The sequence below is a fragment of the Apium graveolens genome, chromosome 10, assembly GCF_009905375.1.
Source record: "Apium graveolens cultivar Ventura chromosome 10, ASM990537v1, whole genome shotgun sequence".
Taxonomy (NCBI): Eukaryota; Viridiplantae; Streptophyta; class Magnoliopsida; order Apiales; family Apiaceae; genus Apium; species Apium graveolens.
The window spans coordinates 238,346,848-238,484,501 of record NC_133656.1 but is presented as its reverse complement, the minus strand read 5'-3'; the positions used below and the strand labels follow the sequence as shown (position 1 = coordinate 238,484,501).

The 137,654-nt window shown below is 34.7% G+C and overlaps 15 protein-coding genes, 1 long non-coding RNA gene and 3 other non-coding genes across 30 annotated transcripts in view; 11 read left to right on the top strand and 8 right to left on the bottom strand.

The window, feature by feature from the left end:
• Positions 1–19,619: 19,619 nt before the first annotated feature.
• LOC141692266 (pentatricopeptide repeat-containing protein At2g15690, mitochondrial-like) lies at positions 19,620–21,973 on the top strand. Its single transcript, XM_074497008.1, has one exon. It carries the CDS (start codon positions 19,716–19,718, stop codon positions 21,774–21,776), a length of 2,061 nt encoding a protein of 686 aa, XP_074353109.1. The 5' UTR covers positions 19,620–19,715; the 3' UTR covers positions 21,777–21,973.
• A 4,827-nt stretch (positions 21,974–26,800) lies between these two features.
• LOC141689756 (uncharacterized) lies at positions 26,801–30,100 on the top strand. Its single transcript, XM_074494139.1, has 3 exons — positions 26,801–27,075; positions 28,351–28,539; positions 29,219–30,100. The coding sequence occupies exons 1-3, from the start codon at positions 26,902–26,904 to the stop codon at positions 29,720–29,722; spliced, it is 867 nt and encodes a 288-aa protein (XP_074350240.1). The 5' UTR covers positions 26,801–26,901; the 3' UTR covers positions 29,723–30,100.
• Positions 30,101–30,918: 818 nt separating this feature from the next.
• On the top strand, positions 30,919–36,399 carry LOC141689757 (DNA polymerase zeta processivity subunit). 6 transcript variants are annotated; one of them, XM_074494143.1, is made up of 9 exons: positions 30,927–31,094; positions 31,189–31,269; positions 31,544–31,656; positions 32,123–32,312; positions 32,509–32,744; positions 32,904–33,948; positions 34,141–34,267; positions 34,536–35,429; positions 36,026–36,399. In XM_074494143.1, exons 1-5 carry the CDS (start codon positions 31,061–31,063, stop codon positions 32,706–32,708), a joined length of 618 nt encoding a protein of 205 aa, XP_074350244.1. In that variant the 5' UTR covers positions 30,927–31,060; the 3' UTR covers positions 32,709–32,744; positions 32,904–33,948; positions 34,141–34,267; positions 34,536–35,429; positions 36,026–36,399. The 6 variants fall into 6 exon arrangements, with proteins under 6 accessions (XP_074350247.1, XP_074350244.1, XP_074350242.1 ...); XM_074494141.1 differs by having other exon boundaries at positions 34,108–34,267; XM_074494146.1 differs by having other exon boundaries at positions 30,919–31,094; positions 32,876–34,267.
• Positions 36,400–38,764: 2,365 nt separating this feature from the next.
• Positions 38,765–40,517, bottom strand: LOC141688835 (putative BOI-related E3 ubiquitin-protein ligase 3). Its single transcript, XM_074492951.1, has 3 exons — positions 40,277–40,517; positions 39,693–40,014; positions 38,765–39,461 (listed from the first exon to the last, which is right to left on the bottom strand). The coding sequence occupies exons 1-3, from the start codon at positions 40,333–40,335 to the stop codon at positions 38,961–38,963; spliced, it is 882 nt and encodes a 293-aa protein (XP_074349052.1). The 5' UTR covers positions 40,336–40,517; the 3' UTR covers positions 38,765–38,960.
• A 3,208-nt stretch (positions 40,518–43,725) lies between these two features.
• LOC141693909 (uncharacterized) lies at positions 43,726–48,718 on the bottom strand. The gene is made up of 7 exons (XM_074499097.1): positions 48,610–48,718; positions 48,433–48,495; positions 46,794–46,912; positions 45,620–45,756; positions 44,529–44,679; positions 44,279–44,438; positions 43,726–44,181 (listed from the first exon to the last, which is right to left on the bottom strand). The coding sequence occupies exons 2-7, from the start codon at positions 48,443–48,445 to the stop codon at positions 44,087–44,089; spliced, it is 675 nt and encodes a 224-aa protein (XP_074355198.1). The 5' UTR covers positions 48,446–48,495; positions 48,610–48,718; the 3' UTR covers positions 43,726–44,086.
• A 2,363-nt stretch (positions 48,719–51,081) lies between these two features.
• On the bottom strand, positions 51,082–54,905 carry LOC141689120 (DNA mismatch repair protein PMS1-like). 6 transcript variants are annotated; one of them, XM_074493302.1, is made up of 6 exons: positions 54,783–54,905; positions 54,514–54,576; positions 52,932–52,999; positions 52,469–52,572; positions 51,697–51,980; positions 51,082–51,546 (listed from the first exon to the last, which is right to left on the bottom strand). In XM_074493302.1, the coding sequence occupies exons 3-6, from the start codon at positions 52,949–52,951 to the stop codon at positions 51,421–51,423; spliced, it is 534 nt and encodes a 177-aa protein (XP_074349403.1). In that variant the 5' UTR covers positions 52,952–52,999; positions 54,514–54,576; positions 54,783–54,905; the 3' UTR covers positions 51,082–51,420. The 6 variants fall into 6 exon arrangements, 3 of the variants coding, with proteins under 3 accessions (XP_074349403.1, XP_074349402.1, XP_074349404.1); XM_074493301.1 differs by having other exon boundaries at positions 54,689–54,834; XM_074493303.1 differs by having other exon boundaries at positions 51,697–51,878; positions 54,689–54,826.
• A 7,761-nt stretch (positions 54,906–62,666) lies between these two features.
• On the bottom strand, positions 62,667–71,385 carry LOC141689764 (protein PAT1 homolog). Of its 2 annotated transcripts, XM_074494150.1 has the most exons (5): positions 71,161–71,385; positions 70,690–70,838; positions 68,801–68,857; positions 66,361–66,424; positions 62,669–65,587 (listed from the first exon to the last, which is right to left on the bottom strand). In XM_074494150.1, the coding sequence occupies exons 1-5, from the start codon at positions 71,216–71,218 to the stop codon at positions 63,537–63,539; spliced, it is 2,379 nt and encodes a 792-aa protein (XP_074350251.1). In that variant the 5' UTR covers positions 71,219–71,385; the 3' UTR covers positions 62,669–63,536. The 2 variants fall into 2 exon arrangements, with proteins under 2 accessions (XP_074350252.1, XP_074350251.1); XM_074494151.1 differs by lacking the exon at positions 68,801–68,857 and having other exon boundaries at positions 62,667–65,587.
• Positions 71,386–86,222: 14,837 nt separating this feature from the next.
• Positions 86,223–86,312, top strand: LOC141694483 (small nucleolar RNA U31b). The gene has a single exon (XR_012563786.1). It is a non-coding gene; the product is annotated as a small nucleolar RNA U31b (small nucleolar RNA).
• A 58-nt stretch (positions 86,313–86,370) lies between these two features.
• LOC141694462 (small nucleolar RNA Z195/SNORD33/SNORD32 family) lies at positions 86,371–86,454 on the top strand. Its single transcript, XR_012563767.1, has one exon. It is a non-coding gene; the product is annotated as a small nucleolar RNA Z195/SNORD33/SNORD32 family (small nucleolar RNA).
• A 26-nt stretch (positions 86,455–86,480) lies between these two features.
• On the top strand, positions 86,481–86,572 carry LOC141694463 (small nucleolar RNA Z196/R39/R59 family). The gene has a single exon (XR_012563768.1). It is a non-coding gene; the product is annotated as a small nucleolar RNA Z196/R39/R59 family (small nucleolar RNA).
• A 4,011-nt stretch (positions 86,573–90,583) lies between these two features.
• On the bottom strand, positions 90,584–91,646 carry LOC141689133 (uncharacterized). Its single transcript, XR_012562256.1, has 4 exons — positions 91,515–91,646; positions 91,258–91,415; positions 90,963–91,082; positions 90,584–90,877 (listed from the first exon to the last, which is right to left on the bottom strand). It is a non-coding gene; the product is annotated as an uncharacterized LOC141689133 (long non-coding RNA).
• A 3,381-nt stretch (positions 91,647–95,027) lies between these two features.
• On the top strand, positions 95,028–98,310 carry LOC141693794 (uncharacterized). Its single transcript, XM_074498958.1, has 9 exons — positions 95,028–95,115; positions 95,223–95,339; positions 95,444–96,325; positions 96,422–96,702; positions 96,795–96,968; positions 97,446–97,553; positions 97,653–97,722; positions 97,796–97,894; positions 97,973–98,310. The coding sequence occupies exons 1-4, from the start codon at positions 95,077–95,079 to the stop codon at positions 96,488–96,490; spliced, it is 1,107 nt and encodes a 368-aa protein (XP_074355059.1). The 5' UTR covers positions 95,028–95,076; the 3' UTR covers positions 96,491–96,702; positions 96,795–96,968; positions 97,446–97,553; positions 97,653–97,722; positions 97,796–97,894; positions 97,973–98,310.
• On the top strand, positions 96,503–98,068 carry LOC141692127 (uncharacterized). Its single transcript, XM_074496864.1, has 6 exons — positions 96,503–96,702; positions 96,795–96,896; positions 97,446–97,553; positions 97,653–97,704; positions 97,796–97,894; positions 97,973–98,068. Exons 1-6 carry the CDS (start codon positions 96,503–96,505, stop codon positions 98,066–98,068), a joined length of 657 nt encoding a protein of 218 aa, XP_074352965.1.
• Positions 98,311–107,147: 8,837 nt separating the features above from the next.
• Positions 107,148–108,871, top strand: LOC141693830 (uncharacterized). Its single transcript, XM_074499000.1, has 3 exons — positions 107,148–107,284; positions 107,443–107,604; positions 107,961–108,871. Exons 1-3 carry the CDS (start codon positions 107,219–107,221, stop codon positions 108,867–108,869), a joined length of 1,137 nt encoding a protein of 378 aa, XP_074355101.1. The 5' UTR covers positions 107,148–107,218; the 3' UTR covers positions 108,870–108,871.
• Positions 108,872–114,328: 5,457 nt separating this feature from the next.
• On the top strand, positions 114,329–116,587 carry LOC141693447 (uncharacterized). The gene is made up of 9 exons (XM_074498547.1): positions 114,329–114,515; positions 114,610–114,724; positions 114,816–114,904; positions 114,992–115,108; positions 115,196–115,378; positions 115,480–115,637; positions 115,724–115,805; positions 116,119–116,250; positions 116,391–116,587. The coding sequence occupies exons 1-9, from the start codon at positions 114,381–114,383 to the stop codon at positions 116,541–116,543; spliced, it is 1,164 nt and encodes a 387-aa protein (XP_074354648.1). The 5' UTR covers positions 114,329–114,380; the 3' UTR covers positions 116,544–116,587.
• Positions 116,588–117,355: 768 nt separating this feature from the next.
• LOC141692126 (uncharacterized) lies at positions 117,356–118,881 on the top strand. The gene is made up of 3 exons (XM_074496863.1): positions 117,356–117,421; positions 117,642–117,803; positions 117,986–118,881. The coding sequence occupies exons 1-3, from the start codon at positions 117,356–117,358 to the stop codon at positions 118,814–118,816; spliced, it is 1,059 nt and encodes a 352-aa protein (XP_074352964.1). The 3' UTR covers positions 118,817–118,881.
• Positions 118,882–121,494: 2,613 nt separating this feature from the next.
• On the bottom strand, positions 121,495–122,597 carry LOC141693753 (SKP1-like protein 20). Its single transcript, XM_074498915.1, has 2 exons — positions 122,250–122,597; positions 121,495–121,836 (listed from the first exon to the last, which is right to left on the bottom strand). Exons 1-2 carry the CDS (start codon positions 122,544–122,546, stop codon positions 121,699–121,701), a joined length of 435 nt encoding a protein of 144 aa, XP_074355016.1. The 5' UTR covers positions 122,547–122,597; the 3' UTR covers positions 121,495–121,698.
• Positions 122,598–127,046: 4,449 nt separating this feature from the next.
• LOC141692125 (uncharacterized) lies at positions 127,047–128,788 on the bottom strand. Its single transcript, XM_074496862.1, has 2 exons — positions 128,403–128,788; positions 127,047–128,292 (listed from the first exon to the last, which is right to left on the bottom strand). The coding sequence occupies exons 1-2, from the start codon at positions 128,786–128,788 to the stop codon at positions 127,047–127,049; spliced, it is 1,632 nt and encodes a 543-aa protein (XP_074352963.1).
• Positions 128,789–134,922: 6,134 nt separating this feature from the next.
• LOC141693897 (uncharacterized) overlaps positions 134,923–137,654 on the bottom strand; it is a 4,840-nt gene continuing 2,108 nt past the window's right edge. The window contains exons 9-10 of the mRNA XM_074499085.1: positions 135,336–135,467; positions 134,923–135,194 (exon numbers count right to left, since the gene is read on the bottom strand). Of these exons, the coding sequence (XP_074355186.1) occupies positions 135,081–135,194; positions 135,336–135,467 (246 nt within the window). The 3' untranslated portion in view covers positions 134,923–135,080. The remainder of the gene's footprint in view (positions 135,195–135,335; positions 135,468–137,654) is intronic.

The following is a 137,654-nucleotide window of genomic DNA, read 5'->3' as shown; positions in this document are numbered from 1 at the left end:
TTATTCCAGCAACCTCCGAAATTTTGAATCTCGAAAAAATTAATTCTTCGAATCATCTGAACTCGAACAACTCGGTTATTCCGGTGACCTCCGAAATTTTGAATCTCGAAAAAATTAATTCTACGAATCATATGAACTCGAACAACTCGGTTATTCCAGTAACCTCCGAAATTTTGAATCTCGAGAAAATTAATTCTTGGAATCATATGAGCTCGAATAACTCTGTTATTCCAGTAACCTCCGAAATTTTGAATCAGCAAGCTGGCCAACAAAACGAATATGTGCCGGCAAGAGGAACGGGGATATCTGCGGTGGGTTGTTATGCGTATCATGATCAGCTGAAGAAAAATATGTTTCCGTACAGGGAGCAACTACAGAAAATTTTGAGCCATGATCAGCATATGGTTATTCATGTTGTTATACATGCGGTTATTCGTACAACTATCGGTACCTTCCTCATTGGTTGTGTGATTCGGAGTTGGAGCGGAGTATTATATTAAGAGAATTCTCGGTAGATGTCAAGTAGTTGGTTATCTTGTTGGCGGAGTATTGCATTAGCAACGGAGTATCTAGATATTGAAAAATTAAGTTTTATACATTTTAATGGCCTAGTGTACTTAATTGAGTACTTATGTGATTAGTTGCTAAAGTTATAATTTGTTACTGTTATATTAATTATAATCTCTCATGGTGGAAATTGGTGTTTCATAAAAATTTAACTTCAATTCATCCACCCTTTTATCCAATGAGCTTATCATTGATAGTAAGAAGAATCCTTTTATGCACCAAATTGAGTACTAAATTAAAGTTGTTGCAAAATAAGGAATGTTGGATAAGTGGAGTGGTTAAGAGTTTATCATCTGTCATTTCAGGTCTTAAGTTCGATTCTCGCTTATTCCGATATTTTATGAGAATAGATACTCATTTATAAGGCTACAAGTCATATTTGTCAGAAAAAGTTGTTGCAAAATAATAGTTGTATAATTGATGTTCGATCATCGCTTATTACGAGAATTTATGAGAACAGTTATTCATTTATAAGGCTCTAAGCCATATTTTTCGTAAGAAGTTGTTGCACAATAATAGTTTTATAATTGATGTGATATTATAAAATATTTTTATTGTTAATAATGTGGTGACTGCGGGCAATAATGTATGTTATAACGGAATGAAATCGGATTCGGTAACATTGAATCGGATCGATACGAATCGGATATTCATCAGATCGGATTTAGTCTTTTCCTCATATTTTAGCAGTTTGTTCAGCAGACGGGTTGAAGCTAGGGATGGCAATTGGGTCGGTCGGAACGGGTTTGGCAAAAACCAAACCCGAACCCAATTATTTTTTGCTAAACCCGAACCCGAACCCGGAAAAACCCGAACCACTAAACCCGAACCCATCGGGTTCGGGTTCGGTTCGGGTTCGGGTTTGTAGATCACTATCAAATTGTACCTTAATTTGCACAAACTCTAGTGAAAAATTACTATGATCTGATATGAGCAAAGTGCTCATAAATACGACGATATTGAAATTTTTGGGGTTGAATTAGAGGGTTCAGATTAGACAATGGATCATACCTCTATGAATAAAACTGTTAGTAAAATAATGCAACAATCTTGACTTTTAGTATACTTGTATTGAACATGCTTGCTAAAAACATATTTAAACGACTTTAATGCAATAGTTTATAAAAATTAAATTTTTTAGTACTAATATTAGTAATATATTATATTATATATTATAATACTACTTATAAAATATAAAATATTATTTATATATTAACACGGGTTTCGGATCGGGTTTTCGGGTTCGGGTCGGAACGGAACGGGTTTCGGGTTTTCGGGTTCGGGTCAGAACGGTATGCCTTAAACCCAAACCCGACCCGAAAATGGTTCGTGTTTAAAAATTAAACCCGAACCCGAATCTAAACCCGAAATATTCGGCGCTGGTTCTATCCCGACCAAGCAACCAAAGCCCGAATCTAAACCCGAAATATTCGGGTTCAGTAAAACCCAATCGGATCGGTACGGATCGGGTATTCATCGGTTCGATATAAATGAAGCTTGTGCTTGTAGTATCATTTTCCAAGTCAATTGAGGCAGAGTACGAGATTTATTTTTCTTTTTAATTTGGGCCTGGGCCAAGTTGGGTAGTTACACGTTTCTAACAGTCTGAGCCTCTAAGGCCCCGTATAAAGGTTGAGCCCGTTGAGGTGCATAACAATAATTTTTGTTTTGAAAGGTGTAATAATTTTTCTGAAAATCTGATTAAAGTTTGTTTGGTAAATTAGTTACCGGTTTCAATATCAAACATTTTTAAAAAAATTATTTATTTTATATTACACATAAATTAAGACATATAAAAAATATTACCAGATAATTATCTGATTTTGATAAAACAAATCTTTGATTCACGTGATTTGCAAGTTATTGCCTGAGCCATAAGAATTACTCAGTGCGTACGCAGAGGGTAGCGGTTGCGGGTTATTTACAATAAAAAAATTTAAATTAATAATAACCAAATAGTATTTATTTTTGTTCTTATTTTATCACCTAATGAAGTCCTTACATTTTTGTACTCTACAATATGAAATTTGGGGTTTTTATATAATTTTAGGTTAACTCTTTTATATATTTTTTAAAAAAAAACCTCAAATAATTAATTACATCTAAACCATGGATGGCCCTATAGCTACCGTAGCCTTTATACAGACCAGATTTTAGGTACCGATGTTGATGTTGGTGATTATTTAAACGGTCCGCAAAAAAAAATGATGTGTATCACGAAAAACAGCGACAAGGTTACACGTACCGCGAACAAGGTTATGAATTAAGGCAATTTGTGATTAAACAAAATGTTCAGAAAGTGCAAGTTAAGGAGGATGGTTTGGTTGGTTTGTGTAGGAATGGAAAATTTAAAGGATTTTACGAATCGTTGGATAAGGGGGTACAGGTTGATCCTATGTGTTTTAGTTTGATTTTTGAGTTATGTGGAGAATCGAAGAATCTCGAGGAGGCTACAAAAGTTCACGCTTATTTTTTAAGATCCAAATTTAAGGCAGATCTGAACTTGTTACACAAGTTAATCGAGATGTACTTAAAATGCGGTAATCGACACATAAAACACGATAATAAATTCATGTGCGGAAAATAAGTTAGGGAAAGAAGGATTAGCGTTGTACGAGGAGTTGCATAGGATGTATCTGAGCCCTAATAAAGAGACATTTCTCGCGATTTTAGGAGCTTTTGCTACTGCTGAAGATCGATACGGAGCTAGTATGGTTTTCCAAGCAATGCAACCATGTTACGGTGTTCCTTCGGGCAAGGAACATCTGGTGGCTCATATTCATGTTTATGGAAAATGTGGGTGTGTTAATGAAATTTTGGAGGGAGCTAAGAATTGGCCTGTACTTGAGGCTAGTGATAAGGCTGAAATTCAAAAGGTTTTGGATTATTACTGTGAAAGATAATTTGATGTTTGGAAATTTGATGTGCCTGAATGGTTCAAATTATCATCTAATTGGGTGCGACGTTGATTAGAAGATTAGAAGACTCTGCGTTTATACTCCCTCCGTCCCAATTTATCTGTCTTGTTTGATTTTTGAAGGTCAAATTGACTAAACTTTGACCGTAAATGAAAACTCTTTCTTTCATTATTTTGAAAAATTGAAAAAAAACATATTAAAGTAGATTAAACATACTTTCTAATGATATATTTTTTATAAATATTTTCGATAATGTACTATGTGAAATTTCCAGTCAAAGTTGGGTCCATTTGACTGCATCATAAAATCAAGAAACAAATGCAAACAAAAAAAGGGTTTTAAACTTACTTGAAACTCTAAAACCCTTGCATTTAACCAACCGGGATTATGTTCTTCAATGTCGATAAAAGTATAACGCCCAATAGGTCACTTCTCCCGAATCATGCTTAACAAAGTCTTTTTAGCGGTATCATTTTCAATACTATATACAAACAAAGGAATGAACATAATCTAATGCAGTTAAGAATACAACAATATATAGAAATAATGCAATTTAAAAACTTATTTAAGACTCACTGTCCATCGGAGATATCAATGCGGTATGGCTTCAATGGCGGTTTTTCTCCATAGATGCCACTTGAATGAGATCGAGGTCGCCTTCCTCGCCATTCTCGTTCCTCGTTAGGTGTCATGTGTCTAATCGGATCATTCGGGTCCGAATCCGAATCCGTCGGCTCATCACGCAAACTCAATTTCCCGATCTTTTTCTTTCCTCTACCATTGCCCTTAGTGCCCTTTCCATTGCCCTTAGAACTGCCTTTTCCACCATTACCCTTGCTAGCTTTTCCCTTTCCCTTATCTTTTTTTTTCAACTTCCTTCCCCTTCCCTTTCCTCGCCATCGCAAACAATACCATCGTAATCATGATCATAGGTAGCATCTAAGTAAAAGATCCTAAAATGAAAAATATAAGAATATATTAGCACAAATATACGAACATACGAATTGACGAAAAAATGCATATAAAATGTAAGCACTAAATCAAATAAATCGACTTGCATATAAAAATGTATCCAACAATTTCACAATTTATCCAACAATTACATAAATTAAAACATACCATCAAATAAACTTAATTTCACTATTTATTCAATAAATTGAAATTTGAAAACTCATATATTAACTTCGATTACAAGCCTCGATTACGAAATCACATCACATAAAAATGCATAGGAAATTATCCAACATTTTCACAATTTATCCAACAATTACATAAATTAAACCATATCATCAAATAAACTTAATTCACTATATATTCAATAAATTAAATCTTCAAAACTCATACATTAACTTTGATTACAAACCTCAATTACGAAATGAAATTACGAAAGCGTAAACATATATACAAACTTATTACGAGGGCGTAAATATATATACATCACACACACACATACGTATATTCAACAAATTAAAGTTATAAAACTCACGTAATTAAGGTACAATTATAAATTTCGAGTACGAAATGAAATTACGTGAGCAGAAAGAGAAAAACCCTAAAAATCTACCCTAAAAACAGATTTATACTTATACATATCTCAACAAACTGACGAAAAAATCCAGATTTTTACTTATACGTATATTCAACAAACCGACCAAAACCGACGAATATTTGCAAAAACATATCAAAACTGAAAACTATGATTTGAACTTCGATTTGAAGTTCATTTTGAACTTTGATTCTTAATTTACCCACACAGAAAACATATATATAACCTTGAATCTTATATATAAACATATATACTTACACACACAAAACACACACACTAAAAACACACACACACACAAATATATATAAAAACATATATATATATATATATATATATACTTACATTGAGTGAGAAATAGAAAGGAGATTTTGAGTGAGAAGCCTGAGTTCGTCGTTGATTGTACGCCATTGTTCTTCAGTTCAGAGATTTTGAGTGAGAAATTGAGAAAATAGATTTTGAGAAGAAACAGATAAAACAAAATGAAAGGTTTTTTTTATTTATACCACGCTTAAAACCGACCGTCGTGTCGGTCGGTTATGAGGTTGGAATGTGTGCAGCATGCAAAACGACGTTGTTGCTGTTAAAGGCGGGGTTTTTAATTTTTCATAAAAAAAAATCCGCCTAAAATAGTGTCGGTCGGTTTTAGTACATGGTGGTCGGTTTTAAGTAACCCTAGAAACCCTAATGGTCGGTTATGACTAACCCTAGAAACCCCTAAATTCAAAAAAAAACTTATAAAAATATGATTAATATTATTTAAATAGCCTAATTTTTGGTACATTTGTTCGTTTTCATCATGTCTGTCCATCCGTACGGTTCGATCTTGTGTAATTTATAATTTTAAATTTATATTTATTTATTTCACATTTTTAAGTAAATTTGCTAATTTACTTATAAAAACATATTTGTACTCGTTAAAATAATCTAATTTTTTGTGTCTAAGCATATTTTGACATGAAGTTAACATCCGTAAGGTTTGATCGTTTAAAATTTATTTTAAAATTATGTTGTGTACATCGAATGGTAAGTTCAACTTATTCTGTCTACATAATGGCGGCATGCTAATTGAAGTGATTATGTTTCACGCTATTTAATTATAATATTATTTAAATAGCCTAATTTTTGGTACATTTATTCATTTTCATTATGTCTATCCATCCGTACGATTCGATCTTGTGTAATTTATAATTTTACATTTATATTTATTTATTTCACATTTTTAAGTAAATTTGCTAATTTACTTATAAAAACGTATTTTTACTCGTTAAAATAATATAATTTTTTGTGTCTAATCATATTTTGACAAGAAGTTAACATCCGTACGGTTTGATCGTTTAAAATTTATTTTAAAATTATGTTGTGTACATCGAATGTTAAGTTCAACTTATTCGGTGTACAGAATGGCGGCATACTAATTGAAGTGATTATGTTTCACGCTATTTTACTTATAATATTATTTAAATAGCCTATTTTTGGTATATTTGTTCGTTTTCATTGCGTCTGTCCATCCGTACGGTTCGATCTTGTGTAATTTATAATTTTAAATATTTATTTATTTATTTATTTCACATTTTTAAGTAAATTTGCTAACTTACTTATAAAAACGTATTTGTACTCGTTAAAATAATATAATCTTTTGTGTCTAAGCATATTTTGACATGAAGTTAACATCCGTACGGTTTGATCGTTTAAAATTTATTTCAAAATCGACTGTTGACTGACACAGATAAAACCGACTGAAGTCAAACATGCACTTTGGTCAGTTTTAAGTTAGAAGGCACATAAATTCTTTAAAATCGATCATTTGTTTAAGAAGACGGTCGGTTTTACGAAGAATGTGGTCAGTTATGTGGTGTGGCGGTCGGTTTTCTGAGAAATATTATGGTAAAAATTGGTCGAATATTGTCCTTAAGCCGGACTTAAAAACCATTACAAATTTATCATTACGGCATAAATTTCATATAACCCAATACGAATCAATAAAAATTCACTATTATCATTACAAACACTACTAAAAATCATCATTAAATTTACAAACAACGTTATTCAATATCGTCAAAACCATCATCATCTTCGTCATCATCATCATTTCATTGTCTGCTCGATTAACTTCTTCTCCTCCCTCATTTTCATCTTCGTCGTCTTTATCTTCTTCTTCTTCTTCTTCTTCTTCTTCTTCTTCTTCTTTTTCTTCTTCTTCTTCTTCACGCCGAATAAATGGTATTTGTCCATATTGTGCAAAATCGACAAAAAGTGAAAACGAGGTCGATGCATTATATCTATCTTCCTGAAAAGCGTCCTCTATATCATTTTGCGCAATGATAGATTCATCAATTGGGCGACTTTTAGATTTTACCACCGTATACATTTCCGCTTTTGGATTCAATACAATAGGAGCATAATATACTTGTGACGCTTGACTAGCTAAAATAAAAATCTCATTTGACTTTAATCTTGAAGTCATATCAATTGTAACCACACGATTCTTATCAATTCTCACACCATTACCTGTTTGGAATATGTTGTGAACTTGATGATAAGTTAAACAAAATACCTTAGTAGATTTAACTTAGTAAATTTTGTAGCTCTCGACGGATGTTCTATTATAGTCCTGACGGATGAACTTTATAGTCCCGACGGATGACAATTTGACATCCATCGAGAGTGTAGCTTATGTAACAAATAAGTACTGTAGCACATTTCTGCAAACAACATGTTTTAGTCTAGTAGATTCTGTAGGATTCTCTAAGTCATGTTGACTACTAGATTGATATGCAGAATATGTTGGCTAATTGTAAATATGAGATGTCTTGTAATTCTGTATAAGTGAAATAGAGTCAAGAGACAGATAGACTCCCGACCGATGATCTACAAGGCTCCCGACGGATGATCAACATATTCCCGACGGATGTTCAACATAATCCCGACAGATGATCATGTTCAAAATAGTTGTTGATAGTGACAACACAGTCACATGCGTTGGGTGTTTGCAAAAGGAATGTGACAGCCTGTTAAACAGGATTTTGAGAACAAAGAAGCATTACCATTTCCATGCAAATGTGAAGATATTCAAAGATGCTGGATAGAGTAATGTTGCATCATGATATTAGACTAGATTTATTTTGTTTTATTATCTTGTCTTACTTTCATGTAACTTGGTGATATATAAACCAAGTGTAGCAAGTAGAACAATTAACTAAGCAAACACATTTTTCAGAGAGAGAGATAAAGCTGTACTTGTTAAGAATTTCTCTGTAGTTTGTTTGTTCACTTGTAAAGCAGTTGTGTGTTATTCAAAGTATCACAGAGTTCTCAATCTGATATATATATATATGGTGGATATTTTCAAATCCACCAGAAAGTTTTAAAGCTTGTGTTTTATTACTTAGTATTTTGATTTCTATTATTCATTCATTCCGTATTACAGCAAATCAAACACTCTTATATATATATATATATATTAAGTTAGAACATTTTTAAAATCTGAAAAGTAGCCAGAATTACAATCAACCCCCTCCCCCTTCTGTAATTCTTGTTGTATTGTTAGGGAATAACAATTGGTATCAGAGCAAGCTCTTGAAGTACAAAGAGTGTAAAGATCACAACAAATCAACAAGATGAACAAGAAGGATGTTGGAGTAAAGATTCCATTTCTGGACAAAGACAACTATCACCACTGGAAGGTGAAGATGCACCTACATCTCCTCTCTCAAGATGAAGCTTATGTGGACTGCATTGAAAGAGGTCCTCATGTCCCTATGAGAGCTGCTACAGGGAATGAACCATCAGTTCCAAAGCCTAGGCATGAATGGTCTGATCCAGACATTGAGCAAGCCAGGAAAGATAAAAAGACCATGTATATATTGTTTAATGGTGTTGATAGTGATATGTTTGACAACATCTTTAACTGTAAAACAGCCAAAAAGGTTTGGGACACAATACAGATTATCTGTGATGGTACTAAGCAAGTAAGGGAGAATAAGATGCAACTCTTGATTCAGCAATATGAGCATTTTCACTGTGAAGAAAGTGAGTCACTCACTGATATTTTCAGTAGGTTTCAAAAACTGCTGAATACCTAAAACTGCATGGAAGGGTCTATCAAACAAAAGACTCTAACCTCAAGTTCCTTAGATCTCTCCTAAAGGAGTGGAAGCCAATGACAGCATGGGTTATACTGTGGGATATGACTTGATTTCAAATGATAATGTCATCATTGAAGAGGTTGCCCTAGTGGATAGACTCAAGCATAATTTGTTGAGTATCAGCCATCTTTGTGATAAGGACAACTCAATCACTTTTAATTCAGAAGCCTGTGTTGTGACCAATAAAAAGAGCAACAAAGTGGTTCTCACTGGAGTGAGAAAAGGAAATGTGTACCTAGCTGATTTCAACTCATCAAATGCAGACTCAGTAACTTGTCTTCTCAGTAAAGCAAGTCAAGATGAAAGTTGGCTATGGCACAAGAAGCTGTCCCATCTAAATTTCAAGACCATGAATGAGCTAGTCAATAAAGAGTTGGTCAGAGGTATTCCTCAAGTGGAGTTTACTAAGGATGGATTGTGTGATGCCTGCCAGAAAGGAAAGCAGATTAAAGCATCATTCAGAAAGAAGCTTGATTCAACAATTGAAGAACCTTTGCAACTGTTGCACATAAATTTGTTTGGACCAGTCAATGTGTTGTCCATCTCAAGGAAAAGATATTTCCTAGCAATTGTAGATGATTTCTCAAAGTTCTCTTGGATATATTTTCTAAAGTCCAAAGATGAAGCTAGTGAAATTATCATCAATCACATAAGGCAAGTCAACAATCATCCTGACTTCAAAGTAAGAAGAATCAGGAGCGACAATGGAACTGAGTTCATGAATTCTGTGATGAGATCATTTTGTGAAGAGAATGGGATTATGCATGAGTTCTCTGCAGCTAGAACTCCACAAAAAATGGAGTGGTGGAAAGGAAAAACAGATCTCTTATTGAGGCTGCAAGAACAATGCTAGAAGAATCAATGTTACCAACATATTTTTGGACTGAAGCTGTGAATACTGCATATTACACTCAGAATATTTCTTTGGTTAATCAAGCAAAATGCATGACACCCTACCAATTGTTCAAGAATAGGAAGTCAACTCTAAATTTCTTACATGTCTTTGGATGCAAATGCTATATCTTAAGAAATCAAACTGATCAACATGGAAAATTTGATGCCAAAGCAGATGAAGAAATTTTGTTGGATATGATGTGGGAAAAGTATATAGAGTCTAAAATCTAAGAACCAACATTGTTATGGAATCTGTACATGTTGTGTTTGATGATTAAAAGATTGAAGGACTGCAAGATGGAGATTTCCATGAAAGCCTCGAATTCGATAATATTGAGATGGTGAGTGATTACAGTGATGATGAAAGTGATCAAGAAATAGTGGCTAAGGACAATGTAGAAAAATCTACACCTAATGAAGCACATAACTCAACATCCGTCGAGTTACATAATGCTTCATCTGTCGGGAGACAATCAGCTTCATCCGTCGAGATACAAAGTGCATTATCCGTCAGAACAATAAGAGAAGCTGAGAGTTAAAACAGATCATTTACTGAAAGAACTCCATCTTTAAGTCAAAGATCCACAAACTTAGGGGGAGTTTCTTATAATCAAAACTCAATCACACATCAAGACAACAATGAGGCCTCTTCATCTAGAGCTAATCTACCACAACAGAGAAAATGGACTAAAGATCACCCTTTTGAGCTCATTATTGGTGATACATCCTCTAGAATTCAAACAAGGAAAGTAACTCAAGAAGAATGTCTATCCATCAGATATACTTACAGTCTGTAAGTATGTCACGACGGATAATTGAATGAATTTTGACAGTTTATTTTATTTTTAAACGGCTATTTTGGGCAATTTTAATTGGGTCTTTAGTTTTTAACTTTAATTTTTATCCCTTTTTAATCTGAGAATACATAAAAGCCTCACTTCAGTTTATTTTTAACTTTTATTATTCTCTATTGCAACTAACTGCTATCTTCTTCCTCAAAGCAAAATTCTCTCTCTCTCTCTCTCTCTCTCTCTCTCTCTCTCTCTTACTGCAAATTTCCTCACTTTAACAATGGCACCAGTAGTCAAAATCATGTCTCAATCAGGGTTCATCTATGAGAAGAACAACTTCGCTCCTCTTGTGAACAAAGAAATTCCTGCATCTGAAGATTTTCATAAAATGATGGACTTTGTGAAGAGATGCAAACTCATCTATGCTATGTTGGAATCACCCACAATCTATTGTGAAGTTATGGAGGAGATATGGACAACTGCTGTGTACCAGTCTACTGACAAAACCATAACTTTTACTCTCAAAGGTAAGCAATTCTGCATTAACAGTGATCTAATTCAAACATGCTTTAAGATTTCTGAGAACACTACTACTGAACCACACACAGATGCTAACTTAGTTACCATGCTTAATTCTATTGGCTATACTCTTCCTACCACTAAGTTAAGTGAGATTAGAAGGCTAGGTCTTAGGAAAGAGTTGAGTTATTTGTGTGATGTAGTTACCAAAGTATTTTCTGGTAAGATAAGTAACTCTGATTCTGTCAACACTACCATGCTTAAAATTCTTTATATGCTAGTTACTGATAAGTACCATAATTTCAGTGACATGATCATGTTTGAGTTAGGTTACAAGTTAGGGGAAATTAAGGAGAGAACTAAAAATATCTATTATGCTAGATTCTTTATGATTCTTGCTAACCATTTTGTTGAGGATATTGTTATTGAGAACCCAACCAACAAACTGGATTGTTGGGTTCAAGAAAGGAGAGTGCTTGCAGATCTTAACAGAGCAAGTCATCACAATGAGGTGCCCTTTTTCTATTTTCCAATCATGGAGGGCCCTCAGGTAAGTGAGGTAAGCACCACTGCCTCTACTATTCCAACCTCCCAAATTTCTTTGCCTTTGAGTGTGGCTATGGCATATGTGTCAATGACTAAACAGATGCCTACCCAAGCCACCAAAACAAAATTTTCAAAATCCAAATCAAAGAAAACCCCATCTGGTTTCTCTCAAAAGAAACCAGTTGCAAAATCAACAAAACTAAAGAGGGGAGTGTGAAGGGTGTAAGGTAAGTGAGGGACATGGTGAACACCAAAGAAACCCCAATGATAAGGATGAAGAGGTAAGTGTACCTAAGCCTAGCCACACTACAGTTTCCCAACAAACTGAAGCTAAAGAAATAAGAGATCCAAAACCATTGGGGATGCACAGGGAACATACACAATGCAAACTGAAGCTAAAGACTCAGTCACTGCACCATCTCAAATTCAGATTAATGTGGCTCCAATAAATGTGGAGTCACAACCAAAATCTTTAATCATAGAAGCACCATAAATACCAAACTCTCCCATAAATTATCTGGATGTGGATATGATCAACACATCAATTCCTGATTCCCCTTCTTTAACTCTGTCGGGGAAGCCAAAATCTAGTGCAAGTGAGCATCATCTTTTGGATGATTTGTTGGCTCACTTGCCAATTCTTTCAGGAACTGTTAAGATATCTGTGCCCAAATTTTCATCAATCTGCACAGAGTCTACAATAGTCTCCACTCTAAACTCATTCATTTTTTCTATTCTGGTGGATATTGTTCATCCGTCGGTTAGTGATTGTATCCCGACGGATGTGCCTAACAGCAGTCATCCATCGGCTATCTTAACTACTACCCCGATGGATGTTCCTCATCCGTCGGTACTCACTACACACACTGAAATTTCAACAATTATTACAAGTATAGATGAGTTAGTAGTTGTACAATCACTCTTAGGACTGAGGGAAGGGAGTGAATAGAGTGAGAGGCTGAGTTACTCTCAGGCAAAAGGAGAGGAAATGAGTGAACAAATGCAGGCTATTTCTTCCAGCCTGGCAAAAGAGAGTGAGAGGAGTAACACCTTAGTAGGTGAAGGTGATGGTGTGATGGTGGTGATCCAAGGGGAGCCCTTGATGTAAGAACAGATAGAAAATAAGAGAAAAGCATGTACAACTGAATGGGAAGAGCCCATTGTAAGTGAGTTAATGGATGTCAATGAGGCTGACAAGAGACAGCTAATTCAGCAAGAATATCAAGTTGTTTTAGACTCTGTTTCTTTTGAAGCTGAGACATTTACTCACCCTGTGGCAGCATATCAAGTTCTAGCTGAACAGGATAATGTGGCTGCAGAAAAGATGCTTAACTTGGTGCATACAACTGCTTCAATGCAAAGAGCAAAGGATGTCATCACAACCATGCCGGCTAAAGCTGGTGATGATGTTGACTATGGAACTGGTGAGTCTGAAGAGTTCTTTGGAGATGAAGATGGTGATGAAGAAGAGTTCATGGACATAGGGGGAGAAGCAGGCCCTAGCTCTAGATCAAACATTCCACCTTGGGTGTTTTCTAAAGAGTGTGATGAGCAACATTTCAAGACAACTCTTTTTCACATCATTCAACAGACACACACTGTTCTTCAAGCCACTACTAATACTAGAACAAAGAAGCTTCTACAAGCACACCTCAACTATCTACAACTAAATCAAATACAAGCTTTTCAACACAATCAAGATGTCACTTCAATCAAAACAGAGATTGACCAAGTCAAGAAGGATGTCTCTGAAAGATTGGATGCTAAATTTCTGGATACAACAGTGCTTGACATCAACAGACAGTTAAGGAAGAATTCTAATCTTGCAACTAAAGTGGATTCCTTGGACACAAGACTGAAAGCAGTAGAAGCCTCTCTCACAGCTATTCATCTACATCAAGCACAGCAAACTCAGTTGCTTCAAAAGCTGGTGGCTGCACAAACTTCTACCTCCACTCCACTTGATTATAACAAAAAGGGGGAGAAAGATTCAATCATCCCAGTTAGTCAAGGAGGGCAAACTAGTGAGGGGGAGCATGTGTTAAATGTTCAAATCAGCCAAGTAATAGTTCCAGAAATTACATTACCAAAGCCACCAGTATTGGACAACATTGATCTGATCCAAATAGCAGTTGCTAAGCTTGATTCAAAGACAAATCTCAAGATGCTTGATGTTGCAGCTGTTGAGAAGGAATTGGATGACAAGTGGAAGAAAATAGATGAAGAAATTTGGTCAGATACAGAAACCAGACAAGATCTTTCATCACCACTCACAAGTCAAACAAATCTTCGTGAATGAAATAAGTCTAGGTACATTGGAAAAGGGTCAACCTTCATGCATCAAGTCTCCAAAGGCCAATCTAGTTTTGAAGCCTAAAAGAACTATCCAAAGTTCTCAGACAAAAATCTTGTGGATATTATGTTTGAAACACCAAGGCCAAATGAAAAGAAGCCGTTGGCAAGGTCAATTGCATTCTTCAAAGATCCAACTGATTCAGTGCTGAAAAGAATAATAGCCAAGATCTACAGAAATGGTAAGAAAATCTGTGTGGTGGCTGGACACCCTCAGTTTGTAGAAGCCAAGAAGGAAGAAAAGGAAAAAATTAAGCAAGAAAAGAAGCAGGTTGCCTTAGATGCTAAAAAGCTCAAACAAAAGAAGAAGAAAGTTGTTATCTTGACCAAACTTCAGGCTGTGAAAACTACAACTGAGATTTCTGAGAAACCACCTGTGATTACTGAAGCTCCAGATCAGAAAATGTAAAATGAACCTCAACAGAAAAGAAAATTCAGATACAAGCTTCATTCCAAAAGAAAATTGGACTTTAGTGATGAGGAAATGGAAGACTACATTCCCAAACAGTCTACAACTTCAACTCAAACATCCCAGCCCTCAATGGTACATGAGGAATTCAAGGGGATCAACAAAGAATTTTCATGGTGAGCCTATAATTCCCAAGGATGAGCCAATGGACCGGGAAAGTTTGCCAATTCCTGAACTCAATTTACCTATCTTCAACAAGCCAAAGAAAACAAAGATAAGAGCAACCAAGAAGGTCAAGCCTGTGACTCTCAGAACCAAGCCTTATCCAAAACTCAACCAACTATCAACAAGGGAGATCTACTTTACATCTGTGACATCAAGGAATTTTCTGATAAATCTCTACTTGGATGAATTGGAAGAGGTAAGAGGAATTGATGCTCACAGACATCTTCCTGAAAGACTAATGTTTAAGTACAAGGGAGGGAAAGAGATCACATGGCCTCTTCACAGGATTCTTCAAGAAAGCCAATCTGTACTGATAAAGGTCTTCTCATCTTTCAAGAAAAACTTTGATTTTAATGTAACTGCAAGGAAATTGGTCCTAAAGAAGATAGAAGATCTAAGGAGTAATAAAGTCAAAGATGCACTCCCAAAAACTTTATCAATTCCCTTCACAGGAAATAGAGTGCATTTGAGGCCTTATTGGCTGATGGAATTCATGGATGACAAGGTTGTTAGAAGATTCTTCAGAATGGATGACCAATTCAGTATCTCTACCAATGAGACTATATTGGAAATGCAAGAAAAGCTGGATCTGTCAGATGCTGAAGAACTTGAATTCCACAGGCAGCTTCAAAATCAAATAGAGGAAAACAACAGGAAGCTTGGGAAGAAATCCATACAATAAAGGAAATAGAAATCATATGCTCAGACTAGAGGAGCACCTTGATAATGGTTGTGAGAACTCTTTGTACACTTTTACTTTGTTCAATTTTCAATAAACTTGTAGCACTTATCAGTTTTATCTACTATATTTTAATCTGTACATTTAGGGTGTTTTGTTATCATCAAGTTTCTCTTAATTTATGGCTACAATTCCAGTAGACATAAATTGGGGGAGATTCTTAGGAATATGTTGTGAACTTGATGATAAGTTAAATAAAACACCTTAGTAGATTTAACTTAGTGAATTATGTAGTTCTCGACGGATGTTCTAATATAGTCCCGACGGATGACAATTTAACATCCATCGAGAGTGTAGCTTATGTAACAAATAAGTACTGTAGCACATTTCTGCAAACAACATGTTTTTGTCTAGTAGATTCTGTAGGATTCTCTAAGTCATGTTGACTACTAGATTGATATGTAGAATAGATTGGCTAATTGTAAATATGAGATGTCTTGTAATTCTGTATAAGTAAAATAGAGTCAAGTGACAGATAGACTCCCGACGGATGATCTACAAGGCTCCCGACGGATGATCAACATATTCCCGACGGATGTTCAACATAATCCCGACGGATGATCATATTCAAAATAGTTGTTGATAGTGACAACACAGTCACATGCATCGGGTGTTTGCAAAATGAATGTGACAGCCTGTTAAGCAGGATTTTAAGAACAAAGAAGCATTACCATTTTCATGCAAATATGAAGATATTCAAAGATGCTGGATAGAGTAATGTTGCAGCATGATATTAGACTAGATTTATTTTATTTTATTATTTTTTCTTACTGTCATGTAACTTGGTGATATATAAACCAAGTGTAGCAAGTAGAACAATAAACTAAGCAAGCACATTTTTCAGAGAGATGGATAAAGCTATACTTGTTAAAAATTTCTCTGTAGTTTGTTTGTTCACTTGTAAAGAAGCTGTGTGCTATTCAAAGTATCACAGAGTTCTCAATCTAATATATATATATATATGGGAACTGATCCCCAGACATCGTTGGATAGGATACAGCAGCCGCATTGTTTCATTGTGGGTGCACTCACCCGCCGCAATGTTTCATTGCGGTAGCCCGTAATGTAATATTGCGGCTGGTGTATCCCAGCCAAGTTGGCTATGGATAATTTCCCTATATATATATATATATATATATATATATATATAGTGGATACTTTCAAATCCACCAGAAAGTTTTAAAACTTGTGTTTTATTACTTAGTGTTTTGATTTCTATTATTCTTTCATTCCGCATTACATCAAATCAAACACTGTTATATATATTAAGTTAGAACATTTTTAAAATTTTAAAAGTAGTCAGAATTACAATTAACCCCCCTTTTATAATTCTTGTTGTATTGTTAGGGAATAACAATATGTCACTACCGTTATGTTACATGGATCATTTAGTTTACTAAAAAATTCTTATTAAATAAACCACATCATTTCTTTCAATCATATTTCTTTTTAATATTTTTTTGTCAAATGATTACACGCGCACATGCAAGGAATCATTTTTTTTTAAAAAAATTTACTTTTGAGTAAATAAAATGTTACTTTATGCTATTTATGTTACTCCGTTTTTTAGTTCCCGTAGTTTTTACTTATAATTATGTATTCAAACATCTTGATATTTTTTATTGCGCTTGACTTTTTACGATTTAATAGATATTGATTATATTTTTATTTTTTGTATAATAATATTTTTCTTATTATACCTTTGAATTAGTTAATTATTGACAAGAATGTAAAATGTTACAGAATTGAACACCCTTGTACTTAAGTTTGGGGTAAAAATATTTTTTTCATTTTCAGGTTTGAGTTTAATACCGCTTTATTAGAAAATAAGTAAATCTCATGTATTAGAATTCAGGTTTAAATCGAATACGAGTCAGTATCATATTCTTTTTGTCCTAACTTCATAGTTTGTGATCTATCCAACCTGGGCCGAGTATTATCAAATAATATATAGTATCATATTTATTTACACTACTTAGATAAACATTAACCAAAATTTTTTGAGTTTTCCGTTAGCTAGCAATAGTAATATCAATAGAAAAGCTCCACCAATATTTTACGAAAAAATAAAAAACATGCTTACTACTTATGAATAAAAATGGTAAACTAATTGAAAAAAGCTATAATCTAATACTAATTAAAATTTATTTCACGACCTATATTTCAGGATCGACATGATAAACATATGTAAAGTATTTAGTCCTTATATGAAGTTTTATGTAATACTTATATCGGATATTTTACTAAAAGATTAGTTATAGAATCCTTTGTTTATTATATCACACAATTACATCACATAATTTTAAGATAATTTTTAAAAAAAAATATGTGAGTCAAATTATATATATTTGGTCGCCCAATTATTTAGTATTAGGGCGATTAAAATGTACAAGTAATTTAAAGAAATATATCTAATAATTTAAACAATATGTGTTTTGTAAATTGAATAGTTTTTTTCGTCAATATGTTTTATAGAGTGAACTTTTTAAATATACGAGGTTTTCGAGATTGTCCATAAACTAGTGATATATGTGGAAAATGATATACAAAATAATATTATTTAATGCAATAGTTTATCTATCATACTTATATTCTAAGAAAAGTAATAATAACAATCATGTAATAACATGGATACAAGACTGAAGCACTAGATGGAGCTCTTAGAGCAAGTCCAATGCAATGCTATAAGTGATGTCATTTCTATAATTTGAAATCAAATGTCAAAAATTTCAACTCCAAAGGAGTTCTATACTTGGATGCAAAAATGCATATATGCAACCTTGGTTCTAAATTTGAAACCAAGGATGCATTTATGCATCTAGCCACATCATCATACTACTACAAATGAGATGCATGTTGTTGTACTTTAAATGAAAATTAGGGCAAAGTGACAAAATTTAGGTAAATAAGGAAATATTTGGTTTCAAAATGAAGTTTTGTTTTAGCACCAAAAAACACTTTTTGATGCCAAATTATAGCAATAACTATAGCTATTTTGCATTTTGCATTGGACTTGCTATTACAAATTCTATAAAATGTACTTGTATGTAAAAGTAATAATGACACTAGACAAAAATACGTGATTAATTAGTTATTGCAATATTTTCTCAAAAGCATTACACGCATTAGTTGCAAAAGCTATAAAAATTACTATTATTACTACTCAACTAAAGTGTTAAAATATCATAGTAGTTTATACATAAATTAACTCTAGAAAAAAAATCTAATTGAATTAAAGATTATATCATGTATGTTTATATACGTAAGACATGATACATACATAAATTTAAGTAATTTTATAATATGTGTTAATGTTTAATCTTACGTGCATGATCAATTTTATATTTTTTATAAATATACTATCATTATATTAAAATCACATCAATTTATAAATGTTCTTGATACACAAGCGATTATGCGGAAATAATTATTTTAATATACTTAAATATTTAATTTGATAAAGTTAATCTCATGTTGTAAGAAATTAATTATTTTAGCAGTTAAAAAATTGTGTGATTTTTATAGTACATATATTTATTCAAAACCTATTAAACTTAATCAAATTAATAAAATAAATTGGAAAATGTTAAATCCAGAGTTGTTTTTCAAGTTCCATAGCAAATAAGCTTTATAAAGACAAAACTGCTCTCCCTGTATGTACATCAACAAATCATGGAAAAAATTAATTTGAGGGTAATATAATCTTTTCATAATATATTTGCTCTGGAAATTAATAAACGACTCTGAATTTAACATTTCCCAACAAATTTGTTTGTCAAAACGATATGCAATCTCTAAAAATGTATAATATTGATAAAACAAAAATAGTAAAATCATTATTGATCATTTTTTTTCATAAAATTATTTTAACATACATTCATAGAATATGCAAGAAATTATTTAAATATATATACAGACTCGAATCTCGCACAGGTTTTTAATACGATAATATTTGCTTTAAAAAACATCCATTATCCAAAACCCCTTATTTTACATTTCAACACCCCCAAAAGCTAGGGTTTAACAAACCTACACAAAAAAACGTACTAATCAGCGTCTCATCAATGGCGATTCTCAAAGGAACAACACAATCATCGATTTTCACACTCTCCTCATTCATCAACAAGGTACGTCTCTCTTCTAATTGCTCTAATAATCTCGTTTCACGCTTCCCAATGTTCGCTAAAACCCTAGCTTCAATCGCCGCCCCTAACAATGATTTTGTGCCGATTAATGGTAGTAATAGTAGTGGTAGTCAGTTTAATGGGGAGATTAATGGGCGGAATAATCAGAATTATAATCAGAATTATAATCAGAATTATTCAGGTTTTTCGAGAAATGGAGGGGATAGAGGGAGTGAGGGTTTGTATCGAAACCCGAATGAAGGGCAGTTTGGGGGGAATTGGAATCAGGGGGTTAATCAGTGGGGCCCACAGAAAGGGGATAACAGTAGGGGTTATGTTGAGGGGACTAATGATGGTAGACAACAGAGTCAGGGTTTTACGCAACGTATTCCTCAGCAGCAGCACGGTGTGCAGCAGCAGGGTTATGGGCAAAATGTTGCCCAGCAGCAAGGTTATTCGCAGAATGTTCCTCAACAACAGGGTTATCAGCAGAATATTCCTCGGCCGCAGCAGCAAGGTTATCCGCCGCACGTTCCTCACCCGCAGCAACAGGGTTATCTGCAACATGGTGAGAATGTACGTGGTTATCCTCAGGGAGTTCAGCAGCAGCCGCAACATGGTTATCCTCAGGGAATTCAGCATGAGCCACAACGAGGTGCTTTTCCACAGGGTGTCCAGCAGCTGGCACAGCAAGGTTATCCGCATCATGATCAGCGACAACAGCAACAGGGTTATCCACAACGTGGTCCACAGCAGCAACAGCAGGGTTATGTGGAGCGTGGTCAGCAGCGTGTTAATCTTAATGAAATGAACCGAGGATTGCAGGGGCAGAGCCAAGGGCAAAATGTGAGTAATCAGTATCCTGTTATGCCGCCTAAGAATGAGGGTGATTTGATTTCTTTGTGCAAGGAGAAGAAAGTTAAGGAAGTTATTGAATTGTTGGAGGAGGGGGTGCGTGCTGATGGTACGTGTTTCAGTTTACTTTTTGAGTTATGTGGGAATTCAAAGAAACTTGAGGATGCTAAGAAAGTTCATGATTATTTTTTAAGATCAACGTTTAGGACTGATGTGGATTTGATTCAGAAAGTGATTGAGATGTACACTAAGTGTGGGAGCATGGTTGATGCGCGGAGAGTTTTTGATCATATGCCAGAAAGGAGTAAGGATACATGGCACTTGATAATACGTGCGTATGCAGTCAATGGGTTGGGGGACGAAGGATTAGCGTTGTATGAGGAGATGAGAAAGTTAGGATTCAGACCCGATGAACAAACTTTTCTTGCTGTGTTAGCAGCGTGTGCAGGTGCCGAAGCTGTGGAAGAAGCTTTCATACATTTTGATGAATTGAAGGTAGTTTATGGAATTTCTCCGGGAATAGAGCACTATTTGGGTCTTATTCAGGTTCTTGGATACTCTGGCCATGTTACTGAGGCTCTGGAATATATCATCGAAAAATTGCCCTTTGAACCTACTGCTGAAATATGGGAGGCTTTGATGCATTACGCTAGAATGCACGGAGATATTGATCTTGAAGACCGTGCTGAGGAGTTCTTGATTAGTATTGATCCATCAAAGGTTAATCCAAAGAAGATCCCTACGCCACCACCTAAGAAGCAATCTGCAATAAGCATGCTGGAGGGTAAGAATAGACTTGCTGAGATAAGGAATCCAACCCTTTATAAGGATGATGAGAAGTTGAGGGCTGCAATGAAAGAGCAACGTTATGTACCGGACACTCGATATGTTCTGCATGACATCGACCAGGAAGCCAAAGAACAGGCCTTACTTTATCACAGTGAACGACTGGCAATCGCATATGGTCTGATTAGTACCCCAGCAAGGACACCCCTAAGGATTATCAAGAATCTCCGTGTGTGTGGTGACTGCCACAATGCGATTAAGATCATGTCCAGGATTGTTGGCAGAGAGTTAATTGTTCGAGACAATAAACGTTTTCACCATTTTAAAGATGGCAGCTGTTCTTGTAATGATTACTGGTGAGTTTAGACTTTAGTACCAGTACCACATTTTTATTATTAATTTGTGTATGGACTTTCATAGTCATAATGAGACTCCTCTATCAGTAGTATTGCCGTGCGTGGTGTAATTGTTTCAGATAAGAATCTATTTCTATCATCTCAGGAATTACACTGTCTTTTGTAAAGTTCACTGATTCCTTGTCTATATATTTAGTAGTATGAATGTGGTCCATCTTTTTGCTGTGCGAATGTGAAAAATGTTATGGTAGTACGAATTGACAAAGTACTTCTATTATTGATCGATAGAGATATTCATTAGTGCAAAAGTTTTAGGGATTTATTGAACTGCTCCTTGCATTTCATAGTTACATATGTTTGATTAATTTAAAAATATTCGTGTTATTGTTGGCTTCTCTTATAGCCACACTTTGCCTTCTGATGTGAGTGGCTATTTCATAGCTGTATTATTCGATATCTAAATTAAGTGTCTGAATTTGTTTTTTACATGCTAATTGTGCATGCTAAACTAAATTTGATGTTTGTGATTGTAGTTGTTTCATTTGTAGTACCATACATTGCCTCATCTTGTTCACTGCTCCACCTATACTTTTCCTTTACAAGCAAAATGTCTTTTGTGTGGCTGATTCATCTAAATTTATTTTTCACTTAAATTTGGCTCATGGGCGGTAAATTACTTTTGAAATGTTCTTGGATTATACATAAATGCCTATCAAAGAGTTAGACTATTTATACATATGCATTATGCACACAATATTGTGTATTTAGAAAGTATTAATGTATTACCAAATTATCTCATATGTGACTTACGAATGTCGTTTTTGTGATCTAGTAATGTTTTGGTCATGTTTTATGTACTGATAATGGGGGAAATACTTCTGTAATAGCACTTATGGTTACTGTTTTATCCTGACGTGTTCTGGCAATCCTAATGTGGTTTGTCTTCCGATAGTATCATTGTGCTAGTGCGGCATTGCCACCTAATAATATTCGGCCATGTACTAGATCCTGGTTTTTCGTTATAGCCTTCCATGGACCTTATCTTGGTTGATGTGGACTCTGTCTGAAAAAATACTGAACTATCACTCTTGTTTTGTGTCTGGAAACTGGAAGAACTACTAAAATCTTTTCTTGTGCGGCCACGAGCATGTAGTTAACAATTGTTGCTTGTGACTATGACTCTCTGCCAACAACATAGGTATATGTAATACATCACCATCAAATGGTGTCTCCCTAAGGTTGCAATCTGGTATGCCACCACTCCGTTAAGCGGTTTTATAAAACACAAGGGTAGGAAGTATTATGATTAAGGTCACGCAATAGTGCCTACTGTCTGGACTCTAGATTATGCTTATGCTATGCATCTTGATTTGGCATATTGTAAGGCATAATCTTGATTTGGCATATTGTAAGTGTTTATTAAGTTCTGTTGTTGTAAGTGTTTATTAAGTTCTGTTGAAAGCATCTACGGAGAACTGATCTGCATTATTTGCATATAATGCCTACAGCACTTGTCTTGTACTCTGCTTCTCTCAGCTCGTTTTTGAATCAGCTTCTTATGTCAAACATTGTACCCTTTAACAGTCTTCGTAGAAGATGATTACCAGTTTACCACTTATCAGCTATGTTCGCCAGCTTTTTTAAGAGTAATTTTGGTTTTCGCAAGATAAAAAAGGTTTACAATAATTTTCTCTACAGGAGAGACTATTTCTTTGTGCATGTTTGGATTTCTCGGAAAGCTTAAATGTAGATTCAATTTCTTTGTGTAGATGTATAGATGACAATAAAAAGCATGCTTTCTATCTCTTATGCTTTGATGAATTTCTCTTGGCATCGTCAATCTGTTCGCTCTCTGGATTCATTTACTGTGTACTATTATTATTGTGAAATGCAGTGTAGAAATTTTGCAATGAAAATGTATTAATTTTAGTTTGAAATTTTAGGGTGTGTTTGGTATTGCTGTTGCAGTAACAACAGCTTTTCGCCGAAAAACAGTTAAAATATTATTTGGTAAAATTTAAAAGCTGCTTTTCGGAAAAGTGTTTTTGGCCTAAAAGCTGCTGTTACGGAAAGCAAGTGTCAACATGCTTGTAGAAAAAGCTGTTTTTTAGCTGTTGCGGAAAGCAGATGCTGATTTCACCATCAAACCTCACCAAAAGCATTATTATTTTTAATATTTTGCATCAAAACATATACTTATCAAAAAAATTACCAAACAGTCATCTGATTTTTACAACACTTTTTTTATCAGCATTTTTTCTAACAGCACGACAATCTTTAACGACAATTTCAAGCAGAGCCTTAATCTCTAAATGAATGGAGTATTCGAGTTGTTACATGGGCACATACCTTACTTTGTTATTTCTGCTTAAGATAAGCTCCTTGTCTCGTTAACAGAACTTGATATTAACACTCTAATTGTTACTTTATGCTTGACTTAGTTTCAACATTAAATAGATAATTTCCAAGACATGCTGCAAGTGTGTTGGGAAGATTCAGGGTATCCATAAATTATTTACATTGTAGAGTGTAGACCAACCAGTGAGTGCTTTTTAGTTTTTACTATATTACTCTGACTCGGGCACGAAGTGTCGGACATGACACGTGTCTTAGTGTCGGAAAGATCTAACAACTTGCCGGAAAAATCTGAGTTTATGCAATTTAGCAACTAGCAAGTATAATGACCCTCGGGGGTGGCCTCACTATAGACGAGCAAGACTTGCGGCTAGGGTCCCAAAAATTTCTAACTTTTTCAAGTAAATATATATGAATTTTATGATATATGTATATTAAGGTCTCATAAACTGATTTCGACTAGGGTCTCTCGAATTTCAGGGCCGGGATAACTTCCGTCTTGAAAGTTATTATGCCCCGATGACCATTCATGTGAAGTGTCTGATATAGTTAAGTGTATTAAACCATGTCAACCTATAGTGTCTAGATTATGCATTTTGATTTGGCATTTTTCAAGTGTTTATTAAGTTCTGTTTTTTTTATTGTAGATAACCCACCAAGGTAAACCGCATTTAAGTGATAGGCTCTGACTCATGAGACATAATCATAAATTATCCTCCCGTGAAATTTGAATCTGTGACCAAGAGGATAATTATCCCCTTTTTAACCAACTGAGTTAACTCTTGCGGGACTATTAAGTTGTGTCAAATGCATCTACTGAGAACTTATATGTTCGCCGGCTTTTTAGGAGTACTCTAGGTTTTCACAAGTTACAAAACCTCTTTATAATAATTTCTTTTTTGTTCTAATAAAAAAATGAAGTATCAAAAAATAGTAAATTAAACTTTTAACTGTAAAATAAAGGGACTATAGTGCAAGTATCAAAATATATGTACCGACCAAATTTTTAAAGGAACTAAAGTGATATGAGTATCATACCAAAAAATAGTTACCATGCGGATGGATTAGAGAAGGTAATAAGGAACTATTTTTTTAAGGTTATTAACAGATATTGATTTGATTTTAATTGGATGTTTGAATTTAATTAGGGGTTATAAAACTTTGAGATTTTATGAAAAAATTAAGACACGTATATAAATATTTTTATACTTGAGGCCGTGGACGGTTATAGAAATCGGTCGACTTTTTAAAATTCGTCAATAATTTTTTCAAATATGTTTGAGCTATTCGATAAATCAAGGATAAATGATTTAACTCTAAAATTCATTCAAAAAGAAGTAACTTAACCGGTTAATTCAGATTTTCAAAATTTGCAAATCATGCGACCACGAGCAAATGTAGTGTAAGTTGTACTAGTCAAACATCTATTATTACTAGCTTAAAACCCGTGCGATGCACGGGTTCTGTTAATATTTATTTTTTTTATTTATATTTTATATGATTTTATTGAAATTGTAATATAAATAAATAAGTTAATTAATAATAATATAGTTATAATTTGATTGTGTATAACTTTAAGTTAAATCAAATAGTATAGTATAAAATAGTATATGGTTGATGAAATTTGAACCATTAACCTTATTTATAAATAATAATTAAATGTTTGATGTTGGCGGGGTTCGAATCTGTGAACTTGGTTAGTGTATTTATTTATAAATATTAATATAAATGTTTGTTGTTGGCAAGATTCGAACCTAGAATTTTTTTTGTAATTATAAATAATAATATAAATGTTTGTTGTTGGCGGGATTCGAACCTGTAAGTTTGGCTGGTGTATTTTTTTTAGTATTCGGATCTAACGGTTATGATTATTTGGTTAAGAGATCTGACGATTGTGATCGAAAGGGATAACTAAAAACAGGGTTAACCAAATTATAAATTATAAACCTGTTTGGTTATTATAGTTTAGTATAGATTATGAAATGAACTACAAATACAGAGATTATAAATTAAATTTAAAGTTATGGATCTATGTAATGAGCCCAAACATATTTATCGGATTAGCTTTTTAGCATGTACGTATATTTTTTAATCGGGTTGGGTTGAATTGGTTTAAAAATATCGAAATTCATATACAACTTAATTAAATTGGGTTATCATTTTTTCAACCCAAAAATATATATCAAGTTAAAAAAAATCGGTTTGGATCAACCGAAAGATAGTCGATTCAGATTGGATTTATCAGGTTCACCAAAACATGTACCCGTAACAATTGAAACATACTCGTATATACGATTCACCATACCCTGGGGCTGATTGTACATTTGTACTTGGGCTAAACCCAAACTCTAATTCGGATCCTTTTCCAAAACTAAGTGTCTGCTCTCGAGTTTTTTAATGGGAATGAGGGAAGTGTTTAGGAGGTCATCCCATTTTTGGAGTGAAAAATTGTGAAATTTACATTCATCAAATACTTGCTTTCGCTCCTTTAAAAAAATCGGGAGTATAATTATGAAGGAAAGTGAAATTAACTTACTTACCCTTCATTTGTTTTCCTTCGTTTTTAAAACTCGGGAGTAAGGGGTAAATACACCTCCAATTTGAATTCATCCAATTTGAAATTTAAATATCTTTACTATTATTCAAGCCCAAAATGACTAATATTAAATCCATCTCCATCAAATAATAATTATTGATCGATTATAACTCGTAGCTGTCCAAATACTAATCTTTGTAAATTACACAGATACATACAACCCATTTTGTATGTATAGATGGCACCTGTGAATATGATAGAGCAAGCTCATCAGATGTACAGAGAAGGCAAATATGAAGAAGCCCTTGTGTTTTATACTGATGCTCTCTGTTTGGCCAAGTCTAAACCTCAAAAGATTGCTCTTCATAGTAATAGGGCTGCTTGTTTTCTCAAACTCCATCGTTTTAATAAGGTTTGTGTTTTCATTTTCTTGATTCTTGTTGATTTTTTTGGGAATTTATTGTGTTTGTTGTTGTGATTGTTGATAAAGTTGTGATCTTTATGGTTTAAAATTTTTATTTTCTTGATTTTCTTGAATTTTTTCTTGAAATTATTGGGTTTTTTGTCGTTAATGGGGGGTTTTGTGGGTGAAAGAACTGATTTTGATTAGTGGGGTTGAGTTTTTTAGGGTTTTAAATGATTATTTTTCTTGATTTTTTGTGAAATTATTATGTTTTTTGTTGTGATTGTTGATAAAGTTGTGATCTTTATGCTTTAAATTTTCATGCCCTTGATTTTCTTGAAATTATTGTGGGGGTTGTTGTAGTTGTTGATAAAGTTGTAATCTTTATGGTTGAATTGATAAATGGGGATTAAATTGGGGGTCTTGTGGTGAAAGAAGTGGTTTTGATTAGCGGGGTTGAGTTTTTTGGGGTTTTAGATGATAAAAGTGTGAGCTTTATGGTTTGAGTTGATTATTGAATATTGAATTGGGGGTTTTGTGGTGAAAGAAGTGATTTTGATGACGGGGTTGAGATTTTTGGGGGTTTTAAAATGATAAAAATGTGGTCTTGATTGGAGGAATTCGTGTTAATTTTACTAGGTTCTTAGCCCGTGCTAAATAGGATTATTTGATTATGTCGTTTCGGGTAAATTAATGATAATACTTACAATTATGGGTTTATCGAAGATGATGTGATTTATAAATGGATATTGGTGGTTTTGTTGGTGAAGGAAGTGATTTTGGTTAGTGGGGTTGAGTTTTTTTTTGGCTTTTGAAAGACGAAAAAGTGATCGATTTGGGGAGCATGTTTAATTTTTACTATTTTCGTGGCCTGTGCTAAACAGGATTAATTGATTATGTAGTCTTGGGTTCAAGTTGGCAATTATTTGTTGCTAATACTTATTATTATGGGTTTATCGAAGATGAAGTTTGTTCGATCGGATAAACTTAGTGTAAAGTAGATCTATTTTGCAAAGCAGTGACTTATAGAACATGTCGATTGCTGATCTTGATTAGCTGAACTCGTTTTAGTCGTTAAGTGTCTTACTAGCTCATTCCCCATGCCAAACATGTCATTTTACATCTTTAAAAGGGAACTTGCGAATTAATAACACTGATTACTTAGATTTTGGGCAAAGAATATGATAACATTTTAGATTTAGATTGCCAAATTTTGTTACTGAGTCATGCTGGAATCTAATAGAGCAGTATCAAACTGAATGGCTTAATCTTCAAAAATCTTAGGCCGCAGATGAATGTACTTCAGTGCTTGAACTTGATTACAATCACACTGGAGCCTTGATGTTACGTGCTCAAACTCTAGTCACTCTCAAGGAGTACCATGCAGCACTTTTTGATGTCAGTAGGCTTATTGATTTAAAGCCAGAATCAGATGTGTATCAAAACCTTCAAGCTCGTTTAAAGACACAAATGGTAAGCCCTTTTCCATCCGATACTATGTTGTTTGTGCGTTGTTAAGGTTATTGACATTCTTGTTCTCTTTTTTAGTTTTGTCTTTTTTAGTAAATGTTGGATGATTAGTGTTTTTAAGTAAATCATGCCCTACACATAAAAAAAATTCAAGCTAGGAACATTAAGAAAGTAGTCACAGTGCTTTAAAGAAGCATTACTTCATGTTTGAGGACTCGGAACTCTTAGCGGAAGAATTCATGCATGGCAGAAGTTTTTGAATGATATGATTCAATAAATAAGGCTAATAAAGGTTATATAAACTAATTATATATAGAATTATCTCTTTTATGATGGATCCTATTAGTGTATAAAATATAACTTTGATTAACCTAAAGAATAGAAGTACAATGTTGTATTAAATCTGTCAAACTCATGACTCCAAGAATTTGCATGTAGGATCTTGGCTACTATATGAGTGCTCAATTTTTAGCCAGTCCTACGTTAGGTTTTATAATTGGTACTCTATCCTTGTACAGCAATATGTTTAAATACATTCAATAGCATGGTGTGATATTTTGAGAGTTGTTAAGACAAATGTAGTATCACGGAGTAGAGCCTAAATTTTAATGTTACCCTTTGGGGTCATTGCTATCATCGTTCTATTTAAATAAAGTGTAACATTCTCTTTGCCCAAGGAAAGTCTCTTGCACCAATACCCGAAGCTGAGACAGAGCTAGAAGAGGATGAAGACACCGAAGAAGAACAAGAATGGGAAGAAGATGAAGTAGCAGAAGAAGAAGATATAGAACAACAACAAGAAGAAGATCTAGAACAACGACAAGAAGAAAAAGATAAAGAAGATGATCGTCTGGGTGGACAATTAGAAGCAAATGCTGTAGTAGGAAGAATTCAAAGTAAAGAAAATGGATCTACAGTGACCGGAAAAACTGCCCTCCAATCTCTTAATCACTGTCAGAAGGTCGAGAAAGATACACTTCAAAGTCAAAGCCTTCAGGAATCATCTCAACAAAATTCCGCAGGATGGCAAACAATACCGAAGCCAAAAGGACATTCGAATCTTGATTACTCGCGCTGGGATAGAGTTGAAGATGACTCAAGTGATGAGGATGATGACGATGACGAAGAGTCTCAGCCTCAGTATCGGTTTCGGGTGAGAACTGTTGGCGTGAGACAAGTTAAGTGATAGTGGAAAAGTGGAAACCAGACATCTCGGCACTTTAATATCTTATGCCACAGACATGATTTATTTTGGTCTAGCATCTGATGATTGCCATACTTGCAACTTGCAAAGCTGTCAGCTTGAACTCTGTACCTGCTGCTACAGGTTAGAAAATCATTTAGAAAGTCATATATATCCAAGTAAAATGTTCTATACTGTCAGATCTAGCTGAACTATCGGCCCGATGAACAATCACCAGCAGATTCCAGATTATTCAATGTATGTATCATGTCCAAATTAGATTTCACCATTCATTGTAAATTATAAAGTTGTTTTGGCTTATGTACAATATACTATGAAATAATGCATATTGGTAAATCATATTGTCTTGATCAGATTTTTAGCAATACAAGATACCCAGTTATAGAAATCGACCGATTTTTCAATAATCGCTCAAAAATCGGTCAAAAATATTTGTCTAATTTGACTGATTTCCGATAAATTACCGATAAATCATCCTATTTTCTAAAAACCGTCCAATAAATTGCAAATCGGTAGCTCAACTGAACAATTCTGATTTCCAAAATCTGTAACACTGCAAGATACAAACAATACACGTGATGTTTGGATCATGGCATTCTAACCCGGGTTTATGAATGAAATTTCAATAAAAAAATATATTAAAATTGTCATTCCTATTAATTAGGTTGACTTCCTATTAATTTGGTTAAAATCTCATCATCCAAACGTTCCTTTAATTTACATTACATCTCTACTCCCAATACATACTAAAATCCAATTTACTAGACTAATTGATGATAATAATTTTTTTTAATTTTTACAAAATTTTCTATTCTGTTTTTAGTTTTTTTGTTAATAAAATTTCATATTCCATTTCATTTAGTCTTGTATAGTATTCATGATTTAATAACAAAATTACAAATATGAATGGCCTTATAAACTAATTTCCACATGTATGATTTTTTTATTACCAAATAAACGATAAATAAAACATTTAATTTTGTAACATATTTCTTGTAATCCAATATTTATGAATTTAATCAGTAATTAACAATTAATAACATGATTTTCACGTTTTATAGGTTTGTTTTTATAATCTTTTTGGCAATATTTCCTCCAAACGAGTTGCTGCAGTTTTTTTATTTTGGTGGGAAATATTTAGATCATTGGAACTGGAGTGCAGAGAGAGGGAGAGTGAGAGAGGGAGAGGAGAGAGAGAGGGAGAGAGAGAGAGCGAGAGAGAGAGAGAGCGAGAGCGAGAGAGAGAGAGGGAGGGGGGGGGGGGAGAGGGAGACAGATAAAGAGAGGGAGAGAGAGAGAGAGAGAGAGAGACGATTTGCGATGTATAAAAGGAAGAATCAAACTACTCCTCAAGGTTTTTTTGTTTAGTTACTCATTTTCCCCTTTCTTAACACTCAATTAACATCAACTATTATTTATATGTGTATGTATTATCTGAATATTTTCAGGCGAAACGGCTCGAATACTGGTAGAATTCATGGAGGTTGCTATTACTTCAATTGTGTTTCTCAAAGGCGTTTATTCTCCCGGTCCGTATTGTTCGATTACTGTAATTTGTTTTTTGTTCATTAATTATATGTTGATTCACTTGATTTTTTAGATCATAAAAATTATACAAATCGGAGTTTTTAAATGATTTTTTGTGTAATTGGAGCTCTAATTATGCGTAATTATCTGTTATTGAGTTATAGTTGAAAAACTAAAGCAAGTCAGTTATCGTAAATGCATTTTATCGTTTTATCTTTATTTGGTGGAAATGCACGTGCCTGTGTGTTTACGATTTGATTTAATAATGTTGTGTAGGTGCGTTTGAGAGGAGGCGTTATATGAACGTTGTGGCTCATAAGGCTCGACATCCTCAGCTTAGGGATTATATTCATCATTCTCTTACTGCCTTACTTCCTTCCATTGAAAAGGTCTCTATTAATTTGCCTCGTAAATTCTATCAAGATTTTTAATTTGATAGAATAATAGAATTCGTTCGAGTATAAGTTATGAGTTCTATAATTTATTGATAAAATTTACTACTGAACTGCGTGCACATTAGTGTTCAGAATAACTAGATTTGTAGCATAATATATACTATAGTTTCAGAACTTAATGGATCAGTTAGATTAGATTAATGTTTTATTACTGATTTTGAATTGTTTAATTATGATTTATTATGTATTTTCGAAACGTAACATTTAGACGATAACCACGAGTTGCTGATGTCTGTATCTGAACATCTGCTTGTAATGGACATTTTTTTTCCGGAAAACACTCATGCTAATTATTCCATTCTTGTACTACAGTAATACTCATGCCATGTTTACAACCTTAATTAAGAACAGTTTACCAGTGAGTTTTAGGGAAGCTAATATGTTCCTTCGACTTTGTTAGGGACTGGTAGAGAGGGTTGCAGTTGTTTTCTTCAACAAAGAGAACATCCAGGTGGAAAAATTTGTTTTCAAGCTTACTGTTAATCAGTCCTATGACTCGGAGGTGGAGCAGACCGACCTGGAGTTCTCTTTGAAGTCATTTTTGACCAAGCTTTCAGTGTCAGAATCTCTAACTAAAGTTCTGCCCAGGGGTAGGTGCTTAACACCCACAGTTTGGTTGTAACAATCATAATGTTTAAATTTATGTTATATTTCTACACATTTTTATAAGGTCTTTTTGACTTATTTGAAGAAAAAGTCAATGATGGTTAGGAATGACCGAATGAAGTTCTTAGCCTGTTTTGCTGTGAAATGGAACTTAGAATTCTACTGTATTTTGTTTAACAGACTGTAGGTGGCAGATAATGTCATATTTTCACTCCCTCCCACAGTTTACTGAGAGTACTGGTGCAGAGTTTTGGATTCCAACAGATATACAACAGTGGCAGCAACCTCCACTGATAACTCCCATAAAGTCCATGAGTAGTGAGCCTCTAGGTGTGCAATTATATTTGGAACATCCAAGCCTATCAGGGTTGCAGCCTTAAAGTTGAAGCTTTGGTAGTACATAGTTTGTACTGCAGGTAAAGCATGCAAGACTCGATTCTCTTTATGATTCACGATATAGTTGAATACATAACAACTTAGAAGGCGTCCTTTCAGAAATGAAAGTGTGAACGTTTTCTGATTCACAATCACATTGTATTGGAATTAGGTTAAAGAACATGGTGTTTTCTCTACAGGAGAGAATTTCCTCGGTCAGCAAAAAGGTTAATTACTTCAATACGACTGAGATGCCAGTATTGGATTTTTGAATTTGAGCTGAAGGGCTGTCTACATTTCAAGAGTCTGAAATCACTCCTGATTAGTTTTAAATTAGATGAAATAGCACATACATGAAAACGTCTTGACATGGTAAGAAGGTAAGGTCATGCGTGAGGGCTGCCTTCTATAGTTTGCAAAGCTATACAGATTGAAATTCGGATTTCTCAGAAAGCTATATGTAGATGCAATTTCTTTGTGTGTATATGTATAAATGAGTAAATGACAACAAAAGGCGTGCTTTCTATCTCTTATGCTTCGATGAATTGCTCTTGGCATCATCGATGTGTGTCTGGATTCATTTACTATGTGCAATTATTATTTTGAAATGCAGTGTAGAAATTTTGCAATGAAAATGTATTAATTTTAATGAATGGAGTATTCGAGTTGTTACATGGGCACTTACCTTACTTTGTTATTTCCACTTAAGATAAGCTCCTTGTCTCGTCAACAGAACTTGATATTAACGCTCTTATACTTTATGCTTGACTTAGTTTTAAAATTAAATAGATAATTTCCCAAACATGCTGCAAGTGTGTTGGGAAGATTCAGGGTATCTATAGATAATTTACATTGTAGACCAACCAACGGGTGCTTTTATGCCAATAATCAGGTTTCAGCCTTATTATAGCCTCTCCTCCCTCATAACTACAGATGGTGCAAATATAGGATTATTTATGCTAAATTCGGTTAATGTCAGCTTTTGTCTACCAAGATTTTTTTTTTCAAGTTTTAACTTGCAGGAAAGATCTGAGTTTATGCAATTTAGTACTTTCATTAAGAGTTTCTTATTGAAATATTGCCAGAGAAACTTTTATGTAATATGCCCCCAGGTAGTACAGATACCAGAAAATGACAAACTGACAGTAGTATTTTTCATATCATAATATGCGTTCAGGATTCATCAGATCATAACATACAATTTCGTGGTGTTTATTCAGGATTCAGCAAAATCTTATCGCGAAGGTATGTTAGTTGTGTATGCACATGCATTGTCTTATTGCATTCTACTATTTGTACCATTAGTGATTTAGTCCTGTAAAATATGGACTAGCTTATTGAAAACTTGACTATGTTGTAATTTGTACGGACTTGCAAAACTTTGTAAATAATTTACTGTGGCAGGTGATGTTGATTATGGTTTGTGGGTGATTTTAGATGACAGAAACTACTGAATCAAGTCTGCTATTTGATCAGTACCATTGAAGCCAGCATGCTCTTCAGAAAAAAGTTAGAGGATTAAGGATAATCTTATTACAGAGATTGGTTTGATAGCTTTCTTAAGGTTTGATTTCTGATATTAGATGCTACCTGTTAAAAATTCTCTAGATTTTTAATATATGTCTGCATTCTATTTTATTGAAGTTTAACTAAAATCATTTGTGTTTACAATATGCGTACCCTTTGGGACCACAATGGGAAAAAATAATAGCTGTATCAACAAAGTAATGACTGGCTTCATCAAGCCTTCTATTACTGAGTGCATCTTTATCTTTAAAATCATGATACCTGTCTTTTTTTAAGTGAATTATCTTGTACATGTTTTGATGTAGGGTCAAGCTACATTTACCGATGAGATTGGTTTTATGACTCTCTCTGAAGAGAGCCCATTGGACTAGGCACACTAATTGAGACTTTTTCCTAGTACATTTTATTAGCATCATTTTGTTGCCTCTTCACAGTTGGAAATCATTTCTGGTTGGCCATTTGGTATTGAATTATTTGTTATCTGTGGTATCGTGTCACCCCTTTTGGTGTTGGTAACTTACTTTTTGAGACAGCGACCTAGAAATTTAACAAACGTGTAAAACACTGATATTTGGGAACCTGGGTTAATGGAAAGTATTGATTTTACATTCCACATCAATAAAAAATGTATTTAGGGAGTTTTAAAAGATTAACCACAGAATTTTGTCCTGTAATGTACTTCCCAGTGATATTTTCTACTCTATTGGTAAACATAATCTTTAATTTTATTCATCTCCTATAATCCCAATAGATCTTGAGTTTATATAGTGGGGTTTGGCATTTATGTGCACATGTTGTTTGTGATTATTACCAACCTAACAAAGAGCAAGATGATATTGTTTTGGAAACATAATTGTACCTATAGGGGACCATTTTATGGTCACAAATCCATAATCATGAAACTTTAGGATTGATTTCATAAGAAAATGCTGAGCTAGGTCCATCAGCTGTGGACCTAGAAATTCTTACATTAAATTGCTGAGCTGTTTACGAAAAAAAAAATAGCATATTTCCATGTCAATGATCATACCTAATTTGTCCTGCAATTTACGTGGTTTCTGTGACACCCGTGTCAACTCTCGAGCCTTTTTCAATTATATGTTTCTTTGGATATGTATCAATCAAATACATGGATCAGTGATCACACCGACGAGAAGATCTTTACTGAGTGAAGCGAATCCCTTCCAACTTATAACATGGTTAGTTCTGATTCCTCAACAAATGTTAATGTTATGTAACATGACTTGATTGTTGATTGTGTGTGGGGTGCTAAGTTGAGGACAAAAGATGATGGTAGAAGAGAACAAAAGTATATAATTTTTTCAAAGATTATGGACTAGTAGTACATGAGTGGCCTCTTTTGACAAAGGCAAGAAAGTTTGGAGTACCCATCATCTTGGTCCCCCTCCATATTTGTTGATATCCCATATAATTCTCAGCCATTTAATTTCTTTTAGCACTTCGTAAAACACTGCAAGCTTCCTGTATAGTGTATCCAAACCCCACCACCCAACTAAAAGTTTGAACTATAGCAGCAGACAGGTTGTGTGACAATCGATCACGCTCTGTTTCTTCTCTTTACATTTGCATTCCCCATAGAATGGATCAATAAACAGTAAGAATAGTTCTTCCCATTTGTGTCAAATATTATTAATGTTTCGGGTGATCTGTCAGTGTCCTAATCGTCGGCCAAAACCACATTATATAGATTTTTTTCTGTACATTTAGTGTTTGGTGAAACAGTATGATACACGTTAGTAATGTTGTGCATGTTGTGTTTGATACTTGTATACAGAGATGATTTTGTAGAAGAGCTGAACAAAGCAAAGGAACGGGAAAGAGACTTGTAACTGGGCTATCAATAAATTCACGATGAAATTTAGGTTTGTTTAACACATTGTTCGGCTGCTTGAGAGAACGAGAAAGAGACTTGTCACTGGGATATCAATAATTCTCGATGAAATTTAGGTACTATCCCGAATACTAATATACTAGATGTTGAGATTCCAAACTCTGATGGACATAATGTGACTTTTTTCGGAAAATTAATTTTTTGTGTAGTTGACATTGTACTAACCCACTGACCTTAAAATAGGAGTGTGTGTTACACATATAAATCTGAAAGATTGTGTTATGTATAAAGCTGAGATTCGTAAGGATATTAATGTACAGAGTACCATGATATATGCTAGTTTGACAATTTATTTTACCTATATACCTTCCTCATTTGACAATCCCATTAATCCAAATTGTTTATAACATGTTTTTCTATCTGTGTATCTAATGTTGGTCATATTAAACTATCAGCACTTGTATTTCTAAATTGTCACCGTCGATAGCTACTAGTTTATTGTTTTGCCAATGATTTTAAATTGGCATGCTTTGTAATGACCAACATGATAGAGCAAACTTAACCATCAGCTAAAATGATATTCTTGATTAATTTCTAAAACCGCCCTGATTAATGGCATAGCGTATCATGACTATAATGTATGTTTCCATACTTTCCAAGAATGCCTTTACAAGGATTTTTGTGTATTGAATACGAGGATATATCAATACAACGAGAGTTTTGTGCAACGGATACAATCTTACACCACATAACTGTTTAGAAACCACGGATGGTCCAGGGCAATCGATTGTTGCAACATAACTTATCGTAGACTGTGAAAATGATTTGTGCATACATTAATATCAAAAACCCTATTGTACATATACGAAGAATGTATGTGATGCCATATGTTACAATAATCGATTGTCCCTGACCGGACTCTTTTAAAAATTTTGTTGCTGAAAGTCTGTGATGCGGTATGTTACAGCTACCGATTGCCCCAGACCGGACTATTTTAGAAATTGTGCATTGTGCTTGTATCTTTAACAAGTTTTGGGCATAATGATATGCCTCAGAATGGGGCATCTGATGACAAACACATATGTACAGATAAGAATTTGAATGTTATCACATAATTTTAATAAAGCTGGGAACACATTGTTTAAATTGATTGACTTCAAACTCCAAATTAAGAAACGAGTACATAAGTTAGGAGTGTAGTCACTTGTCTATGCTTTGATCCAACATCTCCTTGTCATTATTATTAGATACAAAGTACCTCTGTCCCATAATAATATATGTGTATCTCATTTCGAATATCTATACCGCTCCGCTGACAAACCAACGTATCTTTCTCTCTATAATGAACACTCATTTTTATCTCTCTCTCCACCTCTTACCGAGGAATCGAGACAAAAGGCCTCGGAATATCACTATTTGGTAATGAATTATCCTCGATGTCATTTTCGGAAAATATAATCTTAAATGTCATTTGAAAACAGAGGATCGAATCCTGTTTTTGGGATAATACGTGTATCCCAAACGTCACCAACGTATTATTATGATTTTTTCGGTGTTGATTTTAGTTTTTTGAATTTTTTTTAAAGTCTTTAATATGTGAAAAATAAGATTCGGTACAAGTCGATAACGGCAAGAGAAAACTGTAGCAACTCCTCTTTGTTGTCTAGCAGCAGAAGCCAATGTAAATTATTTTCGATATTCGGACCACTTATCATCAACTTGGAGAGAGAGAGAGATAGAGAGATAGAGATAGAGAGAGAGAGAGAGAGAGGGAGCGGGAGAGAGAGAGGGAGAGGGGGAGAGAGAGAGAGAGAGAGAGAGAGAGAGAGAGAGAGAGAGAGAGAGAGCATCAACTTCATTACAAAGTACCAGAACATGTAAAAATTTCAGAACTTTGATTATAAAACGACAGACCCAACACACGATGACTTCAATTATGTAGATGACAGATGATAATGTGTTGTGTGTGGGGGTGTGTACAAATTATATTAGGGTGCATTATATGAGCAGGAAAACGTTAGATGCATGCAGGCACTGTTTGCTTTAATATTTCTACTGCAGAAGCAAGGATTCCTGGTGTTCATCATATCTGTGGTCCAAACACACTATAAAACCCCCTTTATCTTAACTAAGTTTGTTTTTCTGACCCTGCCATGTCATTGCCTGATTCTCTGGCTACACTATAGCGACTTTTGCGCGCGTCCTTCTTGTCTTTCCTCTGCCTGACACGTGTCCTCTCTCTCCCTCTCCCTCTCTCTCTATCCCTCTCTCTCTCCCTACCTCCCTCCCACTCTCTCTCCCTCTCCCTCTCTCTCTCCCTCTCTCTCTCTCCCTCTCCCTACCTCCCTCCCACTCTCTCTCTCCTGATCTCTCTCTCCCTCTCTCCCTACCTCTCCCCTCCCCCTGTCTCTCCCTCTCATTGTAAACCTTATTATCCTCTACCCTCTCCGTCCCAGGATTCTTTACATTTGAGGACGGGGAATCGGCCCGTAAAGCATGATTTCCTAAATAATTTTAAATATTTTTTCTTTTAAATAAAAATATAATCTCCAACTTTTATACTAAAAAAGAAAATTCTAAAAATAAATTATAAAACTATAATTTACAATAGTCTTAAAATGCATGTAAAGTATGAGTAAAAAGTATGTAAAAAATTCAGTAAGATGGAGGGAGTAACAGATATTGAATCTTAGAATGAGTATTAAAAAATAACAACTTTTGCAATGATATTTAAAGATTAACAGCTACCAATGATATTTAAAGATTAACACCTACAGCGGTATCTTCCTCGCTCCCTTAACATGACGTGAGTGTGTTTAACTCGGGGAAAAAACTTACTCCATTCTTTTCTCAAAAACAGATAGTAGTTGATGAAAATTCAAAACATCTTAACAACTAAACTAGCATTTTTAGGGCATCTGCAAACCGGACAATCACTAACAGACGACTCACACACACTACAAACACACAGATGCCGGCAGGGTAACAGCAAAACACACGATCCCTCCTTGCCGCAGCTCCTACACATTCTCTCATTACCTTTCTCTTCTTCTCCGTCGTCTTCTGCATTGCTGTCACAACAAGACTCTGCATCTTCACTCACATCCGCTACTTTTTCGCGGTACCGCAACACTTGTTGGAGATTAGTTCTGAGTGCATTGGCTTTTGCTTCAGTTGATTGAGCTACTTCTCTCCAGAATTGATTTTCTAGGCATAGAGATTTTACTTTTTCTTGTAATGCTGCGTTTAGCTTCACTGTTCTGTCAAGTTCTTCTTGTTTCGATTTCAGTTTCTTGACTATCACGTCTTCCACTGCTGCAATGATTCTTCGAGAGTTAGGTTTTCGGTGTTCTTCGATTTCTGATCTGATCTTCTCCGTCTGTAAGTACACAAATTTATCCGAGAATTTAATGATTTGGCATAATGTTACATTAATTCGACGTGATGAAATATTATAGGTTTATGTGACAGAATATTTACGATGGAACAAGTGTAAAATTTTTATCGATTTTCTCGAGGTAACTTGTGTTATCCTCGTTTTAGTACAACAAATATTGTTTTTTGTGACAGAATATTTACGACGGAACAAGCGTAAAAATTTCGTACTTACGTGTTGAGAAATGAAATTGTCGATCTCGAATTGCTGGTATTGGACAAGAAACGAGACATCTTCTCCGAGAAATGAGAAGTTGTTTAAATGATTCGAAAATTGTTGATACTGATGAACTGAATCTCCTCTGTTTCGTTTTCTCGAAATCGGAGGAGTGTTCATGAGATCACTGTCGGTCTGAAGTTGCTGTGGTTTGGTCGGAAATGAATCGGTCGCGAAGGTACCGTACACCGGAAGAAACGTTTCCGTCGGAGTTCGGGATAGAGGAGGGACTAATCCTCCGTACATGTTTATATGTTCATCAATCCCATTCATCAGTTTTCTGTAAATAAAAAAAATTGATTAGGTCGTCACAAAGTATGCATCGGTGGACACGAAACGAAAAATTTAGTGTTTATGTTTGTCTTTTCAGTACACGACACGAAAATTCACGAAAATTTTGGATCAGGGAATTGCAATCCGATTAATGAAACGTGAACGAACAATTTTGTATCAAAACCACATCGTCGTTTTATTAACTGAGTTAAAATCACATGATCCAAACAGCCTCGTAAGATGGCTGGAGAATAATGGACGAAGCATACCTGTTATTGTGAACAAACTGAGGATGGAAGGGATTGAAATGCCTAGCTTCAACCGCCATGAATATATTTCAGGAGCTAATTAAGATCGCTAAGCGTGAGTAAATTTCTCCGATCTTGATCTTCGTTACATGAACAAGAGATTAGAAATGAGTTGTTAAGATTGGTTCAGTTTGCAGAGAAAGGTGGAGGAGGAGTTTGAGAAGATGAAGAAAGGCTCTACATCTAGGTGTGTAGCTGTGGGGGCTTGGGCTTAAATACACACACAACATATGCATCATGCATGTGCAAGAGTAAAAGACAATTCTTAGGAAAAAGTAAATATAGGGCCGGATAATATAAAATATTTTGTTCGTCCGTTTTTATTTGTCACATTTTCTTTTATATAAGTTAAATTGACTAATTTTTGATCAAAAATTAAACATTACTCTTATATTATTTAAAAAAATTAAAAATTATATATTAACGTAGATTAAATCTACTTTCCGGCAATGTAATTTTTTTATTTTATTCAATTATAAAATATTAATAAATTTCGGTCATATTTTAGTCAAACTGACTGGGTCAAAGTCAAATGTGACAACTAAAAAAGGACGGAAGTAGTAATAATAATATAAAATTTGTTGAATCCGTAACGTGCTCCGAAGGGGCTAGGCTATAATACTAAATTTGTGTTTACAACTTTGTTACGGTTTCGGAGAGATTCAACAAATTTAGCCAACCTAATCACATTGATTATAATTTTAGCTCAATATTTTGAATGATTGGAGTTCTCAAAATTTTAAAAATTATGTATAATTTATGCCAAATAAGATATTTTAGCTAAGAATTTATCCATTGGAGATACTCTAACAGTTTATATTTACGAGTTTTGGTAGATTTAATTTATTAGTCAAATTTTTTAATTTATAAGCTTATAAATTAAATGTTAGTAACGACGTATTTTTCTCGACTTATTTTGAGTTTCGCTTTTTCATTAACTTTAATTTTAAATTACATGGTTCTATATTTTTTCTTAATTTAAAATTCACAGATAATTATATTTAAAAATTATATATTTTAGTTCATTTAAGTAAAAACAATTCTAACTTTAAGTTAAATTATCCAAACACTTATAAAATTTGTAAGTATTCACGTGATTATCACTTATAAGTCACTTATTCATCTTAAATCATACGTTACTTATTTTGACTTATTTTAAAATTTTCCAAAAGAACACTTATATAACACCAGAACTTTACCTATTTTAGCACTTTCGATGATCAAGAGAAAAACCGAGATAAACTATTGTTTTGTTCTTAACAAAAGTGGCATTTAACCACATTTCGAAGATAATGATTAACTATATTGCAAATTTGAAATTTCGATCATCAAAGTAAATTTTAGCCATCACTTTGAGATTTACTTAAAAAGTTGCGAATTTTAAAAATTTAAAAGTTGTTTTGTTTGTTTTGGAGCATGTGAGAAACTGATGCAATTACATGAAAAAGAGTTGTTTGTTTTGGAACTTTGTAATCAATTTTTTTTTTTTGGTTTGACAGAGCTGTATTATACAATTCTGGAGTTTGTTTTTATGTGCGTTGCTTGCATTATGAATTGTGCTATTCGATGCAAGGAGCTTTAACTTTTTTCTTACATGTGATTTATTGCTTACATCTTTATTTATTACTCCATTTCTGTCTTTTGTGTACGGATATACTTGATTTTTAAGATTTGGTGACGTTTACTTTTGTGTGTTTTTTTTACTAAGAGTAGTTTTTAGGCCGATACCCGGTTATATTATAATTAATTTTTAAAAAAATATTTTGGAATAGCTTAATTTGAATAATATATATTAATACAATATTATTATTACATATTAATGAGAATAAAATAAAATATAAACATGAAAATTTAAAAAATGACATGACCCAAACTATAAATATTGATTATCAACTTTGTATTAAATATAAAAAATATAATAATTAATATTTGTGTAACTAAAATTAATTTTGAATAAGATAAAATTAGTGGAGAAAATGAAACTATTAAAAATTATTAAGTTAAGAATATAAAAATGAGAAAGAAAGAGAATGAGAAATGGATAAGAGAGAATGAGAGATGGGTAGGTTAGAGAATTAGTGGGGATAATAAATGAGAGAGATTGAAGATAAATTAAATTAGGAGGGAATTGTTAGTAAAAGATGATATCAGCAAAATTAATGAGAACTTGACGCATAGGATTTGATGATGCGCTTAAAGAAGAGTTTGACACATAAGTAATGATGATGTCATCTGTAATTTGTTTTAGTATAATGTAGATCATATGGAACCCATTGCTGTTATCATTCGGGTTCATACCGGGTAAATTCCATAGACTTATATTATCGCCTGCAAATCATATGAATTAAGATAAATCGCATTTAGATGACAGGTTCCGGTCATAATTATAAATTCTGCTCTCGTAAAATTTGAACTCATAATCAAGAAAATAATTATTCCTTATTTAATGAACGGAGCCGACCCTTACGAACACTTATTTGTATTTTGTATGCTTATGTTGTGGATTATGTATGTATATTGAGTTGGGTGGTCAGTCTTCTTTGTCAGCGATAAGATTATCAATTTTGGTTTGGTTGGCATTTATTAATAATTAATTTAATATTTCGAATATTTTTCAATCTCTAAGTATCAACTTGTATACATCGTCTTTTATGCCAATGTTGATAAATCACGAAACTATCGATTTCCGTCTAATGCTAAAGTTCTCGTTACGGTTTTCAAAACCGTTCCAAAATACTAAAATGTAAATTATATATTATTATATTTAATAAATTTTCTGATAATGTCATAGGACCGTGCGTATGCCCGTAAATTAAAACGTGACAAATATCATCTCACGTCATTTGAAAATAATTTTAAGACGTAATGCTAATATGTAAGATTTTTATATTTAGTACATTTTTCGATGATGAGATAGGACCCGACACCACTGTCATTTAAAAATAATTTTGAAAATCAATTCGGGTTACCTGACACCTCTCTTTTATTATACTCCTCTATTTTTTATATTTGATGTTTGAGTTTTTTACACACAATTTCAAAGGGATAGTTAAAATAATTGTTTTTACTATTTTCTTTTTATAAAGTACTCCCTCTGTTTTCTTTTATATGTCGTTTAACTTTCTTGCACACAATTCTAAGTCCCTTGACTGCATAGATAAAATAATATTTTTAAAATTTTCTTTTTCTAAATTAAAGTTTTAGTTATATATTTTTTTTCACAAAAAGAAAAAATTAAAAAATATTATTCTAACTATGCGGTCAAAGCACTTAGAAGTGTGTGCACAAAAGTCAAACGTCATATAATAAAAAACAGAGGGAGTACTAGTTATGTTCTCGGTAATATCACTATCTAAACGTTGCTCTCGCTTTTATATCAAAGAAAAATTTTGAATCACAAATCATAATCATAATCATAATGCTACAAAAGGCTGAAATTTTAAATCAGCACACATAGAAGTTACACTTGCAACTCTTTTCAATGTCACAAAAGTTCAGGTTTTCAAAACTGAGTAAGGATCATCTTACTCAGGTAACTGTAATGTTAATTCATTGATATGATCTATAGTGTTCATAACTGAACAAATAGTAAACATTTTCTGAATCGCAAGAAAGAAAATTAAGAGAAAGACACTCTAGATATGACACAGTTGTCGGTCTCCAAATTCTGAGGGAAGAAGGCTTTGGATGATCTCGTATAACACTGTAATTGCAAAATTGATGTCATCTTCAGCTCGTATTAGCAAAAGTAACAGCAGATTCCACTGAAAGTTACATGAAATCAAAATCGTCGTATGATGATTCTAAGTTGCTGACAATGGCATCATCGTCAGGTTTATCCACAATTAGTTGTTTCTTTTTTGCACCTGTACGAGCAACAAAGACAGAATGTGTAAATCCATATTTTTATTAAAACATGAGATGCAACATGGAAATCAGATTTTTGTACTGAAAATACATTACCTGTCTTCTTTTTACCAGCATTAGCTTCTTTCTCTGCTTTTAGCTTTTCATTTGCAATTGCGGTGACAGAAGACGCAACTTCTTTTGCATCAGATGCTTTCAGAGATGTCATTGACATTCTGATCACGGATTTGAGCAATCCAATATAATGGAAACTTTTCTGAATTAAAGGTAAAGATTTGAGTGTCAAAATTTGAAAACTACGCAACTACTATTTGAATTAGAAACAATGAAACCATATTCAACATACCTCATATGGACGAAGTTTATGTGAAATGAGCTCTGCATATTCTAAGAAATCGCTTTCTGATTTAGGAATGAAAATATCAAGAGACTTGCCATCACCACCTTTCTTACCAAATAATTCAGCGGTGTTTTTATAGTCCGCTTCTTCAACAAGCCTGTTACAGATGACATAAAATTAATGGCGAACATAAAATGATCGCAAGTTTGATAAGTCATCTCATTTTAAACCACGATAACTACACAATGCCATTGTGAGTCAAGGGTTCAATCATGTAAAAAGAAAATTCCATAGACGATGGCTTTAACTGTTTGATAATTGATTTACTTACTAACGAAAAATACAGCACAGGAACATGCTATTAGTGTTGATCATAAAGAGAGGTTTAAACAAGATGCAAGACTGAACCCTCCAAACACCCCCTTGAAACAATCTATTTGCCACCAAATTTAAAGTTTAACAAGTGATTCTTTTCTTCTTCTATTTTCAAAACGTTATCCTTGTGCCAGCAGCAGAGTAAGAGTAAGAGACATAACTAAATTTTTTGTGGACAAAGTAGCCCTTTACACCGACCATCTCATGACAAGATAACTCTTGTACTGTAAGATGTCGATACAGCTGAATAAATGACATAGCAGAAGTTTTCTACATATATCAACAGTCCATATATACTAGATAGTTCCAACAGAACATCATAATACTTTTCTCCTCTAATCATGTGTCTCAGATGCAAATGCACGTGTACTCGGGTAGACCACAATGAGAAGGTGAGGGTAATAAAGATAATCAAATGGTAGCTTTTTTCGATGAGGGGGCATTTGGTTCATGCCTTTATGGGATCAAAAATTGTATTGTATTCCCATGTATTTGTGCTTGGTTAAGTAATTGATTAGTTCGGATAGAAACCTTAATCCCATTGACCAGGTAACTCATTCCTTTATAGCCCCTGGGGATTTTAAATCATTCCCATTTCCAATCGACAATCCTAACACCCCCTAAGATGCAGTGAGTGGTTCATCACATCTACATATTAAAAATGGAAATTTATTAACTAAAAGCATGAACTAATCTGACAAGCTCAAATATGCAGAAGTAACCTTTGCTGTCGAAGTTTTTCTGCTACAGGGTCTAGTGGTTCCTCCTTAACTACTTCAGCAGTTTTCCCTTTTTTGTCATTAGCTTTTGCTACAGTCTTCTTCGGGAGCTTTTCAGCCGGTGGATCAGACACAGGCACCTGATAATGAAAATTACAAAAATTTTCGTAATAGTAGACATGCCAGTATGCCACATATATATAAATACATACTTCACTTCATTATTATACATGCAAACTATCAAATATAATTTCCTGAACTTCTCTCACTGAAATGAAATGTTTTAATTAGAAAAAAAACTATTAAAAATAAATTATATGATACAACCTTAACTTGACGTAGGACAAATATTAGCTTAGTTACCCGGACTCTTCATTTTGCTTAGAGTACCCGTGTCGGACACTCGATACCCAGACATGGGTATGGACATTTGGACACTTATTTTAGGCCAAAAACATGTAAATTTTTCATAATATTGCCGAGTCCGACACTTGGATACGAACCCGTGTCCGACACCCATACCCGAGTCCGGGTAACATAGAATATTAGAGAAGGGATAAAAAGGATAAATTAAGGATGATAGGGAAGAATATCCCAAAGCATGAAGCTTAAATCAGTAACACCATTCTACATGCATGAACCTTTAAGATGATATCATTTATTACAGACAAGAAAAATTCTAGAGCTACATAACTTGCACAAATAATTACCAGGAATCAGCAATGCACAAATCAGAGTTGGTATTACTTTTACAATATAATCGTAGTTATTTTTATCAAGAATAATTTGAGTAAAGAATATAGAGTAACAAAAATTTACACAATCAGAATTATCTAATATACATAACAACATACAGAACTACTTATATTATATTGTGACAAATTATTTTATGAACACCACGGAACTGATTATTATAACCTTAGACCAAACTTTACAGGAACAAAATACAATAGACATTCCGCATAACTATCATAGACACTTAACAAAACACAAACAGACACTATACATTCATCATATTGAAAAAGTCAAAGCGCATACACTAGATAATCAGATTACTGATATAATCGTTTAGAAACTTGAATTTTGACTGCCGAGATTAACAGAGCACAAAAAAATGCTACACTCGACTCCAGTACTCTATGTAGGTTCTGCTTTAAAAAAATATCTACAAAATTACCGGAGTAGGCTCATCTTCATCCTCCCAAGATTCCTTGATATCATTCTCATCAACGTCTTCATCATCCCATAGACTCTTAACTAATTCCTTTTTCAGGACCAGAGGAGCAGGCTCATCCTCTGAAAAATACGATAGAAATTTTTTAAAAATTTGTCAGAACTCAGAAGACATAACTTTCCCAGGAACAATGAATAATGTCTAGCAAACTGGTCTAAAAGATTGATAGATATTTTTATACATCATTGGCACTGCCAATATCTTACGCAGTCATTTGTACGTCCCTGATTCACTATAAGACGGTGCCATTTAAAGTTGTTATTTAACAGGGCTGTTGAAAGGACAATGCTCAGGTGTCATCAGGTGGAGGATTTTAATTGACACCTGATGAGCGGCTGTTGTTCTGTTACCTCTGTTCTTCACCTAATGAGTAACTCATCTAGCTCTTAAGGCAACGTAAACCAAAAGATTTTTTTAATGTAAAATTAAAATATAGCTTTTGTTTGTCATTGATGCAAGATAACTTGACCAAACCTTGATGCAAGATTAGGCTAAACCGAACCCATGAACTTTAGTCCAACAATATCATATATTGTGGAGGGCTGTTCCGAAGTCCAGGCCCAATAATAATGTAGCAGATTTTAGAACTATAGTTGTGTTACTGTTTCCATCTTATCGTTACTACATTATTTTATCTTCATCTTATATGACTGGCAGATAATAGTTGTCTTATAGATTTAGACTTAGAATAGGATTGTTACAGACTGTGTATTGTCAAAGTGAAGTCAAAGATATATATTCAGAGATTTGAAATTATATTATAATCAAAAAAATTCTAGTGAATTTACTCAAACCCCTGCATCTACCCATTTCACATCGGATCTCATCAAAAGCTTTAGGTAATTTACTGGTCGCTACTCGGATACTGTGAGTTAAAACATGTTGCTTTAGTAATAGAATGGATTAGAAGTCTTCTACAGGAGATATAGTCTTATTCTTAATAGAGTAGTGTGCTACAACTCTTGATGTCTGTGTAAGTGCCCATGCCGCGTGTACACTACAGTCACACATACACGCAGACGTGTGACTTTCAAGTTCTATGAGAACAATTTAAGTTCACTAGTCAAGACTTTAAATCTAATAGTGCACAATGTTATTTATTAAACAAATGAGTTCTGTAACTCGGCATGTATTTCCTCTTCATTTACTACATAATAGTTTGACCATAGAAAATGGCAAGCTAAGCATGTTTGCTCCTCCGAACTCAGCATGTTTATTTACTTAAGCACACCAACAACCATTTGCGACTTTCCCAACCTAGGCGTATTACAACTATTGTTCATATACTAAAAACACACTACCTCAAAATTCACTACACTAAAAAAACCAACAAATGATTTTTATTTCTTTCACCTTATTAGAAACTAAAGTACATTCCTATAGTATAGGAAACAGATTTATGCCCTTTATAATGCAACTCCACCGAAACTTTCGAATTAAATTCGACACGAATCCTTTCACAATCACAACATTTGCAACATTATAATACAGAATCTTGAAAATTGAGCATTTCATGCATTAAATTCTCCAAAGATTAAATCTTTTCCATCAAGAAAGCTAAGAAAATGAAAAATAATAATACCCCAGTCTTCCATTGCTCCAAGCTTGTGACTTTTCACTAAAAGTTCAAACCTTTACTAGCAGACTGCAAAAAATCAAGAAAACATCATATATTAGTAAAGATTTTATATTAAAAATGTAGAGTTGATGTGTGTGTTTATGTGTGAAATGTAAATTGATGTGAAGTACTGAAGAGTACCAGTGCAATTGAAATTGGGGTTTTTGGGATTAGTTGAATGAAGAAAGATTTGGGAATTAGGGCTATATATGTATGTATCTATATGCCTTGTACAAAAGGCTGGGGGAATATCTTTTTTGCGAGAATTTATCGAAAATACAGTGTTTTGTAGAAATTATTTGCGATTTTACCGTTTTCCGAAAGATTTGCTAAAAAATTATTTACGGTTTTAACATTTTTCGAAAGATTTATTAAAAAAAAATTGCGAGCTTTTTCTTAAACTAGGAAAAAGAATTCCAATTCAGAAATATTTTCGAATATATTATCTAAGCTGTAAATCATGTATTTGGTCATCTAAATATCTTACCCGCCATAAAATAACTTAGACTTTATTTAGAATTTCTGTTAAAAATTGTTGTGTTGTTAGAAAAAAATGCTGCTGAAAAAAGTGCTGTTGTAAAAATCAGATTACTGTTTGGTAATTTTTTTAATACGTATATGTGTTGATGCAAAAAATTAAAAATAATGATGATTTTGGTAAGGTTTAATGGTGAAATCAGCATATGAAAAACAGTTTTTTCTTAAAGAATGGGGGACTTGTTTTCTCTAACATCAGCTTTTAGGCCAAAAGCATTTTTCTGAAAAACAACTTTTAAATTTTACCAAACAGTTTTTTAACCGCTTTTCAGCGAAAAGCTGTTGTTGCTGTCTGTAACAGTAATACCAAACACACCCTTAAGTGGTTAAAACTTATCTCTTGTCTTGTCGTCCCAGGTTATGGGTTCGATTATCGCTCACTCCGAAGACAGATACTCAGTTATAAGACATATAAGCCAAACTAGTAAAAAAAAAAATTCTTACCCTTGTATCATGTTAGCCAATTTTGATAAAAATTCATGCATATGTAGTCACATATACTCACGTTTAATACATTTATTTGACAATTTTTTTTCATTCTAATGGCATGTATATATATGCATACATAAATTAAAACATGTAAGGAATTGTGTCATATCATTCGATAAAAGATTTAGGAATTATATTAAATATGTTTTTATATTACGATATGAAAATTTGAATACATGAAAAATAATTATATAATTTTTTGTCAAGAGGAAAATTAAGTATAAATGTTTGGATGTACGAGTGAGAATTTGTAGCCGTGTGATTTGCATTTAAATGATAGAGAGTCATCCCATTTTAGTTATCACATTTATTTTTATAAAAGTCAAATTGACCATTTTTTGACCAAAGATTAAATATTACTCTTATATTATTTCAAAAAACTGAAAATTATATATTAAAGTAGATTAAATCTACTTTCCGGTGATATAATTTTTTTATTTTTGTTCAGTTATAAATTATTAATAAATTTCGGTCAAATTTAAGTCAATTTGATCGGCACAAATTCAAATGCGATAACTAAAATGGGATGGAGGGAGTATTTTTTGAAGAAAAAAAAATTAATATTAAGGATAACTATCATCACTATTTAGGCAATTAATATGACCTAAATATATTCAAAGATTTTTCGTACAAATTTCCATGCATAGACATTTGTTCCGTTGGCACCCCTCCTCCAAGTATTATATATCCACATGTAAGAATACATATTTTGTTCTTACAAAACCATAAATCATAAACCCTAATCCATTTTTTATCCTTTATAACAAAACATGTTGGCTTGCTTTGGATTTGACAAAAGTACGGAGAAGCCCGTTTATCCTTTCACGGTAAGTAATTTTCTTTCTTATGTGACGTCACACATACGTATTATGTGACAACCGGGTCAAATCCTAAACTTTTTTTGAAAATCGGGTCAAATCTCGATTATGAGTCCGAAATAAGTCAAAGCATACTGTCCCGAGTGCAGCCAACTTGTGTTACGACAAACCCACCATAAGCCCTAAAAAATCATGATTTGTTGGTATACATAATAGTAATACTTTGCCTTATAAACTGAACAGAAGTCTCAAATCTTCTCGATATGCGACTGCGGTGTTACATATTAATTCTTAACATAATTTTTTTTTGGATGTAGAGTTTTATTGTGAAAGTAGATTCAACTGTGGTAGGGGAATCGACTATGGCGAAAATCTTGAAAAAGACCAAACTAGGTGATAACTTTGTTCCCGTTAAGTTAGTTTTTTTTTAAATCGTAGGTAACCCGCAATCGCTACCCTTTGGTGCGCACTGAGTAAATCTTATGGGTTCACTGCAAATCACGTTAATCAAGATAAACCGCATTTAAGCAGCAGAACTTTTTTGATAATTGAACATTTATGTTGCGAAGTACTTAATTTTTTTTAATGTATACAGAGATATCTAGTTTGAAGTTGTATGGAGAAGGCATGTTTCAAGTATCTGGAAAGTTGGATCCCAAGATACTGCTTAAGGTGCTGGGGAAAACTGACAAAACAGCAGAGCTTGTTGGTTTGCAATCTGGAGGATGCTCTCAGAACTTATATATGCCTGAATTCGAACAACATCAAAGATATAAACAATGTCTGATAGATGATGTTGAGATGCAAGCTTATTACAATGACTTTTATCAGAGATATGAACAAAGCTACCATGTTTACAACAATGGCAATGGTTATGTACGAAACTATGGTCATCCTCAATATATTCATAGGTAGGCGATGTGATACGAAGAAACATCTGCTATGAACATGCCTTTTGTAATGTTTATGGCCTAGCATGGACGATTATTAAATAAATGCTTAGATTCATCACATGGTCAGACTACGTACCATGATCGTATAAATAAGCTTAAACATCACAGGCACTTTTTAATGAACCTATGAACCACAGATAAACAGTATTCCTTCATCACAAGCCTTCATCTTCTGAATCCGACCTTCCATCTACAGTTGTTAGGTCAACCAAGTGCCGCATTGTTGGTCTGCCATGCGGACAGTTCCAAGGAGACTTTAGGTCAGCCAAATGTTTAATTATCTGAAAAATGCAGGGGTTAAGAAAAATAAGTCTACTACGAACATATAGATACAAATAACAATAAATTGGTGCTTGCTGTGTAAGGATTGCCTTTTGCAATAATTGAAATTAGAAAAAAAAACAAATTAGATGTACAATTACAATCATTACCTTCTGCATCTCAATCCTAAAAAGTGAAACTCCAATCGTAACTGATGATCTACAGGCACGTGAAGCTAGCATTGAACGAACTCTTGGTGGACATACTGAATCAGCAGTGTCCATCCTGTAACTACCAATCATCGAACATTCACCTTGACTATAGGCAAGAATAGAGATCATCTCTTTCAGATCTGCAAATGAGCATGACAAATAATTTAAAATTGAAGGCCTAGTCCTGTCTGTATTGACTGGTGTCTGTCTGAGCAGTGACCCGTGACCCCAAGGAGAACTGGCTGCAAAGAAAAGAACAGCACTCTTGCAGGGCAATACGTGGACATATTATTATAATAATTTCACATCCATTTGCTTTAATAGTTTCTAATTCTAAAGTATCAGATCAGGATAGTTTATCAAGGCAATTATCTGGCAAATTACCCCTTGTGGTCAGGAGTATTAAGCAAGCATGACGCCCTACTGATAATTTCTAGCAATGGGAAGTAGACTTAAAAACTCTTTGAAACCATGCAAAGGATTACTATTAATTCCAAACACATTATGTCAACATACTGCTCAAAGTTGCAACATATCTATTTCAGACATTTTCTACTTCCTGAAATTGCATCTAAACCATACATAGCCCATGTGTTTGTATTAATCTTAATATTATATATTCATTAATTATACAAAAAAAGGCTCACTCCACACATCGGATCTCAACATTGGTGGATGGAGTTGAAGAACTAACTGGCCCAGGAATTCAGAATTGATTGAGATGGCTTACCTACAACTCCAAAAGTTATGTTTTTACTAAAAGGAACAGCTCTTAGTTTAAATCGTTGCCCTAGAGGAGCATACAAGTCCTCTTCCAAAGCAAATCCATTTTTCCTGAAAAGTTAAAACACAAGTTCATACTACGACCTGTTAAAAACCACATCCATATCGCTTAAGAACAACATATCAAAAAACTAATCATCACAGTCGAAGAGAAAAACCACAAGAAAGAAACAGACTACACTTGCAAGACAGTAAAATTATGTGTTAACATGTCCTATAAATTAATAAGACAAATATGCCCTTAAAAAAATCATACAGCCAACAGAAAAAAAAAAGAGGAAATTATGAAGCAGGGTTACCAAATGATTTAAACAAATTAAGGCCCCGGATAGATAGAAATTGCTCAAGATAAATATCAAAAGATGTATAAACATCTGGAAGCAAAAAAACAAGTTCCTGATTTCTGGTACCTGATGGTATCCATGTGCATTGAAACAACTACTTCTTCTTCGGGAGATAATTCTAAAGTCTAAACTCACTGGTATACAATAAAAATTAGTTAGGAAAGTCTTGAATACCAAAACTCAAAATAGAAAAGGATTCAGTATGTGCTATCTAAGCATCATTGTAAGATCTAGTTGCAATCAATAACTGTCATAATAGTAATTATATTGCTTGACTGTACTGAAAATAAAAAATTTGGATAATTTCTCTTTCATCATCAGAATTCAGAAGCATAATGACAAATGAGACACAGAGAAAATTACAAGAATAAATATAGCTGCTTGATCAACTCGCAACCCAACTTACAATTATATATTTAAGTAGTTACTGGGACACACTCTTCGGATGTCCTACAGTATCCAAATGTACAATGCTAATAGCATACAGTGAGCAAATTCCTAATCAATATTCAACAACTCTTCACCAAATATATTATTGATTTAAAACATTTGACTTCACATATTGATGCAAGATTAGGCTAAACCGAACCCATGAACTTTAGTCCGACAATATCACATATTGTGGAGGGCTGTACTGAAGTCCAGGCAGATAATAGCTGTCTTATAGATTTTGACTCAAAATAGGATTGTTACAGACTGTGTATTGTCAAAGTGAAGTCAAAAAGATATATATTCGGAGATTTGAAATTTACTCAAACCCCTGCATCTACCCATTTCACATCGGATCTCATCGAAATCTTTAGGTAATTTACTGGTCACTACTCGGCTACTGTGAGTTAAAACATGTTGCTTTAGTAAAAGCCTTCTACAGGAGATATAGTCTTATTCTTAATAGAACAGTTTGCTACAACTCTTGCTGTCTGTGTAAGTGCCCATGTCGCGTGTACACTACACAGTCACATATACACGTAAACATATTACTTTCAAGTTAATTGAGAACAATTTAAGTTCACTAATCAAGACTCTAAAGCTAATTGAGCACAATGTTAGATTTTTAAACAAATGAGTTTTGTAACTTGGTTAATTCACATGTATTTGCTCTTCATTCACTACATCAATAGTTTGACCTTAGAAAATGGCAAGCTAAGCATGTTTGCTACTCCGAACTCAACATGTCTATTTACTTAAGCACACTAACACACATTTGAGACTTTCCTAACCTAGGTTCATTTCAACTATCGTTCATATATAAAAAACATGCTGCATGAAAAATCACTAAAACAAAAAAAATAAAAAAAAAATGATTTTTATTTCTTTCACCTTATTAGAAACTAAAGTACATTCCTACAGTATAGGAAACGGAGATTTATGTTATTAGGTGAGCCCGTGGGGTTTACTCAGTAAGCAATTGCGGATTCCCTACGATAATAAAAAAAACAGATTTATGTCCCTTACAATGCAACTCCACCGAAACTTTCAAAGTAAATTCGACACGAATTCTTTCACAGTCACAATATTTTCAACTACATACCCTTTAATTACTACAGTATAATACAGAATCTTGAAAATTGGGCATTTCATGCATTAAATTCTCCAAAGATTAAATCTTTTCCATCAAGAAAGCTAAGAAAATGAAAAATAATAATACCCCAGTCTTCCATTGCTCCAAGCTTGTAAATTTTCGCAAAAAGATTAAATCTTTACCAGCAAACTGCAAAAAATCAAGAAAACATCATATATTAGTAAAGATTTTATATTAAAAAAATATAGTAGATGTGTGTATATGTGTGAAATGTAGATTGAGGTGAAGTGGGGAAGAGTACCAGTTTAACTGAAATTGGGATTTTAGGGATTAGTTGAATGAAGAAAGATTTGGGAATTAGGGCTATATATGTATGTGTATCTATATGCTTATACCTGCGCCGAACGAACGGTTTGGCTCGGCACAATCGGAATTTGGCTCGCCAAAAAGTTGTCTAACTCGTCTCGTCACGTGCCATTATTCGGCACTACTCATGTATCAAGACGAGCCGAACACGAATCGAAAGTTGTAAAACCGGAACCGGCCCGGAAGGGTATAAGTTATACCCTTTGCAGGAGACTTTGATTAGCAAAGCTGCATTAAAAATGAATAAACAAATTACAGAAAAATTCATGTTAGTTTAGTTCATATAATTGCATATTTGTCATATAGTTTTTTTGTTTGTTTTCGGTAGTTTTTATGATAATTTGCATTTTTTTTTTTGAAATCATGATAATTTGCATATAGTTTCATGCATTTGCATAATAACATGATCCCTTAAATGATTTTTCGATTAATTTGTGATATTGATACTAATGTAGTGATGTCGTATTTAGTGAAGTTAAGTCGTATCGAGTTGATTTCATGATCATTTTGTTCAGAACATTATCCAACTATATCAAAAATAAATTATATGACCATTTGTAAATTATATTTACATGTTTAGACTTTATGATATTTGATTTTATTTTTGTAAATTTTATGTAAGGTTATTGACATTTAAATATAATTATTTATTATTATTTATTAAATAAATTACTTCTGATTAATGTGTCGTTTAATCACCGATTATCCGATAATCACTAAAAAGTCTTTCCACTGAATAATCCCGATTTCCGCTTTTTAGAACACTGGTTTAGAGTATCTCCGTTATATTCTTTAAACAAACTTTTAAATTGAAATATAAGACATACGGGAAGAAATACCCAATTATGTTCCTACTAACTCTTAAATCCTTAAAAGTCTATTCTCTGTACTCTATTTTAAAAGCCACTACATGGCTCTTAACTGATGTTTTATAGATAAAATATGTATTTGCACATATTTTTGTTCAATTTTTTGTTATTGAGAATTTTCTTTCTTTTTTTTAATCGTAGATTAATTCGCACCCGCTACCCTTTGGGTGCGCACTGGGTAAACCCTACGAGTTTCCGCAATATTCTGCAAATCACGTGAACCAAGGTAAATCGCATTTAAGCGACATAGTTTTTTTGATAATTGAACATTTATGTTGTGTACTTAATATTTTTTAATGTATACATAGATATCTAGTTTTGTTATAATTCATTGTAATTTTTAAGTCAATGGTAAAATAGTAAAGCTAGTCTTAGGAGTAGAAATTTTGATAATGCATTGAATGTTTTTGTTCTTCAACTTGGCTATAAATACATGACCTTGGTGAAAGAAAAATTTGCACCAAGCATTTTACGTATATGTTCTCTTTCTCCCTCCGATTATCATTCTTTCCCTCTCAGATTTAGTAGCCTCTTCTAAAATATTAAAACTAGTATATTACAACACGTTATCAGCACGAAGTCCTGCCGAAACTGAGAAGGTATAATTTTAATTTAAATATACATATATACGAGTAAACGTGGTTACACCCTCTACATATAATTCAAATATATATAACCGGAGTAGACGTGGTTACACCCTCTACTAATAATTTAAATATATATGGCCGGAGCACCGCCTATAAAAATTATTTTACGGTACCATTTAATTTTGGATAATACCGAAGTATAGTGGGAACCTTAATTTATAAATTGCATACTTATCGGATAATAATTTTTTTGCCCCTAACTAACTTATGCAGGATTGTCCACTTTAATTTATTATTGGTCGGAGATAACCTGCATACGCAGACGTCCGTATGGCGGGTGAAAATCCATTTGTCATTTTATATATAGATCTGTTTATAACATCAATGATAATAATGATATATACATTGATTATTGCGTACTTGTTAACGCACCCGATTAACTAGGAATTTATGTAATATTTACATTGATGAATTAAAATTTAATAATTTTCGTGTTAATTCAGATTTAGTATGACAAATATTACAAGCTTGTCGTTCATTGCCTTGAACATTTATGGCGATAATTATTTATCATGGGTACAAGATGTAAAGTTGCACTTGGGTTCAAAGAAATTAAGCGATATAATAAAGGCAGAAAATAAATCCACGGCCGAAGAAAATTTTACCTCTATAATTTTTCTCCGACACCACATGCATGAAGATTTAAAATCTGAGTACTTAGAAGCGAGGATCCCTTTATTTTATGGGAAAATCTAAAGGATAGGTTCGATCACCAGAAACTAGTTTATCTACCTGTAGCTGAAAATGATTGGGCTAATTTAAGACTTGAGGATTTTAAGAGTGTCCGAGCATATAGCTCTGCTTTGTTCAAAATAAGTTCTAGGCTTATTATGTGTGGTGAGAAAGTTACGGAAAAAAGAAAAATCGATAAAACACTATCAACTTTTCACCCCAACAATATCAACTTAGCAGAGATGTACAGGGAGCGCAAATTTACTTAGTTCGGGGATCTTCTATCAACTCTCGTCGTTGCTGAACAGAGTCATGAATTGGTGATTAAGAATCATCAATCCCGTCCAACAGGATCTGCCCCATTACCTGAAGTAAATAACATGTCATTCCAGCAGAATGTACGTGGAAAATGGTATAAAGGTGGACGGGGCCAAGGGCGGTACCGTGGACGAGGTCGGTGCCACGGGCATTTTCGTCCATATAACAACTCTGGTCACCGGAAGTGGCAATCTAAATCAAAGAGTAAAAGAAAGGCACCACGAGGAGGAAAAACTGAAAATGTTTGCTATAGGTGCAGCATGGATGGGCACTGGACACGTAATTGTCATGTCCCATATCATCTTGTTAAACTATACCAATCTTCTCAAAAATCAAAAGAGAAAATGGTAGAAACAAATTTCGCCAACAATAACATAGATGATTTCCCGAGAATCACAACTGGAGAAATAAGCATTAATGGTCCGAATGAACCTAACGAAACTCCCATATGGGAGGCTGAAGATTAGTTTCATTTAATTACTATAGTAGTGTGTATTGTGTGCTTTATTTTGTTTGAACTATGTAGTGCGTTATGTTCTTATCAAATAAATTATGTTTCTTAATTATATACAGAATGGATTCTAAAGATATATGCATTGCTGATTGTGGTACAACTCATACGATTCTACAGAACCGAAAATATTTTACCCAAATAACCAAAACCGAAGCTCAAGTCGGAACGATTTCCGGCGTATCTAATATAATCGAAGGTTTTGGAAAAGCTAGCTTTATCCTCCCTAATGGTATCCACATACACATTCCAAATGCATTATATTCTAGTAATTCTACTAGAAATCTTCTTAGTTTTAAAGATATTTGACTCAATGATTTTCACATCGAAACTACCTCTGAGGCTGATAGAGAATATCTTCTTATTACTTCCGCTATTTCAACAAACAAGAAAATCTTAGAAAAGTTTCACTCACTTTCCCCAGGATTATATATGATGAAAATTAGAACTATTGAGTCACACAATGTCATTGCTTCCAAACTCATACATCCAAAATCTTTTACACTTTGGCATGAAAGATTAGGTCATCCTGGCGTCTCTATGGTGCGTCGTATTATAGAAAATTCTACTGGTCATCCTCTTAAAGATTTTAAAGTTCTTTCCAACAATGACCTTCCATGTTCAACATGTTCTTTAGGAAAATTGATTACTCGACCATCCCCTACTAAAGTTCAGCTTGAAAACCCAACTTTTCTAGAAAGGATCCAAGGCGACATATGTGGACCTATACACCCATCATCTGGCCCATTTAAGTACTTCATGGTATTAATCGATGCCTCAACTAGATGGTCTCATGTTTGTCTTCTCTCAACTCGTAATGATGCTTTTGTAAAATTACTTGCCCAAATAATCAAATTAGTAGCTCAATTCCCAGATCATTGCATTAAGTCAATTCGTTTAGATAATGCCGACGAATTCACATCAGCAACTTTTGTCGACTATTGCATATCTGTAGGAATCTCAGTTGAACACCCAGTTCCTCATGTACATACACAAAATAGGTTAGCCGAGTCCTTTATCAAAAGACTCCAACTTATTGCAAGACCGCTGTTGTTGAAAGCAAAATTACCTACATTTATTTGGGGTCACGCAATACTTCATGTTGCTAATATTATTAGGATTAGACCAACTTCCTACAACCGACATTCTCTGCTACAACTGGTACTTGGTCAAGTTCCTAATATTTCTCACTTCAAAATTTTCGGAAGTGTTGTATATGTACTGATTGCTCCACCACAAAGATCGAAGATGGGAGCTCAAAGAAGAGTAGGTATTCACGTTGGTTTTGATTCAACATCTATAATTAGATATCTGGAGCCTCTAACCGAAGACTTATTTACCGCAAGATATGCAGATTGTCATTTTGACGAGTCTATGTTTCCTCCCTTAGGGGGAGATAAATATTCAAATAAAGTTAATCCTGACATAACATGGAATGCATCAGGATTATATTTTCTAGATCCACGTACCGGTCAACGCGAACTTGAAGTTAAAAAAATTATTCATATGCAAAATATCGCAAACCAAATGCCTGACGCATTTAACGATTCTAGAAATATAACTAAATCTCATATACCTGCAGTAAATACTCCAGCTAAAATAGATATACCAACTCAAAAATCAGATACAAAAGAATTGGTTACAGAATCAAAGCCACGCCTGAAGCGTGGTAGACCGGTCGGTGCAAAAGATGTTGCACCACGAAAAAGAAAAATAAAGAAAATTGCCCCTGAAGTGGCACATACTCCAGAAGAAGCAAATACCCCTAAAGTGGTATTATCTACTGAAGAGATTCCAGTCCCTGAAGATACGGGGTTAAACAATCACGAAATTTCAATAAATTATGTGCATGATATGAAATTATGGGATCGAAGTAAAACCATAATCGATGATGTATTTGTGTATTCCGCAGCATTGGATGTAGACATAAATTCTGATCATGAACCACAAAGTGTGGATGAGTGCCGTTGAAGAAAAGACTGGCCAAAATGGAAAAACGCAATCCAAACAGAATTAAATTCATTGCGTAAAAGAGAAGTATTTGGACCTGTTGTCCAAACACCAATCGGTGTGAACCCTGTTGGGAATAAATGGGTATTCATAAGAAAACGAAATGAAAAGAATGAAATTATGAGATATAAAGCCCGACTTATAGCAAAGGGGTTTTCTCAAAGGCCTGGAATTGATTATCAAAAGACATACTCGCCAGTGATGGATGGAATTACTTTTCGTTTTATATTAGGTATGACATCTAAAGAAAAATTGGAAACACGTCGTATGGACGTCGTTACTGCATACCTATATGGTTCACTTGATAGTGAAATTTTTATGAAAATCCCAGAAGGGTTAAAAATGGATGAGTTCAAGAAACCTCGTCATATATACTCCATTAAACTTCAACGATCATTGTATGGACTGAAACAATCTAGTCGTATGTGGTATAACAGACTAAGTCGTTATTTACAAAAGAATGGGTATATTAATAACCAAATTTCTCCATATATTTTTATCAAAAAATCACAATCTGGTTTTGTGATTATTGTTGTATATGTGGATGATTTAAATCTTGTAGGAACAGCTACGGAGGTTAATAATGCTGTCATATACTTAAAAATAGAGTTTGAAATGAAAGATCTTGGAAGGACAAAATATTGTCTTGGGATACAAGTCGAGCATTTATCAACAAGAATTTTCCTCCACCAATCCACATATACAGAAAAGGTTTTGAACAGATTTTACATGGATAAATCTCATCCATTAAGTACTCCAATGGTGGTTAGATCTTTAGAGCCTGATAAAGATCCATTTCGACCACGAGAAGATGATGAAGAGGTTCTTGATCCTGAAATCCCATATCTAGGTGCAATTGGTGCACTTATGTATCTTGCAAATAATACAAGGCCAGATATTGCATTTGCTGTGAATTTATTGGCTAGATTTAGCTTTGCTCCGATGGACAGACATTGGAATGTGATCAAACATATATTTCGTTATCTTAGTGGAACAACAGACTTTGGATTATTCTTCCCGAAAAAATCAACATCTCAATTGATTGGATATGCAGACGCTGGATATTTGTCAGATCGTCATTTTGGTAAATCACAAACTGGATATGTATTTACATATTGCGGTACAGCCATTTCCTGTAAATCCACGAAGCAAACTACAGTGGCAACCTCAACAAATCACTCAGAACTCATTGCAATTCATGAAGTCAGTAGATAATGTGTTTGATTGCGATCTATCATCAAGAATATCCGGGAATCATGTGGATTACCAGACATCACTAGAAATTCTACCATTATGTTTGAGGATAACACTGCATGCATTGATCAACTCAAGGAAGGATATATCAAAGGAGACAGGACGAAACACTTTTCACCAAAATTCTTCTACACTCATGAGCTTCAAAAGAATGGTGAAATTGATGTTCAACAAATTCGGTAATGTGACAACCTTGCTGATTTATTCACGAAATCATTACCAAATTCAACATTTGGGAAGTTATGACATAACATTGGAATGCGTCGACTCAAGAATTTGTTACAACAAAATTCAGAGAATGATTAGTTTTTCCAGGGGAGATTGTACTATTTTTCCTTCGTCAAAATTTTTATCCCACTGGGTTTTTCTTTGAACAAGGTTTTAATGAGGCAATCTATGATCCATGTTAAATGACAATCAAAGGGGAGTGTTATAATTGATTGTAATTTTTAAGTCAATGGTAAAATAGTAAAGCTAGTCTTAGGAGTAGAAATTTTGATAATGCATTGAATGTTTTTATTCTTCAACTTGGCTATAAATACATGGCCTTGGTGAAAGAAAAATTTGCACCAAGCATCTTACGTATATGCTCTCCTTCTCCCTCCGATTATCATTCTTTCCCTCTCAGATTTAGTAGCCCCTTCTATTAAAGCTAGTATATTACAACAAGTTTAAAGTTGTATGGAGAAGGCATGTTTCAAGAATTTTTTAATATGAATATTATATAGTTTAGGAGTGAAGATAAAGAAATTTTTTGAAGTTCGACACGAAAATTTATGCATTAACTTGCTAAAAATCACATTATTTATACTTTCTGTTTTTATATATATGTCGACATTTTTGCACACATCTCAAACTGTTTTGACCGATTAGTAAAAATTATTATTTTTAAATTTTATTTTCTAAATAAAAATATATAACTTATACTAAAATTCATGAAACATCCCGCACTTCCGGACTATTAAATTTAAATCTAAATCGAAATTAATACAAAATACAATTTACTAATTCAAAATCTATTATAAAGGTGACTATTATAAAAGCGTAACTAACAGAAATCCAAAAGTCAATTCACTTCAAAACTGATCCTCGAACACCAATACTATCCAACTAGAATCTTATACAAAACGTATGTAATGAGATATACAGCACAACTGAAAAATAATCGATCCAACTAGCAGACAAATTACATATACACATATAACAAAATACGATAATATATATGACACAATATACGAAACAAACACTTTCAATACATATTTTAATTATTATTCGACACATACGATACACATAACACATAAAAAACAATAATTCATAATTCATGCTACGATCACTATAACCCAGTAATAACGATCCTAAATTTTCAAAAACCACATTCCAAAGTTCTTATTCGATATTTTATGTCCGCATTTTCTGTCATCTCACTCAATATATTTCAAATATTAATTCAGTTAAAGGTTACGTTCCTCGATTGCCCATAATTAACTCGTACTGCGTAAATAATCAAAACAATATATTGCAAATTCAAATAAAACAAATAGGAAACGGAAATTCGAATAACGGGCCAATATCGTACACAGGATTTAAAGCCTACAACTCCAAGTTAGAATCCAAGCAAAAAATTTATAATGTTTATCAGTTTATGAGAAAAAAATCCATCTGACCAATTTTTCTAGTTTGCATTTGTAATTACAAAGAAACGCAAGCTAAAATATGAAATAGCCAATATAAGCTAAAACTAATCCCAAGTATAGTTGATCACAAATCTTCAACAAGACAAACAAATCCTACAAAACAGTCTATAACAACCCTGTTAATCTGCTATACTGCTTGATCAACATGAGAAGCAAAAATCAAGGAAAAAATGTACCATCCAATATTTGAGAGGTAATATACCAGGAAAGAAACCAACTTGCTACCGCCAATTGGCCATCAAAATATAAATCAAATCTGTACCCTAAAACCATCAGCGAAGTATAAATGCACAAAGGAGTCTTGCATTTTATTCTGGCAAAACATTGAAAATCCGATGTATGTTCATAAATTTAAAATCACCTTCAACAGCAGTAAGGTACGGAAATTAAATTGAAGCTTCGCCCCAAAAGAAGGAAAACAACTAACAGAGTTTTCTTATCCAAAACAACAGTCCCCCCGCCCCTTTCTTGAATATAATAGGGGAGGAAGATGAAGAAGCATGATCTTTCTTCCAAAAGAAAACTGTACAATTTAATCCATCCTAAGTCGATATTACTATCATGGACTTGCACAAGAGAGCGCCCAAATAAGCTCTCGCAGAAATATAAATGACCAGCAGTAACTAACAACACCAACCTGAAACACTTCTACAATCAGACCTTATGGCCACTACCTACATGCTTCCTCCTCTGGGTGGTGCGTCGAACTAGTCAGACCAAGTGAAGGGAAAGAAATCTCTATAACTGGCACCTAAATGATGATTTTGGTATAATGAATAGATATGTGCTATTCAGATCGGAACAGTAATTATGCAGCTGATCGTTGTACAAAGTCCAATAAAATCTTCCTTTGTTGTTCATTCGTATGAGGTAGACTTGCTCTTAAAAGTTCTACTGGCATTTCTTTACTCATAGCTTTTGTCGTCTCTGAACCTATAGTAGACATATCTGTAAGGCCCTGTGCAAGCAGAGACTGCACAGTAGTGTCGTACTTGCTGATGCAGTACTTTGTAAGAAGTTTAAAGAAAGCATCGAAAGAAGCCTGCCAAAAATTTCGATTCGGCAAACTGCAGTTCACAGCTGTATGAGGATCTCTTAGGAGTTCATTAGCCCTTTCTACTGCAGATATCAGAATAACAGAAGCACCTTCTCCAGCAGAGCTCCCAAGGGGTCTGAGAGGTGGATGCTCTGCAGAACAAACCACTGAAGCAAGACAGGCCCCGAGTGCTCGAAGGTCCATTCCACGAACACTAGATGAAACAATTTTTACAAGATTGGTAGTCGTTTCAGCAGTCTTGGGATCAGCAGGAGGGGTCCCAAACAAGAATCTCAAATGACGGAAAATGGCCATACAGACTACTTGCATGAGGTCGGAGCTAGAAAAGAGGAGCTGAAGGTACCTGCATAGGAGCTTTCGGCCCTTAGGAAGAGAGACTAAGCGGAGGAAAACAAGGTCATCTTTGGGAGCCAAATTTACAGTGTGCCCATTTTTGCCAAGCGGGTCAACGAGTTGAAGTGATGATGCCAGACCCTCGAGCATGACCTCTCGACGCCCTCTTAGCTGCACCGCAACATCTGGGATTTGGTTGAACTGTAAAAACCTATCAATATCATCAACATCAAGAAGAAGAGAAAGACCATCTTCAATTGTTACCCTGGCTGCAAGCATTGGCTCCTGTTCCAAGGGTTTCTCCAGTCCTTTATGTTCAGTGTTGTCAGTGCCTAATGAATTTGGTGGATCAACTTCAAGAAGTGGACGGGGTCTACGAATTGAAGAGAAGGAAACCCGCCCAAGAGCATCAACCTTAAGAAAGGCATGCGGCTCAGTACTAATTCTAGGACGGGAAGAAAAATCATTGAGGTTGGTTGGGCAAAAGTGGTGTCTCAATTTTGCACCAGCACTTTTCTTTGCTAAACAAGCTTGGTGGTAGTAGTCATCGACATACGGATCATTACTATGAGTAGCTGCAAGCTGCGCTCTCAGAATGTTCTCGATTTCGTCAGCAGTCATATATTTCGCCCTGAACTTTGGCCATCCACTATTAGTCCATTGGTTGCTTGCATCAAACCCATGGTTTGGATTAGGGCTACCCTGCCTTCCTCTTGGAAAGAACTTAGGTCTTTGATCTCTTAAATCAGTAGATCCAAGCATTTCAAAATTATTCATTATATGTTGAGCAGGAGGAAGATGCCGATTAATTAGCTGCGGCTGCAGTCCTGGTACATGGCCAAATGAAGGCTGAAATTGATGGTGCATTCTATGTTGAGTCTGTTGCTGCATCAACTGTGGAACCATTAAACCATTTGAATTAGGTAACTGCTGATGCAAGATATTGTTTGTGAGGCCGGAATTATCTACAGAATACAACCCTGCACGGTTAATCCGTTGGTTTTGCACTTGACTGTCAACAGGAAGACCATGAGGAGCGAACTGAGACAGATGTCCACCAAATGGAGAACCGTGGGGTGATCCAGTAAATTGTAGCTGGGAACTGGAGAAGGGAAGATGACTGGGTGCATTAAGCCGCAATTGGTTCCCACCTGGGAGATGAGGAATGTTGGAATTGTGTGACTGGTTGGATGAAGGCTGCAAAGATCTGCCCCCAGGGGGTGGATGTGAAGTAAAAGATGATTTTGGAACAAGAATTGGTTCACCAGAGAAGTGGTGTTGCTGCAAAACATGCTGCCGCTGTTCAGGATGAGACAATGTTCTGTGCAAAAGATATGATTCCTCGGGATGAGAAGACTGTAGCTGTGGTGACCATCTTTTGTTTTCTTGAGCACGTTCTGCATCAACTCCATGCTGATTGTACCAGTTAGGTAACTCCGACTCTGGTAACCAATCCTGAGCAAATGAACCTGGCATATGAAATCAAAAAATCACCAACACAACTCTACTACACCGTATAATCATGTGAATCAAGTGTCAATTATACTTTAGACTTCGCCTAATTTTTGTTATGTCCAAATATTTTATATTACATCAAAAACATAGATTGTTAGGTCGGATATCGACTATGTTTGTTTAAAATGAAGCACCTACTTTCAGGAAAAGGAAACAGATATTCATTTGTTCATCATCACATATTCTGATATTCCTAATTATTTTTTTTTAAAAAACTAGGTCTGACATCTTAAGCCTGGCTGCATTTTCTTGAACATAGATGAGAAGCGAGACACTTTAGTAGGTAGATGAGAAGCAAAACACTTCAGTACAAACTCTCAAGGACGACAAGGGTGCATGCCGGTACTTGTTTAACAACCAAAACTATCTACAGTGAATTAGAGCACTTGAGCCCTTCTTTACCATTTGAATTCTAACATATTTATATCACCGGGAAAATAAGAGCTACTTTTCATAAAAAATGAAATATCTAGATCAGCTATTGAGAAATGAGAGTGTTAGAATCCTCCTGCATACAGATCAGCTGCAGGCATGATGTCATATTAAAAGGCCAATCCAACTTAAGCTAGCCAGTAGCTAAGCTTAATGCCATTAAAATTCTTTCTTTGTCATAAAGTTAAGATAATCAAATTTGAGACCATGATGATCATGAGAATGTTCCAAGTACATTCCACAACAACCAATTAAAAACAACATGACATGTAAGATATTTTATAGTTGTACTCACTTCCTCTTGATCCCCAGTCATTAATTCCATCCGCACTTCCTGGTGCACTGACTGCCTTGTTTAACTGTTAACAAGATAAAAACAAAAAATAAATTTGAGTAGGAAAAATATGGTAGCAGATACCACAGAATAAGCATTAGAGAACCTACTCCAGTATATGCCAATAAATTAACTTGCAACATAACAGGCCGCTCTTAAGGATGTGGAAATTGCAAAAGAAGAACAGTCCAAAGATCATATCAACCAACATAAAGAATGCCCATCGAGTTTGTTTCTAATTAATTTTATTGCTAATCTAGTTGCCGCCAAAACTACTACTTATCATGATACCAATCCCACCTTCAGATCTTTTGTTCAAAAAATGCTAATACCTTTAACTGTTAAGAATACTTGTTTTATTAAGTCGGAAAGACAAATGGAACTACAAAGATTTTTTCTTTTTAGCTTATTAAGAGGCATCGCTTCATAAATAACTGGGTAAAAAGGGACCACTTTCCATTTAGTCACCAAATCAATCTCTTCCTTATTACTTAAACAAAACAAGACCTAACATTTTTAGTTTCTTATCACACTCTAGTAACATATGCAACTGTGCGTGTGTGAAATTAAAAAATGAAGAATGGTGACAAAGAGTGTGTTCATTACTTGTCTTCAAAAAAGAATCAGTTAGAATTGTTATAAAGAAGAAGAGAAACATTTTACTATAAGATAATTTTTTTTAATTGATGAAGCTTCTAATACTGAACAAGGACAACTGCCACACATCTGTTACTCATGATCTACATCTAATATTCCATACTTTAATTAGAACTGTAGAAATTAGAACTTTCTGTTGAACAATCTGCAGACTGGGAGCGAATAGGTTTTCTAATGCAGTAGATATAAAGAATCAAAGCATGTACCTCCAGAGAATGAACTTCATCTTAATCATCTTGGTGGACTGTTCTCTATTGTCGAGATGAAACAAGAACTTCAGTTTTCTTATAACTATTATTATTTTTAACAGTCACCCAGACCCAGTAGACCTTATTGGTTATTATTACGTTGTCAGTAATTTTAATATCAAATCATAACATTATAAATAAGAAAATTGGATTGTGCCACAACCATTCAGCTCATTATAACGTGTCTGTCCTTATGTATCCAGTAACTCAAAATTTTCAGATTTGACTTATTACATAATTTATTTTAAAAGATCTCTAGCTTAAATAATGATGTCAACAATAAGTTCATCGATAAGGTTGGGGATCTGGTGGCTTGTCAATATAGTCTCCTTGTATCTACGTAGGTGGTGAGGGTGTCCAGCTACATATAGATCAAGTTCAATATAATACTCACACTTTTAAATATTAAAAGATCAAATAGAGCACTTGTACAGAAAAAAATGTAGAAAGCAAAATATAATCAGTAAGAAAAGAGAACAAAGAGGCCGAGATCAATCATTGAAAAGGGGGGCATTTAAAGTGGAGCATGAGATAGAAAAGAAAATAGAAAAGGTATGGAGATCAACTGATGGGGAATGGAGATGAACACAAAAGAGTATCTTATACATGTTATTAACTAGTCTAAATATAATTGGAGTCGAGGAAAATACTGTATTTATATACATGTTTTATATGGGGATATGAGTTTACAGGAGTTCACTGAATAGGTAGGTTTTTTATGATAAGCCTAATTGTTTACAGGCATTCATTAATGGTCCATTAGATTATTAGATTATTTTATTAAAGATTGTATTCCTACAAAAGTAATGTAACCACCACATACTTTTGAAAGGCTTGAATATATATTATCAAATTTTAAATCGAGTCTCCTCTTTCATGGTTTGCGATCCATCGTGTATCCTACCTTCCATGGTTGGAAACCCTAGGGGCAGTGGATTTGCGGTGGTTTGGTTAATCCACCCAAGTTTATTGTTATTCTTGTTTTTTTTCATATATTTCACTTCTATCAATGTCGCCTTACATCCTTAAGAAATAGATCACTCCAGTGAGTCCAACTTACTAATCACCAACAAAAATCTGTTTTATGCTATGATAAATGAGCATCAACATAATTACGAAGGCTGAAGGGAAATAATTAAAGCTTTCTGGGCTGTGGTTAGATGACTCATTTTACAACTAACTGTCATCCAACATGAGAATAGCTTAGAGATATCTATATTTCTATCACTTTTTCCTTCTTGTTTGGATTTACTTTTTCGAATTAAGAAACACGTTATTACTGAAGAGATTAGGAAGAAACTAAAAAAAAATTAAAAGAAAAAAACTATATACAACACAGATGTGCTATATAAAAACCAAAGGTGACTACTCAGCTATATATAGAATATGCAAATTACTGAAGAGCAATTTACACATTCAGAACTGCTGAAGAGAACTCAACCTTTGTACTTCATTGATAAAGCAATGCAAATAATTATCATATTCTGAAAACCAACCTTTCCAAATGTAACAGCAAGACCATCAACCTCTGAAGAAGATCCTAATAAACTTCCCTGTAAAAAAGAAATATAACAAGCTACATTACATGATAATCTATAATTAAGAATGTCTGATCACTTCCCAGACTAAACCAAATCCTGATGGATGATGGACAATTGGACATAGCTAAGAAAGCAGTAAAACTGAGCGCGATGAGATAGCTCAAGTGGTTAAGGGCTTATCTCTTGTCATCCCAGGTTCTGGGTTTGATTCTCGCTCACCCCGAGATTTGTTTGAACAGATACTCAATTGTACGGCATACAATTGTAAGGCATATAAGCCAAATTAGTCAAAAAAAAGAAAGCAGTAAAACTAAAATGCAAGTAAACCAGATCCTAATGGCTAATGGACATTAGCTAAACGAAAAATAGCCAAACCAAAATGCATGTAAAAATATACATATAGAGTTCAGTGTTAACATATTTGATGTCATCGGTATACACACAAAGAGGACCACGCACAACAGATGAGTTAAGTTTCCTCCTTTAGATAAATATTCCACTTGCTGCCAAAATCACAGAAGATCGAGTATTACTCGCCTCCCCATCCCAGATCTCATTGTTATAAAAAAACCTCCAAAACCAGTGATGGCCCATCTAATGATTAAACAGAAAATGGGAGACTGATTGATGGAGTGGTCAGAGCTCTTACCATTTTCTACACATTTACAAAAAACAATGGGAAACCTAGCATCTCTACGAGGTATGAATTTCTAAGCAGTAGCCCTGAAGGAGAATGACAGGGGGAAAGCAGGATATAAATTGAGGTTTGTGCGAAACTTCCCTAGCAAGACAAAGTAAAACTTCAATATCTTAATAGTTAATTCTCATAAATTATACTCCAATTAAGATGCAAGCAGACCTATTTGAAAAAGACTAAACTACCATCCTGATTCAACTTGAAGTCTAAAAAGGTAAATTGTAATTATGTTATGTATATATTAATTTAGAAAGATAACATTGTAATCCTGGTTAATTAGCAATTTGGCATTCTCAGTCTTTTATATTGTTCCCAAATAATCTCATCGGGATTTTTTAAGCAGCTGTTGTGCATCAGAAAATCAAAGCATGTCGAACCTTGACTGCCAAAATGAGTGCAAACTAATATCGAACCAAAGAGATCTTCTGACATTCACAGAACTCAGGAAAGCGACATTTAAAGAATTAGGAATCGCATAGATAGAATTAATGGGACTCCAGAGAGTAACATCTGACTAGAGAGACTAATTGACAACTGAAGAACTCCAGAAAGCAAACGACTAGGTAGCCTACCATAGAAAGAACGCCAGAAAGCAGCACTTAACTATCCAAAAGTTAAAGGAGGATGAAGTTAGCATAGCAGATATAGCATCATGCACTAAAGGACATATTGATCCCTTGAACTTTGTGCACAACACAAATATTGAATCAATTGTGCCCAGTCCCCCCCACCCCCGCGATCTTATGTCTCTCGCTAAAGCAAAATGCAACACTAGGAAAATTTAGTCCATTCCTGTTGGTACAAAAAAACGGCATGACTTAGGTTATCCATATGGCATGACTTAGGTTATCCTTATATAACTACAGAAAGCGCATAAAATAATACCAGATTGCATACTTGAAAGTCAATTTTACGTAAAAAGGAAGAAATGTAATCCAAACTTCATGCATATACACTAATTACATTAACGGTATCTAAGCACACATCTTAAACCAAAACTGCATCAAATATAGGCACACGTCCAAATCTCATCTACTTATACGTCAATTTCACGTAAAAAGGAAAAAAGTGAACAAAACTACGTGTTCCACCAATTAAACAGAATTTAAGCACAAATAATAATACATCGAAGGCTTAAAAAAGAAACCTCTTCTCCATCCAACTGCTGAACTCCATCCCCGCCTCCACCCGCAGGCACGTACTCAATTTCATCTTCCTCCTCATCTTCTAGTCCTCCTAACTCAACTTCCTCCACCACATCCTTCCCGAAAAACGCATACTGAGATGCATCAAACACTGCACACCAATAATCGAGTCAAACACAACATCAATCAACGCCAATCCACACACATCCTCTCCTCCAGCTCATCAAAATAATCAAAAAACATCACAAATCATCGCGATAACAGCAAAAACACGACAATTCAGCTCTTAATCAATCATAATCATAATCAACTCATAACGAACAATTCAATCACAATCATAATCACAATTATTAGTAACAAACTCAATTTCAGCAATTTCAGTTCATTTTAAATCAAATTAAAACAATACACACATATACACACACATATACATACAAATATATAGTGTATGTATGTAGAGATCGAGAAAAAACCTGTTGAATTGGAATCAATAGGCTGAGGATTTGAATCTCCGCCTTCTAATTCATCCATTTAAGCGAACCTATAGATACAACAATTTTGTATGTATATATATATGTATGTATATGTGTATGTATATCTGTGTGTATATATATATGTTCGAAAAAGTTAAAAACAAAATCTAGAGAGATTTTGAGAGAGAAACCCTAGAGAGATAATTCTCAGGGTTTTTTTGTGGTTTTTTGGGGGCGAAAATTAATTTAATTGATCCAATTTCGAGATTTTATATAGGGATGACGATTACGAGAACATCCGCCTTTTTTATATGTTAGATTTTTAAACTAACTGCGATGTACGAATTCCTTAAAAAAATAAATTAATATTATTTATTTTTTTTAAAAAAATATTATTCAATTCTTAATTTTGTTCATTTAAAATTTTAAATGACATGACTTCATAATAATTATAATAGTATACGTATATGTTCATAACATTTTAGAATATTTAAAGTGATAGCATTCGTAAGGGGGAAATGTTATTATAACGGAATGATTATTTTATTGAGGGTAAAAATATAATGTCTTCAATATGTTTGGACCTTAAAAAATATTATTCTAGAATGGTGATTACTTAATCGATTAACTATAATTTTATAAAAGATATTTGAAAAAGACAATATTACTAATTAAACGATATAGTTTTTTTTTTATCGTAGATATAGTTTTATTGATAATTATATGTGTATTTTTAAAAAATTAATATTTATGTTTTCATTAAAATTTGATTTTGAAGTTCACATCAATAGAATACAAATTATACTTAGTCTAATATTAATTTGATTTATCTCGGATAAGTGGTTTACATTATTTTATTTTAGCCCGATGCCCAATACACCGACCAAATCAAACTAATTACTTTAGTTTAATTTTAATTTTTTTTAAAGTCTGGACCAATAAGATTATTTTGTTTTAGACTGAATAATTAATATATATGATTTTATTTTTGTTGGTCGAATTGTATTTTTAATTTAGTTTTGTGTTAGTCTAAATCAATTATATAATGTATTTTTTTCCTGGATAAATAAAATATATTATTTTGTTTATCCAAGTTCATTAATATAATTTTTTTAGGAGGATTGATATTATTATTATTATTATTATTTTATCTTAGTTCGATTCACATGATATATCAACTAAATCTTAATATTTATATTTAATTTGCTTAAACTTGAGTTAGCCCGAAGTAACTAATTAGAATAACATAGAAATCGATATGAATTAAAATATAAATTGGTAAAAGAAGTTGAATTTAATATAAAATTATAATGATATAGAATTCGATATAAAATGGAATTGAAATTGGTAAATCAATAGAGGAAGTTGATTTCAATATCAATCGGAATTAGAATTGATCGACCCAATAATTAGAATTAGAATAATTAAGTAAGGATAATTAAGTAATTTCAACAAGTACCGACCGATTAACTTACCAAACTTTTAATATTTCGTCTATTATAATATAGTATAAATTTTAAATTTTTAGATTTTTTTAGAAAACTACATTTACATTCTATTTTTGTGCTCGATGTACAGGGCAATGACCTAATGGGTGTTTTCAATATTGATTTTTGGGCACTATTTCTATGCATTTCAATGATATTGATTTAGATTTCTTAATAATGGTTATTTCAAGTGAATGGAAATAGGTTATAGGTATTTCATTTTATGCATTCTTCACTCATTTTTTGTCTTTAGGGTAATGAAACATGAATAAAAATAGAAAAAAATTATGTCAAAGAAAAATAGAAAATACCTTATATGCTCAGTATTTGATTCGTATTTAATGAATTATATATGATATATTTTATAAAATTGCAGTTTATTTAAACTTTATATAATTTTTATGTGTTTTTTATATAAAGGCAAGTGTCTGATGTATATTGTTAGTATAAAAGTGATAAGCGGTCGTATCCACAAAATTATGGTTACAGTTTTATCAATTTCAATCAAATTATTATAAATTATTTGGAAGACCTAAATGATTGTACATGTTTTAATAAACTAACAACTATAATTAAATTAATACTAATATATTATACACTAAACAAGAAAATTAAAACTTTGAGCAATCGGGTTCGTCATGCTGAAACGATCCTCCGCACATAATCATTTTTCATAACTCAATCGATTAGGTAATTATAACACTTATTGATCTTTCTCAAGTATTGATGTTAACTGAAATTTAATGATGTACTAAAATTTAAATTGGCTAATTGTATGTGTCTCTATCAAATAATATTTCTCGCTTTATTAACATTATTTGCAAACATATTTTGTGACATTAGCCTATTACATAAATTAAACATAAAAAATAATCAATTAAAATTAGTGAATAATCAATCCAAATATTACGAACATCATGTTAATATTATAACATGAATTTCCCTTCAAAACCTTGTAAAACACTACTCGCTATAAATTAAATAACTAAAATTACTAATACGGAGAAGAAACATAAATAAAATAACAAGAATATCACAACAAACTTTTGACTCCCGTTTTTGGACTGCTTCACTTAATTTTGTCTTACAGGTCAACCTTTGAATTAAAGAGAATTCCACAATTTTCGCGTAAACTATACAATCGTCCAAATCTGATATCTAAAGCTTTAGATACGACAAAAACAACGTAGATATACTATATAACAAATCAATATGTATATATAATTTTACTACAAAAATTCTTTTTTTTCTAAATTCTCCTAAATCACAAATTCCATATTTATTGCAATAAAATATTAAAGCTTATATATATATATATATTAATGCAAAATATAATTAATATTAGGGATGACATTTCACCCAACCCGCCTGAACCCAATTCAATCCCCACGCTATTTGGGTTGAAAATTGGGAAAAATTCGGGATCAAGGCGAAAACTGGGGGAAAGTTATAAAAAATCGGATATCGGGGTGAGCTTGGGATTAGGTTATCACATCCCCGATCCCTCGACCTCATTGCTCAATTATCGTATTTTATATAAATTTAATATAAATAAAGTTATATATATGTATATGATATGGGCCTAAAAATAGCCTAGGAATATAATCAATGTTGAAATTAATTAGACTTGATACGATCCAATAACAAAGCCCAATTAGAAAGGGTCCAAAATTCTGAATATTAATTAATTTCGTAATTAACTAATAAGGGATAAATCAGCTGTTAAGATGAGTCCTAGTGAGGACATAAATCTTTGTAGATTAGCCTCCAAGGGACCTAATAGGATAAAAAATCAGTTTCCTATTTACTAGGACTCCAAAGTCCATTCTAATTCAGAGACTTGTCCACCAAGTCTCCAAACTAAAGTCCAATACAAAGACTTTCAACATCAATATAAGGGGCCTCACCCCACAAATCAGAACTACGTTTTTGATTTGATCATTGGCAATCAGCAAGGTACGTAGACATCTTATTAAGACAGATCGAGTCACGAGACACAAGAGCAGTAAAAACGAGCCTCGAAACTCACGAACCCTAGTAATAAATACAGCAATTAATATACCCTAGTTTTTAATCCATAACATTTGGCGCCGTATGTGGGAAATCTTACAACAACCATGGCGAGAACACGGAGAGGAAACAGCGCTCCTGAAGGAACACCAGCGGGGACGACCTAAACGATTCCGTCAACGATGGAGATACCTCCGCATTCGACCTATGCCACCCCCAAGGAGGAGCCCAGGTAGAGGCAACTAAATCTCAGCCACAAGGGACGATTCCCCCGGCCCCTCAAGAGACGAATTCCCAACTTCAACAGCTACATACACCTGTGAGTTCTCGACCCGTTGGGTATGAATATTCAGCTGCTGTGACCACTAACCCCCCTTATGGGATGCCCCTTTTCCCCGAGGTTAGAGGGAGTGGACATGCTAATCGGAGTGAAGCGCAAGGGTAGACGCCCCAATATATACGTGGTTTGGCTCAAATCCTAAATGATAGAGAATTCTCTGGTCTTTACACTGAGAGAGACTCCGAATCTTCGGATGATGATATGGCCCTAAGAAGGAGGCGCACGCCGATGCCTGATGGTAACCAGCGTCCTAGGAGCACCCGAGGGACGAATCCCCAGGAAGTGCAGGAGAGAATCAGGGCTCACGAGGCTGAGATTCAAGGGCTGAAGCGCGACTTGGAGGCGCACCAGACCTCCAGACCCCCGTTACCTCCTAGGGGGAGAAATCCTCCTCCAATCATAGACATGGATGGTCCGCTACAGAGAAGGACTGTTGTTCCAAGGGCTGATCCAAGCAATCTTCTTCCCCTTGGAGATCCTGATGATCCTACTCCACCATTCACTGAAGAAATAATGAGCGCCCATATCTCAAGGAAGTTCAAGATTCCCACTATCAAAGTTTATGATGGCACCGGAGATCCCGCTAATCATGTCAGGACATTCTCAAATGCACTGTTGTTGCAGCCCGTAAAAGACGCTATTAAGTGTCGGACCTTTCCTCAAATCCTGTCGGGAATGGCTCAAAGATGGTATAGCCGTTTGCCCCCGAATTTTATTGGGTCCTTCAGAGAACTAAGTCAGGCTTTTATTAAGCAATTCATCAGTGGGAGAGTGCATGGGAAAAGTTCAGCATCCCTCATGAGCATTGTGCAGGGAGCGAAGGAATCCTTGAGAGACTATCTGAATCGTTTCACAAAGGAAGCTTTAAAAGTCTCGAACCATGATGACAAGGTAGCTATGATAGCACTGCAACAGGGAACTAGGGATGAGTTCTTCAAGATGTCCTTGACCAAGCGCCCCCCTGAAAGTATGTTGCAGCTCCAAGATAGGGTTGGGAAATACATCAAAGTGGAGGAGAGCATGAGGAAGACAGTAGTAAATAATGAGCCCGCTGGAGGCAAGAAGCGAAAGACTGATCTGGAATATATTGCTAAGGACAAGTATCCTAGAACTGAGCAAAACCCTGATTCAACCCCGAAGAAGGGAGGACATGGGCAAAAGTTCAATGAATATGCTAAGTTGAATGCTCCTAGAAGCCAAATCTTGATGGAAATTGAGAAATATAGAGATATTCGTTGGCCTAAACCCCTGAAGGATGATCCTACTAAGCTAGATAAGAACAAATATTACAGAATTTCACAAGGATGTTGGTCATGACACCGATAAGTGTAGACAATTGAAAGATGAAATAAAGTTTCTCATTCAAAAAGGAAGATTGAGCCAGTACACTGGAGATGGAGGAGATAGGAACAACAATGGGAGAAAGAACTTTGAAGATCGTAGGAGGGACCAAGACGATCATGGGCGAAATCCCCATCCTAGGGGATCGGTGATAAATGCAATCTTTGGAGGACCGCGACCCCGAGGGCCTGTGATATATACAATCTTTGGAGGACCAACTGCTATTGGATTATCCCAAAACTCAAGGAAAGCGTATACTAGAGAGGTTATGCATATTGTTGGGGAAGCCCCGAAGAGGGCTAGGACAGGAGTGATAAAGACATTTGATGATTCTGACTTGGAAGGTGTAAAATTTTCTCATGACGACCCGCTGATCATAACACCAATAATAGGGAACAACCCGGTAAAGAGGGTCCTTGTAGATAACGGTGCCTCGGTGGACATATTACTCCATGATACCTTTTTAAGAATGGGTTACAATGATTCTCAATTAACCCCGACCGATATGACGATATATGGATTCGTAGGAGTGGACTGCCCCGTGGAAGGGATAATTAAGTTGCCAATGACCATAGATCAAGAACCAAGGAAAGCAACACAGATGTTGGACTTTGTGGGGGTGAAGGCTAGTTCAACTTACAACGCGAAAATGGGAAGAACATGGATACATGCCTTCAAGGCAGTCCCATCTTCCTATCATTCGGTGATGAAATTTCCCACTCGGAATGGGATTGGAGAAGAGAGAGGAGATCAAAAGATGGCAAGGAGTTGTTATGTGGCCTCTCTTAGGGCAGATGGAGTTGGAGGGCAGGTTCTGCCTATTGAAGACCTCGATATCCGGGAGAATGATGGGAAAAGAGGGAAGCCGGTAGAAGACTTGGTTCCGATTCCTTTGGCTCCCGGGGATCTTGAGAAGGTGACTTTCATTGGAGCAACATTAGAGGATCCCCTTAGAGGGAAGTTGGTGAAATTTTTGCAAGAAAATAGTGATGTATTTGCATGGCCGGCAGCTGGTATGCCAGGCATAGACCCGAAACTAATTACTCACAAGCTGAATGTGGATCCAAATCGAAAGACTGTAAAGCAAAAGAAAAGAAGCTTTGCTCCAGAGAGGCAATAAGCTATTAAACAAGAAGTAGAGAAGCTCTTAGAGGCTGGTTTCATTGAGGAGATACAGTTTCCGGAATGGTTAGCTAACCCTGTGATGGTAAAAAAGGCTAATGGAAAATGGAGGATGTGTGTGGACTTCACTGATCTGAATGACGCGTGCCCTAAAGACTGTTTCCCATTACCAAGGATATATACATTGATAGATGCTACTGCTGGTCATGAGATGCTGAGCTTCATGGATGGATTCAGTGGATACAATCAGATGAAGATACACAAGGATGACATCCCAAAGGTATCATTCATTACTGATTTTTATGTTTTTTGTTATCTTGTTATGGCGTTTGGTCTCAAGAATGCAGGAGCCACCTATCAAAGGTTGGTGAATAAGATTTTCAAGGGCCTAATAGGCAAAACTATGGAAGTTTATGTTGATGACATGTTGGTCAAGAGTTTATTGAGGGCTGATCATATAGCCCATTTAAGGGAAGCTTTTGAGGTGTTGAGATATCATAAAATGATGCTAAATCCTACAAAGTGTGCTTTCAGAGTGGGATCTGGGAAGTTTTTGGGACTGATGGTTTCTAAGAGAGGAATCGAGGTCAATCCCGATAAAATAAAGACAATCTTGGACATGGAGCCCCCAAAGAGTCAAAGACTATCAAAGATGTTCAAAAGCTCACTCGAAGGGTTGCTGCATTGGGACGGTTCATCTCCAAATCTGGGGACAAATGCTTGTCATTCTTCAAGTCCTTGAAGAAGGTTAAGGATTTTGTATGGACTGAGGAAAGCCAGAAGGCATTCGAAGAATTAAAGAAATATATGGCCCATGCCCCGTTGTTGGCCAAGCCAGCTCTGAATGAAACTTTATACTTGTACTTGGCCGTTTCAGAAAATGCCTTGAGCGCTGTATTGGATAAGGAGGAAATTAAAGTCCAGAAACCCGTATACTATGTTAGTAAAATTCTGCATGGGGCTGAATTGAATTATTCAACCATTGAGAAGTTTGCTTTAGCCTTGGTAATGGCTTCAAGGAAGTTGCGCCCTTACTTTCAGGCTCATTAAATTGAAGTGCTAACAAATCAGCCCTTGAAAAATATTATTCATAGTCCCAAAGCTAGTGGAAGGCTGATTAAGTGGGCAATAGAGTTGAGAGAATTTTCCATCAAGTACAAGCCACGAACGACAATAAAAGCCCAGACATTGGCTGACTTAGTGGTGGAATGTACCATACCCAACCAAGAAGTCGGGGGCAAGAAGATACTATACCTCAAGACACAGAAGGTGATAAATGAGACAAAGAAAAGGACTTTAAGGAGAAAGAATATTGGGTTCTCTATTTTGATGGAGCATCAAAAATAAATTTAAGCGGAGCAGGGCTAGTTTTACAAAGCCCCGATGGGTTCTTGATTGAATATGCTATGAAGCTAGACTTCCCAACTACAAATAATAAAGCAGAATATGAAGCTCTCATAGCTGGCCTCGGCCTAGCAGGGACACTAAGAGTCAAAAACTTAAAAGTCTGTGGAGATTCGAAGTTGGTCATATCCCAGGTCAAGGGAGAGTTTGAGGCAAGGGATGATACAATGGCTAAGTACGTCCGCCTAGTAAGGGCTGTGATGACTCAGTTCGATGAATTCCATGTTGAGCACATCCCAAGGGAGGAAAATGCTAAGGCAGATGCATTGTCCAAGTTTGCTTCATCAGAGATAGATGAAAGCTCAGGAAATGTATACTTCCGCGTTTTGAAGACACGGAGCATTGATGTTAAGCTTGTAGCTCCTATAGGGTTGGGGACGTCATGGATAGAGCCCATTAAAGCCCATATTCAAACTGGTTGGTTGCCAGGTGATGTGACTGAAGCACGAAAGTTGGTTGTTCGAACACTGAGATACTCCTTGATTGATGGAATTTTGTATAAAAGATCTTATGTGGTTCCTTACTTAAGATGTCTCAGGCCCGATGAGCCACGCTTGGCTCTTGAAGAGGTACACAAAGGTATCCGTGGGCAACACCTTGGGGGCAGAGCCTGGCTCATAAGATAACCCGTTTAGGCTTTTATTGGCCAGAGATGATGGCTGATGCCAAAGAATATGTGAAGAAGTGTGATCGTTGTCAGAAACATGCGCCGGTTGTTCGGCAATCCCCCGAGATGTTAACTTCCATCAACTCTCCCATCCCCTTTACCATGTGGGGAATGGATATACTTGGGCCCTTCCCCATGGCCACGATACAAAGAAAGTTCCTGATTGTAGCCATTGATTATTTTACTAAGTGGATTGAAACCAAGCCTTTGACCAAGATCACAACTAAGCAAGATGCACAATTCCTGTGGGAAAACATCATGTGCCGGTATGGAATTCCCCGTATCCTAGTTACCGGTAATGGAACACAGTTCAATAATGAGGAATTCAAGAAGTACTGTGAGAAGAATGAGATTGAGTTGCGATTTACCTTCGTAGCTCACCCGCAAGCCAATGGGCAAGCGGAAGTGGCGAATCGAATAATCCTGGATGGACTAAAGAAGAGGATCGAGAAATCAAGGAATAACTGGGTGGATGAAATACTCCCAATACTATGGGCCTATAGAACTACTTGTAGAGTCACAACTGGAGCAACTCCCTTCATGTTATCATATGGGGCAGAAGCGGTCGTTCCAGTGGAGATATCACATTCGTCTCCCAGGATCCAAGCTTTTAATGCTGAGGAAAATGAGGAAGGGTAAAGATTAGCCTTGGATCTAATTAATGAAGTACGAGATGAGGCACATACGAAAATAATGGAATATCAGAAAAATGCTTCATTTTATTACAACCTAAGGGTTACAGAAAGGTTCTTCAAGCAAGGTGACTTAGTTCTGAGGAAGGTGGAAGCTTCCGGTGTTTGGCAGAAGGGAAAACTTGTCCCAAATTGGGAAGGGCCATACAAGGTCAAAAGTGTCCAAGGAAGAGGAACCTACAAGCTAGAGACTATGGATGGTTTTGAAGTCCCGAGAACTTGGCATGCACAAAACCTGAAGATTTACTATGTGTAAAATGATTGAGCACGATTCTCACTTGTCAAGATGATAAGTAGGTTGAAAAGCACCTTGAAGCTTTGCTTGCTTAGGATTTCATGTTTTAGTTTTATAAGACTACTCTTTAAAGTTTGAGGTTTATTAAGACCTGTATAAGGGATGAGTCCCAAAAGTTTATGAAATTTAGAAAGTTTCCGAAATATATTTAAAATCCCTATGGCATGACAAGTAAACTAAGTGCACGAGATAAAAGCATAAGGTTTGATAAATAAGCCAGGTTCAAATAAACAATACAAATTTTGATAAATAAAGGTAGTCTCCAAGAGAAAGTAAAATAAATAAGTCATGCAGGGCTAGAAAAGCTCTAAGGGGCAGAGGTGCCCTCGGCATCCATATCATCGTCTCCGCCACTCTCGCTAGATGTCTCAGTGGTCCCGGAGGAAGAAGAGCGATGATCATCTGCTGAAGGCCTAGAAGATGACTCGGGAGGAGGAAGAAGTGGGTCCTGGGGAGTATGATCTGAGACGACCACTCGGGTGCGAAACCTCTGTAGTAAAGCCTCGTCGTCAGGGCACACATAATCCGCTGGATTAATATCGGGACAAGCCTCGTTCACGGTTCCAAGGGCTGTGTCCCAGTCAGTCCTAAAAAACCCAGGAAACACCGAGTCGTCCCTCACCCTCATGGACTGAGTGAACTCCTCCGAGTCCAAATAATTATCAATCGCCTTGTCCTTCTCATCCCTCAGCATTAGATTCTCCAAGCTCCTCCTCCTTGCACTTCAACTTCCTCTCCAAAGAAGCCTACTTCTTCTGGTGCCTCTAAGGGCATTATCAGCCTTATCCGAGGCCCTCTTCCACGATTCAGCTTGCTTCACAGCAGCTTGGAAGTAAGCGTTAGTCTGAAACGAAACAATAAACAAAGAAGTAAGGCAAGTAAATGATAAAAGTATATAGAAAGAAGTAGGATTTTAAGAAAGGATCATACCGAGGCCAGAGACTGAGCACCCATGAGTTTTACCCTCTCCAAGTCTGGGCCAACCACGATGTCGGTGAAGTCCTTGGGGGTCATACCGTGGTTGGACCAATTCCACGCATGCTTTGTGGATACAACCACAGTATCCCCTCGGCGAAATCCCCAAAGAGGATGGAAGGCACCAGTGGCAACAGAAGCGGGAGCAGCAGCAGAAATAGGGGTATTTGGGGCTTTAGTTCCCCCAGAAGAAGCCTCCACCGTAGGCTCCTTGTGCTTCCTTAAGAAGCTAGGCTCCAAAGCCTCCCCTCGGGTGTCCAATCCCGCCAGCCGAGCCTTCTTCATCCTCGCAGTTTCTTCAATGACAGACACATTATCCTCGTTGATTTCCTTAGCAACTGCAAAGATAAAAGCGAAACAAAAATAAGTGGCATCAATAATGCATGAAAGAAAGAAAAAACAGGAAGGGAAGAAAAATACCCTGAGGAGAAACTGAGGAGAGCCCCACTTGGATGAGGGAAAACTCCTCTAATAAAGTTCAGTTGGGAGTGGCACCATCATCCCGAATGAGCTCATTATAGATAATAGTCTCCTCGGGGGTTAGGTGAATGGATTTGAGGCTACCATCGCTAACCTTCCCAAAGGAAGATCTGAAGAGGGTGCCCCAGTCCCCATTCTCCCACCTTAACCTGACAAAACTACTACTTCAGTGTTGGTTATTGTCGGGAATGGAAGCACTATTAAATATGTGTTTACATTTGGGCCTTTGTTTATTATAGACCCAACCACAGATAATTTGAGAACTATTATAACACTGAAAGATTATCCTAAATACTGCTACTAACAAAGGAAAACCTCCCCTAAGACACGAGACCATGAAGCATAAGATGTTTCTCCAAGCATTTGGAGGAAGATGACAGGGATTAATTTGCAAGTCTGCTAGTAAGTGGGGAATTAAATCGTGGAAAGGAAACCTAAGCCCAACATTAAGGGCATCTGTATAAATGAATAGGGTGTCTGGTTTCCAGTGGCAAATACGATCACCACCGTCAACAAGAACTAGCCTAAGAGGGGGACGAACATTATAAAGTGTGTTCATTTTATCAAAATCTATATTGTGCCATGTGTTACAATAATCGAATGAATCCAAATATGCATTAGAAGGATATTCATCCCCCTAGTGTTAATTATGTCTAACAATGACATATAAGAAGAGGGGATTTCGATGTCATTACCTCGTTTTGAAGCAGAAGCAATCTTAGCCGCTCTCTCAGAACTCTTATCTGCCATTGATCGGAAGAAAAAGAACTTGAAACTTTGAAAGGATAGGAAGAAGGCCGAAAAAGCCTGGAGGATTGCCGGAAAACTTCTAAAAGGATTGTTGGAGAGGAGAGGAGTGTTTGAGAGGTGGGGATTTGTGAAATGAGAAGTGTGAGTAAAATCACACTCCCCCTCCAAATGTTATTGGGGCTAGAAGCGTAGAAAACCCAGTGTAAGGGCCCAAGTCAGAAAATATGCAAATGAATATTGTGGTTAAAGCCCAAAAGGAAGGGCCCAGTTAATAAAAACCCAATAGGCCCAAGGAATCCCAACACCAGGGCCCAAAATAAGGAAAAATCCACAGAAAATATAGGTATATATTATCCTTAAAAAACCTGACCCAGTTCGATCAGGATTCTTATTGGATTTCTGGTCGAAACCTTGAGATCAAAATAAACCACGACCAAGAAATAATGGCCTTTTATTCAGTCAGAAATTGATTCAGTAAGAAAGATCCTGACCGAGATAGGTCAGATTATGATCGAAAATTCCTGACCCAAAAAGTTGTCGACCAAAAAATAACCCAGGCTCCTGATCGAAAACTTCTGCTCGAATATAACTTCGACCAGGGTGAAATGGAGGGATAATTCGGTCAAAATAGGAAAAAACCTGACCGAATTTCGGTCAGGATCCTGATTGAACACTCCTGCTCGAATGAACCTTCAACCAGAAAATAATGGGGGTTAATTCGACCAGGATCCTGGTCGAATGGGATTTCTGGTCGAATTATAAAAAAAGAAGGGAAAGAAAGAAAAGAAAAAAGAAAAAAAGGGGGAAAATTCCTGATTTTTTTTATAAAAATTGCAAGAATAAGGAAATTCCTTAAAAATTCCTGAAAATTTAAAATTATGAGTATTTTTTGGGAAATTAGGAAAAATCCCAGAAATTAAGGGAAAATTCCAGAAAATTAAGGAAAAATCCCATAAATTAAGGGAAAATTCCAGAAAATTAAGGAAAAATTCCATAAATTAAGGAAAATTCCAGAAAATTAAAGAAAAATCCCAGAATTAAGGGAAAATTCCTGGAAATTAAGGGAATAAAGCAAATCGTTGTAAATGTGTAGGTCGCTCCACACTTTACGCAAAAATGATACCTTGAAAGGGAACGAATGAACTTAACTTCTGCGAAGTCTTTTTACGGTTTCCCAGAAGTTGGGGGGCAAATGATATGGGCCTAAAATTAGCCTAGGAATATCATTAATGTTGAAATTAATTAGACCTGATAAGGTCCAATAACAAAGCCCAATTAGAAAGGGCCCAAAACCTTGAATATTAATTAATTTCGTAATTAATTAATAAGGGATAAATCAACTGTTAAGTTGAGTCCTAGTGAGGACATAAATCTTTGTAGATTAGCCTCCAGGGGACCTAATAGGACAAGGAATCAGTTTCTTACTTTCTAGGACTCCAAAGTCCATTCTAATTTAGAGACTTGTCCATAAAGTCTCCCAACTCAAGTCCAATACAAGGACTCTCAACATCTATATAAGGGGCCTCACCCCACAAATCAGAACTACGATTTTGACTTGATCCTTGGCAATCAGCAAGGTACGTAGGCATCTTGTTAAGGCAGATCGAGTCACGATACACAAGAGCAGTCAAAACGAGTCTCGAAGCTCACGAACCCTAGTAATAAATACAACAATTAATATACCCTAGTTTTTAATCCATAACAACCCAGACTCCGGGAAAATGTCCCCTGACCCTTATAGGGCGCCTCTCGTGCTATATGGCCGTACGGGGTGGCCGGTCCGCAACACAAACAAAGGGACAAGGAAGAATTAGCAAGGAGGCTTCTCCCACAACTAAACTGGGAAGTGAACAAAGCATAAGAATCGTACAAGGAAGGAAGAGGAGCCCCCAGAGGGCCTCTCCATACTTAGGGCGCGCCCTATGCATGCGGGAGGACTCTAGAGAGCTCCAACCCTTCACAGGGCGCCCCACATGATGGAAAAGGGCCCTTTGGGAGCCCTTCGTCCCGGAAAACATGTCGAAAGCGTCTTTGTATAGTCTTGCGTGTTATTCTCGTGGGGGAACGGTCGCAAACATCTAGTGTGTGCTATGGGAGCCATGTCTCCGTATTCAGCGGGTTGTCCTCGACATGAGACTTTGGGGTTATCTCGTACTTTGCACTTTTACGCTTGAAATCACTTGTCCTGTAGTCTGTTGGGTTATCCTCATCGGGGGGGGGGCAAAGATGCGCTTTGGCATTTGCGGTAAGTCATGACTATACCCGCGGTTACGATCGACGGAAGTAGCGGTAACGGATGGGGATATCCTTCTGCCGGGGAGTTTCTTTGTCCGTGAAGTCTCAAAGTCGTAAACGAGCCTTGGACCTTTGTGACTGGCCGCATCGTCGAGCACTTCTAAAACAAATCAATGTTCGAGTTATAATAGGAAATTGGTTCGACAACTCCTATTGGGCCGCGAAATGAGAAGCCAAGTGCATTTAGGTTTTTTTGTTCTCCAAGAACTACGTCTGACTAGATCCTCTATAGAAGGAGGTACGTAGGCAAATTATAGGGCACATGTTTGAGAACTCTGAGAAGACAACATAAATCCTAGCAATCTCAGCCGTTTCTTAAGCACAAATCAACGTACTTTGATAATTTCTCCGATCACCAACCACCACAACAATCTTGATTCCGGTAGCGAAGCTTAAATCTTTGTTAACCAAATTCATGTTTACATGTTTCATTTTTATTATTTTTATTATTGTATTGTTATTTTTCATTTTCGCTATTATTTACTTTTATCACACATTATTTTTATCGTACAATAAGTCTGAAGACAGTTCAGGAGTGTCCTTTACTGTGTGCGAGTAAGATTTGCGCATAAGACCTTCTAAACTCAAAATTTCAACTTCCTATATATATAATCGCAAGTTATATGTATATTAAAAACACATAATCTAATTTCGACTACGGTGCCATAGATCTCTGAGCCGATCTTAACTAAGTCGGGAGTTTTAACGGATGTAGACTCTATACTGGTATGGGTAAATTTTATCCTCTCGAAAAGTTCCTAACCATGAGGAAATGAGTGTGAATATGTTTGATTTGGTCCGGTTAAATTTAAGCGAAAAAATGTCTGAATTGAATTCACCACTATCCATCTGGGCTTCTTAACAAAAAACAAACACCTGGGCCGCTCGGTAACTTCCACTCCATTCGGTCTCTGAAGAATAGACACGCGGATCCACTGTTAGCGGGCCAACATTTTGTCCAAGCCCATACAATCGTAAAACCCTAATTATCCATCTCAGCCCTTTAAATACATCTCTCTCCCTATCTTTATCTGCAGTACTCATCTCTCTCCGCTTCTCTCGCAAATCTCTCCTTCGCAGAACTTTAAACATCTCTCTCGCAGAACTTTAAACATCTCTCTGTATGTATTAATCTCTCTCTCTCTCCCTCTCTCCCCCCCTCTCTCTCTCTCCCTATTTTGTTCGTAAATTAGACGAAAAAATGGAAAATGATGACATGTATTGTCGCCCCAGGCTTACTGCATCGTATAATGTCTCGATGCTTTTATGGTGATTGACACTCCAAGTCTGATTCAATTCATTATTTATTTTCCCAATATTATTTTTATATTATTTTTTCTATGAATTATAAAAAGAGGCGTGATGATGCAAATCCATATTTATATCTGTACAAATCAATGATGATTGAACGATCATGCACTACCATCTGATCTCTTTATTTTATTTATTTCAATTTAATTTTTGCAATCTGTGATGAATATATATTCCTAAACATTACTGAGTTAATCCCGTGATTAATATTAAATATATCACCATCTTTCGGCTGAGATTGCGTGTCATTACAATATTTTGGTTCGGGTTATTTATCGTGATAAAATATGCTGTAACAATTGTCTGTCGTGTCGTTAAAATGCCCTGTGGTATCTGATGACTAGCCTAAATGAATTGAGCTAGACATCTCGTAATGATGGGCAGAAAATAAGATTAATTTTGTTACAGGAATGCGACACAGTTTGCTTATGGTGGATTCCATATGGCTGTACTGTTACTCTTTTATCCCTGTTTACATACCAATAGAGTTTATTTTTATTTATTTTTGTTTCAGAAATTATATTTAAATAAATTTGTTATTTTTAAAGCTAAAATATGGAGTTCTTTTGGATAATGCTTGTTCGGAAGTGTAGAGATATTCTTAGTTGAAAGCATTTAAAATTAGAGTAAAATACCTTTTTTGGCCCCTTGTGAAAAATAATTTAATATGTCACATAATTAATTGAAAAAGAAAAATAATACTTGTAAAAGAATATTTCTACTTATAAATTAGAATTAAAAATAAAATAAAAGAAGTTGCGTAGTTTGTTAGTAGATTATATTTTTTAAATGGTTTAATTATAACTTAATAGTTAAAAGAGAGATTTATGGTGTGCAATTTCCTATATACAGTATAAACTAATAATCTCATTAGATGAGTTATTTTTTTCCCATTAATATCAATAAAACGAAGATAATTTATTTTTGAGTTTAATAAATAATTAATTTTCAGTAAAATATAATATTTTAATTTTAGGGATATTCATTTTTTTTTTGACAAGAAAACTTTCATTAACTTTAATATAATACAATCGGAAAAAACCCGCAACTGATAAAATAAATATCATACTAAAAACAGTTAGATGATTTGTTTCCTAATTGTTTAATACATAGAATTTAAAAATTCTTGAAATTAAAAATGAAATTAAACGAGAACTACGTCAGGCTTGATCCCTATATAAAGGGTACGGAGGCACATTGAGAGGGTAAGAAGTTGAGAGCTGATAAGAGAGCCACCACTTACTCTGATCAATCTCAGCCTAAAACAACTATAAACCACCACACACCGCTTAAGTTTCCGGTAAAGAACCACCGTCACAGATCTTAGTCCCGGCGAAAAACCTCAATCTTTGTTGTTACCAGATTCCTCCGTCAACAAATGCGATCCAAATTGTACTAACATTTCTGAAAATAGCAATATCGCAATATCACATAAAAATCATTGTTAGCCTAATTTTCAGAAACACCAATCACGTAATCACATGAACTGAGATTGGAGAAGCGACACCACAGCTATCTACTTGTTGGACACTGGCTATAGACATGCTGAAAACACCCCACCTATCTACATGCCGGATACCGGCTATAGACATGCCGAAAGTGTAAACATGTGAAAGATGAACAATATTTGGTTGTGAAAGGTGAACTTTTGCAATAATTAACACCGCTCCAGATTCGACATAAATTCAATCATAATTAAACAAAAAGATAACAAAACACTTCAAAAGAAGAGACAAAATACAAACTTCGAAAGGAGAGACACAAAAAATTGGATTTTATTGGAGGGAAATTAATAAGGACAAAAGAGAATGAAGAGGTGGGGATTTCCATCGGAGAAAACCAGTGGAAGCCTCTCGATTTACTTGAAAATGAACAAACCGAGGGGGAGGGAGGTGAACAAACCTAGGGGGAGGGAGGTGGCTAGATATTTTAATTTAAAGAAAAAAAAGACACGGATATTCATTTATTGAAATTTAATTGTAAATTTAGTTGCTACAACTTTCAAACTTGTAACGGTCATTTGCCAACACCTATTTAAGAATTCCACAAGATCAGCAGCAATAAAAGTTATAGCAAAGCATCAATAAAATCATCTCAATTGCCTCAAGAAAATAAGTAAATGTTAGTTAAATACTAGATTTTTTGATTATATAATAAAATTAGTATTGGAGTGTAAAAGCTATTTTATGAAAAAATATATTATTTGGTGTTAAATTATAACAATTATTATAGCTATTTTATATATAGTTGAAACTCGATAAAGTAATAATCTCGTTATAATGGACATGATGTATATTTACTCCAGATAAAGTAATAAATTCGTTGAAATAATATTTTTTCTTGATTACAAAAAATTTGTTGTAAAGAGGTTTAATTGTCGTATTGGTTAGGGTTGTTCACGAATTGAGCTGAACCGAGTTTTGATGTAAACGCGTCGAGTATTCATTTTTTGTTTGACGAGCTGAGCCGAGCTTCTTTATCAAAAAAAATTTTGTTCGAGCTCGTTAACTTACGTGCTGAACACGAGTTTGTTCGCAAACAAATATGAGCCGAGCTCTAGACTTAACCAAGCAGCTAGTTAAAAAAATAAATAAATCTACTTATTGACCCAACCCAATTGATTGAAGCCCAACCCATTTATTAAAAGACCTATTCGGATAAATCTTAACATTCATTCGTTCTTTCAAATTTCTTTATCAATCTCTCATCCCTTCTAATCCTTAAATCCCAAATTTGTATACTAAACTAAATATTCAACTTAGCAAATATATGGATTTATCTCGGTGAATTTTATGCAAATGACTTTTTGGTTGCTTTTTTGTAATCTATTTGATTAGTTTTGTGTATGTAATTGTGTGTCTATATATATATAGATTGCATATATGTTGGCTCAATTTTATTATTAGCAGCCATGTGAGGTACTTTCCGAAAGCTTTTCTTCATCACTAATATCTGCACCTTGTCTGTCTTCACTTTTTTGGTAAGGGCCTCATTTATTAGTAATATAAAAATATTTCAAAAATATAGCATTTTTTTCGAGTTTTAATGAGTCGATCCTGATCCTAACGAGTTAGAACCGAATTCGAGCCGAGCATACCAAAATCTCGGCTCGAACTCGTTTTTATAATGAACACACTTTTGTGTTTGAACTCGAGCTCGAGTTATTAACGAACCGAGCCGAATCAAATTCTTACCGAATCGAGCTCGAGCTTGTTCGTGAACAACACTACTATTGGACTTGTTCTAACGCATGCTATCGGAGGTTGCACTTGATTTCTTTTATTGCAGAATAAATGTAGTTGCCCAAAAACGATGCGTGGCTGATTATGGTAAAAGTAGGATGTTACCAGAACGCTCCGTATAAATGTTAAACTAAGTTAATACTATTATATGTGTTGGTAAAGAATGGGCAAGGTTATTAGTTTGTACTCCACCTTGGCGTGGAACTCAAATTTTTTTTAGGGGTCGTAGGTAAGAAAAATGTGATCTGCAAAGATGTCACCCCAAGTGTGTTAAGGGTATAAATGTTAAGACACTTAAAGATTTCCCCCTCTAAAGACCTGAATTTATTTTGTCTAACATCTATTAAGCCCGTAACAGACGACCATATAGAAGCCCCAGTCACTCGGCAAAAGCCAAAAAAAACTTGGTGCACATGAATAACCATTTAAATGAAATTATTAAACTAACTTATCATGGGGGTAGTATATGTATCTAGGGATCCTAAAATCTAAAATCTAGTTGGTATAATTAAAACTAAAGGATATAGTTGAAAAAAACGCAGTGTTTATAGTGGTACTATATTAATGAACATTTCCTGCTGATAAATAACATAGGTCTTTCTATATTGGTAATAAAAATTGCAATTATAAATTATATAAATTAAAATTTAATTATAAAGTATGCAAAGCTGTAAAGTGATTTTTATGTTAGATATAGATTTCCGAGTGGTCAGCGTATTGGAACATTGGTAATATCTTCTATTAAATTTAGTGTCTAATCATTTCAGCGTGCTTGTAATTAATTGTTTCGAGGTACCTTAAAAAGCTTCTTTGAGATTAGTAGTTGATACCGTACGCAATAGTAATAGCAAGTAATAACTTAAGTAATAGTTGTCGAGTGATAATGCTAGGCGTAAACGTGGTGGGGCTCGAAGAATATATAAACTTAGGTAAACATCCCGGTCACTTCGAGATTTAATTAAAAACAGAGAATGGAGTTGAAGAGCAGGGGCATTGAAAGTTAATTGTAGGTAATAAGGCGAGAGTCTGATGTCTCATTCAAATTATCATAACTTTATTTATTAGGAGGTTTAGTAGTGGGAAATGATTACACCACCCTCTGCTTCTTCTTGAGTGGTGTTGCAGATGAGGTTCCAATCTTAGGTGATGCAGTGATGTCGGACACCTCGGCGACTTCAGACACTCATGTGACAGTATACTCCTCACAGCCTTGTATTATGTTGTAGGGAGTGATCTTAAGTTGGAACACAAAGGTCTTTCCAATGATATTTTTCAGGACCGGTAAAACTTGTGTTGAGTCATCATCCTGCAGAGGTAAAAGTAAATGGGTAGTGTTTGTGTCTGTCATTGGTTGTTAATTTGTGTAGGGGTGTTAATGTGGAAGTTTATACCTGTTCCTGCTTAGCTAAATTTTTTTTAGAGGAACGCCTATAACCTGCTCAGCCTCCTTGTTGAACAACGTTACGGTTGTGGAAGCAGTTGGGTCCTCAATGCGTATCACCACCCTAAACCTGTTTCATAGCAATCGTTAATGTTGAGTAAACAGTTGTTGAATGTTTAATAAAATGCAATTGTTAAAGCAACACATTTTTATTGGGGAATTAAGGTGGTTTTGTTTGGCCGTTCATAATGGGCAAGGGGTAAAGGTATCCAGACCATTTTTGTTCTTTAGAGGGTTAAGGTTACCGTTGAACCAGTGTTTGTGTCTCCTCCTGACATGCTAGGCAGAAAAATGTTCCATTTAGATCCCTGAGAGCGTGTGGGCATGTGGGGCAGCAGTTATAATACCAGCCATTGCCATCAAGGATTGAAATAATTTTAGCACGACAGATGCAACGCATAGCCTGGAGTGGATAGAGGAATATATTATGATGCAATCGGGGGAGTTGTAGCGCCCTAGTAATGTAGTTTGGCATTAGAGTGGATGGGAGGAACTGGCTTACCAGAGTTCCTGGTGGAATTAGTGCTTCTAGGATGGAGCTTATGGACAACTCGAGGATGCTCTCTCCCGTTGGTGTAACAAAGTGCTCGATCTTTGGTGGTGGTAGTGGCGCTGTTTTGTTGCAGGTAATCGCTGCAAGTTCATCCTTCAAGCAAGTCAGGGGAGCATAGTCTATGTTGATGTAGCAGCGTGTCGCATCAATACCGGACAGGGAAGCCTCCGCTACCATTGGTGTTATTGTTTAGTTCATTCAGGGAGGGAAGGACGTGTCGGTTTAAACATGATTTGTGTACAGTGTGTGGTGTAAGCGTGTATGTAGTTCATGTAGGTTGGCATAAGTGCTTATATTACCTGAAAATTTCTTGGCCAGTAATCCTGTGACTACCACAAATACAGGGTCGCCCTTGCAAGCTGGTAGCAATTCCAGGAATTGTTTTGCCCTATCCTCCCATAATGTCACCACAATGTTTTCACTCCTGTGGGAAGAACAAAAATTTTATGATAACTTTTCATACACAGATGGCATACATGTTTTAGAAGTGAATTGAGGCATGAGAATATAAGCTGAAAATTGACTGGGTCCCTGGTAGTAATTAGTGCTTTTGACAAAATTTTTAACATGGTAATTTTTTTCTCGACTAAAACTTATATTTTAACACTGATTAGTAATTACATAAATTTGAATAGGGAATTAACTTATCCAACTTGGTTACAACTTAAATTTTGAAATGGGTTAGGTGAAGTAGGGAATTTAATATTCCTGCAATGTCTAAGGTTAAGGTTTTTTTTCACTAATATCAAGTGGAAGTGAAGACTTCTAATTTTTTTTAGCGTCTTTGGTAATAAGTGAGCATAGTAACTATTAATTTGTATATAGGGCCACCATTTTATTTTCCAAATTAATGTATAACTTCACAATGATATAATTTTTTGTACGTTCATTTATTACTTTAGAATATGACATAAGCTTTATTGGGTGTACAGGAGTATGAGAATATTTTTCCAAAATTTTTTAATTTAAGAATAATAGGTAAGTATTCATATTATAATACTTTGTGAGAAATCAAAAGTAAGCAAATGAAGTAAATTATTGGAATTTAAAACTGACAAGCTCTCTGTATGTAGGCTAATTAATTAAGCAGTTATTTTAGACTTTCTAATTGTAGCATAATTAATTAAAAAAGTTATTTTAGAGCATGAGCAATTCCTGATCCCTGATATTAAAGCCATCCAGTAGTCTAATTTTATGATATCCAAAGTACATCAGCTGATTAAAACATATTAGTATATTTATACAAAGATCTTTTACTCATAAAGATGAAAATAGTTCAAATAACAAGTAACCTTAACCTGTCAAAGCTAGTCCATTAGGTTATTCGCTAAGTAAATTGTATTTGCTATTAGAATGTGTTGAATATTACAGTAGGGTGCTCTGCTGCTGACCGCCTATATCTCTCTCCTAGGGTTTTTATCTCTAAATTCTCTCCTTTGTCTCTGTTGCTTCTGTATTCTTACATGTTACTATGAGGAATCTTTAAATTTACATATTCGGCTTTGTTAAATGGATTTTATTTTGTAAATGTCTAGGATTTGAGAGTGTTGTGAATGCAGCAAAGGTTTAGTTTTCGACTAACATAGGTTGCACTTCTTTCCAAAATAGAGTTCACGTGTATTTTGTAAAAGTTTTTACTTGATATTCGGTAGTAATATGTTTATGAACAACCCAAGTAAGTTCAGCGTCACAAGTTATTGAAGACAATATCAGAACTTAGTGATTTAGCCCAAATGCTCTATCTTGCAATCTTGCACCCTTTTTAAACAATGAAACCAATTATGTCTTTTAATCTAACTAAGTCAAGTGACACAAGTAATTGTACAGTATTGCTGGCAGACAATAACAGAAGTTCAAGCTAATACAGGCACACATGTGTGTGGTGAACCTGGTCATAAGAGGTCTGTGTTAAGATCAAGTTTTCTATGATATGGATTGTCTATTTATTACCATCTCCTGATAGCCTAAGTTAACTAAAGATGAATCTCTTGAGAAGATGTTACTTAGTTCTTTCTGTTCTTGCATTGCTTTTGGTCCAATTCCTTTTATAAATTTGAATGTCAACCATCAAAATATTCAGTCAATTTGGTTTCAAAGAAGACAAGTACATGAAATTGCGCATTTCCCCCTTTTTTCATTTTTATATCAGGGGATAAGCATATACAAATCTAATAGTAGTATCTAATTTCTACAGGCAGCACTGAAAGTAAGAGGGGTGGAAGAATTTAAGCTAAGAATTTAAGCTTCCCCCGAGGACTGTTCCAGAAAATAAATTTGGAGAAACAAGGTGTTTCAAACTTCAATTCATGTACTGTATCAATTCATGTACTGTATCTTTAGGCGCAATTAAACACCTTTATGCAGACAAGTATATAAGCACACATACATACAATCAACCGGATGAAACCACAAAGCATACTCATCACGTACCTGACACACCAGCAGGATCCATAGAACCAAGCAAAACCACCCCGGTCCAATACCACCCTAATCCCCAAAACTCTATGTGCCCAACACCAAAGACACAATCACGGAACTGGCCGCCTTCGATCTTGTGTATCGCCCGATATTGATGATTTTGTGTATCACTAGGCTTCGCGAATGGAGAGCTGCCTCGAATCTGTGTTTATTATTTACACAGCGGCGTGGCCAGAGGGTAGACAAAGAGAGTGGGGTCAAAATGTCCTTTCACAGCGGTGTGGCCAGAGGGTGGACAAAGAGAGTGGGGTAAAAATGTCCTTTCACAGGGAATAAAATTACTCATCAATTTCATCCCCCTGTTCGGCTATCCTTTATAGTGGAAACGAGAAAAATCTGTTACCAAGCCGAAAGACACTCAAGGACTAAAACTACTTAAGCGAGGTTGTGTGACGATGCATCGAATTATGAGACGCAAGATCATGGGGATCAAACCTATCGTGTTGTTTAATGAAAAAGGAGCGCCATTTAGTGAAGAAGCGGCATAGATGGAGTCCTATATTGGTGTTTTGGCAAGAACTAAAGTGCCAATCTGGCATGATAATTGGAAATATATTCCTAATGAGACAAAGACAAAGATTTGGGATTGTGTGGATTTAAGAATAATTTAAATATTTTTTATGTTTGTTATGTTCATTTTATTACTTGCATCTCTTAACTTTACTTTGCTTGATTTTGTACGTAGATGGCTTTTGTTTTACCTCCAACTGCCAAGAAGATTGTCTTAAATTCAGCCTGTGCAAAATGGAGGGAGTTCAAATGTCAGCTGACCATACATTACACTCTTCCTTATCGGGATCAACCTGAAATTTTGGCCTATACTCCTGCAGATTTTTCTTTCATTAAAAAATTGCATTGGGACATATTTGTTGTTGAACGCACGTCACCTGAGTTTCTGGTATTTTTCTAGTTCCCTTTATTCTTGTACAATATTTGCTTACTAGTGATCTTATAATAATATTGGTGCTTTTTTATGTAGAAAATTCATGATGAACAAGTAGCAAGGAGGGCGAAGAATTTATATCCCCATCGCATGTCTCGAAAAGGTTATGCTAACCTTGAGAAAGAATGGGTGAGTAATAATGAAACATCATACTTATTTTTGGATTTTTGGATACATACTAATTTTCCGAACGTGTTTATATTATTAATAAGGTGATTATCTACATGTAATTGCAGTCTGAAGATCATCCAGATGAGGAGGAAGTAGATCGATCGTCGACTTGGGTTCTAGCAAGGATGGACAAGGATGGAAATTTTTTAAGTGATGCTATTGCAGAAAAAGCTAAGGAAATTGTAAGTTTATTATTTGTATCTTAATTCAAATCATTTGCTCACTCTTTGAACTTTTTTTTCTGAACTTGTAGCAAAATTTGAATTCTCTATTATTATATATGTAGGCAAAGTTGAAGGAAGATGTGAAGGAGGGGAAACTAAAAGTGGAAGGTGTTAATGATGTTTTGACAATGTCGCTTGGTAATCCTGAGCATGGAGGGAGAGTACGTGGTCAAGGAACTCATGTGAAGCAGTCAGTTTACTTCGATCTTCCACGAAAAAGGAAATCCAAGTCAATGGATGAAAAGATACGTGAGAAAGTTCAGAAGTGCATCGCAGAAGAGACTGCAAAGATTATTGAACAGAGAGACACTTTTTGGGCTGGTGAATTTGAAAAGCTCAGAGCAAGGACATCGACAAAGCATGTTCATCAAGACTGTAGTCCAAAACCCGCTTCCCAACAAGCAAGTTGTCACTCTAATGGCGGGGTTGATGTGGATGTAGGTGTAAAGAATCTTGATACACCAGAGACTGTAAGGAAGATTTTTCATGTTCAAGAGGATGAAGGTGTTTATAAAGTGCAAATGATTGATGCTTTATTTGTTGATTTTGGGGAGGAACTTAAGGCTTCTAACAAGGTAGCTGGAGAGGATGAAAATTGTAGGTTTGTTGAAAATGAGATATATGACGAAGTGAAGGTGAATGCTTCCAGTAGTGTTGTTTGTAAGTTGGCCATTGGATCGCTGAGCAACATTATAGCTTATGCAAAGACTGATGAAGTAATCGCTCCTGAAGGATGTGAAGAGAAAATTCATGGAGTAATACTTGGAGAAGATAATGTAAGAGTGTCGATCACTCAAGTCATTCAAGGTGATGCTAAGGTTCCCTTTCCTATTGGTGATGAAATTGTGACTGTGGAACAAGCCATAGGAACTTTAATTGCATGGCCCCAAAACCTGATAGCAATAGGAAACAATAGCCCTTCTGATGTTTTGTCAGCTCCAAAGGTCAGAATATTTTTGCGCATGGTAATTTCCGTACATATATGGCATGTTCTTATGTAGTATATTTCTTCTTACTATTTTCACGTACATTGTTTTCAGAAAGCCAAGAAAGGTCATTCTAAGAAAATGAAGAAGACGTATAAAGTAGTTGAAGATGTTGAACCATAGCATTTTGTTGAGATGGGTGCAAATTATCCTTCTGCCCTGAAACGTTTGTGGACATGGGCAAATGATGCATTGGCTGATGGAAGAACAAAGTCTTTTGAGCTAAGCAAAGAAGCCTTTGGCGCTACAAAGAAGCAAGTCATTTTCTTATCAGATATACATGCGGTCTGCTCTGGAGGTGAAATAGCAGGGTCTATCATTTGCATTTATATTCAGTAAGTTTTTCTGTAAAAACTTTTTTATTTTCCGTAGACAGTCCTGCAATCAAACTGGGACTTTATTAACTACTGCTTAACTTTATATGTAGCTTCTTAAATGAATATGTGAAAAAGCAGAAGATGACCAACATGATAAACTTCATAGATCCTGGTATGATTGGTGTCATTGGATGTGATAATGCGGGGCAGAGGTCGCGTGCACTTGCTGCATGATTTAAGAATGCTAGGAAAGGTCAATGCTACCTCATGCCTTACAATGCGATGTAAGTTTTAATACTACATCTCTCATATAAATTTTTGAGGTAAAATATGATAATATCATATGTCTTGCCCTTTTTTAGTTGATTTTTTATGAGAATTTAAGTTTCAATAGTGAAGACAAGGGTTAAGCTTTTGAGGTTAAATATGTTAATATTTATTGCAATTTTAGGTTTAACATTTAAAATAATTTGTTTCAAATTTATTAAATGGTCAAGTTGTGTCACATAGGGAGATAATTTGGTGGAATTGTTATGATTATATGTTCATTTCATTTTTTAAGTTATCATTTTTTTTGGTAGATTTAATCTGATGTAAGTCTTAATACTACATCTCTCACACAAATTTTTGAGGTAAATTTATGGTGGATTTAATTTTAGTAAGGATGTGATTTTTTTGTTGATGTTTGAGTTGGTAACGCGACAAGAATTAGGTCTTCAAGTTTTAATTTAAAACTTGCATCATTGTTCATGTTTGCGTAGGAACCACTGGACTTTGACTGTTGCAAATCCTGAGGCAGGGATTGTCTACTACATGGACCCTCTCAAACGTCGAATTGCAAATGGGGAATGGGTGGAAGTTGTCGACAAGTGAGTTCAACTTCCAAAGTTCTTGTATTCAGTCCTGAACCTTGGTTGACCATATTTTTTTGTTTGATTTTATGTTGATACATATTATTTTGGTTGCAGTGCCATTAAAATGTATAAGGAGGATCAAAACAAGGTTTCAAAGAAGAAAATAGTATGGGACAATATGGTGGTATTAATTTATTCTCACCATTTTGTAATTATGTCATCTGAGGATGTGATTAATATTTTTTTGATGTTTTCAGGGAGTTCCGGTGCAGACGGGAAACAAGGATTGTGGCATGTTCGTGATGCGTTATATGAAGGAGATCGTTGAGGACAAAGAGCTTGAGTTTGTTGTCAAGGTCAGTTTTTACTTACTTCGGGTTTGCTCATACACTATTAAAACATGTCACTTACAAAAACATTTGGTCATTTTTCAGTGGATGCGCAGGACGAACCGGGTTTATACAGATGATGACGTTAACGAGATTCGGACTGACTTCGCAAAATATTTTATAAAACGCCACGCAAATTAGGTTCTATAGTCTGGTCCTTTTCTTTTTTTCAACTAGTAGCAAAGTGGAAGTTTTTAAACTAGTACTTAAGTGGAAGTTAAATCTATGTACTTGGTAATGGTAAAGTAAACTTTGGATGAGGTATTTGCTGTTAGGTGGATTGATCAGTATGGGTCTATCAATTTGCTTCTTTTGGTCAGTCGCTTGGGTATGTCAATTTGCGGATTGATCGGTCACTTGGGTATGTATGTGGTTGTATTGTATTTTGGTGAATTGGCAAATTGACATGTTGCGGATAGATGATTTAATATTATGACCTATCTATTCTAGTTTTATGTCATTTCATTTTATTGAACCAAATGTTTATTGTCATAATTTGCTTTTAAGTTTCTGGTGGTGGTTTGCAAGCAGTGTATTTAAAATGCAAAATTACACACTTAACAGATAAATTTTTTTTACAAAAATGTAACCATTGTACCAAAATAATCCAGACAACACTGCACCATTGTCTTAACGGTCGACCAAAGCTAGATATGAAAATGTCTAATCAATCAATAATTCAAAATTATATTAATGACTCAAAATTAAAAGAGAACTGATAATAAGGGTGTAAAGTAACGAACATGAATGAGCGAAAACAAGGTCGTGTTTCCATCAAACTCACAAACTGATCATCAAAAGAGTCGAAAGCAGCCTTATCATTAGCGAATTCTGCATGATAATTACAGTAATCTATAACCTTTTTCAAGGTCGATGTTTTGATCATGTCAAGATCAATAGGAGGCATTGCAGAAACAGCCTTATTCAAGTAAATCTCTCTTTGTATAAACAAAGACTGTGACCGCAGAGCTCCAGTTTCACAACTTCACCTTCGCATCACTTCAGGGCTATCATTGTCTCACAAGACTACGACGTCATGGCTTCTTCCATCTGATCAATTATTATGAAAAACTGGATATGTGTGTATGTATATACCAGCTTAAAACCTGTGCCATGCACGGATAACACATAATTATTTTAATATTATATAATTTTAAAAAAATATTTTGAATTCAATTCTTAATTTTTTTATTTAAAAATTTTAAATGATATAAATTCATGATAATTATATTAATAGACATATATGTTCATAACTTTTTAGAACATTTACACTTATTTAAAATGATAGCATTAGTAATTGGGGAAAATATTATTATAATGAAATTATTATTTTATTGAAGGTAATAATATAATGTCTCCATTATGTTGGGACCTTAAAAAATATTATTTTAGCATAATGATTACTTAATCGATTAACTATAACTCTATAAAAGATATTTGAAAAAGATAATATTACTAATTGAACGATATAGTTTATTGATAATTATATGTGTATTTAAAAAACTATTTATGTTTTAATTAAAATTTGATTTTTTTAGTTCACATTATCTTGGTTCACGTTGTTTGCAGGCTATTGCGTGAGCCCGTAGGGTTTACCCAGTGCGCACCCGAAGGGTACGGCTGCGGGTTACATACGATAAAAAAATATATAATATAAATTATACCTATTCTAATATTAATTTGATTTATCTCATATAAGTGGTTTACATTATATTATTTTAGACCCATGCCCACTACACCAATCAAATCAAAATAATTATTTTTAGTTCAATTTTAATTTTTTAAACTCTAGATCAATAAGGTAGTTTTGTTTTAAGCTGAATAATTAGTATAATGATTTTGTATTTGTTGGTCGAATTGTATTTTTATTTTAGTTTTGTGTTAGTCTAAATCAATTGTATAATATTTTTTTATTCTAAAAAATAAAATATATTATTTTGTTTATCCAGCTTCACTAGTATAATTATTTACGAGGATTGATAGTATAATTATTTCGAGTCACATTATATCAACTAAATCTAAAACTTCTAGAGTAATGAGCCCATGCATTTAGACATTATATTTAGTTTGATTAAATTTGAAGTAACAAATTAGAATAATATAGAACTTGATATGAATTAAAATTTAAATTGGTAGAAAAAGTTGAATTTAATATAAATTATAATGATATAGAGTTCGATATAAAATATAATTGAAATTGGTAAAGTAACACAGTAAATTGACTTCAATATCAATTAGAATTAGAATTGAACCCAATAATTATTGACTTATTTTATGTTTAATTCCAGCTCATTAAAATAGTTGAGTAAGGGTAATTAAGTAATTTCAGCAAGTACCAACCGACCGACTACCAAACTTTTAATGTTTCGTCTTTTTAATTTTTTAAACTCTAGATCAATAAGGTAGTTTTGTTTTAGACTGAATAATTAGTATAATGATTTTGTTTTTGTTGGTCGAATTGTATTTTTATTTTAGTTTTGTGTTAGTATAAATCAATTGTATAATGTTTTTTTATTCTGAAAAATAAAATATATTATTTTTTTGTGATAAATTGCACTTGCATTTTATTAATTCTCTTCAAACAAAAGATTACATAGAATAAAGTCCGGAGCATTATCTAACTACTCCATCGGACCTGACATAGAATAAGCAACATGAGCTAACATATGGGCCACTTTATTCGCAGATCGGTGTTGAAACACGATTAACACTTCTTGAAAGTGTTTAATTACATCGACACACTCGTCAATAATGGTATGGAAATTTGAATTACCACCAGTACCATGCACTGCATCCACCACCAGTTTCGCATCCAACTCGAACACACACTTCTCTGTTCTCCAATTTCGCACCCACATCAGCGCTTCCTTAAGACTCAGTGCTTCAGCTTCACGAGGTTGCCATTCCCCTCGAACTGTTGCACACTTTGCTCGGATAAAACGACCCCTATCATCCCGCACCACACATCCCACCCCTATACTCCCTTATTTGATTGTTGCACGCAGCATCAACATTCACTTTGATCCATCCATTCTGGGGTTTCTCCCACTGTTTCACTATCTGCTGCAACCCTGCTCTATTTCCTTGAACCTGACTATCCTGGCATTGCTTCCACTCATGTAGCAAACTTACTGACATAGACTTCACACCAAATGCAGAAACATTCTTCTCTTGCCATACCAGTACATTCCGTCGCCACCACAGACCCCAACAGTACAGACCAATTGATACACTTTGCTCCGGATTACGATCTCTGAACGCAGCGTTTAGTACCTGTATTACTGGAATACCATCATTTTCCGGAATAATCTCCTGCAACCCTACACTCTGCCATAGATCTCGAGCAAATTGACAAGTAAACATCACATGAGTTGCTGTTTCTGCATACACATGACAACTTTTACACATTATATCAATATCTACTCGCCTTTTAATCAGCTCACTTGCCGTAGGTAATACTCCCTTACAAGCTCTCCATAAAAAATTCACAATTTTCCCAGGAAGCTTCAATTTCCATAGCTTCTTCCAGAAAACGTCTTCAGCACTCATACTTTCCCCACAAATTCTTCTATAACAACTCCTAACAGTGAAATTTCCATGGTTCTCTAGCAGCTAATACCATGTGTCAGGTCTACTACAACTGGGTATCGGTACTTGTTATATCAACCTCTGATCCCTTTCGTTACATAAGTCTTTCAGTATCTCCTCATCCCACTCCCTAGCCTCCTGTTTCATAAAATTATGCAGTAACGCCCCTTGTAATTCACTATGACATTCACTAGTTAGGTACCCATTCTCCTTACATGGAAGCCACGGTATATGCCATACCCTCGTCGATTTCCCATCTCCTATCTTCCTCCTACAGCCTTGTTTCACTGCACCCTGACTTGCAATAATACTACGCCACATATACGACGGATTAGCACCCAACTCCGCCTCCAAGAAACTAGTATGAGGATAGTATCGAGCCTTCATTAACGTAGTCACCAACTTGTTTGCACTATTAACTAACCTCCATGATTGCTTAGCAAGCATAGCAACATTAAACTCTCTAAGCTTATGAAATCCCATTCCTCCCACCCCCTTAGCCTCACACATCTTCTCCCATCTCATCCTTTATACCTCTATGATCCCCTCCTCCACCCCACCAATAAGCATTCATCTTTTTTTCAATTTTATCACATATCTCTACCGGTACCAACAACAAGTTCATCCAAAAGTTAGGAATAGATTGTGCTGCGGTTTTTAACAACGTTACCTTTCCAGCCTTAGACACGTTTTGTGAACTCCATGCTTGCAATTTCTGGTCTACTCTGTCAACCAAAAAATTAAAAGTTGCTGCTTTATTACTTCCTATCCTTATGAGCAACCCCAGATACTTCCCCGGGTCTGATTTTTCCTGCACACCAAGCTGATCACACACTTCAGTACGATCTTCTACCCTTGTATTTGCTGAAAACGTAATGGTTGATTTAGTATAATTTATGTGTTGCCCCGAGATATTTGCATACCTCTGCAAGATCAATTTCATTGTATTAGCCTCCGTCTTTGTAGCTTGAAAAAACAGGTAGCAATCATCCGCAAATAGTAAATGTGAAATTCTTGGCGCCCCTTTAGCAATCCTACACCCATGTATCAACCCCACCTCTTCATTCCTCCTAATAATTGCACTAAGCCCCTCCGCACACATAATGTAAATATATGGTGAGATCGGGTCCCCTTGCCGAATACCACGTCCCGGACTAACACTTCCAAACACCTCACCATCATGAATAAAACTGTATTTTACAGAACTAATAAAATACATTAATCTGTCCACCCACTTACTACTGAATCCAAACTTGATCATCATATTCTTAATAAACCCCCACTCCAATCTGTCATAAGCCTTAGACACATCTAATTTCAGTCCTGCACACCCCATCTTTCCTTGAGTTTTCCGTTTCATGTAGTGATTGATTTCAAATGCAATAAATTCATTATCTGTTAAAAGTCTACCTTCCACGAAGGCACTTTGCTTGTCCGATATAATTCCACACAAACGCTTTTTCAGCCTATTTGCCAACACCTTTGATAATATCCGCACAAGAACATTGCACAATGAAATGGGTATCAGATCCCCCATTGTCTGGGGAAGTTTAACCTTTGGAATCAAACACACTAGAGCTTCATTCACCCCAGCTGGCAAAGTACCATTCTGCATAAACTCTCGACAGAATTTAACTACATCCATCTGCACAATATCCCAAAATGCTTGATAAAACCCTGGGTTGAAACCGTCTGGTCCACTCGATTTATCAGGATGCATCGAGAACACCGCATCTTTCACCTCTGCCCCAGTAATATCAGCTGTCAACCTATCATTATCTTCATTTGAAATCTGCTGCACTACCTCCTGACCTGACAATTTCCCATCTCCGTTTACTGCCTTGAATAACTCCCCAAAATATTCCTCAATAACCTTTCTCACTCCCTCCGTAGTCACCTGCCATTCCCCTTCTGCGTTTTTAATCTTCTCCACCTTATTATTTTTCTTTCTCGTTGATGCATATCGATGGAAAAATCGAGTATTACGATCCCCTTCCCTCAACCAATATTGTTTAGCTCTCTGACGCCAGTAGATTTCCTGTTTTTCAAGTAGATTTAAATACTCCCATCTCACCTGATTATACCTCCAAATACCGCTAGCATCTCTTCTGGATCTAAGCTTTCGAAGCCAATGCCTACACTCCTGCAGCTGATGTTTAAATTTCTGCCTCAACACCCCCCCACTCCTGTAACCTCTCACCACACCTCAAAATTTTTTCTACAATACCAAATCCTTCAGCCTTCTCCCACTCTTGACTAATAATACTCTTACAATCCTGTTCTCGTATCCAACTATTTTCGAATTTAAACCTACGACCACGAGGCATATAAACTTTTCTCTGAAGCTCCAAAAATAACGGCAAGTGGTCAGACGTTGCCACGTCCAGCACACACACCTCAGCCATCGGAAAAAACGCCCTCCATTCCTGATTAGCAACCACCCTGTCCAACCTTTCTTGCACCCAATTATGCTGACCTCTAGATCTCTCCCAGGTGAATTTCTCCCCAACAAAACCAAGATCATACAGCCCACACTCTTGCAAAGTCTCTGTGAATCCACTTAATAAATTAACCGGATGATTTCTCCTCCCTCGCTTCTCATGGGCATACATCATGTCATTAAAATCTCCAAACACACACCATGGTACTCTTGATCGATCAGCCAACATCTTTAGCAAATTCCACGATTCCCTTCTACGATTACATTCCGGACATCCATAGAACCCCGTATAACGCCATCGGCCTATACATCCATTCTCAACCTCAAAATCAATAAAATTCCTATTAATCTCCACAACTTTACATCCCCCTCATTCTTCCATAACAATGCTAAACCTCCGCTATGGCCTTGAACATCGACAGCTACATATTCCGCAAAGTGAATACTACGACACAAATCTTTTATTTTTTTAACTAAAGTTTCTGAAAGGAAAATAATATTCGGATTTTTTTGTTGGATAATTTCTTTTAGAAAACGAATTGCTCGTGGCTTACCCAAACCACGACAATTCCATGCCAAGACACTCATTGGGCTAGGCGGGCCTGGAGTCCAGGTCCCGCCTCTAATCCGTTTTTTGGCCCACTAACATTTGGGTCCATAATAGTAACTATATTGTTCACATTTTCCCCATTATGCTGATCTGTATCCACGCATCTTCTTTTTGTATCCAACACCTCCACTTCATTTCCTTCCAAATCTCCCGCCCCCTTAGTTATTTCCATATTATCTGTCATTTGAAAATCTCCAAGATCTCCTCTATCCCTTGGAATACGATCTGTTACCCGAACCATATCTGTCCCCCCTAATTTTTCTCTTACCACCCCGTCTTCCTCCGTAAAATTCGCCTCCCTTGTTCTGCTACCTTGTCCACCACGAAGCCCCGACTGCCATGTTTATGTCCCATCACCACCATTCCTTAACCATTTAGCACCAATATTTTGTAATTTAACATTTTTATTAGGAGCTCGAAGCCATACTCCATACGCTCTTTCCACAATTTTCTCCGAATTAGCATATACGACTTCACAGTCTCTATCCGAGTGTCCAAGCAGTCCGCACACAAAACAGAACATGGATAACCGTTCATATTTAAAATTTAACCAACTCCATTCCCCTCCTTCCCTTTTCAGTTTCATCCTTCGCTTTAACGGCTTGTTAACATCCATCCTTACGCGGATACGTATGAACTGCTTCCACATGTCATTCATATTCATTGTATCAGATTTGACATAACTGCCTATCGAATTCCCCACCTATTGTATAATGCTCTCCCTTATCATACCTTGCGGAAGATCATACACTTGCACCCAAATATCCATCGTATTTAGTGGTACCATATGGGGATCCTCTGCATTCTCGAGCTTATGAAAGATCAAGAGACTCTGTTCAAATGTCAATGGGCCGCCTTCCACTACCTTCTCCAAATCCAACCTATGATGGAAAACAAACGAATATCGTTGTCCTCCCAACTCATGTATCTCCACCCCCCTCCTCGGTCGCCATAACGCTGCTAGCACATTCTGCATTACAGGAAAATTAATATTTGTATCTGTCAGAACCTCCCCACCAGAATGAACTTTGGTGTAACCTGCCTCACTTCATCCGATCCCACCAGTATTCCTCCCTCTTCTTCATCTTCCAATGTTAATCGGGCATACACATCCTCCAGAGAACCCTGATTGTTTGCCATAGAAACTAATAATAACACACAAAGAAAATAAATATGATATGTTTAGATTCAACCCTCACTTGTCATATAGACAAGACATAAACTTGCAATATTTGCAAGACAGAAACCAGGTTTTTTTAATCCCTGGAAAGTTAAGCACATATTCTACTTAGCCGCTCCATAAACGAAAGAATGGTTTCGAAATAAATATATTATTTTGTTTATCCAACTTCACTAGTATACTTATTTAGGAAGACTGATAGTATAATTATTTTATCTTAGACCAAGTCACATTATATCAACTAAATCTAAAACTTCTAGAGTAATGAGCCCATGCATTTAGACATTATATTTAGTTTGCGTAAATTTGAATTAACAAATTAGAATAATATAGAACTTGATATAAATTAAAATTTAAATTGGTAGAAAAAGTTGAATTTAATAAAAAATTATAATAATATATAGTTTGATATAAAATAGAATTGAAATTGGTAAAATAACAAAGTAAGTTGACTTCAATATTAATTAAAATTAGAATTGAACCCTATAATTATTGACTTATTTTATATTTAATTCCAGCTCATTAAAATAGTTGAGTAAGGGTAATTAAGTAATTTCAGCAAATACCGACCGATCGACTACCAAATTTTTAATATTTCGTCTAGTATAATATAGTATAGATAGGGAACTATCGAGAAATTACGTTATTCAACTATAATCATTTTATATTTGTTTTATATTTGCAAATTATGTTATTCAGCTATCGAGAAATTATGTTATTCAACTATTCGTTTTATATTAGTTTTCGGGTTTTATTTTGCAAATGGGGCTTGACCCAATAAAAATCAGCGCATAAACCTTGACCTATGTAAGTTGTCGATTTGTATAAAGGAAATTTACCAAATCAAACACATTTTCTTAATATATAAAAAACACCCAATCACATTCATATTAGAAATTTTGAAGTGCTAAATTCCGGATATGTATCAATTTTTAACCAGAAAACTGGTTACCTGATATTAAGGCATCGTTTGGGAGTGCTGTTGAAAACTTATGTGCAGTGCTGTTAGAAAAAGTGTTGTCAGACAAATTAGATGACTGTTTGGTAATTTTTTTAATTTATGAATATTTTGAGATATAATATATAAAAAATAATATTTTTGAGAAGTTTGACGGTGAAACAGGTTTGACGGTGAAATGATAGCTATTCTTGCAAAATCTAGAAATAGTTTTTTTTCAAATTTTCCAGACAGCAGTTTTTACAATTTACCAAACAACTTTCTGACAGCTTTTTAGCAAAAAGTTGTAGCTGTTTGTAAACACAATACCAAACGGCGCCTAACACATTTTATACTTTAATATTTTAAGGGCAAATCTGTAAATACAAACACAACCCTTGTATTTATAACTTGTTTTCTTGCATGTCTCCCGAGGTTATCCTCAGCGCCTGCAATTCCATTTTTAATTTAGAAAAACCCTATAAATATTCTTGTTAAACCAGAAGAGAAGATGTTTGCTGCTTAGAAAGCGCACGATGAGGTTGTCTATTAAAACTGTGAAGAACATTGCTTTTGATATTCAAGTCAAACCGGAGGATAAAGTATTAATCTCTCTCCCTTAATCTTACACACACTTTTATATGTTTATGAATTGATAACCTAACCACCGCTAAATTGATCAATTTCTATGCCGTGAATGTGAACAACTTTTACGATTGTATGTTTTGTTTACAAATTAAAATCTTTTGCTGCTGTTCAGGTTTCTGATGTGAAGAAAATTTTAGAGGCTATAAAACATGCAGATATTTACCCTGCCTCCGAACAGAAGCTTATCCATCATGGAAACGTACTCGAGGATGAAAAAACGCTTGAGGAGAAAAATATTACTGAGGATACTAGCGTTGTCATGATGCACTCTACGGTAATACAGTTAAACCTCTTTAAAGTAATAGGGTTGGAACCGAGAAAATATATTACTTTAGAGAGTTTATTACTTTATTGGGAGTAAAAAAAAATACACTGGGTCCATTATGTTGGAACCGGAGAAAAATATTATTTTAGCGAGGTTATTACTAGCATTGTCATGATGCACTCTACGGTAAGACATTCTATTCTTCGTAGGATGTTGTTCTGGTGTTTTGATCTACGAACATGTATAGTTGTGAAGAACTACTATGATCCTGACTTATGTATTCATAATTATCCGTTTTCAGATTTAATTTTTTATTTTAAATTGATGTATACATCTCACATGTTGATAATCATTCATGTTTGAAGGGATGGGACGGGATCCCTCTTATAGAGTTGTTTTATATGACATACGCAAGTCATGACGTTGTAATGCCCGAGAAGCAGCTTGGTACTATCGCTATGATTGTTGATGACATTGAGTTTGACTTGTATCATGAACAAAATATAGATATGAATAAGCCGCCGATTGAATTTATGGATTACATTCCTGTCACGGGTATAGGACCAATCTATTCTGAACTGAAATTAGAGTTTGATGATCTTTTTTGTGGTTCGTACAAGGGTTGTATAGACGTAAGCCCTGAAAATTTTAGGCACGGGGATGGTATAATTAAACGAAGCATCAAATCAGTGAATTGTAATGGAGAGATTGATGTTATTTTTGGTTATTTCAACAATGCCACAGTAGCCATTCTGGAGGTTCAGCGGTTGAACATGTCTGCTTCCACCACCATCAATGTCTATGGAGTCATTGCTTCTACGAACAGCCATTTTGAAGATTTTTCTAGTACAAGTATACTCTTTGTCCAAAAGCCTACTGACAGTATAGAAGTGTGCAGCATGGAAAAGGAGAAGGAACACATTGGAGCTATTACATTGTCAAACACGGAAAAGGAAAAGGAACATGTTGGAGTGATTCCATTGTCCAAATCTCGTGTTGGTGTTCCCTTAGGTTCCGTGATGTATGTGGATATTTCTCTCTCTTGTGGTGATAAAGATTACCAAGGCACTGCATGCTTTGATACTTTTCTAAATGGAACGGATTCTCAAGTGGTTGCTGATTGTTTTCGCGTAAAAGTCACTTGGAATTGCAATGAATTCCCAACCACTGAAGAAGAATATAATTCTGATAACAGTGATATAATACCCTCTTCTGAAACAACTTATCATGGGAAGAATATTAATCCGTATGTATCTTATTTTGCTTTGACTTAATAATGAAACTGCAATGCACAATGTTTTCAAGGATTTTATAGTTTTTTGCTTAATTTGTTAAATTGATTAGTTCTTTGTTAAATTTATGTATGTTTTGGTACAAAGATAAATCTTTATTGGTTGAATTGAATTCGGGTGTCAGAGTTATAAGCTTAGTAACTAAGCACTAGACCTGTTTGCATTAATATTGCATTAGCTTAGTAACATTCTCCCAACTTTATTAAGCTTATGGAATAGCAGTCAATACTTGCATAGGTGTTCCTTAAAGAAGTGCCAGGCAAGACTAAAAGGTTGTCTCAAGAACCCAGTGTTTAAGTGCAGTACAACTGAATTTTAGGATCCTCACCTTATCTGATTTCTGGACACACACACACACAAAACCCTCCTTGTTGTCTCAGCGTCAGACTTTAGATATTAAGGCTCTGTTTGGTTTCCAGTAATCGCTGCAGTAATTTCTGGGTTGATTAACTTGATCTTGTTTGTGGCATGTATTTCCCCAAAATTTAACTACGTGCTTATTGTGTGCCCTTGGACACACATTAGAAAACCCGTATTTCTATTACATCAAAATCTAGTTTATGGCATCTATTTTGTATTTGAGAGCCATCTTCCATGATTACTGTATCACACTATCACCTCTTTTCCCAAGATTCTTCTCTGTATCAGCAAATTTGATATAAAACTTTCAAATATATACCCATGGCACTGGTCCAATTTTAGCTCTGCACAGTGTGAAGCCTCTGTTTTTTCTCTGTCAGCATAATGTCGTGTACTCATGGCTCATCTTTTTGAGAGCCTCCAGGTATTCTTGAATGCTGCAGGATCAGAACAATTTATTAGCTAAATTGTAAATGTCTAAAACCAAGCCCAAATCTTTCTAACCAATGCAGGGCTTCGCAATGTTGCTCAGCAATACTAGAAAATATCTGTGCCTCGCACAGGGTTATAAAGCTAGTTTATAAGATGATTAATATGTTGTGTTCTAAATTTAGCTCTTGTAATATCTAAATCTGTTGCAGAAATTTTAGTAAAGGAAGTAATATTCTATATGTACCTCGAAGAGGCTGGTGAAACTTCATAAACTTTACAACTTCAAGTTTCTTGAAACTAATACCCAAATTAATAGGACAGCAATTACTAATGACAGTTAGGCTCTGTTTGGGATTGCTGCTAAAAATTGTTGTGTTGTTAGAAAAAGTGCTGCTGAAAAAAGTAAAAATCAGATGACTGTTTGGTAATTTTTTTGATACGTATATGTGTTGATGCAAAAAATTAAAAATAATAATGCTTTTGATAAGGTTTGATGGTGAAATCAGCAGCAGCTTTTAAATTTTACCAAACAGTTTTTTAACCGCTTTTCAGCGAAAAACTGCTATTGCTATCTGCAATAACAATATCAAACACACCCTTATATGTGTTGATTGCACTTCTGACATAATTCCTTCTAGCAACAGTGCGAGTAGCTCATAGCAACTAAATTCTTCAAGCAACTTAATTCTTGACCGGTCACTTATTGGTCCAAGATCCTCAATCAACGAAGGAATTGCTTTCATGAGAAAGATGTTACAAAAATTTGTAAGATTCCAATATCGCGGTCTTCAATCCGTTCAAAATTACCAACCTGCCTCGAACTTCACATCAAACTCAGCAACTTCAAGGAGGCCGCAGAGATTATATATCAAGTCGGCTTGCTCTAGAGCCTGTAAATAATAGATGCAAAATCAGGTCGGTGCGGATAAATAAACATAATAAAATATATAAAAAAATTTACTCGTAACATTAGAAATCATGTAGAAAGGATGACTTTTAACTTAATAAAAAATAAAAAAAATGCATTAAAACATAAACCAACTTCTATGAATGTTCGGTCTTGAGCAACAGCTATCTCTGAAATTATCCTACAGACTTCCTTGTTTCCCGAGTGGCCTCCCGAGGCCACTGTTTGAAGGAAATTCCTCATAGTGTCTATTGATTAATTTACAAGGTGGGTTGAGGCAAACCATTAGCCGTGATAACAGCCCAACAAGTCGCACAGTTCCTATAGAGAATATTATATGTAGAATGTGATTCCATAAATCCAAATGTACAACGAACGACAATTCAAAAATGAAAACTCTTAGAGGGCAAAAGAGAAAGTTGGCCCTTGATTGAGAAGGGTTATATCATGTTAGGAGTGAATTGGGATAAGATTCTCGTCGCCCAAAATATCATAAAGAGATGAACTACTAAGAATGTGGCATGCAACAAATCATAAGGTTTGTTGTTGTGATCCACTTCGAAGAAAATTTTATTTGCTAAAACCACGAACGAAGGAACTAAAAGCTCAGCAGTTCCAAAAAGGAAGAATTATAAGGGTTGAACCCTCAAATGTGGAGTTGATGCAAATTTAACATAGAATTTTCATCCTCGGTAGGAATGCTAAAAGCATACTCATTGAGGGTTGGATATTATAAATTCATTGTTGATAATCCGCTTCATAGGAACGTCAAACTGATATATAAGTCTTGATGATGAACAAATTTGACATGGTCCCGTCTGAAGAGCATACAAAAGTATAAGATGTCACCATAGATGTGTATTGAAGAATTGAAAATGAATCACTCTGAGCAAAGCTTACAAGATTAAAGGGATGGAACCCAAAAAAACCTTGTAGGTCGATATGACCAATACTACTCAAAACTCGAGTAAGAATCGAAGTTCCTAGCTCACGGTTGTTGTTGGAAACCCCTCAATGCGGGTGTGAACTCCTCAAGAGCATTAAAAATCCTTAAATGATTTTTTTGAAGATTGAAAACGTGGGAGTCAGCTAATATATGTTACAAAGATAAAGAACTCAAAAAAAGCTTCGATTTGATATATTTTAAGTATGAATCTAAGTAACGAGTGAGAAGTTATCACGTTTCACAAAAAAAATATTTTTCAAATAAAACATGGCATGTTGAAAAGGTATGAGAGCCCAAAATTTGGCATGAATCCATCTTGAAGGATGTTAAAATTGTTATATGAACCTCAATCCTGGTCCTTAATCCTAGTCGTGGATCCTGGACCTCAATCTTGGTCCTTAATCCTTGTCTTTAATCCTAGTCGTGGATCCTGCTCCTCACTAATCGTGGCTCCTGGTCCTCAATCCTGGTCTGGATCCTAGTCGATTTACTTCAACTAGAGGTTTCAAAAATGACCCAGAATTTGACCTCATTCCTGTTCGAATTTCAGGTCGTGGATCCTAGTCGATTTGCTTCGACTAGAGGTTCCAAAAATGACCCATAATTCGACTTCACCTCTGGTCTAATTTCCGGTCGTGGATCCTGGTCGTGGATCCTGTTCTTAATCCTAGTCATGGATTTTGGACCTTAATCCACGTCGAACGACTCATGTTTCAAGTCCCACCAACCCCAATTGAAGGTTGAACATCATCAACCTAGAAATCCTAAATGCCAAGATAATTTCAAAGTAAATTTTTTAGGAAGTATTTCTCCATTACATATATTTTGGAAGAATAGAAATTTAAAAAGAGATTCTAATATCGGCTTCGATTTTTATATTGAAAGTGTTCGACTTGAGCTCCACTTCGGCCTACAATCCGTCTCCATTCTCAATCCGAAAAGGCCCGAAAATTGGTGATAAAATAAATTAAGAAAAAAATATGAATTCTTAAATTATTTTCTAAGAAATATTCGAAAAGATTTCGAACCTCAAATGACGAAAAATGATAGAAATTTGACCCTACTTCGGGCATGTTAGGGTTGTGAGCCTCGTACAAAGTTGTAAATATATATTATTATTTCCAAAAATAATATGTGATAAAAAAAAGAGCTGAATCAGTTCGAAATTGGTTGACACGGGCTCCATTTTAATGGATAATTCGACCCGAAATGATGTCTGAATCGACTAGAGATATTGAGCCCCAATAAAATTGTGAAATTATTATTTAAAAATAATAATCTGAAATTTATAATTATTCGTAATAATAATAATAATAATAATAATAATAATAATAATTTATATAATTATTTTTTACGAGAAAATGACACAATATATTTTTGATAAATACATCAAAAATAAAGAAAATTCTTAGAAAATACCAAAAAATTGCTAAACACATAGAAAATTGTGGAAAAGTCGAAAATAATAATGCGCTACCAGTGAAGTTAGTAATTTTAATACAAATAATCAATTGACTTGATCCTATAAAAATCTCAAACACATTAATTCATATTAACATAAGATATTAAAAAATTTCACATTATTGGTAAGATATTCTCGCCGATCTTGTAACTTAAATTTACTAAATTTAGAATGTGACGATGTTTTTTGTTAGGGTCGTGTAGTCAAATTTCGAGTATTTTTTGAATAATGGGCCAAGATCTGATTTCAAATTCGAAATAAATAAAAATGAATTGACTCATTATAATTCGAATTTATCTAAATATGTAATGTCAATATAGATTATTTATATGTAATTTTCAATATTTTTTAAAAAATTATATATGTACATTTTAATTACTATTTATAATAAAAAAATATGTTTAATATGCCTAACTTTATATTTGGAATTCAAATCTTTAAAATTAACTATACGAATATTCAAGTAACTGTCATTTTTTTTTTTGCGAAATTCAAGTAACTATTCTTAAAGTTAAATAAAATATTTATTTAGCACACTTACATATTATTTGGATGATAAAAAGCACATGTGACAATATGGTGTAGTGATATGAGGTTGTATAGGTAATGAAATATCTCGAGTTTGATTCCACAGACCACTTCTTTTATATAAATATTAAAAACATGGATAATTTAGTCTTTTTAATGTGACTTTTTAGTCTCAAAAATATTATCACTTTGTTCTTCTATTATATATTGAAAAGATATATAAATGTTTTAATATTTTTAAAAACCCAAATTGAGAATTGGTACACCCTAAAATATTAAAAAGTGGGCCCTAATTTAACAATTTTTAACATTTTAGGATTCACCAATCCCTTTTTAGGTTTTAGAAATATTAAACAATAAATTAATAAAACGTATACCGATTTAGGATTTAGAGCCTAAAGACTTAGAGCCTAAACCTTAATTTAATCTAGGATTTAGGGTCAGGGCTTAAACCCTAGGAACTGAAGTGTAATTATTATTTATTTTTACTATTTAGGGTTCACCAATTCTCAATTTAAATTTTAAAAATATTAAAATATTTATAGATATTAATAAAATATGAACAAAACACGTGTAAAATAGTGTAAAAGGAACTAGAAATATGTGGTACAATGATGTCTAGCTTTTACAGACTCTATATATTATATACACATGCGTTCCCGACAAACCATCAATCGAACTTGTCTGAAGTTAGGGTTTGAGAAATTAATAGAAGATAATTCAAACAGTACCGATCCATGAGTACAACCCATATGAAACTAAGATTAGGGATGCGAATAATATTGTATTTCCTGCTTAATTATTAGTATCTGATCAGTTAAATATTTTGGTTAGGGTTTACTATTTGGAACTGAACACATGTTAAAGCCTGATGATATGTTTCTGCAATTTGTAAATCGCAAAAAAGATCGTTTGACACCGCCACCTGGAACCAGGTTTGGCCAGTACAATTCTTTTGTCAAGAAGAGGCTTGCATTCAATCTCCAAAGAAAGGCAATTTTTTATAATATATGTTGTTTGTGATTTTGTTATTCACTTATATTAAGTATCTAATAATTATATTTGTTGACAATGAATTTCGTTTCAGATTCCAATTCTTGAACCTTATGTTAAAGATTTTATGAAGTTCAGCGACCCTATGAACTTCAACTTGTCGCAGATGTCAAGTGCCATTAAAGAAATTAAAAATATCGTTCTTTATGGTAATCTATCTGGTTATTTTTCACTGCCCCCTTTTATTGAATTTCATTGACATATATATATATTGTGTACTGAGCTTATTTTCACAAACAGAACCAAGAGTTGCTGAAGTTGCCCTCAACCCTGTTGTTCTTGAGCGCATTGTTAAAATCCTTCGCGAGAGCAACAAAAAATCCATCAAGGTTTGATTGATGTCACTAAACATTCTGAATTTTTAATTAGTATTATAGTTTATTGTAAAGACACTGAACGGGCACGTTTTAAACCAGTTTACAGCTACTTACATCCTGGCTGTTTCAAGGCTTGATAAATGCGATTTTGTGCTTATAAACGAGACAATTCAATACCTTGTGGATCTTATGCATGATCACTCTACTGCACTTCGGGTAATCTTCACTTCATTAGTTAGTTGGTTTTCCTTATTTTGGTCACTGTGAATGCACCGTAACTAGAGATATTATCTAAATGTGTAGGCTATGTACACATTGATAAGTTTAGCACGTGTATACCCCGGTCATGCGAGTGTCATCGTTCAAAAAAATGCTATAAATATTGCGCTCAATGTTGTTACAAATTGCAATGAGGACTTTGAGACATTGAATTGCGTGGGAAATCTTATGGTAGTTGTTTGCCAAGTCAAGCTTTCTCCTGAGGAGGTAGGTTATCACCCCTTTCACTTTCTTAGCTTTTTTTCCCAAGACCATTGAGAGTCATTTGTAACTAGCACAGTGCATTTAAAAAAATTAATTGTTTGCAGGAACGGGTGGCTCTTACCATTTTAGACAAGATAATTCAGGTTGAATACTATCATCATAACCATTTAGTGAGGGCATGTGACGCACTTCAGTACCTTAGTTTTAAAAAGCACGTGGAACTTGAAGAACAAGCTTTTAAAAGGCAAATAGCATTAATCTAGTAAGTGAATTTTGGCTACTTTTCTTTGTTGCCATTCTGTCCTTGTATTTTTTAATTAGTAATATTAATGTTTATCGGTGTTTCAGTCACACTGATGCTGAGGTTGCCAGTTCTGCACTTAAAGTAATCGGCAATATTGCGAGATGGGGAAGGGATGACCAACTTCAGGTATGATCAATCGAAGGACATATATTGTAATATATTATTATCCAAGCTCACATTATTTATTTTAAGAAGAAACAACTAACAGATGCTGAAGTGTCTATAGCTTTCATAGTTAAATATATCTTGGCTTTCATTTAATAACTGAGAGAGTGATCTTGCTTCTTATTTTCTTGCTGATGTTTCCATTGCTATTTCGTTGGGGAGAGGATGCCAACATCTTTTACTTGCCCATGATACATGTTTACAGTATTCTCCATGAAACATGTTTGTTCATGGAGTGCTCTTCCTTGTGCTTAACCAACTATTTATTTTTCAGATTTTGGCTAAAGACCGTAATTTTCTTCTATATCTCGGGAAGACCATGACATGTAAACCAGAGGAGTTTCTTAAGGAAGTTTGTCGGATAATTTCAGAGATAGCAACTGCTCAAGATGGAAGATTCAAAAATGTTGGTTTCTGTTTTATTGCATTTTTGTATTAAGTTACAAGTCATCCTTTCTGAATTATCCTAATGTCATATATAAATTAATGCCAATTTTACCATGTTTAATCAGTTGCACCTACCTAATCTTGTACTAATATTTACAGGCTCTGGAGGAAGCCGACTTGATTGATAATCTCTGCAGCCTCCTTGAAGGGGCTGAGTTTGATGTGAAGTTGGAGGCAGCGTGTGCAATTTTCAATTGCATCAGGCTCGATGATGAAATTGAACAGATTAAAGTTCATGGTGTTGGAATCTAAAAATGGTTTTATAAAGATCACGGTATTGAAGTCGTAGTGTAGATATTCCCCCAGTGTTATAACGGTTTTATTCTGATATCAATTTTCAATTTTTCTGTGATTTCGGGTCTCTCGTATAATTACTGGTTTGTTATGTTTTGGGAAATGAAATTTTTAATGTACCTTGGTTGGATTTTCTTTCAATAAAATTTAACTTTGTTCACAACTATACAGATGTATCTTTTTGCTCTTTGGTTTTCTGTTTTTTGGAAATTTTGCTTGGTTTTATCGGTTTCTTGGATAGGTCTGTGCTTTAGTTTTTCAATTTTTCTCTTCAAAGAAATTGTCTTATGCTGATGCGCAACTTTGGCATATCATAAATTAAAAATCTTGTTTTCTACTGAAAGAAAGGAAGAGCATGCATTATATAATATACACACTTGGTGATTTCTGTAGCACACAAAAAACTAAGAGAAATATGCAACATGATCAAACATGCAAAGATATTAAACACTTGTTCATGCTATTTCCATGAGTACTGTATCTCCACTTTTCCAAGCACTCTTTCTCTATGTCAAGAAAAGGTAAATTATAGTGTAATTCTTACAATATGTCTGTGCACTCTATCAATGGTCTTAAAACTTTCTATTAATACATATTGGGCTAAACTACTCCCAGCCCACTATGACCAACTCTCCCAATATGTATTAATCTTGAAAAACCCAGACCCAGCAATGTTGGAAAAACCCCATGCTCAGCCATGTTTGAAAAACCCTATATATAAAGAAAAAGAAAACATATTGCAGAAGAGGTTGCTGTTGAGAAGTCGCACGATGAGATTGTCCATCAAAAGTGTGAAGAACATTAAGTTTGATATTCAAGTCAAACCAGAGGATAAAGTATCAATCTATCCCTTAATCTCAGAAACACAAAAACAAACTTTATATGTTTATGAATTGATAACCTATTAACCTAACCACTTTTGTGCTGATCAATTTCTATATATGCCGTGATGTGAATAAGTTTTAAGATGCTATGTTTTGATTACGAATTAAAATCTAATTTTGTTTCTACTTATTTTATCGAATATATTGGTTATCTAATTATATGTTTGTACAGGTTGCTGATGCGAAGAAAATTTTAGAGGGCATAAAACATGCAGATATTTACCCTGCCTCTGAACAGAAGCTTATTTATCATGGAAACATACTCGAGGATGAAAAAACGTTTGCTGAGAAAAATATCACTGAGGATACTACCATTGTCATGATGCACTCCACGGTAATACATTCTATTCTTCGTAGGTTGTTCTATTATTCTACTCTTTGAACATGTATTGTTGTCTGTTGAAGAACTAATATGATCCTCATAAGCCTACACACGATTTCCCGTTTTCAAATTCAATTTTTTATTTTAGATTGATGTATGTACATCTCACATGTTGATAATCATTGTGTCTGAAGGGATGTGAAGGGATCCCTCTTATAGACTTGTTTTATATGACATACGCAAGCCATGATGTTGTAATACCTGAGAAGCAACTTGGTACTATCACGATGATTGTTGATGACATTATGTTTGACTTGTACGATGAACAAAATATAGACGTGGATAAGCCGTCAATTGAATTTATGGATTATATTCCTATCGTGGGTATGGGACCAATCCGTTCTGAACTGAAATTGGAGTTTGATGATCTTTTTGGTGCCTACGAGGGTTGCATAGAGGTTAGCCCTGAAAATTTCAGGTACGGGGATGATGTAATTGAAGAGAACATCAAATCAGTAAATTCCAATGGAGAGATTGATGTGTTTTTTGGGTATTTCAACAACGCCACAATAGCCACTCTCGAGGTTCAGCTGTTTAACATGTCTGCTTCCACCACCATCTACGGAGTCATTGCTTCTAGGAACAGCCACTTTGAAGATTTTTCTCATACAAGTATACTTTTTCTTCAAAAGCCTAGTGATTGTATAGAAGTGTGCAGCACAAAAAGGGAACACACTGGAGCAATTTCATTATTGAAATCCCACGCAGAAAAGGAATATGTTGGAGTGATTCCATTGTCCAAATCCCGAGTAGGTGTGCCATTAGGTTCCGTGATGTATGTGGACATTTCTCTCTCATGTGATGATAAAGATTATCAAGGCACTGCGTGCTTTGATGCTTTTCTAGATGGAACCGATTCTCAGGTGGTTGCTGATTGTTTTCTCGTAAAAGTCACTTGGAATTGCAATGAATTCCCAGTGCTGGAAGAAGAATATAATTCTGATAATAGTGATACCCTCTTTTGAAGCAACTTATCCTCGGACGAATATTAATTTGTATGTGTTTTATTTTGCTCTGACTTGATAATGAAACTGCGTTGCACTGATTATGTTTGTATATTCTATTAAATTCTCTATATGTTTGTTTAATTTATGTATGTTTTTGTATAAAGATTACATCTTTATTGGTTAAACTGTATTCGGGTGTCAGAGTTATATGTATCTTTGGTGTATCGAATCAGTTCTTAATTTGTTGTAATTTTTCTGGTAGGTTATCAAATCTTTAGGGGTTTTTGAGCTTGCTCTATTTGTGTGTGGTGTTACCTAGAGTTTTGGAGAACCTTTTTCAGTATATTATCTGTAGAGTACTGGAGAATTATTTACGGATTCCCGATATGTGTTGATTCATCTAATAGCGAAAAGATAATGTTTAATGGCAAAAAGTGAAGATTTGATACTGTCTAATTAACGCAATTGTGCTTTGCAAAATATTTCAGTGAAGAGACATGGTGAGTGCAGATTGAACCATGTTCTCTTCAAAAACTGGATTTGTAGTTTAGTTAACTAAGCACGATACATGTTTGCCATATTGCATTAGCTTAGTAACATTCTGGAGGTTCAACTTTTTAGCAAGATACTCGAGTGCTTAGGTTGGAATGATGGTTAAAGGCTACTTGACTTCCTAGGTTGGCATCATTGGGATCAACTGATATTTTATTTGGGAATCTTGGTTTTAGTTCGATATGTTAGTTTATTAGGAGTAACTCTTTCAATGTATTGTTTTTCTCGAAACATGCAATGATGCCACAGGAGTTGTTCCAAGATTTGATGCAATGCATGAGATCCTTTTAGTGCTGCATATATTCATTGAAGGATCAGGGAATCAGGCCCTTTGTGGCTATTATTGTTAACCTTTCTCGAGCATCTTGCTAGCTTTAATTCATCTTTTCTGTTGTGTTATTCATAGTCTCTGTTGTGTTGGTTTAGTTTTTGTGTTGATTTAGTATATGTTATACCACAGCAGCACCCAAAAAGCCAGTCCCCAGCTCATGTGTGCTCTGATCATCATGTAGTTTCTCTCTTATATTCTCTTTTGTGGCTGCATAAAGTCTTCACGTAGCGGAAGCTAAGATAAAAATGGATAAATTATCAATACTCTATTGATTCCGCAAAATGCTAACATATTAATCTCTTTCCCTTTTGTTTCTGCATTCTCATCAAACAAAATTAGGGAAATTTTGGTTAATTCAATTTTACCTATTTGACGGAAGAAATATCAAGTGTATTTTACATCTGTAATGCCTTCGCCTAATCCTAATAATCGTGTTGATAGAAATAAATCAAACAATAATGGTCAAAAATCTCAGATCTTCATGAAGGACAGATTGAAGAATTTTGGGGCAAACATTGCTCTTAAAAAGATATCAGTTTCGGGACTGGTTGCAGTGGACAGGATTAAATTTGAAGGAATTGTAGTAGTCATGAAGATAATGGAAATCAAAGGAAGAAATGGTCAGAAATTGCTAAACCAAAAACTTCTGCCTCAGCGAATGAAGTTTGATTTCCATACCCCTGAGGTGAATGAAGGTAAAATTCATATTAAACCTCCTCTTAGTGTTGATTTACAAGGTAGAAAAGCATGGAAAAATTGTTTAGTTGGGTATTTTTTTGAGACAGAGTTGCATGCCTTTCATACTATGGAATATCATGATAATCGCAAATAAAAAAAATCGGGGTCTCTCTGAGGTGATATGAATGATGACGGATTTTTCTTTTTTAAATTTAACTCTGAGTCGGATTTGCTTGATGTATTGGAAGAAGATGCGTATATGATTGAAGGTAAACCTTTGATGTTTTAGAGCCAATAGAGGTAGTTCTTAGGGTAGAGTATTCATATAGGCCATCTTGGTGTTATAGATAATGGAAGTGAAAGGCAACAAATCATGTTTTTATGGGGCCTGTGGGGGCTTATTGTTTACCCAAGTTGGCTGCACACGGGACAGAAGGTTTCGGCTTATTTCGGACTCGGAATCGGGACTTGACCCGGTTTCGAAAAAGGCTCGGGATTTGACCTGGGTTGTCATACAACGCCTCTCTAAAAGGCTTTGCTAGCAAACATATTGCATTTCTCAGCCACAAAGGCAAAACAAATTGATTTTGATGATTTCATGTAACCATCTTATTGTCCCAATTTTGCTAGCCCACACATGTTGAACTGATATTGTAAAATACAGGACCTTAATCATTAAAATATGAGGTAGTAAGTCCCTTTTTTGTTCTGATCCTGCAGCATTCAAGAATACCTGGAGGCTCTCAATAAAATGAACTACGAGTCCACGACATTATGCTGACAGAGAAAATGCAGAGGCTTCACATTGTACGGTACTATCCACATTTATATGTGGAAGTTTGTAGATATATATACACAGTGACAACCAGCAGTTTAGGCGCATCTCCATTAAATTTGTGATTCATAATCATAAGGCTCACACAGATGTTGACTACAGAAGGCATGGGGACCGGTAATGTAATCCATCTGCCTCGAGGAACGGGAAATCTGCTAGTAGTAGGATGTTAGTACTATAAAGATACATTCCAAAGGGTGGATACTGTAATGTAATCCATCTGTCTAAAAGGCTATTGTACAAATCATTTTACAGTGTGCAGAGCTAAAATTGGACCAGTGACATAGGTATGACAATGAGTTCAAAATTGAAAGTTTTATGATTATTCATCGAGCAAACCAACATTTAGTGAGGAGTTCATTGTAATTTATTTTCAGTTTTGCTGATACAGAGAAGAATCTTGAGGTTATGCAGTGGTCATAGAAGATGGCTCTCAAATACGAGGGTAAAACCATCAATAATTAAAAATACGAGGGGAAAATCTTCACCACGACTATATATCATTCAAATAAGGCACTCTCCATTATCACTCGAGTTTTCTGACAGTCTCCTTAACTTTGCAATGCTCTTTCCCTTGATATTCTGTGACAATGTCCGGCATGTCAAATCCATCAGAGAATATATTTTAAGGTAGTGTGCTGCCTGAAATTACAAGAAAAAAAATGTATAAGTACAGTTTGCACAAGATGTAATAATACTAAGGTTCAATATATATATACTTTCAAGAAGTAATCATTAAATGTATAAAACAGATCATGAATAGTCCAGCACATTGGGGAGCTTAAGAACATCAATTCAGATACCCATTAAGTTCATGTAATAACACAGACAGGGATTGAGAAGAAAGTATTGCATTCTTTTCCTACAGTACAGTGATCTCCATGAAACCCTAACACATGATTCAGCTGAGTTGGGCCTATAAGCTTGAAAATCAATGTAGATTAACTTATGTAGATAGAATATTCAATCATGAATCATCCCGCAATTATAGTACAAACATAATTAATGATTCAAAATTAAAAGAGAACTTATAATAAGGGTGCAAAGAAACGAACATGAATGAGCTGAAACAAACTCGTGTTCCCATCAAACTCGACAAACTGAGCATCAAAAGAGTCGAGAGCAGCCTTATCATTAGCAAATTCAGCATGATGATTACAGTAATCTATAACCTTATTCAAGGTCGCTGTGTTGATCATGTCAAGATCAATAGGAGGGTACGCAGGATCAGCCTTAATAAACTTCATCTCTCGTCGTATAAACAAAGACTGTACAGCTCCTGTTTCCTTTATATACACAACATCGCCTTCGCAACTCTTGAGTGCTATCATTCTCTCACCAGATGAAGACATGGTTTCTAATCAATTCTTATATAAAACTCGTATAATAATTATATAGAGATAGAGCCGACCGCTGATATGGAGCCCTTGTAAATTCCAATTGGAAATAGAATAACCCAGATCCTAAAATTTATTTATTTGTAAATAATTCTAAATATTCTTATTTAATATTAGATTTATAAACTATTTATTTATGCGATTTTTAAATATTAAACTCTAATGGAAATTGAATAACCCAGATTCTCAAAATTTAGTTATTTGTAAATAATTCCAAATATTCCTATTCAAATTAAGATTTATAAACTATTTATGATGCAATTTTCAAATATTAAAATCTTATAATTTATCATATTTATAAATCTATTTTCTTTCTAATTTTTATGTTATGGCGCCATAAATTATTATTCAATTATTCTAAGAAAGTGACTGAATTACGTCCACATTACTTAGTGCTTTTAAGTAATTTTTTGGTTAAAAAACAAAGACACATAGACATAACCCAAAGACAACAAACCTAAAAAAATAACTAATGGTGCACTACTCCTAAAAACTTCCCATTCGCAACCCACAAAGTAACCCAAAGGGAAAAACATGCAAAAAACCCAAAAACAAGAACACACATGCAAATAAATATGCACATTCTAAAGGAAAGAATTGTCACTTATTGATTTCAAGATGTTCTTCGAATGAAATGGGATGGTCTGGAAAGGTGGGATAAAACGCTGGAAATCAAAAGGAAACTTGAGAGTGTTTTTGTTGCTGGTACTTGGATGAGAAAGTAAAAACAAAAAAATGACAACAGGTTATATATATAGGCGCCAAAAACCCAAATTTTTAGGTTCCAAAACCGTTCTTGGGCGTTTTAAAATCAACGGCCCAGATGGAAACGGTTGGGCTTCACCTCAAAGTGAAAACAAGGTTTTCATCCCAAAATGGGCCAAGGATAATGTGTATGGACCGGCCGATGGACCGGACGAAAGAAATGGACATCTTAGTTGTAGGCCAAGTTCAGGTCCAACGACCGAAGGTCCAATGGACGGAATAAGGCTATTGGGCCGAAGGCTCATAGAGTCAAAAGATCAAAGGCCCAATTCCTCGACCAAACGTTTAAATATCTACAAAAGGGTAATTGCTCCCCATTATTCTCCTCCAACGTTCGTCCGCCTTTCTTGCGTAACGGACAAATAATTAATGCACTACAGGAAAACAGGACAAAACCGACTGACATTAATGGAAGATTTTAAGCAAAAATGGTCGGTTCAAGCCTTAAAACCGCCGAAGTATAGTGGTCAGTTTAAGCCTGGTCGGTTATGATATATGGTCGGGTTTAACCATCATAACCGACCAGCTTGGTAGTTGGTTATGTGTCTTTGCCCTGAACCAATATGTGGGGTCACTTTGTACACGTGTCACCCCGTGTGCACACGTGTTGCCATGTCATCAACGCAAAACCGACCACCTGTGGTCAGTTATGTCTACTTTTTAAATGTTGACTGAAACTCATAACCGACCGTGGTCAAAAAGTGCAAAATGGTCGGTTTTATTTCAAAAGCTAACTTAACTACACATAACCGACCACCGAATAACCGACCACCCTGTCTTGAAGATGGTCGGTTATGTTGTTAAACAGTCGGTTTTCTGGGAATTGTAATTATAAAAAAGGTTGACTGAAACTCATAACGACCGTGGTCAAAATGTGCATAATGGTCGGTTTTATTTCAGAAGCTAACTTAACTACACATAACCGACCACCATATAATCGACCACCCTTTCAAAAAGATGGTTGATTTTATGAAGAAGATGGTCGGTTATGTGGTTAAACGATCGGTTTTCTGGGAATTGTAATGGTAAAAAATGGTCGGTTATGTCTTTTTACGATCGGTTTTGAGGCTAAATTTTAAAAAAAATTGCACGTTTGCTGCAGTCCCATACCAAACCAATTTAAATCAATCCAAATCAACAGAACACCAATTCAACACATCCAAATCAATAGAACACCAGTATAATACAATTCAACACACAATCAATACATCAAATGAAACAAAATACTAACTCCGATAAAACACTACTATATAATGTCAAAACCATAATATATCCATTCAATCCATTCAAATAAAATACTAACTCCGATAACTAGAGCATCAAACCGCAAAGTAGCCTTAAAACCAACACAAAAAAGTATCACACTACAAACATAGCATCATCCCATAAACGACAAACTTTTAAATTATAATAATCCTATTAATGATAAATTTAACTATCCGACAAAGAAACTTCATACGATTCACCGTCTTCATCTTCTTGCCCACCATCCCCACCGACATCATCAACGTCTTCATCATCCGTCACCTCGTCCTAGGATGTATAATCCTTGTCATCTTCCAAAGCACGCCGATTGTTTTCCTATATGCACAATTATAAACTAATTATAAAGAAGAAACAATTTATGTGCAAATGAGAACAGATGATTAAACAACATAAATTAGTTTATACCTCAGCAATACGAGCTTCGGTTTTCTGGACGATGTCTTCAACCAAACTCCCAACAATGTGTACAATCTCACCACCAATTAGGTTATTCCATTGCAATCTTTGACTTGGATCGCAGGATGGATCCGAGGCCTCGAGAGCCATAAGAGCAAATGTGGCTATCTCCTCATCGGATAGTTGGCGAGCAAACCGACTTGGATTAGCACGAATCTCTGTAAGCACGTTTCTCACGATGGCAAGATAGACATTGTCGGGGATGGCTACACGTTGTCTAGGAGTGGATGAGGATGAGCCGGCTTCATTCCGAGTGGAATCTCGGTAGCGCATAGCTAATATAGGCAAAAGATCGGTGGCTCGAGCATTGGGGAATCCAACAAACCATCAATCGAACTTGTCTGAAGTTAGGGTTTGAGAAATTAATAGAAGATGATTCAAACAGTACTGATCCATGAGTACAACTCATATGAAACTAAGATTAGGGATGCTAATAATATTTTGTTTAACTCAAAGCGCCTTATAATACATCAAGGCAAGGTACGTAAAATATTTCATCATCGTATGCATGAACCTGATTTCTATGTCTATGGTTAAGAGTCCTGTATATAATTTCTATTTCCTGCTTAATTATTAGTATCTGATCAGTTAAATATTTTGTTTAGGGTTTACTATTCGGAACTGAACACATGTTAAAGCCTGATGATATGTTTCTGCAATTTGTAAATCGCAAAAAAGATCGTTTGACACCGCCACCTGGAACCAGGTTTGGCCAGTATAATTCTTTTGTCAAGAAGAGGCTTGCATTCAATCTCCAAAGAAAGGTAATTTTTATAACATATGTTGTTTGTGATTTTGTTATTCACTTATATTAAGTATCTAATTATATTTGTTGACAATTCCGTTTCAGGATCCAATTCTTGAACCTTATGTTAAAGATTTTATGAAGTTCAGCGACCCTATGAACTTCAACTTGTCGCAGATGTCAAGTGCCATTAAAGAAATTAAAATATTGTTCTTTATGGTAATCGATTTGGTTATTCATCAATGTCCCCTTTTAATGAATTTCATTGACATATATATTGTGTACTGAAGCTTATTTTCACAAACAGAACCAAGAGTTGTTGAAGTTGCCCTCAACCCTGTTGTTCTTGAGTGCATTGTTAAAGTCCTTCGCGAGAGCAACAAAAAATCCATCAAGGTTTGATTGATGTCACTAAACATTCGGAATTTATAATTAGTATTATAGTTTATTGTAAAGACACTGAACGGGCACGTTTTAAACCAGTTTACAGCTACTTACATCCTGGTTGTTTCAAGGCTTGATAAATGCGATGTTGTGCTTATAAACGAGACAATTCAATACCTTGTGGATCTTATGCATGATCACTCTACTGCACTTCGGGTAATCTTCACTTCATTAGTTAGTTGGTTTTCCCTAATGCTGAGGTTGCCAGTGCTGCACTTAAAGTAATCGACAATATTGCGAGATGGGGAAGGGATGACCAACTTCAGGTATGATCAATCGAAGGACATATATTGTAATATATTATTATCCAAGCTCACATTATTTATTTTAAGAAGAAACAACTAACAGATGCTCAAGTGTCTATAGCTTTCATAGTTAAATATATCTTGGCTTTCATTTAATAACTGTGAGAGTGATCTTGCTTCTTATTTTCTTGCTGATGTTTCCATTGCTATTTCGTTGGGGAGAGGATGCCAACATCTTTTACTTGCCCATGATACATGTATATAGTATTCTCCATGAATTTGTTCATGGAGTGCTCTTCCTTGTGCTTAACCAACTATTTTTTTTTGTTAAATTGATTTTATAGATAGAGAAACAGAATAAACAAGAGGGTTGGAACACCCTAAGATCTATGACACGCCATAGACAGGACTGTCTATAACCAATCTAAAAGAAAATTGGAGATAGAAAGCAAATAGAGGAAAAACACTAAGCTACTACAAACTGAGAAAAACAGAAGTATCCAAGTCTGGCCTAACACAAACAATGGACTGGTATTATTTAGAAGAAATAAGTCTTGCTTTAATATCAACAATAATGCCTTTAAGAAGCTTGTATGGGCCAAAGACACCTTTCCCATGTGCGCGGGCATTTCTTTCTCTCCAAATGTGGTAGCAATAGACCTGGGCAAAACACAGAGCCAAGGTTCCTCGCTCCTGGTCTTCCATAGCAGTGAGGCTTACCAAAAAGTTCACCCAAGTGTCACAACTGACTGAGATATCAAGGGTTGAGAATAATCGGTTTAGCACCCATCTGCTGTAGGAACAATGCATGAACAGATGTGTAGTGGTTTCCCTTCCGAGAATGCATAAGTAGCATTGCTGGGTAGTAATTATGCCAAATCTGTTCAGTCTGCTTAGAGTACTCAAACGGCCCCAACAAGTTAACCATTGATGGTGAGTGTATCTCTGGATGCAAATTTTATTCCACACTGCTTTATGCCAAACAGGGGTGACTCCATGGTTGCGAATGGAGTTCCAGATATGCCAGGTTTTGATTTTTGCACAGTCAAAACCATCCCATAAAATGTGGTCCCTTCCTCGAGAGGAAATTTGAGGAAAATGACGTCCCTCCATCCAGGTGTCAAGAACAGGATCCCTGTGATGCGTTCTAGGGTTAATGTTAGGTAAACACCAAGTGCCAGAAGAAATGATTGAAGCCACCGTAGCATTGGCTGTGAGCATGCACTGGCTAATGATTGGAGAGGAATTTGATTTTGCTAAACAACAGTTGTGCCACCAAGGTTCAAACCACAGAGAAATTGAGTCCCCTTCCACAATGTGATAAGATATGAACTGTAAAGCTTTGTATCGCAGTCTCAAAACCTTTTTCCATATCCAAGAGCAATCCGTGGGGATTTCTAAAATCCAGAAGTGCTTATTCTTTAGAACAATTTTGTTAACCCATGTTGCCCAAAGGGTCCTAGATTTTATGACCACTCTAATGAGGTGATGGATTATTTGAGCTTGATTCCACTGAACCATATCTTTGAACCCAAGGCCCCTTTCAGCTTTGGGCAAACAAACCGAATTCCAAGCCACCTTTGCACCACCTTTATGATAAATATTTCCTTTCCACAAGAACTTTGTCAAGAGAGATTGGATGTTGTAGTGCACAGCCGTAGGCAATAAGAAATGATTACTCCAAAAAGATTGAACTGCATGGATAATGGACTTTATAAGCATGGCTCTTCCTACCAACGAAAGAAGTAAATTGGCCCAGGAATTAAGTTTACCAGTAATCCTGTCAATAAGAGGAATACAATCGTTAATACTTAGTTGAGATGAGATAAGTGGCACCCCCAAGATTTGACAGGAAGATCTCCGCTAGGAATAGAAAAATTTTCACCAAACCATTGGCAAAAATTCGGGGCACAATTACTAAGGAAGGAGGTGCTTTTGTGGATACTAGGTTTCAAACCACTCCAGTCCGAAAAAATGGCCAGATTGCGCATAATGTGCAACAGAGAGTCCCTTGATCCATTAGCAAAGAATAAAACATCATCCGCAAAAAAGAGATGCGTAATACCCATCTCCTTGCACCTCCAATGAAATTTGTAGTGCATAGGGACCTTAGCAAGCAGGCTGGATAAAATATTCATACAAAGGGAGAAAATGTAAGGTGACACAGGGTCACCCTGGCGAACGCCCACAGAACCTTTGAAATAACCATGCACTATCCCATTTATCTTGACTGAAAACCGTGGGGTGCAGATGCACGCCCTGATCCAAGAAATCATAATGTTAGGCACCTTGATTTTATTAAGCACTGCGAGAATAAAATCCTATTTCAGGGTGTCAAATTCAGATTTTGGCTAAAGACCGTAATTTTCTTCTATATCTCGGGAAGACCATGACATGTAAACCAGAGGAGTTTCTTAAGGAAGTCTGTCGGATAATTTCAGAAATAGCAGCTGCTCAAGAAGGAAGATTTATAAAAGTTGGTTTCTGTTTTATTGCATTTTTGTATTAAGGTACAAAATATTAGTACGCATATTACAGTTCAAACATGTCTATTATTTAAAAAATTACAATTACAATATATTTTTAATAATCATATTAATTTATTGAAAAACAATTTACAACTGTACAATATACAAGAATCTAGAGGTGAAATAAAGGTGAGAACAAATCAGGAATTAAACTTATTGTTAATTTTATTCTTTTATTTAAAATTATTTTAAGAAAAGCAAAAAATTATAATATACATGTGATAAATCCATTATTTGCATTAGAATTATAATGAAAAAGATTATGATAATATCAATGATTTTATTATTTCATTAAAAATATTATAGAGTTATAAAAAGTCATATCAGAAATAGGATTATCGAGCTGAAATAAAAATAGGAATAATTAAAATATAATTTCAACAATTTAGTTATATTTCATTAAAAATAAAATAATATAGAGTTGTATTAAAAATAGGATGATTGGAGTGAAACTAAAATATGGGTCAAATAAAACTAAGGTTATATCAAATTTGGGACCATTTAAAAAAAAAAGAGTTTCGCTTATTAATAGAGATAAGATATTTGTGTTATAATTATAATAAAAAGATGATAACTATTATACAATTTCAAATATTTTATTATTTCATTAAAATATGATATAGGATTATTGAGTTGAAATCATTATAAGAATTGCAATTAAAAATGGGTAAAATAATACGTATAATATTATAAGTCAAATAAAGTAAAAGAATACTTAAAATTACACATTCAGAGTTATAATAAAATTCAAAAGTGGTGAAACCAAAAGTTGAGGTTTTTTAGAAAGAAATGAAACCAAAGAACCACTTAAAAGAGTATTTCACTTATTAATAAAGGTTATTAATTATAATAAATAAAAAGATTATAACTATAATGCAATTTTAAAATTTTTATTATTTCATTAAAATATAAATATTGAGTCATATGCGAAATAAGATTACTGAGTGAAAATCAATATAATAATTGTAATTATAAAAACAGATAAAATAATATATATAATATTATAAATCATATGGAAATTAAAGAAGAATATATTGGTGATACTTTGAAATCAAGAAGTACAATTAAAATAAAATTCTACTAATTATACTAAATCAAAACGGCTAAAAATAATATATTTTCAAATAGGAGTATGTTACATTATATATATTTGTAAAATGGAATTAGGATGGCCGGGTTGCTTACAATTCAAGAAGTATAATTAAAAGAAGTATAATTAAAAAATGTAATTCTAAAATTAAAGCCAAAAGGCTAATACAGCTAATCTATTGAATTAATACAAAGATTAAAGCCAAAAGGCTGATACCAAAGTAAAACCAAACACAATATAATCATAAGACATGTGTTATTATATGACATTTCATTTTTGTGCACACATTTGTGCTTTGACCGTATAATTAGAATATTAATTTTTAATTTTTTTCTTTTTGTGAATAAAAATATATAACTAAAACTTTAATTTAGAAAAAGAAAATTTTAAAAATTATTATTTTATCTATGTGGTCAAAGGGTGCAAAAAAGTCAAACTCGACATATAAAATAAAATAGAGAGAGTATAATATAACAAAATTAAAATCACATTTAATAGAATAATAAGACATTAACGTACTTGAATAAAGGGGTAACCAAAAATTTTAGTAGAATTAAAAGACCTACAAAATATAAAAAACTAGAATTGTGAGATATACACAAAGAGAAACTAAAAGTTGGTGATACCAAAAATTGATGAAACCAAAATTAATTACTATTTAAAAAGGGGTTTACACTTGGTGATACAGCACACAAAAAACTAAAAGAAATATGCAACATGATCAAAAGATATTAAACACTTGTTCATGCTATTTCCATGAGTACTGTATCTCCACTTTTCCAAGCACTCTTCTCTATGTCAAGAAAAGGTAAATTATAGTGCAATTCTTACAATATGGCTGTGCACTCTATCAATATCAATGGTCTTAAAACTTTCCATTAATACATATTGGGCTAAACTACTCAACTCTAAAGAGTGTCATACTTAGATGCAAATATGCACATATGCATCTTTGGTTCTATATTTTAAACCAAGGATGCATATATGCATCCTTGCCACATCATCTATTACTACAAATGGAGGGGAAAAATTAAATAATTATTATCTTGCACAACTTAAAGTATCAAAATAATATTAAATTAAGTAGAAGTTAAAATATTTATTAAAATTTGAAACTAGTTATTGAACTAGCATTGGAGGACAACTTTTATTTTAGCACCAAAAAAACACTTTTTGATTCCAAATTATAGCAATAGCTATAGCCATTTTGCATCTACCATTGGACTTGCTCTCACAGCCCACTATGACCAACTCTTCAATATGTCAAGAAAAGGTAAATTATAGTGCAATTCTTACAATATGTCTGTGCACTTTATCAATGGTCTTAAAACTTTCTATTAATACATATTGGGCTAAACTTTCTATTATAGTGCAATTCGACATGTCTGTGCTATAATGGTGTGCTCTGATCTAGACTCAACGACATTGGTTGATGTACTTCATCTAGACGAGGAATGTGGTGTTTGGAGCAAGACTTACACTTTAGGACCAATTCATTGTGGTACAGATAAATTTCACAGTGTTTCAAATATGGTGGTGAGATTGTCTTTAACAATGCCAATATGTTGTATGATCCCAAAACAAAAAGGATGAAGGTTATAGGCTATGGTCACCAGGAGTTTGTAAGTGGCTATAATTATACACCAAGTCTAGTGTTTCTCCATGGAATGGAGCCGTTGCATACACAAAGTCACTGGAGATCAGCAGCGGTAGGAAGGCCATTGTGGAGGAGACGCCCAAAAAGCCACCTGAGTTTACTTTTAGCAGGTTACTTAAGTCCTTAGGTTGGACTGGCAGTCAAAGGCTACTTGATTGCTTAGGTTGGGAACACTGGGATTAACTGATATGTTATATGGGATTTGGTTTTAGTTTGATATGTTAGTTTTTTAGGAGTAACTCTTTCAATGTATTTCTTTTTTCGAAACCTGCAGTAAGGCCACAAGAGTTGTTCTTACCTGGAAATTTTAAGTTGTACTCGCATCACCAATAATTGTATTGATTTTATAATTTTATTTTTGACGTGAATGTCTACAGTCGATCATCCATTGATCCATTTAGTGCTGCATATATTTATTGACGGACATTAAGGAATCAGGCCATTGTTTATACATGGCAATGATTATTAACCTCTCTTGAGCACCTTTCGAAATTCAATTCATCTTTTCTGTCATTTCATAGAGTATCTGTTGTGTTGGTTTATATTTCAAACGTATTCCACCTCCATGTATGGTGTATAAGTCATAAGTTAATTAAAGTCATGCATGTTTTGTCATTTATGTCTGCTTTCACTTTCTAATTGGCAGGTTATAGAAAACACAAACACCTCAATGAACTGTAGTTTCTAAACGAGATTATTAAGGTCATAATACATCTGTATTTGTTTTGCCATTACTGCAAATTCAGGGAATTTTCGGATGAACTTACAGGGTCACTATTATTCTTAAGTAGGCCTGACCTTAAATGAAGTATCGATGGGGGTAAGTAGAAAATTGTAGAAAGATAGGATTCCTCCAATTTCAGTTAAAAATTGTTCTCCACTTTCAGTTGAAAAGCACTATCATTCTTCCATGGATACCAGAAGTAATCAATTAACTTCACCCGGATGGAATGTTCTCTTAAGCTTCTTCTATGATAAGGTCACTCGCGGAAACTTCATTTTACATCTATGGTAAGGTCACTCGCGGAAACTTCATTTCACATCTCTACAAAGCAGGAATTAGTTGCAAGAGAATAAACGGTCAGATGGTAATTCCTGTATTTTACTATGTTGATCCACCAGAAGTACGACAAAACAAAGGAAAGGAAGTTCTGGGGAAGCTCTGCAAAGTCAAATGAGCCTTCACTCTGATGATGTCATGGAGAAGTGAAAATCTGTTAAAGGATACCGTCTCCAAAAAAATGCAAATGAGTAAGTCTGTTTAAAACTATAGTGTAAAAAAGTATGAGTTCTTTTTCCAATTATAGTGTGAGTTTTCCTTGTTTTTCCTATGTTTTGCACACATCCAAGACATGGCCAATTCTCTTCAGTTTTTTTGTGATGTGTAGGATGGGTCAGATAATTAATGGATATAATATGTATATAACTTATATTTAAACTGATAGAATTACAGTTCTTTATGTTCAATTATCTAATGTATTCTCAGGTTTGATTAAAAATTAACAGAAATAAATCGAACACTATACAAAATTTTGTGGAGAAGTTAGCACCACAAGCGACTACAAAAATTGATAAACCTTGAGGAACATCTACCTGGGATAAATTATGCTCTTGAAGAGATATATAAAATTAAGCATGGAATCCAATGATGTCGGTGCTATTGGGATATGTGGGATGGGTGGAATTGGGAAAACTACAACTGCTAAAGCTTTACAGCAAATTTTCCAAAAAATTTGATATCAGTTGTTTTATTGATAACGTAAAACAACATTCACAAAGAGATAATCCTCTACTTTCTCTACTTTAACAACTCTTAGTCGATTTTCTCAGATGGAAGGATAATAAGGTCCATGATTGTTCTCGATGGTCTGGACCAAATAAGCTATCCAGGATTCCTAGTATGGATTTGCAACTTGTTTTCAGCTGGAAGTAAAATTCTTATTACAACAAGAGATGCAGACCTGCTAAGTCATTTGAATGTTGATACATCACACGTCGATTTATACTTGGTGAGTGAACTGGGGAATACTGATTCACTAGAGCTCTTTAGCTATCATTCTTTCAAAAAGTCAGTGTAGCCTGAGAGTTTCAAGGAGCTCTCCCTAAGCTTTATAACTCATGATGGCAGTCTTCCATTAGCTCTTAAAAAAGTTCTGGAAAGACAAGCTTGAAAAAGTTAGAGTAATTCCAGAGAATGATATACAGAAATTTCCTTGTTTCATCCAAGATGACCATTTATTTTAAAGAGATGGTGATACCCTGATTTCTGAACTCATCCGCCTGAGCTTATAGTCAGTCCAGACCCTGACCTATATGGGAAAATGTTGTGACAAATGATAATACAGATTGATATAGGAGTTAGAAACTGCAGGTGGCATTGGTTTTGTGTACACTGCTAAGCTGAAAAGAAAAAACAAACATACTTGTAATTAGAAGATAATTTTTCTACTGCAGGTTGCATTAATTGTTCTGAAGTATCTGTAATCAAGCTTTAGAAGATGATCAAACATATTCCCTGTGTGACAGCTCTGTCATATTCTACTGATAATTTATCCTTGGAAAATACAGCAAGTCTTTTAATCATGCCATTTCATAGAGTCTCTGTTGTGTTGGTTTAATACAGTAAGTCTTTTAATCATGGCTATTTCATATTAAGTTTTTCAGGATTGGAACTGGTACCTGGTGGGAATAAATTGTTCTCATATGACTGCGCTTTTCTTTAGTTTTTGGGGGCTACGACAATCCTCTAGTTTGTAAAGTATATCATGCATTGGCCTAGATATAACACCTATTTTTCAAACAGGTGGCAAAATTATATGATATGCCACAGTTCCAGTCCCGGATCAGCATAAGACAATTTGTTTGAAGAGAAAAATCGACAAACTTAAGCCCAAATCTATGCCAAGAAACCGATATAACCAAGCAAAAATTCCAAAATAATGGAAAAGAAAAGGGCAAAAAGATACATCTGTATAGTTGTGACAAAAGTAACATTTTATTCAAAGAAAATCTAACCAAGGATACCCTGTATATTGTAAATTTTATTTCACAAAATTAAACAATCCAGTAATTATACCAAAGATCCAAAATCACAGAAAATTGATCTCAAATAAAACCGTTAAAACACGAGGGGAATATCTTCACCACGCCTATATAAGACAAAGTTGTAATGTAAAAACATTGCAGTGTAAGATTACAATATTATGATCTTTAATCTGTTCAAACAGTTTACAGTACACATAACGTTGTACTATAAGATTCCAATATGGTGATCTTAAATCTGTTCAAATTTATCAACGAGCCTTAATGCAGTTAAAAATTGCACACGCTGCCTCCAACTTCACATCAAACTTAGCCCCTTCAAGTAGGCTGCAGAGGTTATCTATCAAGCCGGCTTCCTCCAGAGCCTGTAAATATTAGTTACAAGATTAGGTAGTTGCAACTAATTAAACACAATAAAATTGACATGTAATTTACACATGACATTAGATAATGCAGCAAGGATGACTTGTAATTTATAAGAAAAATGCATTGAAATAGAAACCTACTTCTATGAATGTTCCGTCCTGAGCAGAAGCTATCTCTGAAATTATCCTACAGACTTCCTTAAGAAACTCCTCAGGTTTACATTTCATGGCCTTCCCGAGATATTGAAGAAAATCATTGTCTTCAGCCAAAATCTGAAGAATAAATAGTTAATTAAGCATAAGAGCACTCCATGAACAAACACGTATCATGGAGAATAGCACACCTCACAATCTAAATACTGCTATAAATAAGAATGAGTTAATTGCATTTTGCAACCCTGCCTTTCATTCAATAACAAAACTATATACTTACTTTCAAAAATACAGTTTGCAACCCCTAACTTTCGACATCAAATACAATATACATCCCTTTAACCATTTTTTTAAAAATATTTATATTTTGAAGAGTAAAATTGAAATTCAGCAAAATATTTAAATAATAATTATATTTAAATTAAACTAAAAATTAGAATCTCAATTTATAAAAATAATATTAATATCAATTATTTTATATTTTACTCAGTATAATTTTTAAAATATAAATGTATTTAGAAACTTTATGATTATATATAAAAACATATATTTTGCTTAATAAATATATTTTAAGTATTTAGCATTATGATTAATTTAGAGCATTACTAATGGAAAATAGCTACTTCCTGATTTTTTACTTACTTTTTCCTCTTGGCACGCATTAAGGCTACTATAAAATATATTTTATAATTTATTTTTAGAATTTTCTTTTTCTATAAAATTAAAATTATTTAGTGAACCATACTTTACGGAAATTTTAAAATGCGTACTGATTTTCCATCACCAATGTAAAGAACGGGTGGGGTATAATCTTTTTTCATGTAAAATATGCATTAAAATAAATATTTTTATTGATTTAAAATTTTAGTTATTAATATTAACATATTAATTTCAATTTTATAACCGGAAGGGATGCATGTTGAAGTTAATATTAAAAGTTAAGGGTTGCAAACTGTGTTTTACAAAATAGGTATACTATTTTGATTTTAAATGAAAGGTGGGGTTGCAAAGTGCAATTAACTCAATAAGAATCTATACAATCTTCTGAGCTAAGTTCTATGAATTATAGGGACATGAACATCAAAACTCCATATGTTTGATAAAAGTGTAACAAAATGTTGACAACCTATGTTATATATATATATATAGGAGCCTACTCCAATATAAACCAACTTAATCTAAAAACTAGAAACCAATTCAGCCCACTTCCGTCAAACACCCTGTTGTCTGTTTCCTTTCATTAATATACCCGGTCTCCCCTTTTTTCCTCTTTATAAAAAACTCAGCACCGTCCTTTTTTATTAATAGACACGAGTCATGACACGATACACACAAATTATACACACAAAATAAATCACCTACTACTCCATAATCAATCATTGATTTGTCATTATTATATGCAAAATCACTAAACTTTACCGATAAATCAATGACTTATACATGAAATTCACCAACACTTCTAAGATTATACTAAAATTACTATTTTATATTACACAAATCAGTGAAATACTGGATTCACGCTAAATTCGCTAATTCATCTAGCCAAAATCACTAATCTATATAATAAAATCACTAATTTATATCACAAAAACCACTAAATACCGATGCATGTATATCCACCATTAAATTACCATATGTTTGAATATCATCATACATTTCAGATCTACTCCGACCATCGACTATACTATAAATCTGATGTATTCCACATCGCTATCATCACCATATGCAATACCATCATCTTCGATAGAAATCACTGACTCCATTCATTACTTCTCATTATTGATATTAGAAAAATCAATGATAAATGTGTTTATTTTAAAAGAAGAATAAGGTACGGAAGGCAAAATAGATAGAGAAAATAATTTTAGATCTGGAATAGCGAGTAAAGAGAGTGATGATGGAGAAAACAAGTATAGATCTAGCTGGAGAGAGAGATGTATATTATTCGGCGATGGGATCATCGAAGAATTTAGTTAATGAAAAAATGGGCAGAGGTTTAGAGGTTTAGAAAGATGAAGGAGGAGAGATAATGTTAATAATTTAAGAAAGAGTAGACACATGTACGTATTAGGTTAGGTTGCTGAAAATTTATAAGATTTAAAATAATGAGTGGCTGAGATAGGTTTCTAGTTTCTATTTTAAAGGTGGTTTTTATTTGATCATTTACCTATATATATATTCCAGTGTAATTTTGAACCACTATAATGGTTAAAATATAGGAAAGAAGCTTATGATAGGAACGTAGCCGATGCAACACATAGCATATGCAACACAAATATAAGGTCGTACCTATGTTACCCGGACTCG

Coding starts and splice junctions, on each gene's coding strand:
- LOC141689764 (XM_074494150.1), bottom strand. CDS start 71,218: ATGGATGAATTAGAAGGCGGAGATTCAAATCCTCAGCCTATTGATTCC. Junction 70,839..71,160: donor TATTGATTCCAATTCAACAG/GTTTTTTCTCGA, acceptor ATTGGTGTGCAG/TGTTTGATGCATCTCAGTAT. Junction 68,858..70,689: donor AGCAGTTGGATGGAGAAGAG/GTTTCTTTTTTA, acceptor TCTTTTTTACAG/GGAAGTTTATTAGGATCTTC.
- LOC141693794 (XM_074498958.1), top strand. CDS start 95,077: ATGTCTCGAAAAGGTTATGCTAACCTTGAGAAAGAATGG. Junction 95,116..95,222: donor CTAACCTTGAGAAAGAATGG/GTGAGTAATAAT, acceptor ATGTAATTGCAG/TCTGAAGATCATCCAGATGA. Junction 95,340..95,443: donor CAGAAAAAGCTAAGGAAATT/GTAAGTTTATTA, acceptor TTATATATGTAG/GCAAAGTTGAAGGAAGATGT.
- LOC141693753 (XM_074498915.1), bottom strand. CDS start 122,546: ATGTCTTCATCTGGTGAGAGAATGATAGCACTCAAGAGTTGCGAAGGC. Junction 121,837..122,249: donor GTTTGTTTCAGCTCATTCAT/GTTCGTTTCTTT, acceptor TTGTAATTTCAG/GCAGCACACTACCTTAAAAT.
- LOC141693830 (XM_074499000.1), top strand. CDS start 107,219: ATGAGGTTGTCTATTAAAACTGTGAAGAACATTGCTTTTGATATTCAA. Junction 107,285..107,442: donor AAGTCAAACCGGAGGATAAA/GTATTAATCTCT, acceptor GCTGCTGTTCAG/GTTTCTGATGTGAAGAAAAT. Junction 107,605..107,960: donor TTGTCATGATGCACTCTACG/GTAATACAGTTA, acceptor TCATGTTTGAAG/GGATGGGACGGGATCCCTCT.
- LOC141692126 (XM_074496863.1), top strand. CDS start 117,356: ATGAGATTGTCCATCAAAAGTGTGAAGAACATTAAGTTTGATATTCAA. Junction 117,422..117,641: donor AAGTCAAACCAGAGGATAAA/GTATCAATCTAT, acceptor ATGTTTGTACAG/GTTGCTGATGCGAAGAAAAT. Junction 117,804..117,985: donor TTGTCATGATGCACTCCACG/GTAATACATTCT, acceptor TTGTGTCTGAAG/GGATGTGAAGGGATCCCTCT.
- LOC141693447 (XM_074498547.1), top strand. CDS start 114,381: ATGTTAAAGCCTGATGATATGTTTCTGCAATTTGTAAATCGCAAAAAA. Junction 114,516..114,609: donor CATTCAATCTCCAAAGAAAG/GCAATTTTTTAT, acceptor ATTTCGTTTCAG/ATTCCAATTCTTGAACCTTA. Junction 115,379..115,479: donor TCAAGCTTTCTCCTGAGGAG/GTAGGTTATCAC, acceptor AATTGTTTGCAG/GAACGGGTGGCTCTTACCAT.
- LOC141689120 (XM_074493302.1), bottom strand. CDS start 52,951: ATGCACATGGATACCATCAG. Junction 52,573..52,931: donor ATGCACATGGATACCATCAG/GTACCAGAAATC, acceptor TTAACTTTTCAG/GAAAAATGGATTTGCTTTGG. Junction 51,547..51,696: donor TTAGGATTGAGATGCAGAAG/GTAATGATTGTA, acceptor TGCATTTTTCAG/ATAATTAAACATTTGGCTGA.
- LOC141693909 (XM_074499097.1), bottom strand. Junction 44,680..45,619: donor GAAAAACTTCGACAGCAAAG/GTTACTTCTGCA, acceptor CATCTGTAACAG/GCTTGTTGAAGAAGCGGACT. Junction 44,182..44,278: donor TGCTGGTAAAAAGAAGACAG/GTAATGTATTTT, acceptor TTGCTCGTACAG/GTGCAAAAAAGAAACAACTA.
- LOC141689756 (XM_074494139.1), top strand. CDS start 26,902: ATGGCACCTGTGAATATGATAGAGCAAGCTCATCAGATGTACAGAGAA. Junction 27,076..28,350: donor AACTCCATCGTTTTAATAAG/GTTTGTGTTTTC, acceptor CAAAAATCTTAG/GCCGCAGATGAATGTACTTC. Junction 28,540..29,218: donor CTCGTTTAAAGACACAAATG/GTAAGCCCTTTT, acceptor GCCCAAGGAAAG/TCTCTTGCACCAATACCCGA.
- LOC141688835 (XM_074492951.1), bottom strand. CDS start 40,335: ATGGCGGTTGAAGCTAGGCATTTCAATCCCTTCCATCCTCAGTTTGTT. Junction 40,015..40,276: donor CAGTTTGTTCACAATAACAG/GTATGCTTCGTC, acceptor TTTTATTTACAG/AAAACTGATGAATGGGATTG. Junction 39,462..39,692: donor ACAATTTCATTTCTCAACAC/GTAAGTACGAAA, acceptor GTGTACTTACAG/ACGGAGAAGATCAGATCAGA.
- LOC141692127 (XM_074496864.1), top strand. CDS start 96,503: ATGGGTGCAAATTATCCTTCTGCCCTGAAACGTTTGTGGACATGGGCA. Junction 96,703..96,794: donor ATCATTTGCATTTATATTCA/GTAAGTTTTTCT, acceptor CTTTATATGTAG/CTTCTTAAATGAATATGTGA. Junction 96,897..97,445: donor TGTGATAATGCGGGGCAGAG/GTCGCGTGCACT, acceptor ATGTTTGCGTAG/GAACCACTGGACTTTGACTG.
- LOC141692266 (XM_074497008.1), top strand. CDS start 19,716: ATGGCGATTCTCAAAGGAACAACACAATCATCGATTTTCACACTCTCC.
- LOC141689757 (XM_074494146.1), top strand. CDS start 31,061: ATGTATAAAAGGAAGAATCAAACTACTCCTCAAG. Junction 31,270..31,543: donor CAAAGGCGTTTATTCTCCCG/GTCCGTATTGTT, acceptor AATGTTGTGTAG/GTGCGTTTGAGAGGAGGCGT. Junction 31,657..32,122: donor TACTTCCTTCCATTGAAAAG/GTCTCTATTAAT, acceptor CGACTTTGTTAG/GGACTGGTAGAGAGGGTTGC.
- LOC141692125 (XM_074496862.1), bottom strand. CDS start 128,788: ATGATTTCTTGGATCAGGGCGTGCATCTGCACCCCACGGTTTTCAGTC. Junction 128,293..128,402: donor GCCCCGAATTTTTGCCAATG/GTTTGGTGAAAA, acceptor TCTTATTGACAG/GATTACTGGTAAACTTAATT.